The sequence below is a fragment of the Magnolia sinica genome, chromosome 16 (assembly GCF_029962835.1).
Source record: "Magnolia sinica isolate HGM2019 chromosome 16, MsV1, whole genome shotgun sequence".
Lineage (NCBI taxonomy): Eukaryota > Viridiplantae > Streptophyta > Magnoliopsida > Magnoliales > Magnoliaceae > Magnolia > Magnolia sinica.
Genome location: NC_080588.1, coordinates 51110327 through 51254505, shown reverse-complemented (window position 1 = coordinate 51254505; position 144179 = coordinate 51110327). Strand labels below are relative to the sequence as shown.

The following is a 144179-nucleotide window of genomic DNA, read 5'->3' as shown; positions in this document are numbered from 1 at the left end:
GTCAGTCAAAAAATCTATGATGTTATCATAGATTATAGGAGCAGTGAGAATATCATTTCAAAAACTATGGTGGAAAAGCTGCAACTAAAGATTAAAAAACACTTTTTTTTATGATTGATGGATCTAGAAGGTCAACAAAATAAATATAACTGAATGATGTTGTATTCTCTTCTCTATTGGTAAATATTATAAGGATGAAGTAGTGTGTGATGTAGTTAATATGAAGGCTTGTCACATTGTACTTGGTCAATTATGGCAGTATAATATTGATGCCACATATAAAGTCCAAGATAATGTATTTGTTTTTGTTAAAGATAGTAAAAAGATTATCCTTACCCCTATGAAAATGGAGAATCGACCCATGAATTTTAAAGTGAATGGATGATCTCTCCTTACCATATAAAATTTTGTTAAAGAATATGAGGAGACGGGAAAGATTTATGCATTGGTCATAAAAGTGAAAGAAGTAGAACCCGTGAACATTCTAAAGAATTTATAGGAATACAATATCTAGTATAAAGATATAATTAATAAACATCGATATCATAAGGTTTTTGAAGTGGGTGATAAATTGTTAGTTCACCTACATAATAAGAGGTTTGACTGTGACATACAATAAGCTAAAGAATAAAAAGATAGGTCATATTCTGATATTTCGAAAAATCAATGATAAAACATATATTGTTGATCTTCTCGAGGGCATAGAGATCTCATGGAATTTCGATATGGCTATGTATATAAGTATCATGAGTTGAGTTCATTAAATAATTCGAAAAGGAGTTCATTCCAAGTGGAGAGGACTGATGTAGGGAGTGCCATAGATTCATTCTTAGCACAACTTGACCAAAAGAAACTTAAACGAAAGTAATCCATCAAAATCGAACCCGAACCTACATAAGGCATAATGTAACTGAGTCTCAAGCATGTCCAATTCGAAAAGATTCATTTCGAATTCAGGAAATTATCGTTTAAAGTATTGACCATAAAACAACCATAACTTTTCATCTGGGTATCATCACAAAACGCGGAACATATTAATCTTTATGTAACGGTGGTTCTGGGGTCAACTAACCTATATAGCAGGTCCCGAATGTACGTTTCGCGAGAAATACCCATCTTGAGAGTCAAAATTGAGATTTTAGAAAAATCGTACTATCTTATAATTTTTGTTTTCATCGTATCTCCTTATTCTTACTGTTTTAAGATTTTTGTCTTTATAGAAATTGATTATAATAATGTCAAGAATACACCAGTAAAATTTATTTGATATTTCTATTTTTTACAAATTTAGTCTTTTAGAATTTTTTTTGCTATTTTGGATAATTCTAAGTTAGGGTTTCAAGAACTCCATGTGAATGATGTCATCGAGCAATCTTAGATTATTTTTCAGTAAAAATATGTGTGTTCTCTCTTTTTTATTATAGACTTAAGAATCTATCTTATGAATTCAAAGCCTTTATTGTTTGAGGAAGACAGTGATCTTCTTCTTTAATGTTTGACGCTCCTTCCTGCATCATAGGTTCATCTCAACTAAAGGCATTTATATAACTAGCCACTAGAATGGATAAATTAGATCACATACATGCGCCACTTTGACACGTTTGTTATGTAAATACGCTGTCATATGTGGGTACGGCCCCCAATTACTTGGGATAAGGATTAGATGATTGTGACGATGATTTATTACACCTTATCTGACTATTAAGCTTAACTAGACTTAACCCAATGCGATTGTAACTGGGTGCAAGATGGTGGACCCTACCCGAATGACCTGACCTGATTGTAACTAGGTGCAAGATGGTGAACCCAATCTGGACCTGAATCGACCCAGTTCTGTTAACGGGGTTTAAAATGGTGGACCCAACCTCAACCTGATTTCTGACATGTTAGAATCGGTTCAGGGTCGCGCGCGCGAGAGAGAGAGGGATTTCACGTATAGAATTCCATATTCTATGAAGAGGGCGTGGTCTTTGGTCGCCTACATGCAATCACCCTTGCGGTTGGTAGGAAGAAATAAAAAAATAACTCTCCACTTCAAGTTTCAACATCGAGCTTCTCTATTCTTTTTTTTCATGCACAGCTCTTGTGACTTTGGACCCAAAACACCCACCCCAATTTTCTATTCAACGCCCTTACCACATGAATCCCCCGCGATGTTTCCTCATGCGTACATGGCACCACCTCAGAAACAATCCCCATGTGTATTTTGAATTCGTTACTCTTTACGTTTCCACAGTCAAACAAACCATTTACAATCCTGATATGTGCACTCTCTTGTAGGCCTGTTGGTGTACTCATTTGACACATGCTGATATATGAGATCAGAACCGCTCATCACGTGGGCCCCACCATTTGGATTCCATCACCAAAAAATCAAGGTGACCCACTTATTGGGTGTGCTACGCTATACGAAAGATATGGATGACTATAAAAAGTTGACCAACTTTCCACATTCAACGTACTTTTATGGCCCGCTGATCGATCACACCATCCTGATTTTTCACGCATGTAATCTACATGTGGGTATCTACCATTTAAGCGGCTCAGATCTCTATTATCAATAGCGTTACAACAACTATGCTGAAAGTTTGTTTTGCAAAGAACATTCTTAGAGAGTGCAACTAGCAAACTCCTCACTAATCTCCTCCCACTATAAATACATTGCCACACTACTCATGTTAGCAAGTTCCCTGGCTGCCAACCACTTACCCACCTATACATACAAACATGGCTGGAGCACTCAAGGTTCTTCTACAGCTTTCTCTCCTTCTTCTCTTATTGAGCTCCATCTCGTCGACGCAAGCTCGGCTGTTGAATCCGTTGATTCAATCCACCTTCGATGCCGATATCCTGCATTTCGGCAATGATTTGTCTCTTGGAGCCATCAAAGAATCAGGTCCAAATCCTGGCGGCAAGGGCCACCAATTCACAAAAAATTATGCTCTTGGAGGGATTAAGGACGCTGGTCCAAGCCCTGGAGAGGGCCACGCACATGTGGAGAATGTGCACGAGTGAATGCATTCCATAGTATTTTTTAGTGTATGTACTAAGTTGTGATAAATGTACTATCTATGTGATAGTTGTTTATTAATAGAAAAATAATTTTTAGATTACCATGGTTGCAAATTGCATTAAGATTCTTCATTCAAAGCCGTCCATCTGGTGGCCCATATGTGGATGGTCCATGGTACAAAATCACACTCACTATTAGATGCTAAACTTCGTAGTTGTAGACTTCAAAGGGACAAGTGAAACAGCCATGGTCAGTGGCACATATTCAATAGGGAAAGCCTATTCAATAGATGCCTAAGATTGTCTGATTGCTGTTCCTTTTATACCATGGGCCTTCAACTGTAGGACCTAATGATATAATGAAGAAAACCCATTTAATGGATGGCCAAGATTGTTTGATTACTGTTCCTTTAATAGCATGGCCTTCAGCAGTAGGACCTACCAGATTAATGAAGTCTTGAACATTTAAGCAGATGGGTGTGTTCTCTTTATGTTAGTTAGGTTTCAAAGTGATGGTTTACAGGTTTAGACTGTTTGGATGCTTAATTGAATTGAATTGTGGTAATTCAATTCAACAAAAGAGTGAATAGTGAAGCAAACCACATTTCATTAACAAAAAAGGAATATTGGAATTGCAATAAAGGGTTTAGTTGTTGTTTTGGATTAAAATGGTGACACCCTACAAATTGCAATCCATTTAAATTCTACTCCGAAACACTGTTTAGTTTTCCCACACTATCCAAACTTTGAATACACAAATTCCAAAGACGGGCACCACATTTTCAGTTCCATGGATTCAAAATTCTCCAAATCACTTTCAATAATAACATTCCGTGAATCTAGCAACATATATCTAGTAAGAGATCTTGGGATTGCTGCATGGGGAGAACTTTTCATCGTCCGATACTTGACACGTGGCATCTGAGACGGTGGATCAAGAACGCTAAACTAGAGGGTTGTATGCAGAGATTAGATGCAGTTGAAAATCACATAGAATGGACCATCCTATCCTTACAGACACCGGCCTTCAAGTGGACGGTCAGGATGGAAATGGATTCAAGAGAAAGAACTTACGTGGTTGGATTATCCGTTGGTGTGGTTACCACCAAAAGACCATCTATGGACAGTCCGGATCCATCTATCACTCTGATTCCTGTCCAGTATTAAGCGACGAATTTAACTTCCGATCCAACGCAACGGACCCAATCAGATGAAATCCCCTTCGTGATAAATGGAGTTTTGCTCCGTCCCGATGTATCATTGTTAATTTGTCATGGAGTTAGCACCATAGCCATTAGATATGGGATCATGTTTCGATGATCAGAACCGTTTATCTGACCGGATACATTCCTGATGGTGGATGCATCCAAAATTTTTAAGATTGGAAAATTTTAAACTTATCTTGAAAGATAAATAAATAAATAAATCGAGTAGAGATCCATATTCAATAGAAGGAGTTAAATGATCAGAATTGAATTATTCTATCCTGAGCAGACCCATCAGATAAACTGTTTAGATCACGATATGTTGCCACATATCAAACGTCTATAATCCCAAGGTATCCCATAACAATCCCTTAGCACGTATTATGTTGTAGCAAACGTCTCATTTTTTTTAAATGACAAGCGAAGAGTTTACCTACAAAGCTGGTTGGATGATCGGGACCGTCCATCTTCTGGGGTCTAATGTAAATAATGATCAGCATTTAAAAAATAACTCAGAACAGACAATTCTTATAATGAGTATTTAAAGTTGAATTTGGACATTTAAAAGAGCATTTTCAAGGTTTACATCCAAGTTCACAAACCAATGGATGGTCATGATCATTTTAAAAGTATATTTATAGTAACATTGTTCCATCAACATAGATACACTAGAGAAGAACGACTGTGATCATCCAAATATGTGGACCCCATGGGGAATACAAAAGGATAAATGCAGACATTTCTGATTGTCGGGCTCTGCACTCATCCTCCATCCAACAGCGAATCAAACACGCGACTATCTTGCCTCTTAAGTCAGGGCGCGGATTGGATACTTACAGGTCAGTAGCCAAACCGCTACTGAAGTGACGTCACCAAGCTCTGTGGACTCCACCATGATGCATGTGTTGTATCCATACCGTCCAACTACTTTTAGATATCTTTTTATGGCATTAGAACGAGAATGAGATGGATCTAAAATTCAAGATGACCTCACAATAGAAAGTAGTGGGGACAGTGACATCCACCGTTCAAAACTTCTTAGGGAACATAGTAGTTTTCAATTAAGTTGATATTTTTATTTTCACTTCATCTATCTCTATGTTAACTTATGAATAGGTTGGATCTCAAAAATACATCACGGTGGGCCCTATAAATATTTCAACGGTGGTTGTGACTGCTCCCACGGTTTTCTGTGTTGGGTCCACTTGAAATTTAGATCCATTTCATTCTATTTATAATGCTATAAAACGATCTCTAAAAATGGTTGGACGGTATGGATACAACACATGCATCATGGTGGGGTCCACACGCTTGGTGACGTCACTTCAGTAGCGATTTGGCTACTGAACTCGTCAGTATCCAATCCGCGCCCCTTAGGGCCTGTTTGGCCGGACCGATCCCACGGTATTAGGTGGGATGGGATTCAAAAAAACATCATTATTACCCATGGCAGGGACTGTTCCTGTTACCATGGGATTAGCTTAATTGTCTTTTTTGTTTGTAATACGGTGGTACATGGAAAGGATATACCCACCATCATTTGAAACTATTGACAATAACATGCATGTGTTATATCTAAACCGTTCATTTGTTTTGTAACCTCATTTTATGGCATGAGCCTAAAAATGAGGCAGATCCAAAACTTATGTGGCCCCAAAGAAGTTTTCAACGGTAAGTATTCAATCCCCATTGCTTTCTATGGTGGGGTCCATTTGACCTTTAGATCTACCTGTATTTTTGACCCATGCTCTAAAATGATCTCGAAAAATGGGTGGACGGTGTGGATATAGCCCACACATCATGGTGGGACTTACACAACTTGCTAACATTGAGTGATATTAGCACGGGACCCGATACGATTCCATCTAGCCTACTTCCAAGCTTTTCCACTCTTTCCAAACATGGAGTGGAATTGGCACAGGACCAGATGCAATTCCATCCCACCTAAGCCCATCTAATCCAGCCGGCCAAACAGGCCCTTAAGTCATTGTTCTCTCATACCCCCAATGACTTGGAAACGCCGTCCCATGAACGATATCATCTTTCTAAAATTCATTCGTGCCCAAGTAAATCACAGGTTTCAGCTAATTAAGGTAACGGACCCAGAGCATCCATCTAGTGTGTTCTGTAGATGGCCCATGGTTGGAAGTCGCACATGTGCAGTCCTCTTCTTTTTTTTTAACACACGCACACACACCACCACACACTCACGCCATGGTGGGATTTCACCACCTATGGGTACTCGAACCCTTAACCACGTGTGCAGTCCTATGAAGACGACTACTAGATGGATGGCATGGATCCTCCTTATCTTCATGTACAGCCATGCATGTTCTTTTTTTTCTTTTTTTTTTCTTTTTGAGAGAGAGAGAATGGTTGGCTCTCTGCTTACTTCGGTCATGTGTGATGTGTGCAGGCGTGCCTTCGAACCGAACAACTTAACCCCAATCACCAAAATAGGCAGGTATGAAGAGTGTGATCAAGATTGATCACCTATTCAACCACTAGCAAGATTATTATAAGATAATAAGGTGATCGTCAGGGAGTTGGATTCCTCCTCCAAAAATGGATTACACATTGCTTTTTATATGAAATGGCTTTTGTATGTGAAAACAATTAGACAAAAAGGAAATGCTTACGGTCAATTATAAGGAGCAACTGCAAGGTGCATTTCCAAAAAGAAATACTTGTATAAAAATTAAGAATAGCCCAACATATAAGTGTGGACTTAAATTACAGCTAAAGATTACTGTTATTGAATTACAAGGATTATTACTACTGGATTATCGCTACTCTTAAGATAGAGTTAAGTTATTAACTATGATAAAGAAAGATAATTTGATTAGCGTGAGATGACTTAATTTGTTGGATTCCTTGTTTATAGATCCCTTCCCTGGCTATCTTTCAAATGTTTCTCTTTACATTCGACGTTTATGGTAGTTGACTCGTCATCACGTTGGTCTTCCAGATCCTTCATTTCCTTCTTGGCACGTTTCCTTCTAACCATTCTTTTTACTCGACACACTCTGCCTCGACCATGCCCTCTCATCGGATGATAAACATCGCCACCTGTGATTTTGTAAAAAGCGCTCCAAATATTCCCAAAAATCTTTTACATGTTATATCTTTCATGTGTCCTTTCGTAATTGGTTGTTCTATGATTGATCAGAAATATGGTAAAACACTGCCCCATGTTGTTTCACCTTTGGGTAAAAAGGTAAAAGTGATGGTAGCTCATTGTTCAACATGATAAATACAATCGGTCATCCTTCCACGTGTTAATTCCCTATTGATTCTGCTTGAACGAGATGAAAACCAAATGATGGTTTTGTTCCTTTTTTATGGTCGTCATTGTGATATGTTGTACATAATCATTTCGTACAAGAAGTTATGATTATCCTCTCATTAATGCGCATGTTCGATATATGCACAATTTTGAATCAGTTTTACCTTTCTATGACTCTTGCTCTTCACACTTCTCCTTCCTTATTTAAAATCTCTACAACCGCTATGGTTGTTTCTACTTCTACTGTTGCGCTGATCTTCTGGAAAGATGATTTTATTAAAGAATTGAATTTTCTTTCTCCCGGAGTGATCAATAACCTTATCGAACTAAGTGAGGCGTACCTTACGCTCGAACCAGCCTTCCACCTTGAGATTACTTATGAGGAATTCAATCGGTGGAGCTATTCTTTCCTAGTTGTCTGGGTAAACATTCCTCATTCAATCTGATCATCTTCCAGACCCTGGCCAAGACCGATGAATGGCTGACCAAAATGGTATTCTTGAATAGAAGAGCAATACGGCAAAACATCGAGACAAGCCAACATCTAAGAATATATTAACCTCTCTCTACACAAATATTCATCAACCCATCTCTCATTGCAGTTGCTTTAATTTTTTGAAGTCAATTGACCAACACCATTCATTTCGGATGTGGTCTCATGAGTCTTACGATCATGGACATTTGCACTTTCAGGCATCTTCTTCATTTCGGTGATTCAGTATATCCCAACTTTATCAAGGGCAATAAGCAATACTTCATCTTTCCAGACATGAGTGGCAAAGCTTACTCCAATTTCATGTTGATCCAGCGTAAGACATGATACAATTAATTAGGAGCATTCGACATTTCTGTTGATATGGATTTGTCGTTATCTACTTTGCGTGAGTGTTGTACATATCACAAAGGAGTACATTCACTTGTCCAAGATGTTAGCTCAAGGATGACAACTACCTCTCGCTCCATTCGTGCTCAGCCAACTATATCAAAGCATGTTTGAATCAACCACCAAAGGCTTCTACCACAGCAGAGATCCTACATGGCTCCTTCAAATGTGGCTTTATGAATACTTTTATTCTGCTCTTATAAATTATGTTCCTTATTTAGATTCTTTTACTTCTTTCGGCCACCGGAACATCTTTTTCCCTGGTACCACCCATTCGTTCGCAAATTACATGAACTACTTCCTTTCTCTCGGCCCAAATAAACCCGATCATTCCTTTTGTCCTTTCAATAACAAAGAGTTCGGACCAGCTTAGTTCAAAGAAGAACATGAGACAACTAACGTCGAGATGGAGGAGCTCAGAGATAAAGTTGGAAAGTTATCTCATCTACAGAGATCTTGCTTATAGAAAAACGGGTATTACTGCTAAGGCAGGGTCAAGCAGTATTGCCCCAATATTCATGCTCATCAGTTCGGCTAGCCTAATGCATTCCTTACCCATTCACTCAAAGGACTGACAATTAGCCTCCCTACAAGTGTATGCTTGTAGATTTGGTCAGAATTTTTCAAATTCTTTAATTCCCAACAATTTTAAGACGATGTGCGTAGTTTTAAACCTCCCATCTTCCAGAGTTGTCCATGTTAAACAATCACTTTCTATGATTGGGGAATTATTATGAGACATTGGTTAGTGAGTCCTTCGATCTTATCATCACCCAACTCTTTTTATCATCAACAAGGATAAAGAAACATGTGGCCAAGAGGAGAAAAGCAACAACTAATGGAAATAAAAAAGAAAACTATGACAAAGCAGGGTGCGTCCCCAAGTCAATGAATGATTGTTCACTACCCCAAGTATAGTGTTGTGATGTATTAATAATCTCGGTAAGACCGAGGTCGAATCCACTGGGACTGAACCTTATACGTATTCTGAGAGTAACTAGAACTAGAACTAGAAGAAGATGTAATCTAAATCAGGAAAATATAAGAGTATAATGGTCAAATATTAAATTAAAACTTGTGAAATTTAAAGGTGGGAAACTAGGGATTCTAAGGATCCACTTGTAGAGATCAGGGAGATCTACACTTGATTCACGAACTCAACTGGAATCAGAGTCCCATCTTCATCCAATTGGAGGATAAATCATTAAATATAACATCTAAACTTCCTTTGATCTAGTTATCAATAGAAGATAGGTATGAGAATTAGAATTGATTCCATCACAAAACCATGCCCATGAGACAAAGCAAACAACAGAATTTAACCAATCCATATCCAATATGAGGGAGTTACGAACATTAGGAAGGGTTCCATCATCAAACCATGCCCATGAGACAATGACGAACAAAAGGGCTCCCACGTTCATAATCCCTATAATGAACAGAACATGCTCAGAGCCATCGCAGATTCATTATAATTTAAGTCACAATAAACCATTAAAGGCTAAAAACATTCCATGTAATTAAACTATAATCAAAGAAGGTTCATAAATATAAATCAAAACTGTAGAAAACTCCCCACCACGCTACAAACTTCACCTCTTAGCCCTAGCTAAGAGGTTTAGCCAACCATAATTATGATCAACTAAAGGCTCTTAAAGGAAAGACATAAATAAAACCAAGAAGGGAGAAAAACTCCTGATAGTAGACAGCCTCTCCACGCATTCTTTTTCTCTTTCTTGCTCTACCCGTTCACGTCCACCCATGTCTAGATGATGAATGCCCTCTCTCTCTCTCTTTCTCTCTCCCTTTTATAGAAGCACCAGGCATAGTGGAATGAGTCAACGTGGAGTTTTACGCACAACAGCGTGCGCAGCCGCGAAAACGCAAGTTGAGTTGCATTCTGACGGTGTTTTCGGATGGTGGACATCCAAGAAACACGTTTTGACTCCATGGTTGGGGGAAAAACCCCCCTCTGAAGATTCTGGACAATTCAGATCATCCAACCGACCACAAACGGTGGCCCACAACACCCCCACAACGTCTAAAAAAATCGGACGTGTGTACGGTGTGAAAATTCCTATGCTAAGATGCTCGGTGGGCCCCACAGTGATGTTTTCGGTGAAATCCACCCCATTCATTAGATTCCTGGAGAAATATCAGTTGAAAATGAGTGGTTTTGGTCGAGTTTTGGTGCGGTCCACTGTATCAAATCAACTCATCGATCATCCTACAGTTTCCGGCGATCCACATGTGTACGTGTGCATGGGGCCAAAAGGCCACCATGGCTAGGGTCGTGGCCACCCCCTAGATGCAATGGACGGTCCAGATCATCCGCTTGGACGATGGGTGTGGCCCACTACTCAACTCAGTGCCGAAGAGTGTTGTACGTTGGTTGCTTTTTACGAAAAGGATCGGGTCAGCCACGCTTTGACCGGGCTGCCCGACCGGTGTGGTGCGGGTGTGCGCTAGCCATGCACACGCATCCCTTCATATGGGGTCCATTGTGAGGTTTATGAGAAATCCGCTCCATCTATCCTCCATCTCATCCAATTTAAGGGGAAGATACCAAATTTGAAGCATATCCAGACATCAGGTGGGCCCTAAATCAGTGATTTGTAAGTTGATCTGCCCATTGGGCTGCTTTCACAACGATCTAAGGTCTAAATTTCGATGTGTACAGTTAATGTAGGGTCCTCATGCTAGATATAGAGTTTCGAGTCAAACGGATGGTAGGAACCCTTTAATCTTGCATTCTGGATGATTTTCAGATTTCTTCATCGTTGATCACGTGATTTTCTCGGATCTTCGGTAAATTCTTCGATCTCAGTCTCCTGGGATCCGTCCCTTACCTTGGTGATTTCTGAGCGTTAAATCCATGCTTTTAGTACCCTTTTTCAGTCCAGGCTCCTAAATTCACCTTGCAACACAAACATGATTAAAATAGGGCGTTAAACAGTATTATGTCCGTAAAATCAGGTAATAACTGGGGTCTAATATGCAATATCTGGCCCTCAACATAATCCCCAACCAGAATTTTGCTAGTCCCGAGCAAAGTATGCGAAAAATATTTTAAGAATTACAGGACAATTTTTATAAACCTGAGTGATTTTTTTGAAAAGCAATCCATTCAATAAAATTCTAAGGTTCATGAATGTTGGGCATTACTTTTTTCTAGACTCAAGTGCACGGTAAACTTTGTAGTCAAGTTCAAAGTATTAATCCATCCATTAGAAAATTTCTAAACATTGAGTTCCATGGGCGTATAGTACAACCTCGACTTATCACAATTAAAGGTCCAATTCTCAACTTTCATGATATCACTGGTAATTAACAAAAGCATTCCGAATAGACAAACCTAAACCAAAACTTGCCTTACAATTCAGCCTTTTTATTCTTCCAGCTTTTCATTTTTCCATCGATGGCTTCACGCTGTGTCAACCTTTTTAAAGATCTTTAACAGATAGCCGTTTTCGAACCCAACTATTTTTTAACTGGGTATTCTTTTTTTTTCTTTTTTCAATGAACATGATAGACAAATTCCCCGGGCTGGTTCCTTCCATGCTTAGTGATTACCAAGCTAATAATTTAATATTGAACTGAAACCTTAATGTGTAAACTAGATGTGACATGTGAAATCATGACTCAATCAATGTTTAAAACTTCTAATCATGAATTAACAATTCGAACTTAACTGTGAAATCTAAAGATAACTGAATCCAAGAGTTATAAATTACCAACATTACTATCTTATACGTGTAAATCAAAGATGACTATCAAAATCTCTTCGAATTCACAAAAAATTTGCTCAAGACCAAGAAAATACTGATTAGGTAACTTAATCTCCCATCCCCAACCTAAAATCTACATTGTCCTCAATGTAAAAGATATAAGCATGCAATGCACGTGAGACAACGAAAGTAAAGGAGAAGAGATAAAAGATAGAACCTGATGATGGAGTTAAGCGGCTTTTTTCCAAAGAGATTTCAGCATGAAGGCGGCTCGGCAAAAGAGTTAATCCAACAAAAGCAAACTATCGTAAAACAACGGGAAAGCAAACTAACCTAACGACATAAAGCTGACTAATCTAGAATGATAAAAAATAAATTAACTACCCTAGTCCTATGAAAGAAATAAACCTACCTATACCTCCATCAGACTAGGAGATCAATTCTGGTAAACAGGATCATTCAGAGGCATAGACATGTCCTCTGAATTAAATTTCTCAACTAATGGCTTTAATCAATGTCCATTTACTTTAAACTCATTGTCATTGTATGGATTCCGAATCTCGACAGCCCTATGAGCATAAACATGATAACAGTGAAAGGGTGGGTCCAACGACATCGAAGCTTACCCGGAGCGAGATGTAACCAAGAATCATACAAAAGGAATTTCTAACCTGACGTGAATGATTTTCGATGAATATGTTGGTCATGAAATGCCTTCATCCTATCCTTGTAAATTTTCGAGTTCTATAATGCATCGTCCCGGATTTCTTCAAGTTCATTTAACTGAAGTTTGCGCAGCGAGCCAGCGTTGTCCAGATTGAAATTCAAATTTTTGATCACCCAGTAGGCTCTATGGTCCAACTCCACAGGCAAGTGACAGGCCTTCCTATAAACAAGTCTAAAGGGAGACATTTCAATAGGGGTCTTAAATGCAGTACGATAAGCCCATAAAGCATCGGTCAATCGGATTGACCAATCCTTACGGTCAAGGTTAACCGCCTTTTCCAAGATGTGTTTAATTTCTCTACTAGATATCTTAACTTGCCCACTTATTTGTGGGTGGTATGGAGTGCTCACCTTATGAGAGATACCATATTTCTTTATTAAATTCTCAAATAATCTATTACAAAAATGTGAGCCCCCATCACTAATGATGGCTCAAGGCGTTCCAAATCAGAAAAGGATGTTTTCTTTTAAGAATTTAATGACCATGCGATAATCATTGTTCCGGCACAGAATCGCTTCAACCCATTTAGTGACATAGTCTACGGCAAGCAAAATGTATAGATTTCTAAAAGATTGGGGGAATGGTCCCATGAAATCAATGCCCTAGCAATCAAATGCCTCTATGATAAGGATGAGATTCAAGGGCATCATATTTCGACAAGACAACACTCCCGATTTTTGTAGGGCTTTAATAATGCTCACAAGCCCTGCAAAAATCATGAGTGTCCCTGAACTTAGTGGGCCAGTAAAAACCACAATGCAGAATCTTGGTAGTGGTCTTTTTAGCTGAAAAGTAACCACTAAAGGCCTATGAGTAATAAAAGGAGATGACACTCTGATACTCATCGTCTAGCACACATCTCCTTAAGATTTGGTCTGGACAATATTTAAACACATGGATCGTCCCAGAAAAAGTTGCGCACCTCGGTGAAACATTTCTTCTTATCTTGCACAATCTAATGTGTCGGTATGAAATCTGTGGCAAGATAATTAGCAATATCAGCGAACTAAGGTGAATGGGAGACTCTGAACAATTGTTCCTCAGGGAACATGTCGTTAATATGTGTCGTCTCAAGGGAATCAGAGGGATTAAGGCGGGAAAGATAGTCAACCACTACATTCTCTACTTCCTTTTTATCTTTAATTTCTAAATCAAAATTCTTAGAGTAGAAGGATCTATCTTATCAAGCGAGGCTTAGTATCATTCTTAGCAAGAAGATACTTGAGCACCGCATGATATGTGTAAATAATGATCTTGGATCCGATCAAGTAGGACCTAAATTTGTCCAAAGTGAACATTACGGGTAAGAGTTCCTTTTCCGTAGTCGAGTAGTTCACTTGGGTAGGATTTAGAGTCATACTTGCGTAATGAATAACGTAGGGCTTGCCTAAAATCGCCCCAAGTGCATAATCAGACGCGTCGCACATAAGTTCAAAAGGAAGACTCCAGTCGGGTGGTTGTATGATAAGTGTAGTAGTTAACATGCCCTTAAGCTTAGTGAAAGCTTCTTGGCATGGCTCAATCCACTCGTATGGTGTATCCTTTGGAAGTAGATTACCTAGAGGATGAGAGATGAGACTAAAGTCCTATATGAACCGTATGTAAAATGCGGCATGTCCTAAGAAGGATCGCACGTCTCATATGTTCTTGGGTAGAGGTAGGTTAGAGATAAGATCAATTTTAGCCTTATCTATCTTGATTCCTTTGGACGAGATGATATGTCCAAGGACAATTCCCTTACGAACCATGAAATGACACTTCTCCCAATTGAGTACCAAATTCTTTTCTTCACATCTGTTCAGCACACATTGAAGACTTTCTAAGCACTCGCTGAAAGATGGACCAAATACAGAGAAATTGTCCATGAAGACCTCTAGATATTGCCCCACCATATCAGAAAAAATACTCATCATGCATCGCTGAAAAGTGGCAGGGGCATTACATAGTCCGAATGGCATCCTTCAATAAGCAAAGGTGCTGTAAGGACATGTAAATGTAGTCTTTTCCTGATCTCCAGGAGATATCTCTATCTGATTATAGCTTGAATACCGGTCAAGAAAATGTCGAGGGTCAAATATTGCATATCAGACCCAGTTGATTGCATAGATTTACACGCATGATACCGCTTAATGGCTTGATTAATCATGTTTGTAATGCAGAGTGTATGTACGAGCCTGGACCGAAAGGGTACTAAAAGCATGGATTTAATGGTCTGAAAGCACCAGAGCATGGGACGGACCCTAGGAGACCAAGATCGACAGATTTGCACGCCAGGGATCCAAGAAAATTGAGAAATTGAAGCTTAAGTGGCCCAAAAGACGTCCAAAATGCAAGATTACAGGGTTCTCGCCATCCGATCAGCTCAAAACTTTATACATGGCCTGAGGGTCATAAATTAACCGTACACGTAAATTTTCATCCATTGTATCGCTGTGGAAGAGGCTGGAAAAGCTTTGGAGCTCTCGATTTTGGGAGCAGGAGGATCTCGGTTTGAAGCTTCAAGGTGGAACGTAAGAGAGAGAGAGAGAAAGATAGTAGTTTTTTTTTTCTTTTCTTTTTCTTTTTGTTTTGTTTTTGGTTTAAGAGATCCATCCCATTCATGTTGGGCTGAACCTCTTAGCTAGGGCTAAGAGGTGAAGCCTGTAGCAAGATGGGAGATCCTACTTTATGCCTTTAATTTAAAAATTCATAAACTGAATTTGATTTAGTTGATTATTAAAGGAATATTTTTCGTAGTCTTTAATGGTCTGTTGTGACTGAAATTACAATGGGTTTGCAATGGCTTTGAGTATTTCTTTTCCCTTTTTATGTTTATGAAGTCAGGAAGCCCTGTTGTTCATCATTGTCCTATGGGCATGGTAGGATGACAGTACCCTTCTTGATCTCCATACATTGTTGGTTGGTTGGTAATTAGTTTAATTCTGTTATTTACTTTGTCTCCTGGGCATGGTTTGGTGATGGAATCCATTCTAATTCATATACCTTTCACCTCTTGAAAACTATATCAAAGGAAGTCTAGTTAATTTTCATGATTTCTGAAGTAGGCATAAGATCTCCCTGATCGCTGCAAGTGGATCCTCTGAATCCCTAGTTTTCTTCTCCTGAATTGTTTAAAGTTTTAGATAATTATTCCACAATTATTCCTTAAATTCTATTTGATTTAGATTGCATCCTAGGCTAGTTCTATTTCTACCTGGTTTCAAGAAACGTACAGGTTTCAGTCCCTGTGGATTCGACCTCGGTCTTACCGAGTTTATTACTACATCACAACCCTATACTTGGGGAGTGAACAAGTTTTTGGCGCCGTTGCCGGGGACTGACGGTTACGTTTTCTGGGATTAATTAGTTTTAGAATTAGGTTAAGATTAGGCTTTTACTAACTTTAGGTTAAAGTTTTTTTTGTTTATTTGATTTTTAGAACTAACTTGTTTCCTGTTTTGTAGGATCCTGACATAAACTTCTAAATTGGTAATCCTTTTCTAATTCTTATACTTTTTCTATTTGTAGAATTAGGGTTTGAATTTTATAAATTTTCTAATTCTAGTATCCTCCCATCTGTAGGAAATAGTTTATTCTTAGAACTAGGTTATTTCTTAATTAATTTTCTACTTTTATTTTTAGTAACTTTCTAATTTTAGAATCTAATTTGTTTCCTAATTTATTTTTTAGAATTTTTGTTTAGAAACTAACCTTCTTATTTTGTAGGCCTTTAAGATAGAAATTTCTAATTCGGTAAGCTCCTTCCCTACTTTCTATTTTTCAATTCTCTTTTAGTAATTTACTTTCTAGTTTAGGACTCTCCTAATTTATTTTAAAAATTTTCATTTTCTTTTAGGAATTCTTTCTTTTAGAAGCTAGTTCACTTATATCTTTCTTTTAAAGGATTGTTCTTCTCTTTTTAAAAATCTAACTTATTTTATTTTATTTTGCAGGTTTTAACTCAGGACTCCAATTTGGTAATTTCTTTCCAACTCTCTCTTTCTTTCTAGATTTTCTTTTCCTTTCTTAGGATTAGGTTTTTAATTGAGGGCTGCGAGTGTTTTCATGCCCAAGTGGGCCCGTGACAACACTCGACGTCTCTTGACTGAAGGAGGATTGGTTGAGGGGTTGACTATCCATCGCAGGACTAGACACCGCTCGAAATCCCCTGAGTTAACTGAAGTTATGGCTGAAGACCAACCTCCTCTACTTCCACCCAGGGTGGAGGATACCCAAGATGAAAATGAGGTGCAACAGGCACCCCCGCCTCGTACTTTACGAGATTTTCTACAACCGGCGGGAGTGAGTACGCCCTCATGCATGATTTTTCCTGAAAACACAGGACAAATGGACATCAAGCCAGGAGTTATCCAACTCCTTCCCAAATTCCATGGACTTGAATCAGAGAGTCCATATTTACATTTGAAAGAGTTCGATGAGATTATGGCTACATTATGTTTTCCTAATGTATCTGAGGATACAATTAGGCTGAAACTCTTTCCTTTTTCCTTAAAAGAGAAAGCTAAGACGTGGTTACATTCACTGCGTCTTAGATCCATTGGCACATGGAACGATATGCAGAGGGAATTCATAAAAAATTTCTTCCCACATCATAAAACGATTACCCTCAGAAAAGCAATCATGAACTTTGCCCAAAAGGAAGATGAAACATTCTTCCAATGTTGGGAAAGGTTCAAAGATTTGGTTAATTCTTGCCCACAACACGGATTTGAAACGTGGCGCATTACAATTTTTTTTTACGATGGACTGACATCTTCCATGCGCCAAATGGTCAAGACAATGTGTAATGGAGAGTTCATCAACAAAGATGTTGACGAGGTATGGGATTATCTCGATAGTCTCGCTGAAAAAACACAATCATGGGACTATTACCCAATGGCGAACACCACGTCTAGGCCGACTCAATTAAAGGAGAAAGGTGGATTATATCTCTTGAAAGAAGAGGATGATCTCAAGTGTAAAGTGACTACGCTCATAAGGAAAGTTGAGGCCATGGAAGGAAAGAAGGATAAGGTCAATGAAATTGTTTGCAGCATCTGTGATTGCAACATTCACACAACTGAAAACTGTCCTACAATACCCGCCTTTCGAGGAGTGTTGAATGAACAAGCCAATGCCGTAAATAATTATCAAAGACCTTTTACTGGACCTAACTCCAACACATACAATCCTGGCTGAAAAAATCATCCAAACTTTAGTTGGAGGAATGGACAGACGGCTACTCCTCCAGGTTTCTTCAATCAAAATCCAAATCAAGTGAAACCTCAAGAGGAACTGGTTCAAAATCCCATACAAGAGCTGGCTCAGGCAATGCGGGGAATTACAGATTTTATGCAAAAGATAGATTCTCGTATGACGGTTATAGAAAAGGGGATGCTTCTTGCACAACCTCTCCCCAATCCTAAACCGCAGTACGAGATTAATGATCCCAGCTCTTCAAATCAGATGGGGCATGCTAAATCCATCACCACTCTTAGGAGTGGGAAGATCATTGATAAAACTCTTTCGGTTAGGCCCGAAAAGCCTCAAGAACCAGAAGAGGACAACAATGATGGATCCAGTGATACCCCACAAAAAATAGAACCGGAACTTCTAGAGAAGCCAGTTGCTCCATTCCCCCAACGGTTGGTTTCACCAAAACCTCTCTCTAACTCTCAGGATATTCTAGAGGTGTTAAAACAAGTGAAAGTCAACATTCCTCTACTTGATGTCGTTAAACAGATACCTTCATATGCCAAATTCCTGAAAGACTTATGCACGACCAAGCGACGGAAAATTATTCAAAAGAAAATCTTCTTGACTGAGAAAGTGAGTGCCATCCTGAAGCAAGACGTGCCGCAGAAATTCAAGGATCCCGGTAGCCCAACCATATCATGTGTAATCGGGAACCATCGAATTGATCACGTACTTCTTGACTTAGGAGCAAGCGTCAATCTGATTCCCTACTCGGTATACAAACAGTTAGGTTTGGGTGAATTAAAACCCACCCTAACCACACTACAACTTGCTGATCGATCTGTTCGCGTACCAAGAGGGATAATTGAGGATGTGTTAGTCCAGGTCGATAAATTTTACTACCCTGTAGATTTTATCATCCTGGACACCGAACCCATCAATAACATGAGCACTCAGATTCCCGTCATTCTTGGTCGCCCATTCCTTGCCACGTCAAATGCAATTATCAATTGCAGGAATGGTATCATGACTATGTCTTTTGGAAATTTGACATTGGAGTCAAATATTTTTTTCAATAACGGCAGCAACGCAGAGGATGATGACGATTTCCACGACATTAACATGATTGACTCTTTCGTGGAAGATACGATACCTCTAACATTATCCTCCGACTATCTAGAGACATGCCTGGCCCACTCCCATGATTTTGATGATGACATGATTAGGGAGACGTGCGCCTTGCTTGATACTGCACCGGTACTTGAAGTTAACCAGTGGAGGCCACAATTTGAAGAATTACCACAAACCGATGTAGTGCCTCTACCGTCTAACCTCAAGCGGCCGAAGCTTGACCTAAAACATTTGCCCTCTGATTTGAAATATGCCTATTTAGGTCAAGATGAGACATACCCGATGGTGATCTCTGCCCACCTGGAGAAAGAACAGGAGAGTATGCTCATATCTACTCTCATTAAGCATAAAGGAGCCCTAGGATGGACGATAGCGGACCTCAAGGGAATCGATCCCTCGATTTGTACTCACCGCATATATCTTCAGGATAATGCAAAAACCGCTCGGCAACCACAACGTAGACTAAATCCAAACATGAAGGAAGTGGATAAAGCCGAGGTTCTTAAACTATTAGACGTGGGTATTATATACCCTATATCTGATAGTCAATGGGTGAGTCCAACTTAAGTGGTCCCTAAGAAGTCCGGAATCACCATCGTAGCCAATGTTAATAATGAACTCGTGCCAACTAGAGTCACTACTGGTTGGAGAATGTGCATTGACTACAGGAAGTTGAATACCGTCACGAGGAAAGACCACTTTCCTTTACCATTCATTGATCAGATCCTTGAAAGGTTAGCTGGTCATTCCTATTACAGTTTCCTTGACGGGTATTCGGGCTACAACCAGATAGAGATAGCCCCTGAAGACCAGGAAAAGACCACATTTACATGTCCCTACGGCACCTTTGCCTATCGAAGGATGCCATTCGAACTATGTAATGCCCCTGCCACCTTTCAGCGATGTATGCTTAGTATCTTTTCTGATATGGCGGGGCAATACCTAGAGGTCTTCATGGACGACTTCTCTGTTTACGGTCCATCTTTCAGCAAGTGCTTAGAAAGTCTTAAATGTGTGCTGAAAAGATGTGAAGAAAAGAACTTGGTACTTAATTGGGAGAAGTGTCATTTCATGGTTCAGAAGGGAATTATCCTTGGGCATATCATCTCATCCAAAGGAATCGAGGTCGATAAGGCAAAAATCGATCTTATCTTTAACCTACCTCCACCCAAGAACATCAGAGATGTGCGATCCTTCTTAGGACACGTAGGATTTTACAGGCGATTCATAAAGGACTTTAGTCTTCTCTCTCATCCTTTATGTAATCTTCTTCAAAAGGATGCTCCGTACAAGTGGACTGAGCAGTGCCAGGAAGCTTTCACCAAGCTTAAGGGCACATTAACCACTGCACCTATCATGCAGCCACCCGACTGGAACCTTCCTTTTGAGCTTATGTGCGACGCTTCTGATTATGCTCTTGGAGCGGTCCTAGGCCAAAGAAAAGATAAGCGGCCCTACGTCATTCATTACGCAAGTAGAACTTTAAATTCTGCCCAGGTGAACTACTCGACTACGGAAAAGGAACTCTTAGCTGTAGTGTTCGCCTTGGACAAATTTAGGTCCTACTTGATCGGATCCAAGATCATTATCTACACAGATCATGCGGCACTTAAGTATCTTCTTTCTAAGAATGATTCTAAGCCCCGTTTGATACGATGGATCCTTCTACTCCAAGAATTTGATTTGAAAATTAAAGATAAAAAGGGAGTAGAGAACGTAGTGGCCGATCACCTTTCTCGCCTTAATACATCTGATTCCCTTGAGGCGACTCATATCAACGACATGTTCCCTGATGAACAACTGTTCCGAGTCTCCCATTCACCTTGGTTCGCTGATATTGCTAATTATCTTGCTACAGGTGCCATACCGACACAGTGGACTGCGCAAGATAAGAAGAAATTCTTCACCGAGGTGCGCAACTTTTTCTGGGATGATCCTTACTTATTTAAATATTGCCCAGACCAAATCCTAAGGAGATGTGTACCAGACGATGAGCATCAAAGCGTCATCTCTTTCTGTCACTCAAAGGCCTGTGGTGGTCACTTTTCTGCTAAAAAGACCACGGCCAAGATTCTGCAGTGTGGCTTTTACTGGCCCACTATGTTTAGGGACACTCATGAGTTTTGCAAAGCTTGTGAGCGTTGTCAGAAATTGGGAGCATTGTCCCGTCGAAATATGATGCCTTTGAATCCCATCCTTATCATTGAAGCATTTGATTGATAGGGCATCGATTTCATGGGACCATTCCCCCAATCGTTTGGGAATCTGTATATTTTGCTCGCTGTGGATTATGTCACTAAATGGGTCGAAGCGATTCCGTGTCGAAAGAATGACCATCGCACGGTCATTAAATTCCTAAAAGAAAACATTCTTTCTCGATTCGGAACGCCTCGAGCCATCATTAGTGATGGGGGCTCACACTTTTGTAATAAACCATTTAAGAGCTTAATGAAGAAATACGGTATCTCTCATAAGGTGAGCACCCCATACCATCCACAGACAAGTGGGCAAGCCGAGATTTCTAATAGGGAAGTTAAACACATCTTGGAGAAGACGGTCAACCCTGATCATAAGGATTGATCAATTCGATTGACCGATGCCCTATGGGCATACCGTACTGCATTTAAAACCCCTATTGGAATGTCTCCCTTTAGACTTGTCTATGGGAAGGCTTGTCACTTGCCTGTGGAGCTGGAACATAAAGCGTACTGGGCGATCAAAAATCTTAATTTCAATCTTGACAACGCTGGCTCGCTACGCAAACTTCAATTGAATGAACTTGAGGAAATCCGGAATGATGCGTACGATAATGCGAGAATTTACAAGGACAAGATGAAAGCATTTCATGACCAACACATTTTGTGAAAATCATTCACGCCTAGTCAGAAGGTCCTTTTGTACAATTCTCGATTACATCTCTTTCCGGGTAAGCTTCGATCTCGTTGGACCGGCCCTTACATTGTTGTTACTGTTTTTCCTCATGGGGCCGTTGAGATAAGAGATCCCGACAATGGCAAGGAGTTTAAAGTCAATGGCCATCAATTGAAACCATTTGTCGAGAAATTTGATTCAGAGGACATGTCCATGCCTCTGACTGATCCTGTTTATCAGGATTGATCTCCTAGTCTGATGGAGGTATAGGTAGGTTTTCTATTTTCTTAGGACTAGAGTAGTTGCTTTATTTGTCTGGCTGAAGACGGTAAACTTAGCGCTCCTGGGAGGCAACCCAGCTCTTCATTTCATTAGTTAGTTCAATGTTTGTGGGTAACATTACTGCAAACCCTCACGAGACTACAACTCGTCCACTAGGGGCAACCTAGGGGTTTAAAGGCTTGTTGCATACGCTAAATGCAATCGAGAGCACCTACGAAAGTGGTATAGGTAGGATTTTATTTTTTGTTATTTTATTTCACTTCTGTTGGTTTCTCTCTCGTGTTGACCGACGCCCATGCTGCGATCTCCTGGAAAGTGTTTCTCGATTCATCATCCAGGTACTATCTTCCCATCACTTCTCATTTACTTATTTTGTCCCAGGTGCATCGCATGCTTATTTCTTTTACATTGAGGACAATGTAGATTTTAGGTTGGGGGTGGGAGATTAGGTTTCCTAATCAGCATTTTCTTAGTCTTGAGCAGAAATTGTGAAAATTTTTAAAAAAAATTTCTGACATTTTTATGAATCCGAAGTGATTTTGACAACTATCTTGGATTTAGAAATACAAGATGAGTGATGTTGGTAATTTATGACTCTTAGATTCAGTTATTTATTATATTAGATTTCACAGTTAAGTTTGAAGTGTTAATCTCTGATTAGAAGTTGTAAACATTGATTGAGTTATGATCTCACATGTCACATCTCGCTTTCACATTAAGGTTTCAGTTTGATATTGAAGGATTTACTTGGTACTCACTAAGCTTGAAGGGAACCAACCTGAGAAATTGAATGGATTGGGCGAACAGTCTTTACCATAGGTTTGCTCCCTATAGGTGAGGATTCGATTCCCCATGAATGATATGTGAAAAAGTTGGGTGTACAGTCTTTACCTTAGGTTTGCTCCCTATAGGTGAGGATCTGATCCCTCTTCTTGGCGTTACTTCTAAGGAAAAAATCAAAAAAATTAAAAGAATAAAAAGATAATATGTAAACCAAGTTGAGTTATCGTGAATTCTCTTAGTTGTTACCAATGATATCCTTAAATATCGAGGTGAATCTTAATGTTGACAAGTCGAGATTAGACTATACATTCATAGATCTCAATGGTTAGAATTTTTCTAATTAATGGAATAATACTTTGAACTTAATTATGAAGTTTACCATGTGCTGGAGTCTAGGAGAAAGTAATATCCAACAGTCATGAATCTAAAAATTCTCATATCTGGATTACTCTGCAAAAATCACTCGAGTTTATAAATTGTTTTGTAATTCTTAACTTATTTTTCGCATACTTTGCTCGGGACTAGCAAAATGCTGGTTGGGGGTTATGTTGAGGGTCAAATATTGCATATCAGACCCAGTTGATTGCATAGATTTACACGCATGATACCGCTTAATGGCCTGATTAATCATGTTTGTAATGCAGAGTGTATGTACGAGCCTGGACCGAAAAGGGTACTAAAAGCATGGATTTAATGATCTGAAAGCACCAGAGCATGGGACCGACCCTAGGAGACCAAGATCGACAGATTTACATGCCAGGGATCCAAGAAAATTAAGAAATTGAAGCTTAAGTGGCCCAAAAGACGTCCAAAATGCAAGATTACAGGGTTCTCGCCATCCGATCAGCTCAAAACTTTATACATGGCCTGAGGGTCATAAATTAACCGTACACATAAATTTTCATCCATTGTATCGCTGTGGAAGAGGCTGGAAAAGCTTTGGAGCTCTCGGTTTTGGGAGCAGGAGGATCTCGGTTTGGAGCTTCAAGGTGGAACGTAAGAGAGAGAGAAAGATAGTAGTTTTTTTTTTCTTTTCTTTTTCTTTTTGTTTTGTTTTTGGTTTAAGAGATCCATCCCATTCATGTTGGGCTGAACCTCTTAGCTAGGGCTAAGAGGTGAAGCCTGTAGCGAGATGGGAGATCCTACTTTATGCCTTTAATTTAAAAATTCATAAACTGAATTTGATTTAGTTGATTATTAAAGGAATATTTTTCGTAGTCTTTAATGGTCTGTTGTGACTGAAATTACAATGGGTTTGCAATGGCTTTGAGTATTTCTTTCCCCTTTTTATGTTTATGAAGTCAGGAAGCCCTGTTGTTCATCATTGTCCCATGGGCATGGTAGGATGACAGTACCCTTCTTGATCTCCATACATTGTTGGTTGGTTGGTAATTAGTTTAATTCTGTTGTTTACTTTGTCTCCTGGGCATGGTTTGGTGATGGAATCCATTCTAATTCATATTCCTTTCACCTCTTAAAAACTATATCAAAGGAAGTCTAGTTAATTTTCATGATTTCTGAAGTAGGCATAAGATCTCCCTGATCGCTGCAAGTGGATCCTCTGAATCCCTAGTTTTCTTCCCCTGAATTGTTTAAAGTTTTAGATAATTATTCCACAATTATCCTTAAATTCTATTTGATTTAGATTGCATCCTAGGCTAGTTCTATTTCTACCTAGTTTCAGGAAACGTACAGGTTTCAGTCCCTGTGGATTCGACCTCGGTCTTACCGAGTTTATTACTACATCACAACCCTATACTTGGGGAGTGAACAGAAAACAGTAATAGAAATGACTAGCTAGCCTTTCCAAGATCTGATCAGTGAAGGGCAAAGAAAAGTGGTCATTCCTCATGACGGTATTCAACTTCATGTAGTCAATGCACATTCTCCAACCAATAGTAACTCTAGTTGGCACGAGTTCATTATTGGCATTGGCTATGATGGTGATTCCGAACTTCTTAGGAACCACCTGAGTTGGACTCACCCATTAACTATCAGATATAGGGTATATGATACCCACATCTAATAGTTTAAGAACCCCAGCTTTAACCACTTCCTTCATATTTGGATTTAATCTACGTTGTCATTGCCGAGAAGTCTTTTCATTATCCTTGAGATAAATGCGGTAAGTACAAATTAATTCCCTTGAGGTCCGCAGTCGTCCATCCAAGGGCTGCCTTATACTCAATAAGAGTGGATATGAGCATACTCTCCTATTCTTTCTTTAGGTGAGCAGAGATCACCACCGGGTATGTCTCATCTTGACCTAAATAGAGATATTTCAAATCAGAGGGAAAAGGTTTTAGGTCAAGCTTCGGTGCCTTGAGGTTAGACGGCAGAGACACTTTTTCAATTTGGGGTAATTCTTCAAATTGTGGCTTCCACCAGTTAACTTCAAGTACTGGCGCAGTATCAAGCATGGCACCCATCTCCCTAATCATGTCATCATACAAATCATGGGAGTGGGTTAGACACGTCTCTAGAAGATTAGAGGATAAGGTCAGAGATGATATCTTTCACAAAAGAATCAATCGTGTTAATGTTGTGGAATTGTCATCATCCTCTAACCGTTTGCTCGTGTTGAAAAAGATATTCAACTCCAATGTCATATTCCTGAAAGACATACTCATAACACCATTCCTACAATTAATAATTACGTTTGAGTTGGCAAGGAATGGGCGACCAAGAATAACGGGAATCTGAGTGTTCATGTTACTGATGGATTCCGTATTCAGGATGATAAAATATACAGGGTAGTAGAATCTGTCAACCTGGACCAACACATCTTCAATTATCACTCTTGGTACACGAATAGAGCGATCAGTAAGTTGTAATGTGGTTAAGGTGGGTTTTAATTCACCCAAATCTAACTGTTTATACACCAAGTAGGGAATCAGATTTACATTCGCTCCTAAGTAAAGAAGTGCATGCTCAGTTCAGTAGTTCCTAATTACACATGGTACGGTTGGGCTATCTGGATCTTTGAATTTCTACGGCAAATCTTGCTTTAGGACGACACTCACTTTCTCAGTCAAGAAGATTTTCTTTTGAATATTTTGTCGTCTTTTGGTCGTACACAAGTCTTTTAGAAATTTGGCATATGAAGGTATTTGTTTTAGGCATCAAGTAGAGGAATATTGACCTTCACTTGTTTCAACACCTCTAGAATGTCTTGAGAGTTAGAGAGAGGTTTTAGTGCAACCAACCGTTGGGGGAATGGAGCAATCGGCTTGCCCTGAAGTTCCGGTTTCAATTCTTGTGGAGCAGTGTTAGGTCTATCATCATTGTCCTCTTCCGAGTCCTTAGGCTTTTTAGCCCTTACCGAAATAGATATGTCAAATATCTTCCCACTCCAAAGGGTGGTGATAGACTTAGCTTGCTTCATCTGATTTGAAGAACTTGGATCACTTATCTCATATTGTGGTTTAAGATTGGGGCGAGGTTGAGTAGGAAGCATCCCCTTTCCCCCAATTTTTAAGTGTGACTCTATTCTTTGAATAGATGACGTAAGTGATCCCAAAGACGATTTGATTTCCTGGTTGAGTAGCTCTTGGTCTCGCATATGTTTTTGAACCAGATCCTCTTGAGGTTTCACTTGATTTGGAATTTGATTGAAGAAACCTTGAGGGGTAACCATTTGTCCATTCTTCCAATTGAGGTTTGGATGATTTCTCCAACTAGGATTGTATGTATGGGAGGAAGGTCCATTGAAAAGTCTTTGGTAATTGTTCACGGTATTGGATTCCTCATTTAGCAACGCTCGAAAGGCAAGTATTGTTGGACAATTTTCAATTGTGTGAATGTTGCCATCATAAATACCGCAAACAGTTTCATTAACCTTATCCTGTTTAATTCTATGGCCTCGAATTTCCTTATGAGGTTAGTCACTTTAGAATTGATATCATCATCCTCTTTCAGGAGATACATTCCACCCCTCTTCTTAGATTGAGTCGGCCTAGACATGGTGCTTGATTTTGAGTATGTGTCCCATGATTTTAGGTTTTCAGCAAGTCTAGCCAAGTAGTCCCACACATCATTGACATTTTTATTCATGAATTCCCCATTGCACATTGTCTCGACCAATTAACGAATGGAAGATGTCAGACTATCATAGAAAAAGTTTGTGATGTGCCACATTTCAAAACCATGTTGTGGGCATGAACTGACAAGATCCTTAAACTGCTCCCAACATTGGAAGAATGTTTTATCTTCCCTTTGGGCGAAGTTCATGATCAACTTTCTAAGAGTGTTTGTCTTATGGTATGGGAAAAAAAAATTTATGAACCCCCTTGTCATATCATTCCATGTGTCAATAGATCTAGGACGTAGTGAATGCAACCACGTCTTAGCTTTCACTTTCAAAGAAAAGGGAAAAAGTTTCAGCCTAACTGTGTCTTCAAATATATTTGGAAAATATAAAATAGTTATGATCTCATCAAACTCTTTCAGGTGTAAATATGGATTTTCTGACTCAAGCCCATGAAATTTAGGAAGGAGTTGTATCACCCCTGCCTTGATATCCATATGTCTCATATTTTCAGGAAAAATCATGCATGAGGGCGTGCTCACCCCTGCCAGTTGTAAATAATCTTATAAAGTACAAGGCGGGGTGTTTAATGCACCTCATTCTCATCCTAGATGTCTTCCACCCTAGGTTGGGGTAGAAGAGGTTGGTTTGCAGCCATCACTTCAATCAACTCTGGGGATCTTTAGCGGTGTCTAGTCCTACGATGGATAGTCAACTCCTCAACCAATCCTCCTTCAGTCAAGAGACGTCGAGTGTTGTCACAGACCCACTTATACATGAAACACTCACAGCCCTCAATTCAAATTCTAAACTTAAACCTAAAAGAAAGAAAGGAAATAGAAATCTAGAAAGAATGAGAAAAGAGTTGGAAAGAAGTTACCAAATTAGAAGTTCTTAGGTTAAAAACCAGCAAAACAAAATAAAACAAGTTAGTTTCTAAGAATAAAAAGTCTAAAGTTAGAAAGTTCCTAAAATAGAAAGTTAACTTCTAAAAACTGAAAATAGAAAGTAAGTTAGTTTCTACGAATAAAAAAAAACCTAGATATAGAAAGTTTCAAAAGATTAGAAAATAAGACATAATCATAAAAATAGAAAAATAGAAATAGTAGAAAGATATTACCAATTTAGAATGTCTAACTCAAGGTCCTACAAAATAAGAAGGCTATGTTAGTTTCTAAAAAAATTCAAACAAAAAAACCTAAACCCAAAGTTAGAAAATATAAAAACCTAATCTTAAACTAATCCCAAAACTAGTTAATCTCAAAAAAAACGTAACCGTCAATCCCTGGCAATGGCACCAAAAACTTTTTCACTACCACAAGTATAGGGTTGCGATGTAGTAATAATCTCGGTAAGACCAAGGTTGAATCCACAGGGACTGAACCTTATACATATTCTAAGAGTAAGTAGAACTAGAACTATAAGAAGATGTAATCTAAATCAGAAAAATATAAGAGAATAATGGTGAAATATTAAATTAAAACTTGTGAAATTCAAAGGTGGGAAACTAGAGATTCCAAGGATCCACTTGTAGATATTAGGGAGATCTACGCTTGATTCACGAACTCAACTGGAATCAGAGTCTCATCTTCATCCAATTGGAGGATAAATCATTAAAAATCACATCTGAACTTTCTTAGATCTAGTTATCAATAGAAGATAGGTATGAGAATTAGAATTGATTCCATCACAAAACCATGCCCATGAGATAAAGCAAACAATAGAATTTAACCAATCCATATCTAATCTGAGGGTGATATGAACGTTAAGAAGGGTTTCATCATCCAACCATGCCCATGAGACGATGGCGAACAACAGGGCTCCCACGTTCATAATCCCTATAATGAACAGAACATGTTCAGAGCCATCGCAGATCCATTGTAATTTAAGTCACAATAAACCATTAAAGGCTAAAAATATTTCATGTAATCAAGCTATAATCAAAGAGGGTTCATAAACATAAATCAAAACCATAGAAAACCCCACAATCACGCTACAAGCTTCACCTCTTAGCCCTAGTTAAGAGGTTTAGCCAACCATAATCATGATCAACTAAAGCCTCTTAAAGGAAAGACATAAACAAAATTAAGAAGAAGGGAGAAAAACTCCTAATAGCAAACTGCCTCTCCACGCCTTCTTTCTCTCTTTCATACTCTACCCGTTCACGTCCACCCACTTTTAGATGATGAATGCCCTCTCTCTCTTTCTCTCTCCCTTTTATAGAAGCGCCAGGGGTGGTGGAATGAATAGGTGTGGAGTTTAACGCACAGCAGCGTGCGCAGCTGCGAAAACGCAAGCCGAGTTGCATTCTGACGGTGTTTTCGGATGGTGGATGTCTAAGAAACACGTTTTGACTCCATGGTTGGGGTAAAGACCCCCCTGGAATATTTTGGACGATTCAGATCATCCAACTGACCACAAACGATGGCCCACAACACCCTGCAATATCTGAAAAAACTGGACGTGCGTATGGTGCGAAAATTCCTGCACTGATATGCTGGTGGGCCCCAAAGTGATGTTTTCGACGAAATCCACCCCATTCATTGGATTCTTGTCAAAATTTTAGTCGGAAAGGAGTGGTTTGGTCGAGTTTTGGTGCGGTCCACTGTATTAAATCAACTCACCGTTCATCCTGCATTTTTTGGCGATCCACATGTGTACATGTGCATGGGGCCAAAAGGCCACCATGGCCAGGGTCGTGGCCACCCCTGGATGCAATGGACGGTCCAGATCATCCGTTTGGACAATGGGTGTGGCCCATTACTCAACTCAGTGCTGGATAGCGTTGCACATAGTTTACTTTTTGCAAAAAGGGTCGGGTCAGCCCAGCTTTGACCGGGCTGCCCGCCTGGTGTGGTGCGGGTGTGCACCGGTCGTGCACACTCATCCCTTCACGTGGGGTCCATTGTGAGGTTTATGAGAAATCTGCTCCATCATCCTCCCTCTCATCCAATTTAAGAGGTTGATACCAAATTTGAAGCATATCCAGACATCAAGTGGGCCACAGATCAGTGATTTGTGGGCTGATCTATCCATTGGGGTTCTTTCACAAAGATTTCAAGGGCTAAATTTTGACGTGTACAATTAATTTAGGGTGCTTAGGTCAAATATAGAGTTTCGAGTCAAACGGGTGGTGGGAACCTCATGATCTTGCATTCTGGATGATTTTTAGGCTTCTTCATCGTTAATCACGTGATTTTTTTAGATCTTCGGTGTGTAAATTCTTTGATCTCAGTCTCCTAAGATCCTTCTCTTGCCTTGGTAATTTCTAAGCGTTAAATACATGCTTTTAGTACCCTTTTTCAGTTCAAGTTCCTAAATTCACCTTGCAGCACAAACATGATTAAAATAAAGCGTTAAACAGTATCATGTCCATAGAATTAGGTAATAACTGTTGTCTAATATGTAATATTTGACCCTCAACAATGATGCGTCGAGAAAGGCAACCTCGGCCATTCCAACCATCTCCCCTTCCACAACAATAAAGGTGGTCGATCTAACAATTCCTAAACCAAAATGCCAAAAGATGTCAGCCACTACATGAAAAATGGAAAAAAAAAAAAAAAAGACGGATTTCGAGACAGTTTTGGACCGTCTCTAAAATTGCTTGGTTTAAAGACGCTTTAGAGACGGCCATAAACCGTCTCTAAAATTTTAGACGGCTACTGACCGTCCTTAATATTGTCTTAAAAATTTAAACGTCCACAAATCATTTAGGATGGTCGTTGACCGTCTTATATGCGGTCATTTGAGATGGTCATTGGCTGTCCGTATTAGAGACGGTCTTTGACCGTCTTATATGCGATCATCTGAGCCGGTCATTGGCCGTCTGAATTAGAGACGGTCATTGGCTGTCCTGTACTTGTAATCTGAGACTGTCAAAGACCGTCTCTATTAGAGATGGTCCTTAGCCGTCTCATAACCCTGCCAAAGGCCGTCTTTATTAGAGACTGCCAATGACTGTCTCAATTAGAGACGGTTTACGACCGTCTCTATTATAGACCGTCAATGACCGTCTCTATTGGAGACTGTCGAAGACCGTCTCTATTAGAGATGGCCCTAAACTGTCTTATATCCCTGCCACGGACGTTGCTAATGTCAAAAATTAAGAAACTCTAAAAATTTAAGAATTATGAAAAAAAATAGTTGAGAAGCTTAGAAAAAGAATTAACAATGTTTATGAAAAATTTAAATTTGGAAAAAAAAACCTGTAATGTTATAAAAATCTAGATTTTGAAAAAAAAAAAAAATTAGAACATTGAATAATGTTGATAATTTTGAAAAAAAAATTCAATAAAAAATGATATTTTGAAAAAGAAAATTTTAAAAATTAAACAAAATTGTGAAAAATTTGACAAATTGTAAAAAAATATATTTTTTAAAAAAGAAAACTAGATTTTGTTTTTTGACAAGAAAAATTAAAAAGTTCTATAACAAAAGTGAGATTTAAAAAATGATATTTTGAAAAAGAAAATTAAAAAAATTAAACAAAATTGTGAAAAAAATTGACAAATTGTAAAAAAAAAAAAATATTTTTTAAAAAAGAAAACTAGATTTTGTATTTTGACAAGAAAAATTAAAAAGTTATATAACAAAAGTGAGATTAAAAAATGATATTTTGAAAAAAAAAATTAAAAATTAAACAAAATTGTGAAAAAAATTGATAAATTGTAAAAAATATATATTTTTTAAAAAAGAGAACTAAATTTTGTAAAAAAAAATGTTAAATTTATTTATAATAAAAATGATATTTAGTTAAAAGAGTAAAAAAGTATACATTTTGAAAAAAAAATGTTAAATTTATTTGTGAAAAATAAAATTACTAAATTATTAGGCACATCCACTAATTGAACCTTTAATTGTTTTTGGACAATTTAATCGGTTCAAATTGAAGAGTAAATAATTTCAGATGTTTAGATCAAATTTCACTGAAATTGTTGATCAATCTTGTATGCTCAATATCTTTCTCATATGTAGCCTGATTGAGGCGAGTAACTAGTCAAATTGAGAGTATTGATCAGTAAAATAGAGAGAATGGACCAGACATGTAAAATGGGTCAAATATTCTGGTCAAAATTGTGATCCAACTTACTGACCTCATGAGAACCTAAGAATTGATGTTAGTAAGTTTTGTGGGCCCCATCATGATGTGTGTCGAACATCAACACTATGAATTTGATGTGTCCCGTTTAGGTTATGAGATATCTCAAAAATCATCTGTATGCGAAACTCAAGTGGGCCAACCATCTAAAACTATGTGAAGACATCCTAAAAATATAAAAGCACTTGGTGGGGCCCACGTGAGTTTTGGATGCGGTTGAAACTTGGTCTGACACCTCATCCAAGTGGGACACACAATGAGTGGGTTGGATATGTGAATTACATTTAGGTAGGCCCAATATATGATTATGAATGTTTTAAGGAAACCCTTCTCTACTACGTTTAGGTGAGTTACTTGTTACCCTTACCAGAGTAAACTCTGTGGGGTCCACTATTATTTATTTATTTTATCCACTCCATTCATCCATGTTAACAGATAATTTGAGGTCTAAGAACAAAAAGGAAGCATATCCAAAGCTCAAGTGGACCACACCACAGGAAATAGTGTGATTGAACCTCTACCATTTCAAATTTCTTGGAGGCCATAGAAGTTTTAGATCAAACTGATGTTTGTGTTTTCTACTCATTCATATATTTTTGATATTATGAACAACATTTAACTGTTTTTGGACAATCTAATCAGTTCAAAATGAAGAGTAAATAACTTCAGATGTTTAAATCAAATTTCACTGAAATTGTTGATCAATCTTGGTATACCCAATATCTTTTCTCATATGTAGTCTGATTGAGGTGAGTAACTAGTCAAATTCGGGGTATTGACTAGTAAAATAGAGTGAATGGACCAGATATATAAAATGGGCCAAATATTCTGGCCAAAATTGTGACCCAACTTACTGACCTCGTGAGAACCTAAGAATTGATGTTAGTAAGTTTTGTGGGCCCCATCATGATGTGTGTCGAACATCAACACCGTGGATTTGATGTGTCCCCTTTAGGTTATGAGATATGTTAAAAATCATCTGTACACAAAACTCAAGTGGGCCATACCATCTAAAACTATGTGGAGATCCAACCTATTTATAAGTTAATACAGACATGGATGCAGTTGAAAATTGGTCTGACCCCTCATCCAAGTGGGACACACATAATGAGTGGGTTGGATATGTGAATCCCATTTAAGCAGACCCAATATATGATTATAAATGTTTTAAGGAAACCCCTCTCCATTATATTATGTGGTGTGGCCCACCCAAGTCATGGATTGACTTTATTTTTAAGCTCTTGGCCCACCTAAGTCATGGATTGACTTTCTCCATACCGTTCAACGCTTTTCTCGGATCATTTTAAGATATTAACCAAAAAATAGGGCAGGTCCAAAGCTTAAGTGGACTACAAAGTAGGGACTAAACGTCCACCATTAAAAATAACATTCATAGAAGTTTTGGATCAAGTTGATGTTTATGTTTTCTCTTCATTTATGTCCTTTTGTTTAGGGATTTGATGGTTTTTTGTCCATCTGGATTTGGGTGTTTCAGTATCACATTCCTTCTTCTTCTTTTTTTCCCAGCTTTGATGTTAAAATCTCTTTTATAATTCGGATTTCTACCTTTGTTTGTGAAATTTTAAGGAATCCTATTCCTATAAAAAATAAATAAATAAATAGAAATAGAAATATTTACTCATTCTTCATGGTTATGAAGTATGTGCCCTTATTATAGCAGTAGTTGAACTTGTTAAACATTGTCTTTTGAAGAAGAATTATAGTCTCCATGTAAAAAAAAAAAAAAAAAGTACACGGCCTTATGACGATTTTAATGATGGATAACCAATCACTATTGTTTTCATGTGGTGTGGTCCACCTAATATTTGAATATGATTCATTTTTGGGCTCATATCCTATAATGAGTTGGCAAAACAAATGGATCATATGGATATACAATATATAAATCAAAGTGGGCCCACATCTACCCCATTAGTCAGATGCACCATTCCATGGTGGGCCTAGGGTTTAAAAATCAAGTCAATCCGTGACTTTTTTGGGCCACACCACATACAAAAGTTGAGAGGGGTTATCCTCCATTAAAATATTCATAATCATTTGTTAGGCCCACCGAGATGTGGTGTGGTTCACAAATCTAGCCTATCCATTATGTGTGTCCCACTTGGATGAGGGGTCATACCAAGTTTCAGAAGCATCCAAATTTCAGGTGGGGCCCACCAAGTGCTTTTATAAGTTTTAGGCATGTCTTCACATGATTTTAGATAGTATGGCCCATCGGAGTTCCATATACGGCTGATTTTTGGGATATCCCATAATTTAAAGGGGACCCATCAAATGCACAGTGTTGATGTTTGACACATGTCATGGTGGGGCCCACACAGCTTGACATTTTTGTTTAATCCATGTCGTCCCCATGAGGTCAATCTGTGTGGGCCCCACCATGATATGTGTCAAACATCAAAACCGTGCATTTGATGGGTCTCCTTTAAATTATGGGATATCCCAAAAATCAGCTGTATACGGAACTCCGATGGGCCATACCATCTAAAATCATATGAAGACATGCCTAAAACATATAAAAGCACTTGGTGGGCCCCACATGAAATTTGGATGCGTCTGAAACTTGGTATGACCCCTCATCCAAGTGGCGCACACATAATGGATGGGCTGGATTTGTGGACCACATCTCGGTCGGCCCAAAAAATAATTATGAATGTTTTAATGGAGGGTAACCCCTCTCAACATTTGTATGTGGTGTGGCTCACAAAAGTCATAAATTGATTTTATTTTTAATCCCTGGGCCCACTATGGGATGGTGCATCTAACTGATGGGTTAGATGTTTGACACGCATCATGGTGGGCCCACAAAGCCGTACCAGACCCAGCCTAAATTTGGGCGCGCACTCAAAAACAGAGTCGCGCCCAAAAAACCGCAATTCCCAAATCTCTCTCTCTCGCTCTCGCTCTCTCCCTCCGTTCCCTAACCCAGATCTGGTCCGTCTTCTCCTCCTCTCAGCAGCTGTTAAAATCCATGGCAGCTTCAGTAGTTGGTTCTTCGTGCAACGATGAAGGCACTCATTCTCTCTCTCGCGGGGCTTTCAAGAGAGAAGCTCAGATCCGAAAAACCATAAGAAATACTTCCTCCTTTCAATTTCTTGACGCAAAAGAGCTTCGAGATCGAATCATTTTGCGGTATTTTCACACAAATCTGTTGAAAATCACGTTAATCCATGTTCTTTCTTTGACTGAGTTGATTTCGGATTGAGAGGTTGATGTTAGGGTTTTGTTTTGTAGTGAGATTGATTGCTTGTTTGTATTAGAGACTGTAAATCTTTGATTTAATCTCTTGCATTTTGGTTTTATTAAGAGAATGAAAATGTTTTGTTTTTGTTTTTGTTTTTTATTTTTTATTTTTAAAGAAATTGAGGATATTTTTTGGCATATTAGTGAAATTTTCGACGTTTGAAACTGTAGATCCTTGAATAATCCATCTTTCTTTCTTTTTTTTTTCTTTTTTTTTTTTTTGAAAAAGAGGCTTTGTGAAGGTAATTTTAAAAAACTAGAGGATATTAATTTCAATGGGTTTTTATGTTTGGAACTGTAAATCTATGGGATTCCAGTGGATTTTGATGCTTGAAACTGTAACCCTTTTTTAAAGTGGATGGTGAAAGAGGACGTTGGAAGGTTTTTTTTTTTTTAAAAAAAAATTTACTGGCATTTTATCACACACACACACACACACACACACACACACACACACACACACATATATTTATTTCAAATTAGAGGAATTAAGTGAATTGTAATTTTTGGGATGTTTAATTTACAACAAATTCCTCTTCCTTTTTTTTTTTTGGTTGTCACTGATCAAATAGAAAGATATGGAATTTGTTTTTCCTATTTTTTTCCCATGTCTTCTTGTCTGTCTGTCTCTGTTTTTTTTCTTTTTTTTGTGTGTGTGTGTGCGCGTGTAACTGAGCAAGTAAGAGGTGCTAATGCAATTTCTGCATGGGCAAATTGAAGAAGCAAGCAATTCCTGGCACATGCCAACCTGTCACTGTTGGAGATCACTGCCATTCAGCAGATGGGGCCTAGCATTGTAATGTTCTGGCCTGAAAATCAGGCCAGTATTGCCCACCTACCTATCCACATATGGTTGAGTAAAAAGGGTGCTTAGAAAAAAAAGATCGACATTTAATGTATATGTGCATGTGTTGCCTTCCTGATTAGTGGATCAACCTGATTTTTATGCTAGGGCATGTTCACAGTGGGACTCACCTGGTAAAAGATCAGGGAATGTTCACGTATTTGCCAGTAGACACGTGGACTGCAAACTGTTTCGACGGTCTTGCCTTGTGTGCATTGCCGTAGCATTCCTCTCAGCATATTATAGGGCTTCAATGAATTTAGCAGATTATCTGAAGTAGCAGTGCCGATACATTGTTGATCCAATTTTTTTTCTTCTTCATGTTTTATTTTGAAGAAGCTTACTCTTTTTTTTTTTGGTCTCCAATATGTTTCTACACTTGTTTGTTGGATGGATGGTCAACTGAAGTGGAATATCCAAATTTGGGTTGGTCACATGTGTTATTGGTTAAGTCACTAATGAATAAAATCTTTGGATCTAGGAGATATGGAGAAAACAATGGGTCTGGAGTGGGGTTAGACTTGAATTTTAGTTGAACCTTCAATGCTTTGGAAAGATAAAAACACCGACAAGCCCAAAAATTGGATTTTAGGTTCTGCTCAAGTTTCAAAGGAAGTTGCTCAAACCCAGGCAAGTGAAAACTTCATTAGATATGGGAAAATGTGCTGAGCTTCTCTAGTAATCAATCAATTTGTTTTTCGAAGCTTTTAAACAGGTGAGTTACACCCGTACTCAACCCAAACCTCGAACAGACCTATTCAATGCAATATCTAAATTATTTCAGATCTCTATTACCTGGTTAATTAAGAACGAGGGTACTGGTATCTTATCATTGCAGAAAGACTAAAAGCAGAGCATCAGAATTGAAATGCTTCCTTTTTTACTAAATTGCTAAAAACTGAAGTACATCATCTTTTTTTTTTTAATAGATAACACAATAAACAGAAAACACAACCTGATTTTATTTATTTATTTATTTTATTTTAAATTTTTAAATCAACCCTTTTGAGTCAACTACAATGTCATGGAGTGTGTCATATATTCAGTTGTACATGACAGACACATTATTATAATATTTATCAATTGTATCTGTTAGTGTAGACTCTTTCTTAACAAAATTTCTGAGCCAGTTATGACGATGAGGCAATATGGATGAGAAATTAATCAGTTGCCCTCAAAGTTGTTAACAAGTACTTTATATGGTATGTATTTTAGAACCAACATTCTTACAATTGAAGTAATAGGGATGGGAATTGCACATGCTTCAAGGTGTCTGGATAGGGGTGCGGTTGGGAATTCATGATATTTTATAGGGCTATGTATGATTTAGTGGTGTGACTGAGGATGAGATAACACATGATTCAGTTAATATTAGTATTTTTAATTACATGCCATGATATAGATGAGTTTAAAAAAGTCAGGTTCTGTTTGGTTTTCAGTAATGAATGAGTTGATTTCACTTCAAATCTTTCATATATTTCCATTTTTTTTTCTCATTTGGCTATTATTCGCTTCAAATTGTCATAAGCGAGTTAAGTCTTCTTGTTGGTTCATCCACAGTTATATGTTTTCCCTAGTATTTCATATTATTTTCTAATAATAAGTTTCGTTCATGTTGTATAATGTTAGGTAAGGGAGGGAATGCCAATAGATTGCCTAGAAGCATGGCGGCTTTTTCTGTTGGTAGGCTCAGTAGAACTGCAGCAATGATACAGGATAGAATCTTAATTAAGGTAATATATGAGAATCTTGAGAATGTCTTATGTATTTGCTCGAAATTAATGGAGCATTCCCGGATGTGCGTCGGAGCTATCCGGATGAGCGGCGGTCCCTGAAAGGTGGGAACTGCTGTTATGACCATGATGAAGCTATCCATTTCCTATGGACAGCATTGGAGGGGCCTGACCATTTGGACAGGCCGTGTTTATGTATTTGCTCGAAATTAATGGAGCAGACCCGGATGTGCGTCGGAGCTATCCGAATGAGCGGGGGACCCTGGAAGGTGGGAACCGCTGTTATGACTATGATGTAGCTGTCCATTTCCTATTGACAACATTAGAGGGGCCTGGCCATTTGGACAGGCCGTGTTTATGTATTTGCTCGAAATTAATGGAGCAGACCCGGATGTGCGTCGGAGCTATTTGGAAGAGCGGGGTTCCCTGGAAAGAGGGAACCGCTATTATGACTATGATGAAGCTGTCCATTTTTTATGGACAGCATTAGAAGGGCCTGGCCATTTGTGCCGGATGGCCATGTTTATATCTGTATTTGCAGGGACCATACTCTTAACCTAAACCAAAACCTATGACCTAAAACCTTAACCTATAACCTAAACCTCAACCTTAACCTAAACCTAAACCTTAACTTAAAACCTAAACCTAAACCTAAAACCTAAATGTATTCTTAAATCTCTAAACCTAAACCTACACTTAATCCTAATCTTAACTCCCTAACCTAAACCTATACCTAAACTTGAAAACCCAAACATAAACCCAATCCCGAACCCGAACCTAAACCTTAACCTTAACCTATTCTCAATTCCCTAAACCTATATCTTATAACCTAAACCTAAACCTAAACCTAAACCTTAACCTATACCTATAACCTTAACCTAAACCTAAACTTAAACCTTAACCTTAACCTAAAACCTAAACCTAAATCAAAACATATAACCAAAACCAAAACCTATATCCTAAACCCAAATGCATTCTCAAATCCTATAACCCATAATCTAAACCTAAACTTAAACCTAATCCTATAACCTATAACCAAAACCAAAACCTATAACCTAAACCAAAGCCAAAACCAATAGCGTAAACCCGAACCCATTCTCAAATCCAAAAAACTGTAACCTAAACCGTTAACCTATAATCTAAATCAAAACCTATAACCTAAACGAAACATAAACCTAAAACCAAAACCTAAAATCTAAACCTATAATCTATAACCTAAATCAAAACATATAATCAAAACCAAATCCCAAAACCCAAACCTAAACCTAAGCCTAAAACCTAAACCTAAACTTATAACCTAAACTCAAATCCCTAAACCTAAACCTAAACCTAATCCTATAACCTAAACTCAAATCCCTAAACCTTAACTTATAACCTAACCTAAACCTATACTTATAACCTAAAACTATTTTCAAATCCCAAAACCTATAACCTAAACCTAACCTTTCCCTAAACCTATAACCTAAACTCAATTCCCTAAACCTAAACCTAGACATAAACCTAAACCTATAGCCTAAACTCAAATCCCTAAACCTTAACCTAGACCCTAACCTAAACCTATACTTATAACTTAAAACTATTCCCAAATCCCAAAACCTATAACCTAAACCTAAGCTTTCCCTAAACCTATAAGCTAAACTCAATTCCCTAAAGTTAAACCTACACCTAATCCTAATCTCAACTCCCTAACCTAAACCTAAACATAAACTTGAAAACTCAAACTTAAACCCAATCCCGAACCTGAACCCGATTTCCTAAACCTAAACCATAACCCATTCTCAAATCCAAAAACCTATAACCTAAACCTAAACCAAAACCAAAACTTATAACCTAAACCCGAACCCATTCTCAAATCCCAAAACCTATAACCTAAACCAAAACCAAAACCTATAACCTAAACCCAAACCCATTCTCAAATCCCAAAACCTATAACCTAAACATAAACCTTAACCTAAACCTATAATCTACAACCAAAACCTATAACCTAAACCCGAACCCATTCTCAAATCTCAAAACCTATAACCTAAACCTTAACCTAAACCTATAACCTATAATATAAATCAAAACCTAAACCTAAACCTAGAACCTAAACCTATAACCTATAACCTAAATCAAAACCAATTACCTTTCCATAAACTTTAACCTAAACCTATAACCTATAACCTAAATCAAAACTAAAATCAAACCTAAACCTAAACCTAAACCTAAAACCTAATGTATTCTCAAATCTCTAAACCTAAACCTACACCTAATCCTAATCTCAACTCCCTAACCTAAATTTAAACCTAAACTTGAAAACCCAAACCTAAACCCGATCCTGAACCCGAACCCGATTTCCTAAGCCTAAACCTTAACCTATAACCTAACCTAAACCTATACTTATAACCTAAACCTATTCTCAAATCCAAAAACCTATAACTATAACCTAAACCTTAACCAAAAACCTATAACCTAACCTAAACCTAAACCTTAACCTAAACCTAAACCTATAACCTTAACCTTAACATATAACTTTAACCAAAAGCTATAACATAAACCAATTCTCAAATCCCGAACCCGATTTACTAAACCTAAACCTTAACCTATTCTGAATTCGCTAAACCTATAGCTTATAACCTAAACCGAAACCTAAAACTATACCTTAACCTAAACCTATAACCTATAACCTAAACATAAACCTAAAACCTAAATGTATTCTCAAATCCCTAAACCTAAACCTACACCTAATCCTAATCTCAACTCCTTAACCTAAACTTGAAAATCCAAATCTAAACCTGATCCTGAACCCAAACCCGATTTCCTAAACCTAAACCTCAACCTATTCTCAATTCCCTAAACCTTAACCTATAACCTAACCTAAACCTAAATCTATAACCTAAACCTAAACCTATAACCTAAGTGTATTCTCAAATCCTTAAACCTAAACCTACACCTAATCCTAATCTCAACCCCTTAACCTAAACCTAAAACCGATCCCGAACCCGATCCTGATTTCTTAAACCTAAACATTAACCTATTCTCAATTCCCTAAACCTATATCTTATAACCTAAACCATAACCTAAACCTAAACCTATAACCTATAACCTTAACCTAAACCTAAACTTAAACCTGTAACCTATAACCTAAACCTAAACCTAAAACCTAAATGTATTCTCAAATCCCTAAACCTAAACCTACACCTAATCCTAATCTCAACTCCTTAACCTAAACCTAAACCTAAACTTGAAAACCCAAACCTAAACCTGATCCTGAACCCGAACCCGATTTCCTAAACCTAAACCTCAACATATTCTCAATTCCCTAAACCTTAACCTATAACCTAACCTAAACCTAAATCTATAACCTAACCTAAACCTAAATCTATAACCTAAACCTAAACCTATAACCTAAGTGTATTTACAAATCCTTAAACCTAAACCTATACCTAATCCTAATCTCAACTCCTTAACCTAAACCTAAACCCGATCCCGAACCCGATCCCGATTTCCTAAACCTAAACATTAACCTATTCTCAATTCCCTAAACCTATATCTTATAACCAAAACCTATAACTTATAACCTTAACGTAAACCTAAACTTAAACCTGTAACCTATAACCTAAACCTAAACCTAAAACTTAAATGTATTCTCAAATCCCTAAACTTAAACCTACACCTAATCCTAATCCCAACTCCCTAACCTAAATCTAAACCTAAACTTGAAAACCCAAACCTAAACCCGATCCCAAACCCGAACCCGATTTCCTAAACCTAAACCTTAACCTATTCTCAATTCGCTAAACCTATAGCTTATAACCGAAACCAAAACCTAAATCTATACCTTAACCTAAACCTATAACCTATAACCTAAACATAAACCTAAAACCTAAATGTATTCTCAAATCCCTAAACATAAACCTACACCTAATCCTAATCTTAACTCCCTAACCTAAACCTAAACCTAAACTTAAAAACCCAAACCTAAACCTGATCCTGAACCCGAACCCGATTTCCTAAACCTAAACCTCAACCTATTCTCAATTCCCTAAACCTTAACCTATAACCTACCCTAAACCTAAATCTATAACCTAAACCTAAACCTATAATCTAAGTGTATTCTCAAATCCTTAAACCTAAACCTACACCTAATCCTAATCTCAACTCCTTAACCTAAACCTAAACCCGATCCCGATTCCCTAAACCTAAACATTAACCTATTCTCAATTCCCTAAACCTATATCTTATAACCTAAACCATAACTTAAACCTAAACCTTAACCTATAACCTATAACCTTAACCTAAACCTAAACTTAAACTCGTAACCTATAACCTAAACCTAAACCTAAACCTAAAACCTAAATGTATTCTCAAATCCATAAACCTAAACCTACACCTAATCCTAATCTCAACTCCCTAACCTAAACCTAAAACTAAACTTGAAAACCCAAACCTAAACCCGATCCCGAACTCGAACCCGATTTCCTAAACCTAAACCTTAACTTATTCTCAATTCGCTAAACCTATAGCTTATAACCTAAACCGAAACCTAAACTTATACCTTAACCTAAACCTATAACCTACAACCTAAACATAAACATAAAACCTAAATGTATTCTCAAATCCCTAAACCTAAACCTACACCTAATCATAATCTCAACTCCCTAACCTAAACTTGAAAACCCAAACCTAAACCTGCTCCTGAACCCGAACCCGATTTTCTAAACCTAAACCTCAACCTATTCTCAATTTCCTAAACCTTAACCTATAACCTAACCTAAACCTAAATCTATAACCTAAACCTAAACCTATAACCTAAGTGTATTCTCAAATCCTTAAACCTAAACCTACACGTAATCCTAATCTCAACTCCTTAACCTAAACCGATCCCGATTTCCTAAACCTAAACATTAACATATTCTCAATTCCCTAAACCTATATCTTATAACCTAAACCATAACCTAAATCTAAACCTAAACCTATAACCTATAACCTTAACCTAAACCAAAACTTAAGCCTGTAACCTATAACCTAAACCTAAACCCAAAACCTAAATGTATTCTCAAATCCCTAAACCTAAACCTACACCTAATCCTAATCTCAACTCCCTAACCTAAACCTAAACCTAAACTTGAAAACCCAAACCTAAACCCGATCCCGAACCCGAACCCGATTTCCTAAACCTAAACCTTAACCTATTCTCAATTCCCTAAACCTATAGCTTATAACCTAAACTGAAACCTAAACCTATACCTTAACCTAAACCTATAAGTTAAATATAAACCTAAAACCTAAATGTATTCTCAAATCCCTAAACCTAAACCTACACTTAATCCTAATCTCAACTCCTTAACCTAAACCTAAACCTAAACTTGAAAACTCAAACCTAAACCTGATCCTGAACCCGAACCCGATTTCCTAAACTTAAACCTCAACCTATTCTCAATTCCCTAAATCTTAACCTATAACCTAACCTAAACCTAAATCTATAACCTAAACATAAACCTATAACCTAAGTGTATTCTCAAATCCTTAAACATAAACCTCCACCTAATCCTAATCTCAACTCCTTAACCTAAACCTAAACCCGATCCCGATTTCCTAAACCTTAACATTAACCAATTCTCAATTCCCTAAACCTATATCTTATAACCTAAACCATAACCTAAACCTAAACCTAAATGTATAACCTATAACCTTAACCTAAACCTAAACTTAAACCTGTAACCTATAACCTAAACCTAAACCTAAAACCTAAATGTATTCTCAAATCCCTAAACCTAAACCTACACCTAATCCTAATCTCAACTCTCTAACCTAAACCTAAACCTAAACTTGAAAACCCAAACCTAAACCCGATCCCGAACTCGAAACCGATTTCCTAAACCTAAACCTTAACCTATTCTCAATTTGCTAAACCTATAGCTTATAACCTAAACTGAAACCTAAACCTATACATTAACCTAATCCTACAACCTATAACCTAAACATAAACCTAAAACCTAAATGTATTCTCAAATCCCTAAACCTAAACCTACACCTAATCCTAATCTCAACTCCCTAACCTAAACCTAAACCTAAACTTGAAAACCCAAACCTAAACCTGATCCTGAACCCGAACCCGATTTCCTAAACCTAAACTTCAACTTATTCTCAATTCCCTAAACCTTAACCTATAACCTAACCTAAACCTAAGTCTATAACCTAATCCTAAACCTATAACCTAAGTGTAATCTCAAATCTTTAAACCTAAACCTACATCTAATCCTAATCACAACTCCTTAACCTAAACCTAAACCCGATCCCGAACCCGATCCCGATTTCCTAAACCTAAACATTAACCTATTCTCAATTCCCTAAACCTATATCTTATAACCTAAACCATAACCTAAACCTAAACCTATAACCTATAACCTTAACCTAAACCTAAACTTAAACCTGTAACCTATAACCTAAACCTAAATCTAAAACCTAAATGTATTCTCAAATCCCTAAACCTAAACCTACACCTAATCCTAATCTCAACTCCCTAACCTAAACCTAAACCTAAACTTGAAAACCCAAACCTAAACCTGATCCCGAACCCGAACCCGATTTCCTAAACCTAAACCTTAACCTAATCTCAATTCCCTAAACCTATAGCTTATAACCTAAACCTATACCTAAACCTAAACCTATAACCTATAACCTAAACATAAACCTAAAACCTAAATGTATTCTCAAATCCCTAAACCTAAACCTACACCTAATCCTAATCTCAACTCCTTAACCTAAACCTAAACCTAAACTTGAAAACCCAAACCTAAACCTAATCCTGAACCCGAACCCGATTTCCTAAACCTAAACCTCAACCTATTCTCAATTCCCTAAACCTTAACCTATAACCTAACCTAAACCTAAATCGATAAACCTAAACCTATAACCTAATTGTATTCTCAAATCCTTAAACCTAAACCTACACCTAATCCTAATCTCAACTCCTTAACCTAAACCTAAACCCGATCCCGATTTCCTAAACCTAAGCATTAACCTATTCTCAATTCCCTAAACCTATATCTTATAACCTAAACCTAAACCTAAACCTAAACCTAAACCTATAACCTATAACCTTAACCTAAACCTAAACTTAAACCTGTAACCTATAACCTAAACCTAAACTTAAAGCCTAAATGTATTCTCAAAAACCTAAACCTAAACCTACACCTAATCCTAATCTCAACTCCCTAACCTAAACCTAAACCTAAACTTGAAAACCCAAACCTAAACCTGATCCCGAACCCAAACCCGATTTCTTAAACCTAAACCTTAACCTATTCTCAATTCCCTAAACCTATAGCTTATAACATAAACCGAAACCTAGACCTATACTTAAACCTATACCTAAACCTATAACCTATAACCTAAACATAAACCTAAAACCTAAATATATTCTCAAATCCCTAAACTTAAACCTACACCTAATCCTAATCTCAACTACCTAACCTAAACCTAAACCTAAACTTGATAACCCAAACCTAAACCCGATCTTAAACCCGAACCCGATTTCCTAAACCTAAACCTTAACCTATTTTCAATTCTTTAAACCTTAACCTATAACCTAACCTAAACCTAAACCTAAAACCTAAGGGTATTCTCAAATCCTTAAACCTAAACCTACACCTAATCCTAATCTCAACTCCTTAACCTAAACTTAAACCTAAATTTGAAAACCCAAACCTAAACCCGATCCCGAACCCGAACCCGATTTCCTAAACCTAAACATTAACTTATTCTCAATTCCCTAAACCTATATCTTATAACCTAAACCTAAACCTATAACCTATAACCTTGACCTAAACCTAAACCTAAACCTATAACCTATAACATAAACCTAAACCTAAAACCTAAATGTATTCTCAAATCCCTAAACCTAAACCTACACCTAATCCTAATCTCAACTCCCTAACCTAAACCTAAACCTAAACTTGAAAACCAAAACCTAAACCCGATCCCGAACCCGAACCTGATTTCCTAAACCTAAACATTAACCTATTCTCAATTCCCTAAACCTATATCTTATAACCTAAACCTACACCTAAACCATCACCTTAAAACCTAAACCTATAACCTATAACCTTGACCTAAACCTAAACCTAAACCTGTAACCTATAACCTAAACCTAAACCTAAAACCTACATGTATTCTCAAATCCCTAAACCTAAACCTACACCTAATCCTAATCTCAACTCCCTAACCTAAACCTAAACCTAAACTTGAAAACCAAAACCTAAACCCGATCCCAAACCTGAACCCGATTTCCTAAACCTAAACCTTAACCTATTCTCAATTCCCTAAACCTATAGCTTATAACCTAAACTGAAACCTAAACCTATACCTAAACGTAAACCTAAACCTATAACCAATAACCTAAACATAAACCTAAAACCTAAATGTATTCTCAAATCCCTAAACCTAAACCTACACCTAATCCTAATCTCAACTCCCTAACCTAAACCTAAACCTAAACTTGAAAACCCAAACCTAAACCCGATCTTAAACCCGAACCCGATTTCCTAAACCTAAACCTTAACCTATAACCTAACCTATACCTAAATCTATAACTTAAACCTAAACCTAAAACCTAAGTGTATTCTCAAATCCTTAAACCTAAACCTAAACCTACACCTAATCCCAATCTCAACTCCCTAACCTAAACCTAAACCTAAACTTGAAAACCCAAACTTAAACCCGATCCCGAACCTGAACCCGATTTTCTAAACCTAAACATTAACCTATTCTCAATTCCCTAAACCTATATCTTATAACCTAAACCTTAACCTAAACCTAAACCTAAACCTAAACCTGTAACCTATAACCTAAATCTAAACCTAAAACCTAAATGTATTCTCAAATCTTTAAACCTAAACCTATACCTAATCCTAATCTCAACTCCCTAACGTAAACCTAAACTTAAACTTGAAAACTCAAACCTAAACCCGATCCCGAACTCGATTTCCAAAACTTAAACCTTAACCTTTTCTCAATTCCCTAACCTATATCTTATAACCTAAGCCTGAGCCTAAACCTAAACCTTAACCTAAACCTAAACCTGTAACCTATAACCTAAACCTAAACCTAAAACCTAAATGTATTCTGAAATCCCTAAACCTAAACCTACACCTAATCCCAAACCCGAACCCAATTTCCTAAACCTAAACCCTTAACCTATTCTCAATTCCTTAAACCTATAGGTTATAACCTAAACCTAAACTTAAACCTAAACTTATAACATAAAACCTAAACCTAAACCTAAAACCTAATGTATTCTCAAATCCCTAAACCTAAACCTACACCTAATCCTAATCTCAACTCCCTAACCTAAACCTAAACCTAAACTTGAAAACCAAAACCTAAACCCGATTCCGAACCTGAACCCGATTTCCTAAACCTAAACATTAACCTATTCTCAATTCCCTAAACCTATATCTTATAACCTAAACCTACACCTAAAAACCTAAACCTATAACCTATAACATTGATCTAAACCTAAACCTAAACTTGTAACCTATAACCTAAACCTAAACCTAAACCTAAAACCTAAATGTACTCTCAAATCCCTAAACCTAAACCTACACCTAATCCTAATCTCAACTCCCTAACCTAAACTTAAGCCTAAAGTTGAAAACCAAAACCTAAACCCGATCCCGAACCCCAACCCGATTTTCCAAACCTAAACCTTAACCTATTCTCAATTCCCTAATCCTATAGCTTATAACCTAAACCTAAACCTAAACCTAAACCTAAACCTAAACCTAAATGTATTCTCAAATCCCTAAACCTAAACCTACACCTAATCCTAATCTCAACTCCCTAACCTAAACCTAAACCCGATCCCGAACCCGAACCCGATTTCCTAAACCTAAACCTTAACCTATTCTCAATTCCCTAAACCTATTGCTTATAACCTAAACCAAAACCTAAACCTATACCTTAACCTATAACATATAACTTAAACATAAACCTAAAACTTAAATCTATTCTCAAATTCCTAAACTTAAACCTACACATAATCCTAATCTCAACTCCCTAAGCTAAACCTAAACCTAAACTTGAAAACCCAAACCTAAACCCGAACCCGATTTCTTAAACGTAAACCTAAATGTATTCTCAAATCCCTAAACCTAAACCAACACCTAATCCTAATCTCAACTCCCTAACCTAAACCCGATCCCGAACCCGAACCTGATTTCCTAATCCTAAACCTTAACCTATTCTCAATTCCCTAAACCTATAGCTTATAACCTAAACCTAAACATAAACATATAACCTATAACCTTAATCTAAACCTAAACCTAAACCTGTAACCTATAACCTAAACCTAAACCTAAAACCTAGATGTATTCTCAAATCCCTAAACCTAAACCTACACCTAATCGTAATCTCAACTCCCTAACCTAAACCTAAACTTGAAAACCCAACCCTAAACCCGATCTCGAACCCGAACCTGATTTCCTAAACCTAAACCTTAACCTATTCTCAATTCCCTAAACGTATAGCTTATAACCTATACCTAAACCTAAACCTAAACCTAAACCTAAAACCTAATATATTCTCAGATCCCTAAACCTAAACCTACACCTAATCCTAATCTCAACTCCCTAACCTAAACTTAAACCTAAACTTGAAAATCCAAACCTAAACCCAATCCCGAACCCGATTTCCTAAACCTAAACCTTAACCTATTCTCAATTCCCTAAACCTATAGCTTATAACCTAAACCTAAACCTAAACCTAAACTTAAACTTTAACCTAAACTAATAACCTATAACCTAAACCTAAACCTAAACCTAAAACCTAAATGTATTCTCAAATCCCTAAACCTAAACCTACACCTAATCCTAATCTCAACTCCTTAACCTAAACCTAAACCTAAACTTGAAAACCCAAACCTAAACCTGATCCCGAACCCGTACCCAATTTCCTATACCTAAACATTAACATATTCTCAACTCCCTAAACCTATAGCTTATGACCTAAACCTAAAGCTTAACCTAAACCTATAACCTATAACCTAAACCTAAAACCTAAATGTATTCTCAAATCCCTAAACCTAAACCTACACTTAATCCTAATCTCAATTCCCTAACCTAAACCTAAACTTAAACTTGAAAATCCAAACCTAAACCAGAACCCGAACCAGAACCCGATTTCCTAAACCTAAACCTTAACCTATAACCTAACCTAAACCTAAACCTATAACCTAAACATAAGCCTAAAACCTAAACCTAAACCTAAAATTGAAATGTATTCTCAAATCCCTAAACCTAAACCTACACCTAATCCTAATCTCAACTCCCTAACCTAAAGCTAAACCTAAACTTGAAAACCCAAACCTAAACCCGATCCCGAACCCGAACCCGATTTCCTAAACCTAAACCTTAACCTATAACCTAACATAAACCTAAACGTATTACCTGCACTTATAACCTAAACCTATAACCTAAACATAAGCCTAAAACCTAAACTTAAACCTAAAATCAAAATGTATTCTCAAATCCTTGAACCTAAACCTACACCTAATCCTAATCTCAACTCCCTAACCTAAACTTAAACCTAAACTTGATAACCCAAACCTAAACCTGATCCTGAACTCAGACCCGATTTCCTAAACCTTAACCTTAACCTATTCTCAATTCTCTAAAGCTATAACCTATATACTATAACCTATAACTAAAACCTAAACCTTAACTTAAACCTATAGCCTAAGCCTAAACCTAAACCTAACGCTACCTATAACCTAAACCTAACCTATAACCTATAACCTATAACCTAAACTTATAACCTAATACCTAAAACCTAATCCTAATCCTAAACCTAAACCTAAAACCTAAAACCTAAACGTAAACCTATTTTAATGATCAGTTTTATTTTTAAAAAGTGCCCACTTTTTTGGAAGAAGTTTATGCAATTTTTCATTATTCTGAATTATAATGTTTTGTTGGTTTAATATTTTTTTTTTCAGGTGAAAGACACAAAAAGAAAATTGTTGCTGATTTTTTTTCTTTTTTTATTTATGATGTTAAACCTATATGTACTTATGTGTGGATGAATGTAATGTGGATAAGATTTCTTGTGTTTAGATGGATGTAGTTTATGTTTGGATGAATGTAGTTTATGTTGGATTTACGTAGTTTGGGTTGTTTGGATGGATGTGAATGTGAATATGATGAAATATATTATATAACAGGTGTATATCAGGAAGAATACGATGAAATATATTGTAACAGGTGTATAGTGAGCCTCTTATAAAGGATGGTCCATGACAGTCCTTTTTAAGGACGGTCCATGGCCGTCCTTTTAAAGGACGGTCTATGGCCGTCCTTTGAAGGCCTATAAGAGATGGTCCATGACAGTCCTTTTTAAGGACGGCCCATGACCGTCCTTTTAAAGGACGGTCTATAGACGTCGTTTGAAGGCTTATCAGAGATGGTCTACGACAGTCTTTTTTAAGGACGGTCCATGACTGTCCTTTCAAAGGACGGTCGATGGCCATCCTTTAAAGGCTTATAAGAGATGGTCCGAGACCGTCCTTTTTAAGGATGGTTCACGACCGTCCTTTTTTAGGACAATCCATGACCGTCTATTTTTCATCAATAAAAATGACGGTTTTCGACCGTCCTTTAAATAATACGACACGTTAAAATTTAACGGCCCTTGCGACGGTCCATGACTGTCCTTTTTGGTCATTTGAGACTGTTTTGGACCGTCCTTTTTTCACGGTTTTGGCGTAGTGAGCTACGAACCCTATCTAAGAGGCTACTTCGGCTTATCATTCACCAGGATCAGGAACTTCCTTAGTTCTTAAGAGGATTACAAATCTTGGGGCTCTCCCAAATCTTATCTCTAAACCTCTTATTCATCTTAACTATTCCAATTGCAACAAATCCTCCGGCAATGACCAGCAAAAGCAGTTGAGCTATAACAGAGACATCAAGTATCTCTTCTGCAGCTAAGGTTGTTTCTGCCTTTGAAACATATTACCAAACAAAATTTTGGCCGGGACTCTCACCCACGAATTATTCTTGGGAAATAAAAGAAGCTCATAAAAGACATGGGGAAACCCATTTTAATAAAGCTTGGAATAAATGGCTGAAAGAAATGGAAAGGTTAAACAATCACAACATTTCTTTCGACCGTTATCTCACACCTTATCGGCCCAATCCATCACATTTTCCTACTTTGGTTCAGTGTTTAGCAATATTTATTAGTGATCTTGCTAAAATTTAACCAATGATCGACCAATATTTTTCCATTGATGTTCGTTCTGACCTAAGTAGATATTTTACTTCTCTTTTCCTCTTCGTTTTCTTTCCATGTTCTTTACCCCTTTCTTAACATTTCATTGACCATATATGTAGTGGCAAGAGAACTATTGGCCTCAGAGAAACAAGTAGCTCTTGTAACATCTCTATATCCAAACTTGCAAACCATTACTGTTGTTGCAACAAGTGAACCTGGAACTCCCACGATGGAACTTAATTCAACTGATTCTGAAGCAACAGTGATATTCCTCAGACCGATGATCAAGTCCATTAAGACACAACAAGCATTCAATCCGCAGAACCTTTTAGTGTTTTTATCCATTTTGAGGCTTCCACAATTACTCTCGATTGAGAGGCTGACAAACCTATTGTAATGACTCCACAGAATTCCCACAAAGCAGCATCTTCCCGCTTTGCACTAGCATTGGCCAGTCAACCTGCACCATCCTTGGAATCAACTCCCAGCATGGCCAATAAGCATCGTGTGCTGATTTTAGCTGATGAAGAAGAAGATCCACCTCAGTCATCTATAACTTTTCATGGCCAAGCAACAACCACCGAGGCTCTTGTAACCAATGAGCTACTTCATTTCCCTCTCTGGTAGTCAAAACGTTAACGTCTCTGCCTTCAGCACCTAAGAAAATATTTTTCATTGAAGAAGTACTCTCCTTCCTTAGTCAGGCTCTTACCAATGACATCATGGTGGCTGCGTCCTCATTACCTTCTTCAGAATTTCAATAACTTCGAGAGGAATTATGAACTCTCATACACTCAAGGGTTGCCAAAATCATCTCTACAAATGTCGGTCGATAGACTTATACTTCTCATTCATCATTATTAGTTGTTCTGTCATTTGAATGAAACCCTCTCAAACAAGATGCAACGCTATGGTCGACAGGATTCAGGCTAAGCATATTCATCCACAAACCTTAAAGTGAACAAAGTTTCCCCTGTTGGAGAATAACTCTCTGATGCATATGCTGAACTAAAGGAGTCGAACACGGAAATGACCACTCTTGTGGCTCAAATCGCAGCATTGAAGGAGCAACTAGGGATGTTAAAGAATCTCCATGAGGAACTGGTAAGGATTAAGGGATAGTAAAAAATTGAAGTCAGCATATTGGTTGCTTTCGTCCGAGACACCACCTCATCTGTCGGTCAGGCTAAGTGTGCAGACTCGAACACTAAAATAGATCTCGATCAATAAAAATTTAGGCAGTCAAAGATACAAGAGAAAATGGTTATTTTTTTTCTCTTTTGATTTTTAATTCTTGTATTAGCCTGTATGACAATCCAAAATACATTAAATCAACCTGAGTGCTTTTTTCTATTTATAGTTCCACCATTCTGTACTTAGCTTTTTTCTTTTACTTGTACGAGAGGGAGAATAACTATCTTGATGATGTGGTAGTAATATGAGTCATGCATTGTTTACTTTGCCGAAATAAATTCCACTAAGGCTCCACATCCTAACTCCCTGGAAGCCGATACAACATTTTTCATGCCATTACTGCCTTTCTTAATGCATTGAATGCAGATATAATCTTTGCCCTTATATTGTTATATAAACAGCACTTGAGTCTCTCATTTTCTTCAAATATTATTAGCATCCACTCTTCTAGCTCTTCCGAACTTTAGCAAGTCCCTACCAACCAAATCTTCTTCTGAAAACATTCCTCGTCTTACTAGAGGTCAAGGTTTTCTAAGAGAAATCCTTACTTATGACTTGGAGGATTTCTCTTGCTCCAACATTTTTTTGACGTCTACCCTTTCATCCAAGATCACTTAAAGGTTGCATAAAATAATGAATCTCTGAGAGAACTTATAAGCATCCTTACAAGATTTTGAAGCCTCGGAAATGCCTTCTTCACAGTCGAATTCAATGTTTAAAATTTTAATTACTTGGTAAAATAGAAATTTGTCATCCACATAGAGGTCGGCGACCTTTCCGATCTCTATAAGGTTTCTTGGAATAACTATCTGTAACACCCCGAATTTTCGCTACTTTGAATTTGCCAAAAATCCTTTAATTTTTTTTTGTAATAACTAACCACGTCATCACTTGCGGACTATTGACGCTCGAGGTGAGCTTATACGCAACTGGTACTAATAAAGAACTGTATAAATAAGATTGATCAATCGTAGAAAACTAATGAACCCAACCGATCACTTAAACATCAAGTTTATCCTCATGATTTATTCACATAGGACTCAAATCTAACTAACCTACTACCGATTAATCAAGACAATCGTAACTAAATTAAAAGATTTACCCGAAGCTGAGTCAGATAAGGCCCGAATCTTGACTAATGGACCAAATCAACTCAGTCACTCTTTTAGCCTAAAATCGATGATTTAGAGTGATCATCACCAGATCTCTACTTTCACTAATTTCGAATAGGCCATACTGTGAACTTAGTTAATTCATACCTCAACAACTGTGCACAAGAAATCTACCTACCTAATTTATTCCAAAAGTGCCCTGATTACCCGAACAAGCTCTAAACCACTCGTTAATGGGCCGCTAGTTTTGAAATTATAGAGTAATGTTCGTCCCACTAAGCTTGTGATTCATCGCAGACAACAAAATCAAATGACACTCGAAAATATATGATTCACGCTATCAAGTCAACACTTGTAAAGTGCAATTTGCCTTAGCACAGGCATAAAATCTGAATTTTATGACAAATGGCCCTGCCACTTGGGATAATAAATTAGGACATTTCACCCGTCGGATTCCACCCAAATTTACACCATAGGATATAAGTATTTTCCTACCCTTGCCCATAAAATCTGACCGTTGATCGAGGATCGGTGACCGTTGATCACAAACCGGGCCATTTTGGCAAAACCCCGCATCCATTTGCCGTCAAACTTTGCCAAGCCCTTCATCGGGCCATGGGGCACCTATCTCATAAATTAAATGGGCCAAGAGGCCATCAGGATGGCCCCAATAACTAGAAATGGGCCCATAAGGCCATTAGGAGAATTACACTAAACTATAGGGCCAATTGAAATAATTCTGGACATATAAAAGTTCAACTCTCTCTCTCACTCTCATAAATCCCAGCAGATGAGAGAGAGAGAGAGAGCAAGGGAGGAGAGAGTGGATTTTTGGGTGTGCATTTGATCTTGGTGCTTGGGATTTGGGAATCCAATCACCTACACCTCCCTCTTGTTGGAAAATGCCAACCCAAATCATCGTTGGAGCGAGATTCCGCCCAATCTAAGGTAAGATAGCAAATCATATTTCCTTTAATTCTAGCTACCTGCATGCATCCTACCGCCATTTTCTTGCAACGCAGGGCCCCGGCACGTTGAGTTTATGGACCCGACGATGTTAGGACACTTACAAAGGCTTCCAATCGATAATAAGTGCGGAACATTACCTTTAGGTGGCCAATTATCGCGCCTAGCATAGGTTTAATGAATGTGTGTGGTGCCATGTTAGTGCATGTTGCTGAAATTTCATTTGGATTGCATGAATAGGATAATAGACTAGGAATTGTTAAAATTATGGGAAGGGGTTTGGCCCTAATACCCCCAAATATGTGACTTGTTGATTTGCATGCTCATATAGGGTACAAATATTTAATTTTTCCTAAAATGTTGCTGATTGGTTGTTGATTTCCTGATTAGGTGTTAATTATGCTTGGAATGAAGGCATGAAATGTTGTAAATTGCTAATTGGTGGTTGATTTCCTGATTTTGTGATTAATAATACTTGGGTGAAGGCATGGAATGTTGTAAATTGGATGACTGGTTGAGTTACTTACCTTAATATTCGATGTACGACTGAATTGAGTGCTTCATGATTGATCTATGGAAGATAAACTTCGGTGTATTATTATATGACTACCCATGTGATGTATAGGCTAGATTATGATATGCATAATCTGTAAATTTGGGCGGAGCTTTGCATGTTGTTGCCCATCTTATTACAATTGTTGGAATAAGTTGGACATGATCCTTGCAGTCTGGTGAAGTTTGGTGTATTGTTATCCATATACTTAGAATGTTGAATTTTGTTGCCATTTGTGAAATTATTCCTAAATTTGCTGAATTTATGTTATCCATCTGTGAACTTGTCCTCTCATGGATTGGCCGATAACTGGAAATTATTTGGAAATCCCATCGTTGGATCAACCCACGAGTAAATCTGGCCCGACTAGGTAAGCTGTAAATTATCTCAGGCCGTTCAGTTTATAGTTCAACTTGTGGGGGAATATTGACTCTTAGGTCGGTCATCCTTGTACGTTAACCATGTTTGATCGTGCCTGTATGAATCCGAAGTACCCTAAGAACTTTATGCCTACTATTAATTGTAATTTACGGCCCACAAGACTCATGAGCCGGTGATGGTGATATAAGACACTATGCCTGTGTTGTCGGCCTACACTGGGGTGACGAGCCTCCCCGTAGTGTCCATTGAGCACTTAGACTCGTGAACTGGGAACGGTGGTATGGGACACTATACCCGTGTTGTCGGACTGTGATGGTATGACGACCTCCCTACAGTGACCGTGAGTAGAACATTTAAGTCTCAATCTATTTCGTATATGTTTATACTACTTTTCAAAATTGACGACCCCAATATAGGGCTAAGGGTCACGGAAGTCACATGACCACGACCCTTGAGCCGCATGATCGGGTTAGGGCAATAACTCCATTAGGGTATTCTAATTTCCCTAACCTGCAGAATGAATGAACTTAACTAATCAACCTGGCTAACATGTTTCACAGCATTGTATTTATTATTTTGGTGATTATGCATTTGTGGTCGCTTTGAGGGAGTGTTGGTTCATTACGAATGTGAGATGTCGTCGCCTGAGAGAGTGTTGGTTTGAGAGGAGCATGCATCATATTATAATCATGCATTTGCATTAACAATAGTGTTTAGATTTCTATGCTGTTTATTGTTCATTAAATGTATCGTATGCATGATAATTCATATGCCTATTGCTAATGGTACCACTGAGTTGATCACTCACTCCCACTCTAGGATGGTGTTCTAAAACACCAACCAGAATCCGATATAGATGCAGGTACCTTGGAGCAGGACACGCTAGATGATGTCAGTGCAGACTACAATAAGGAACGGACGCACTCCCAGACTTCGGCGGTTTCTTCTAGTTTATGTTTGGATAGTCGCAGGACATGGGCCAGAGTCCTAGTCATCGTGGGATATTTATCTGGGTGGGTCTAGTTCCCAGTTAGATTTTCTTAGTACTGTATTTTGGATATCTTACCTATTTAGCGGCCCGTATTTATATTTTATGATATTCTCATGCTTATGGTTTGCTAAACCTGTCATTGCTTTATAAATAAACCCAATGCATTGGAATCTGGAGCCCATTAGGGCATACGTGGCACCCGGGAATTCGGGAGCCGATTTCCTACTCAACCCCTGAAAATTTGGGGCGTTACACTGTCTCTACTAGAATCGCCAGCACCACATCAACAAGATGGTACTACGAACGCTCCAAGTCCAATACAAGGAACTAGATGAAAATATCAAAGAGATGAAACGCATCTACCCTAGGAGGGTCTGCTCCAACTCTCAAGAGCTGATGACCTTCTTTGACTCTTAGATTGATCTTTTCTAAACTCGGTCACAAGAGACCAACGCTCAAAAGAAATACATTGAGAACAAAGCCATCACCCTCGGCCATCACATAGACACAATCATGTGTTTTCTTGACCTTGCCATGACTATGGTGGAGTCTTGGAAGAGTTAGAGAAAATAATCCAAAGTGACTAAAGAGCATGCGCTTAAGGAATATGAGCTCAAAAGAAAGACGTAGAGAACAAAGCCATCACCCTCGGCCATCACATAGACACAATCATGTGTTTTCTCGACCTTGCCATGACTATGGTGGAGTCTTGGAAGAGTCAGAGAAAATAAGCCAAAGTGACTAAAGAGTGTGCGCTTAAGGAATATGAGAAAATAAAAGCGACATATGCTTAAAATCCTACTCGACCAGGCCTCTATTTTTCTTTTCTTATGCTTTTTTTTCTTTTTTTAATTGTTCAGGGGCCCTCTCAGTCTTTCCCTTCTTTGTATTAATAAAAGAACTTCTTCCAAACACTTCATTTCGATCGTAGTTAATTGCTGGTATGTTGTTAACAGTAGGGATTTTTTTAGTAATGGTGTTCTTAATTGGGTTGATCTTTTAATACTTCCCATGTAGAATGATAAAAAAAGTCTTCAAGAACTGTCTATTAATTTGATTTTTAAGGACATTTCCTTCTTTATTACAAATTGTGTAAGATTCTCCTCATAGAACTTGCACAACAGTGAAGTATCTCTCCCAAGTGGGTGACCATTTTTTACCCAAAGCACTTTCTTTAGTTTCTAAAGGAAACACGATTTTTCAAACTTTATCCCCATCTCTAAAATCTTTATTTTTTATTTTTTTCGTTATATACTCGAGCGACTTTAACTTTATTAGCTATTATGGAATTCGGAGCTCCTGAACGCATCTCATCTAATACTTCCAACTCGACCAACATGGCTTTCATAAACTCAGTCGAAGTCAAGTCAATTTGGAATGTAACTTTTAAGGATGGCATAGTAACCTCTAAAGGTAATATTGTATCATAACTGTAACTGAGTGCAAAGGGACTCATTCCAGTACTAGTCTGAGGTAAGTTTCGGTAATCCCAAAGAGCTTCAGAAAATTTGGTATGCCATTCTCGGGGATTTTCCTCAATCATTTTTCGTAATATATTCCTAATGACTTTGTTACTAGCTTCGTCCTAGTCATTACCTATTCATACTAAGGTGTTGAATGCATCAGATTGATTTTGTACTGATCAGTCATTGCTTTTACCTCCTTAAATGAGAATGTTACACCTTGATCCAAAGTAATTGATTCCAAATTGGTGGATGATATGTATTTCAATAAACTCGATTATTTCATTATGGTTGATTCCCTTCATGGGTCACGCCTCACCTACTTAATGAAATAATCAGTGCCGACGATGATGAAACTATCTATTTTCGACGAAGGGGTAGATTTGGCCTATTAAATCAATGGCCCACCCTTACAAGGCCAAGGTTTAACAGTATAATGCAATTCGATTATGGGCATGTATCGTATCGTCACATGTTTTTGATATGCTTTACATCTTTTAGCATATTGGATACAATCAAATGTCATCCTTAACTAGAAATATCTATAGCATTAAAGTGTAAGCCTTATCTTTCTCCTAACTTGGTGCACTCCACATATTCCTTCATGTACTTCACTTATAACCAACATAGTCTCTCTTTTACTTAGACATTGCAACAACACACCATTGACCCCTCTCCTATATAATTCATCTTTGACTATAATATAATTTATGATCTTTCTTTTAATATCCATGTTGGTGTTGGCCTGAGGACATTGAAGATAATTCATGATTGGAATCCTCCAATCATCTTCGTTTATCTTGACTTGACCAATTTTTTATGTTTGTTCCCTCTAAAAGGCTAAAGGTAAAGATCTTTTTTGAATGGTTATCATTCTCCAATTTGATCCTTGGGCAAGCTAAAGTCCATATGCCAATTGTGTCATTTCATTGGCATCAACGCTGTTCTCTCAGGTCACATGCATTAGTTTGACCTCATTGAAATTATCCTCCAACTAAGTTGTCAAGGCATAATATGGCAGTAATGCAATACTAGTACATTTAAATAAACCCACCACTAGGTTTATTACTGTAACACTCCGTACTTTTTAGTACTTGAGAGTTACCATTCAAATTAAATATATCATGAATGCATGATAAAACGCACATAACTTATGACTCACACCATGCTCGATTACTCACAATCCACCCTTGGATGACCCCTACGTCTCAATGTAGGATTACATCAACACTAACTAGTTGACCCTCGATCCAAATCCAACCATTGAGGCATGCGATATCGCACCTAAACACCTTGAGATCAACCTATAAACTCAATTATGCATCAATCTAACCATCAAGAACATTTTCGCCTGTCGATCGAACTATCCATTAGTTGATGTTAAGATGGACCATCACATCCTTAAAGAAACTTATTTCTAAGATCTCAATCACTTAGATAGACAAGTCAAACCACCCATCATTAATATCGAACTCTTAAGACTATTCTAGATTAGGTTTGGAAACTAGCTAACCATCAATTTTATGAAGATTAACAAATTTAGACCGATAGAACCACAAATTCATTAATAAATCGTAATAAAATTCATAATCATGTAGTGTGGCCCTCTTACTCACATCATTCACCTTAAAATAGGGCCCTAGCCCCAATAAGATTTGAATAGCAAATTACTTAATCAATCTGGCCCTTAAAATTGTATTAATAGGCACTCAAACGATATATTTTGATTTATATGGCCCACCGTGCTGTGCATATGCCTAATACTTGGTCAACGACTATGATTGAGCCCTCCAAATGAAATAGATGGTGTGGATTCAAAAAAAAAAAAAACATCTCAGTGGACCCCACAGGAATACTGTGTACACCAGGGATTGTGCTCCGCAACGCACCGGACTGGTCAACACGGCTAGACCGTGTTGACCCGATGAAAATTAGAAAAAGGAGAATTTCTCTCCTTCATTTTCTTGCCAACGTCGGGTTTGAAGTTGGGCCCACCGATTAAGTCCCGATCAATGATCGGGGCCGTCCATCGTGTCCACATGGAAATTTCGAACAAAACCTAATCAACTTCACATGGTGAAATACGTGTACGTGCACACGGTTTGGAGCTCAGACATACTGCGTGCGAGAGAAACTCGACCGGACAGCGTTTACTTCTGACCAGCTATGGGCTATCATATGATCACGTTTGGGAAATCCAAACCGTCCATCATGTAGGGCACTTAGATCCATCCAGACTCTAGGTCTTATCCCACGCTGATACGAATGAACGTCATTGCGATCCCTAGGCCAAACAAATTCGCGTGCGGCGCATTTCTAAAATCGAAAAAAGATCTGTTCTTCCCTGCCTTGCCTAGCTGGCAATCCTTTTAGCCAGATAATCTCGAAATCCCGGCCTTTTACACCGTGTAATCTAAGTAAGCTCCCATTTAAGGAAATGCCACCGTATTGGCAGAAAAAGCAGAAAGAATAATTCCTATTCTGGGCTGATATAATCCCAACCCTCCTCAGCCATCCGAAAACTTCTCTCAAGAGATCCAGGGCGTCGACCTTAGGGTTGCCCACGAAAATCTCGTAACAGAACGAGATTTTGATGATACGCCGCCTCGACGCAAGTCACCTCCGTATCAAGGCGTGCGCTGCGATCTAGGGTCATTGTACATTGTTAAATGGGCCGTACATGTCCCATTGGCACCATCCAGACCATGCGAAGGCACCAGATCAATGGGTCAGCCGTCCCGTACGAAGTTACCATGATCATTGGATCATCTTCCCCAAGACGATCGAAAAACCCAAATTACGTATGTCAAGTCTGTTGGTAAATCTGAACCATCCAAAGTGTGCCCCACCTCATCAAAATCTTATCAGTGACCACTGTCCAAGCCCACGTAAACATTTCAGCAGATGTGGAAAGCCGTTAGAAGAATTCTCAAATCTTCTCCGGCTAATAATCCAACTAATCCAACGATGAGTATGGAAACTGGAAGAAGAAGACAAGGAAGATAGGAGACCGAGTAGGACTCGGTTTGGCTGCACCGAATTTGGACTAAGTTCGGGCGAGTTGGGCTTTTGAGTCTTGGATCTAGTTTGAGGTTGTGCCTGGTACAGACTGTTTGGACAGAGAGAAGAAATAGAAAGGATGGAGGAAGAAGAGAAATCAGAGAATGAGAAGAGGAAACAAGAGAGGGTGTGGGGACAGGGATGCGGTTCGAGTCAGGACTGGGTTGCTGATGCGGGTCAGTTGCTGAGTCACCATCTGAGTCTGGTGATTTTGGGCCACGTCCAAACATGCCAGGTCAAGTGCTAGAGTTGCATGGTTGTTAGAGAGAGTAAAGGAAAAGAATAGGGAAGTAAGAAGAAGGAAAGATGAAGGAAGGGTGTAAAGGAGATAATGAGTTGGTTCGCTGAGTCTAACTCACTGACTCGTTGAGGCACGGTGAGTTCTGCTAAGTTGAGTCTGAGATGACCAGACTCTTGCTGGACATTCCAACATGTACAGAAAACAAGGGAAAAGGAATGAGAAAGGAAGGAAGAAAGAAAGAGAAGATTGAAGAAGAATGAATTTCTAATCTGCTGAGTCAACTCATTGAGTCAACTCGCTGGTCCGCAACAAGCCAAATCAAGCTTAGTCAGGACAGCAAATTTTTCCAATTACAGTATTTCACGCAACTATAATTCCAAAGAAATTGGAATTCTATTAATTATTTAATGAACTTGGTGACTGATCGAGACATCTCACTAAGTAGGCCTTGATTTGGGTAAGTTTTAGTTCCATTACCACACTAAGATTAAATTGAGTTGAAGCATGTCAAACTAGTATAATCAACTCATTTAGGTCAGGTTAGGTAAGTTAATTGAGTTTTATTATGTAATTTTAAAATCCACCTTGGCTAATCCTAAATTCATATTTCGGTGTGGAATGTAAATCTTCTGGGTATAGATCTTTTGTATGGAATCGATTAAAATCAACTTAGGTGGGATTACATCCAAGGTGTCTTGAATTCAAGATCGAGTATTGACGAGAAGTACAACCACACCTAAAGTGAGGATACCCTTCAAGCCTTTCTACATCATGATAGTTAGCATTGTTTAATTATATTCATTCATTTATCTTATTGATTTCTTGATACCATATCATATAGAAATGATGATAAATGTTAGTTCTAATTGAGTGATTCTTTATAAATATTTGATGACTGAATTAAATTCCATGTTGGAGATCGCAAATATCCATGTTTTGATTTTAAATGTACATTTTGCATGTGTGAATACTATTGACACTATACGTGTCTCGTTTTACTACTTGTGATGATATGACGGTGTTTATGGAGGTCCTCTAACTAGTGGTCATTCTATTTGATAAATTAAATCAGAGTTTGTTGGGAACATACTATGTGAGGAATTGTCGTGCCTTTGTGGCTTTAAGGGTCAATCCTTTTCACTGAATCCTTGAAGGGACTATTTACCCTATGTGGCTTCGATTAGCTAGCTGCCCTATGTGGCTTGATTATATGATTTCCCTTTGTGGCCTTGATGGAATAATTGCCCTAAGTGGCTTTTATGGACGATTTTCATACAACCTCATGATGTTGAGTTTCACTTGTTCAATTAGTACTGGCCACTAGTTAAATAGGTTACCTTTAAACATCCTATTTGTTAATTTCATGATCTAAAGATGGTGGAATAGGACACTATACCTGAGTTATCGGCCTATGCTGGGTGACAAACCCCCCGTAATTACCTTTGAGCTTTCCTAAATGGATTGTTTGAAATTGGAATAATAATGGCTAGGCTAATCATGCATTTACATAGCATGCGGTCTTTTTTGGGAGACTAGTTTTCCTTGAGTATACCTTGAGTACTTTTTCGGGTGGCTAGATCTCCTTGGGTGATGTATATATTATAGTCTTTTTCGAGTAGTTAGTTCTCCTTGGGCATACCTTTGTGTACTTTTCCCGGTGACTAGTCCTCATTGGGCGATCTAAATGTTATTATGGTCTTTTTCGAGTGGTTAGTTCTCCTTAGGCGTGTCTTTGTATACTTTTTCGGGTGACTAACTCTCCTTGGACAACTTCATTGTATAGTCTTTTCCGGGTGGCTGGTTCTCTTTGGGCGTACCTTGTGCAATTTTTCAGGTGGCTAGTTCTCCTTAGGCAACTTTTTACCAGCTAGATATGCATCCTCAGATTTGTGAGCATGTGCATGCATCCATACATTTAAATAAGATCATCTTTGTGAAATTTATTTAATGAATGTGTATCTGTTGAACCTTATCTGATTTCCATAATAATCATTAAGTAATATTTGTTATATACTGCCTTGTTATCTATACTTAATTATCCTAATGATACGTTAAATCTTGAGGGGTGTACCTCACTGTGATAGCCATTGACGCTATCGAAACGCATTCAGTGTGCAGGAGACTCAGATGATGCACATACTGGTGTTCATGTAGATTATGTGGAGCCAGAGGACCTTGCAACTCTCTTTCCTGATTTCATTTCATTTTAATTTGTACTGTTATATTTTGTAATAAGTTAAGACATTGATTTGTATAAGTATTTCGATAACCACTTGGAATCTTGGTTATGTATAATTAGACTCCCTCTCATACTTGATTTAATTATATCCCGCTAGTTTGTTAACTCTAATAAAAAGAAAAAATATATATATGTGAAATTTGAGTTACAGTTAAAAGTTAACACTCAGGTTTCAGGAAAATGAGTAGTGTACTCGAGTTTTGAGAACCAGGGTGTTACAGATGGTATCAGAGAGAGTCTAGACAAACCTTGCCTTTGGGAAAGTAACTTATACAAACCATGAATGTCTCAACTAGGTTGTTGAAATTAGAAACTTAACCCTAAGGAAAATTCCCTATATTTGAGAAATTTCAAGAATACAGAAACATGAACTTAAGTTTCCTTAGAAATCATTAGAGTAGCTATTTGAATTTATTTAGAATTCCCTTAGAGTTAGGGAAAACTGAGAACATAGATACTTCAATCTTAGGCTCCTTGAAATTTTGGATTAGTCGTTTGAACTTAGAAACTAAACTTAGATACCTTGGGAGAATAATATACAAGAATATCCCTTAGACTTGACTCCCATGGAATAAATTTTTGAAATTTGGGATATGAAATTTCCCAAAAAAAAAAAATCTCTTAGAAATAACCTTGTCACAACTATTTAGTAAATGAGACAACTTAAGTATTTTAGGAAATCCTAACACTATATGGTACATCGAATTGTACATAAGTACTCCCTAAAGTTAAGGAATTGCATTAAGAAAGATAATTTAATTTTCCTAGTACATCTCATTAATTAGAGACCCAAACTTTAGGCCCCTTGGGAAAATTCAGGTTTAATTGTTTGAACGTAGAAAGCAAACTTAGGTTCCCTTGAATTCATTAGGATAGACATACAAACTTGATTGGAATTACTTTGGAATTATGAAAATTGAGAATATAGAGACTTAAGATTCCAAGTTCTCTAGAAGATTGCCTACACAACCATTGAACTTAAGAACTAAACCTAGGTCCCCTTAGAAAATTATTAGGGATATCATTTGCACTTACAAGAAATTCCTTCAAGGTTAGGAAGCATTGAAAACATAGAAAATTAAAACTTTAGCCCCCTCTGAAATTTCTAGATTTAATTGTTTGAAACTTAGAAACTAAAACTTAGGTACTTTAGGAAGATGAGTGCTCTCCATGATGCAATTAAAATCAAATGAGAACATTCCTCTGACTTGACTCATGAGAAACAATTTTAGCTAGAGTTTAGACTTTTCAAAATTTTCCCTTAGTTAGAAGTAAAATCGTTACGACCTTCAAGGAATGAAATGAACTTAGGCATCATAGGAAATTCCCCAACCACCCTATTACACATTATATCAAACCTAAGCTCTCCCCGTGTTAATAAATAAAATCATACTAGAAAGCGTAATTTGAATCCTCTAAGACCCCTCATTAGTCAGGGACAATATTTCCTATAAAATCTTGCAATTAGAATTAATTAGAAGTAAAGTTATAGAATTTCGAGTGAACTTTTCAACCCTAGATTAAGCATATTGAGACTAGAATTGAGAATTTGGAAATGTTTAGTAAATGTTGAACTCAAATGCTCTTGTAGAAATTTTGATCCAGAAATTTTCAAATAATGCATTAGAAAATCAAAGTATGAAAGGGTCATTTGTGTCTATTTCACTTAAATTTCGAGTACTCTTATTATGAAAGTAGAAAATTATATAAAGATTCCCAGGAGTCTAGAACAATCGGGATCACGGATCGATAGAATCATGCTATGCAAAGTATACGCGATTTAACCCAAATTCTATATCCTAGAAAATTTCCAATGATCTCAATGCCCTAATCAAGCAGAAGATCGAAAATTGCCAGGATTAGAAATTAATGTCAATGAATCTCCTATTCTGCGCAGACAGAGGATCAATGTATCGAGCTTGAACTTACCACTACCATCTATTCGTGAACACTGTAGACAGAAAATTGTATTGTACCTTTAGGATAACCCTACCACTTGTACCGTAATAATTAGGATATGCGTTATCGAATCTCGAGGGCGAGATTCTTCTTTAAGGGGGGGTAGATTGTAACACCCCGTACTTTTCAGTACTTGAGTGTTATCATTCAAATCAAATATATCATGAATGCATGATAAACGCATGTAACTTATGACTTACACCACACTCGATTACTCACAATCCACTATTGGATGACCCCTATTTCTCAATGTAGGATTACTTCGACACTAACTAGTTGACCCACGATCCAAATCCAACCGTTGAGGCATACGATATCGCACCTAAACACCTCGACATTAACCTATAAACTCAATTATGCATCAATCTAACCATCAAGAATATTTTCGCCCGTCAATCAAACTATCCACTGGTTGATGTTAAGATGGACCATCACATCCTTAAAGAAACTTATTTCTAAGATCTCAACCACTTAGATAGACAAGTCAAACCACCCATTGTTAATATCAAACTCTTAAGACTATTCTAGATTAGGTTTGGAAACTAGCTAACCATTAATTTTATGAAGATTAACAAATTTAGACAGATACAACCACAAATTCAGTAATAAATCGTAATAAATTCATAATCAAGTAGTGTGGCCCTCTTACTCACATCATTCACCTTATAAAATAGGGCCCTAGGTCCCAAGAAGATTTGAATAGCAAATTACTTAATCAATCTGACCCTTAAAATTGTATTAATAGGCACTCAAACCATATATTTTGATTTATATGGCCCACCGAGCTGTGCATCTGCCTAATACTTGGTCAACGACTATGATTGAGCCCTCCAAATGAAATGGATGGTGTGGATTTAAAAAAATATATATATCACAATGGACCCCACAGGAAACTGTGTACACCAGGGATGGTGCTCCTGCAACGCACCGGACTAGTCAACACGTTAGACCGTGTTGACCAGATGAAAATTAGAAAAAGGAGAATTTCTCTCCTTTGTTTTCCCACCAACGTCGGGTTTGAAGTTGGTCCCACCGATTAAGTCTCGATCAATGATTGGAGCCGTCCATTGTGTCCAATGGAAATTTCGAACAAAACCTAATCAACTTCACATGGTGAAATACGTGTACGTACACACGGTTTGAAGCTCACACGTACTGCGTGCGAGTGAAACTCGACCGGACAGGGTTTACTTCCGACCAGCTATGGGCCATCATATGATCACGTTTGGGAAATCCAAACCATCCATCGTGTAGGGCACTTAGATCCGTCCAGACTCTAGGTCTTATCCCACGCTGATACGAATGTATGTCATTGCGATCCCTGACCCAAACAAATTCGTGTGCGGCGCATTTCCAAAATTGGAAAAAGCTTTGTTCTTCCCTACCTTGCCTAGCTGGCAATTCTATCAGCCAGATAATCCCGAAATCCTAGCCTTATACACTGTGTAATCTTAGTCATCTCCCATTTTTAGAAATGCCACGTATTGGCAGAAAAAGCGGAAAGAATAATTCCTATTCTGGGCTGATGTAATCCCAACCCTCCTCAGCCATCTGAGAACTTCTCTCAAGAGATCCAGGGCATCGAACTTAGGGCTGCCCATGAAAATCTCGTATCAGAACGAGATTTTGATGATACACCGCCTCGACGCGGGTCACCTCCGTATCAAGGCGTGCGCTGCGATCTAGGGTCATTGTACACTGTTAGATGGGCCATACATGTCTCATAGGCACCATCCAGACAATACGAATGCACCGGATCAATGGGCCAGCCGTCCCATACGAAGTTACTATGATCGTTGGATCTTCTTCTCCAAGACGATCGAAAAACCCAAATTACGTAAGTCAAGTCTGTTGGTAAATCTGAACCATCCAAAGTGTGCCCCACCCCATCAAAAGCTTATTAGTGACCGCTGTCCAAGCCCACACAAACATTTCAGCGGATGTGGAAAGCCGTTAGAAGAATTCTCGAATCTTCTCCCGCTAATAATCCAACTAATCCAGCGATTAGTATGGAAACTACTAGAAGCGGAATCAAGGCTATAAATAGCCTCTTTCCTTTTAGGGCAACAGATTCCAAAAGAGAGAAAAGAAAAAATAGAGAGAGAGAAAATAAAGGGCGCCATTCTTGGTGCTGCCCTATGCCGAGTTGACTCGTCGACTCGTCTGTATCCTACAACCCACACCATGTAGCTGGTGTATCAACTGCAACAGAAAGAAGAAAAAGCAAGGAAAGAAAGGGAAAGAGAGATGAGGAGCGGACATTGCAATCTGCTGCTAGTAGTGCCGCATCGACTCGCTATCGAGTCATTGTTCTAGCTGACTAGACTCGTTGTGCTTCTGGCATCGTTCGGGTTTGTCAGGCCGAATAAGGCAGAAGACAGAAGAAGATAGAGAGAGAGAGAGAGGAGGTGGCGTCGCACCAGCTCGAATCGAGTTGAGTCTGCACCAAGTCGGGTCGAGTTCTTGATGAGTTTGGGCCGGGTTATGTCGGTTTGGAGGCTGTTGCTGGTCATTCTCCACCAAGAAGAAGAAGACAAGGAAGAAAGGAGACCGAGTAGGACTCGGTTTGGCTGCACCGAATCTGGACTAAGTTTGGGTGAGTTGGGCTTTTGAGTCTTGGATCTAGTTTGAGGTTGTGCCTGGTACAGACTGTTTGGACAGAGAGGAGAAATAGAAAGGATGGAGGAAGAAGAGAAATCAGAGAATGAGAAGAGGAAACAAGAGAGGGTGTGGGGACAGGGATACGGTTCGAGTCAGGACTGGGTCACTGTTGCGGGTCAGCTGCTGAGTCACCATCTAAGTCTGGTGATTTTGGGCCACGTCCAAACATGCCAGGTCAAGTGCTGGAGTTGCATGATTGTTAGAGAGAGTAAAGGAAAAGAATAGGGAAGTAAGAAAAAGGAAAGATGAAGGGTGTAAAGGAGATAGTGAGTTGGTTCCCCGAGTCTAACTCAAAGACTCGTTGAGCCATGGTGAGTTCTGCTGAGTTGAGTCTGAGATGACTCGGTCCAGACTCTTGCTGGACATTCCAACATGTACAGAAAACAAGGGAAAAGGAATGAGAAAGGAAGAAAGAAAGAAAGAGAAGACCGAAGAAGAATGAATTTCTAATCTGCTGAGTCAACTCATTGAATCAACTTGCTGGTCCACAACAAGCCGGATCAAGCTTACTCAGGTCAGCAAATTTTTACAATTACGGTATTTCGGTATTTCACGCAAATATAATTCCAAAGAAATTGGAATTCTATTAATTCTTAAATGAACTTGGTGACTGATTGAGACATCTCACTAAGTAGGCCTTGATTTGGGTAAGTTTTAGTTCCATTACCGCACTAAGATTAAATTGAGTTGAAGCGTGTTAAACTAGTATAATCAACTCAATTAGGTCAGGTTAGGTAAGTTAATTGAGTTTTATTATGCAATTTTAAATCCACCTCGGCTAATCTTAAATTCATATTTAGGTGTGGAATGTAAATCTTCTGGGTATAGATCTTTTGTGTCGAATCGATTAAAATCAACTTAGGTGGGATTAGATCCAAGGTGTGTTGAATTTAAGATCGAGTATTAATGAGAAGTACGACCACACCTAAAGTGAGGATCACCCTTCAAACCTTTGTACATCATGATAGTTAGCATTGTTTAATTATATTCATTCATTTATCTTATTGATTTCGTGATACCATATCATATAGAAATGATGATAAATGTTAGTTCTAATTGAGTGATTCTTTATAAATATTTGATGACTGAATTAAATTCCATGATTGGACATGTTATAGATCGCAAATTATATCCCTTTTTTTATTTTAAATGTACATTTTGCATGTGTGAATACTATTGACACTGTACGTGTCTCGTTTTACTATTTGTGATGATATGACGGTGTTTATGGAGGTCCTCTAACTAGTGGTTATTCTATCTAATAAATTAAATCAGAGTTTCATGTGGACTTAATATCTGAGGAATTGTCGTGCCTTTATGGCTTTTGGGGTCAATCCTTTTCACCGTATCCTTGAAGGAACTATTTGCCCTATGTGGCTTCGATTGGTTAGCTGCCTTATGTGGCTTGATTGTATGATTCCCCTTTGTGGCCTTGATGGAATAATTGCCCTAAGTGGCTTTTATGGACGATTTTCGTACAACCTCATGATGTTAAGTTCCACTTATTTAATTAGTACTAGCCACTAGTTAAATAGGTTACCTTTAAACATCCCATTTGTTAATCTCATGAGCCAGGGATGGTGGAATGGGATACTATACCTAAGCTGTCGGCCTATGTTAGGTGACAAACCCCGCATAGTGACTTTTGAGCTTTCCTAAATGGATAGTTTAAAATTGAAATAATAATGGTTGGGCTAATCATGCATTTACATAGCATGCAGTCTTTTTCGGGTGACTAGTTCTCATTAGGCGTACCTTGAGTACTTTTCCGGGTGGCTAGATCTCCTTGAGCGATCTATATATTATAGCCTTTTTCGGGTGGTTAGTTCTCGTTAGGCATACCTTTATGTACTTTTCTCGGTGACTAGTCCTCCTTGGACGATCTAGATGTTATTATAGTCTTTTTTGGGTAATTAGTTCTCCTTGGACATGCCTTTGTGTACTTTTTCGGGTGACTAACTCTCCTTGGGCGACCTCATTGCATAGTTTTTTTCGGGTGGCTCTGTGAGAATGTGCATGCATCCATGCATTTAAACACGATCATCTTTGTGAAATTTATTTAATAAATGTGTTTCTGATGAACCTTATCTGATTTCCATGATAATCTTTATGTAATGTTTGTTATATACTGTCTTGTTATCTATGCTTAATTATCATAATGATACACTAAATCTTGAGGGATATACCTCACTGCGATAGCCTTTGATGCTATCGAACTGCATTCAGTGTATAGGAGATGCAGATGATGCACATACTAGTGGTCGAGTGGATTATGTGGAGCCAGAGGACCTTGCGATTCTCTTTCCTGATTTTATTTCATTTTAATTTGTATTGTTATATTTTATAATAAGTTAAGACATTGATTTGTATAAGTATTTGGGTAACCACTTGGAATCTTGGTTATGTATAATTAGACTCCCTCTCATACTTGATTTAATTATATCCCGTTAGTTTGCTAACTTTGATAAAAAGAAAAAAATATATATGTGAAATTTGAGTTACAGTTAAAGGTTAACACTCGGATTTCAGGAAAACGAGTAGTGTATTCGGGTTTTAAGAACTGGGGTGTTACAATTACTAATTGTGAATCAGCCATCACTGATATATTTTTGGCACCCAATTTGATTAACAATTCCAAACTAATTATCAAAGCCCCATATTCGGCTGTTAGTGCATTCAAATTCTAACTAGAATGTAAATTTCTTCTTCTTACCATCTGAGACAATCAGAATAATTCCTGCACCTGATGATTTGTTGGTCCTTGATTCTCAAATATCAATCTCTAGTGAGACAGATGTACCATGTATAAGTCTAATACTTACAAACAAAATTGATTTTCAATGTCAGATCTATGGATGGTCAACCAAGAAATTTGTTATGGCATGTCCATTTGAAAAGGCCGACCTAAGAGTCCTAGAGGGGAGGTGAATAGGACTATGCCAAATTAAAAATTAAATATGAAAATAAACAAATATAAATAGAGATAACACTTAAACAATCCCACAATGCAGAAATGTAAAACAACCTCAAATGTACAAGGATTGAGAAGTTGATACAGATGTTGTTCTAAAGATAACCTTACACCAAAAACCAATGGCTTATGGTAGGACAACTTGATTCCTAGAACGGTCTGTGTATCAAAATCTAAAACTGATACAAAGGAATAAAGAATAAAATAGCAAAGAAATAAACTAAGCTATTACAACATTCCCACACTTGCATAAAAAGAATTACAACATCCTCCATAAATGCATAAAAAGAAATTACAACATCTACACAATGAAATAATCAATCAATCACCACAAGACCAGAAATTAAAGTGGTTCGTTTGTGTGTACACCAACTGTTTAGAAAACAGCCACACAACTACTTCACTCCTAATATCCTCACACAGTGGATATTAGCGTTCACTATGAAATAGGTTTTTCAAGGTTCACCTAAAACCCTCACAATTGTGTCTTTTAAGTGGACTTACACAATTCAAAAACCCCACACTCTGAGTTTTCTGGATCACCTCAGACAAACTAAAAGAAAGAGATTTTTGTGGCACAATCTCAAAGAAACCAAAAGAATAATTGATTTACAAAACTGTAAATTATCTTGATATTCTCCTTTGTTGCAGCCCAGTAGAACTAATTCAGAGTAGAAGTTCAACGTGCATGTTCAATGTTCAAACTCACTTATGAAATGGTTCTAAGTTTTAAATGGATTTTAGATTAAATCACCTTGAGCTAGCTTGATTTGATTTTGATTCCAAGAAATGAGAAAATTTCAATCCCTTCTTCAAATAAGATTGGAATGTAGAATATAAAATCAACTGCAAAAAGCTAATTAAAGAGAATATTAAATGAGCACTAAATAGCTAAAGAATATCACTAACTTATCTCTTAGAGTTGTGTCTTGATTTTGCTTGAATTGGATATCAAACTCTGAAAATCATACTCTATTTATAAGTGCAAAAACTGCTCACTCGACTGGCCCAGAGGTCAACTCAACTGGTCAAAGGACCGATAAACATTTAAAAATTTGGGCGTGATAAGATCAGGCCGTTCCACGACTGGTCGAAGGACCTATTCGACCGGTTGAGTGGCCTTCACAACCGGTCGAGTCCTGTCCATGACTAGTCGTGTGGGACCCAATTTAGTTGTTGGACTTTGAGTCAAGCAGTCTCCAGGATTGGTCAAGGCTTTAACAAAAAATTCTGAAAATTAGTAACAAACCTTAAACTGGTCGAGGAATTTCTTGGACTGATCGAGCCAGTGTTAGGACTAGTCGAACATAGGCTAAGACTAGTCGAGAAATAGTCTATACACTTATGTAATGACCCAATTAAAGTATGCAATCAACAATGACCTAACCTATGGTCAATCTAGGGTCTTACATACCTTATAAACGATGTTTGAACATTGAAACATCTTTTGCTTTAGTTGATAGTAGATCTTGAAGTACATGAAGCTTGACATCTTGACGTACATGAAGCTTGACATCTCGTAACACTTTGAAGCTTGAACTTGAAGTACTTGACTTGTATTTCATCTTGAGCTTTGAGGTTCAAAGTAAAGAACTTTGTCTTGACATGGATGAAGCTTTGAAACCTCTAACAATTGAAGCTTGAAAGATTGAACTAACACTTGGTGTTGTACTTGATCTTGAACTTGTATGTCTCTTGATCTTGCATTGAAGTTCTTGAGGTACAAACCTTTGTTCTTGTACTTGAGATGCATGATCTTGAATATGTAGATGAGCTACACAAAACACAGATTCCTAGAGGTTTTGACACTACAAAATTTGACAATCATAGGAGCTAGAAAACATAGCACTTACACCATTTACTACTCTTTCAGGCACATACTTAAGATCAAATTCAAACAATGCTAACAGCCATTTGTCAATTTATCCATTCAAAATTCGTCGATTTAACATATATTTGATCAAATCATTGATAACAATTACATTGACTAATTCAGCCAATAAATAATATCATAATTTAGTGGCCGAAAAGTATAATGATAAGCATAATTTCTCTATCGTAGAATATTGTCTCTCGGCATCCAACAATGTTTGAATGAAATAGTAAATTATATGTTCTTTTTTATCATCATCATCGTGTGCCAGTAAGGCACCAATCAACTCTGTGGAAGCTGCAACGTACAGCTTGACCGGTCAACAATTGACTAGTAGCATTAACACCGATGGCTTCATCAAGTACTCCTTAATCTTGTAAAAAGTTGACTAATGTTCTGCTTCCCATTTGAATTCGTCTTCTTGTTTCAGCATTTTTTTAATGATTTGAACTACATTGGAGATCCATTCAGCATATTTGATGAGTCTAATAAATCTTGACTTCAACTTTCGTTTGATCTCTTCTTTTATTTTCTAAGTAACTTCGGCCGTTATTCACTTAGGCGGATGCTTATGCGGTCGATATCCTTCTTTTATTGGTAATATGTGTTCGATTAGGTTTTGGTCTAATCCAGGAATTTTATGGTAATCTCATGTGAAATAGTCAGCAAATTTTCTATGCAAATCAGTAAGTTGTATGGCTCTAACAAATCACTGATAAAAGTAAGCCTAGAATTTTGTTTTGTTCCTAAATTTACTTTAACCAGAAGATCTTGGACTTGGGCTTGAAAAACATCTAACTTTCTAAATCGCATTTCAGATCTTTCAACTCTATGCCATCATTGGTTACCTCATCAGTCGATATTACAATTTTGGTCTTATCAACGAAGCGTCCATTACTATATCCTTTCAAGCTCTCCTTGAGCTGCCTTATTCTAACCATGACCCCAATCGTTATTCCCTTGACTGATGAGGAACTCATCACAGAACTTCTTTTATAGTACAATGCGGGACTGCCTAGTAAGGCATTATAGCCTTCAACATATCATTATCTAAGTGTAGTAGAGTAGCAATATCTCACACTATGTGGTTTGGATTGATTGTGGCGTCTATCCCAGTTAGAAGTCTATATTTATCCATTCTAGTAAAATGTATTGGCTCGAGCTCATTTCCTTAGAAATGGGCCTCAGACATATTAGATGTGGCTAAGAATGGCTTGTTATCAACCAACACCAATTCAACCTTATCTTGATTCAAAAAGATCATAAATTGGTACAATGATGATGGTATGCATAAAAAAGAATGTATCTAGTCTCTCCTCAATAAGGTATTATAATTTGATGAATTGTCAACCATAAAGAAAGTGGCCAACACTTTCTTGGTTCCCACAATCAACTTAATAAGCTGGACACCAAGCGCTTGTGTTACCCCTCCAACAAAATAGTTGACCGTGACTTTGGTCGGGATTAGATATCTGGGATTTTTTCCAATTTCACCATCATTCTGACCGGGAGAATATTCACAACTGCGTCCTTGTCTACCGGGAACCAAATGACTGGACATCCCTCCAAGTAGACAAAGATGTATAGGGGCTTCAAATATTGAGTCATAGTTTGAGCGGGTCTCTCTATTATTGCTTTTTTGAAATGCGTGCCTGGCTCAATAGTGAAAGTTGATACATTCTTGGCTTCCTCTTCTGAGTAAAATGAACCATGTTATATAATTATAAGAAGACCAAGTTCCTCCACATCTCCTTCCATCTTGTTGGGCTAAGATGGTTTAGCTTGAAATTTCAACAGTAGAGTGACTACCATATTACAGTCAATTACAACTGGTGAAAGCGACCCAAACTATATTAAAGAATTTGAATATTACCCCCTAAACATTTCTAAATTCGGTCATTCTTCAATATTTTCAATTACAATAAATCATTCATTGTCAAAACTGTCCTCTTTCCATCAGGATTGGGTGAAGTTTCCTCTAATGATTTTTCTTTTGTAAGGAGTTCCTTGATCAACAGATCATCGCCCAAAAAGCATTCATGACTAAGGTATCTGGTCGATCCTTCAAGGTCAACACCTTTATTAGGTTGCTACCTATTTTTGAGTGGCTTCTCTAGAACGGGCTCCGTAATTAAATCTGTCATGTTCACAACCATATATTCATCCCCTAATTGTGGAATCATCAGCATCGGCCGTGGTCGTATAACCATTTTCTTATATTTACTCTCTACAGCAGTCAATTCTCTCCACTTAGCAACATGTTGCCTTTAATAACCTCATTTCTAAGTATGGGTCATCCCTTCAGGTACAACTGGGAACTTAGGGTGACTAACCCTCCTCCAGACTTCATCCTAGGTAGGGTAAGGTTTAGCCATCCTACGTCTCAATATTGGAGTGGTTGAGGACGGTTAGTGATAAGTTGAGCTCTCTGTTGATGTTAAGAGTCATCTCTTTCCATCCTGCATACGAACCATAGTTTTGTTTGGTTATTCAAATGAAGAAACTGCCTAGTCGACAGAATTGGCCTTGCGCATTGCTCGCATAAATGTGGTTGCAGTAGGTAGGTGATGTTGCTTTCGGCTGTACTACCACACTCATAACCACTCATGAAGGCATCCTACATCCTTTATTGGATTGTCAAGTCTCCACTTAGTCATTACAGGGTCCAAGGTCAATTTTTTGTCATGGTCAAACCACCTTATGAGGATTGACCGCGGCCATGTTGATCTCCATGTTAAGTGCAAATAGTTCGGTGTCAATTTGCATTGCTTCTTTTTCATTCTCAAAGAATTTAAACAATCCCTGGTCAATGTTGTCTTGTATGATGTTCCTGAAAATGAAACATTTGTTAGTGGGATGGGAATGAGTTCCATGTCATATGCAATACTCGGTCTTTTTTAACTCTTTGACCATACGTATTTCATGGTTGATAGGAATTTTAATAAATTTTCTAGACAATATTACATCAAAGATCTCATTGTCCCGGGTAATATCAAATGTATATATACTTTGAGTTTTCTTTGTGGATAGTGCAGTTTCTTCTGCTTTAACCAATGCTGAACAAATGAATGGTTGCTTGGCCACTAATTTAGTCATTGCCACCTAATAATTAGGATTATAGTAGTATGTCTCGACTAACAAGTTCTTTTGCCTTGTTTCCTCTTCAAGGAGAGCTTCATGCCAAGATACCTTTCTACTTAAATCATATAATCTGCAAACTTCGTTTCAATAAACTTTTTGCATAGTTTGTATTCCAAGCCGTCCTAGGCAAGTTATAAAAATTTAGCATCGATCGTGACTACTTGCCATTGAGTTTTCGTTCTTTGGAACCAAGCAGTATAGTTTTCACATGATTCACCTAGCAACTGTTGAAAACATGCGAGGTCAGTCATAGAAATTCTCCTATCCTTATAAAGAAAACTGGGCATGGAATTTCTTCTCCATTTCTTGTCATGTTTAGATGGAATTTGGAAACAGATTAGATTACCAAGTGAAAGGAACTACGGTTAAAGAATGGCCAACCAGTTGTAATTTATAATAATCATTATTGACCAGTTTTCACCACTGCATAGTAAATCAACATATGTGCTCTATGGTCGATTGACCAGTGTCACCTGTGAATAGTATAAAATTAGGTAGGTCGGTAATTTCTTGGCAATGGATATTGTCAATTGATCCATTCAGGATAAGGTTTGTAATAGACATGAGTGGTATTACGACCAAGAACTTGTCCTTCCACTTTTTGGACCAGTTGTAAAACTTGATCACGGTCCAAATGTGAGGTTCGGCCATCGAAGGTGGCTAAGGACTTACCGAGTATTGTTCCCTATTGTGAGAGATATTCCTAGAGAAAGGTTATCCCCCTAGATATTCCTTAATTCCTAGCCTTAAGAATGAAATTCTTGTTCTTCTGTTCAAATCATCTAAACTTAGCAGATGGAGAAACATTCCACACTGCCTATACTAGAGCAGAATGTGTGTTTTGTAGTGTAAGAGGCATTGGCGGTACGCACAGTACTAGCATCAGGTTTTTGAGAAAACTAATCTCTAAAGTTTGTTGAGGCATGACAGATGTTCTTTCAGTAAAAACAGTCATCATCCTATTCAAGCTCTTAGCCTGATTGGCCATCCACCAGTTAAGGTTTCAGCCTGAATTCGTGACTGTTTTACAATAAGTTAAACCCCCATTTGCATATCGCGTAGCCCAGCCATCATTTTCTCAGGAGGATCAATCCAAGATGAAGATGCCCTATCCTGGTTTGGATTGGGCAGTGGGTTTTGTTGTAGATTTAACAACTCATGTGTTGGTTGCACTTGCATTTTCTCCTCTATTTTCGGAGGTTCATTAGCCTCGAAAGGATTATGAGTAATTATTTGGGTCATATTTTAACAAGACTATTGCACCGATATGTGTACCCAAAATCTCGGGTCCCACCGGGTATGATAAAAATTGTTGGCTCTCGATTTACTTATGTCATGTGTAATGTGTGTAGGTGTGCTAAAACCGATTGTACAACTCAATTCAAACTGAAGAACTGGACCCCAAGCGCCAAGATAGGCAGATACATTAAGTGTGATCATATATGATCGAGACTTGAGAAGATCGGTTGCCTATTTAGCCACTTGTAAGATTGTTATAAGATAATTAGGCGATTATTGTTGGCTTTACAAAGTCTTAGAACCATACACACCACAATTTTTGGCTTTACAAAGCCTTAGAGCCGTACACACCACAAAGATAATAAGAAAAAACTTTTGTATTAAATTATTTTGTTATTTTCTTTTCACTTTGCTTGCATTGAACGTACAGCACCCCAACTATTTATATAGTAACTTGCTACCCTGTGAAATACCTAATATGCCCTCATTAACTATATTTATTCTACCAGTTTCATACATTTGGAAATCCACTAGCCACAACACGTGCAAAATGTGGAAATTCCAATAACCACAACATGTGGCGTTTCAAATGCCATGAAAGCTTCTAGAGGTCACTGGAGCATCTGAACCGTCCATTTGGTTTGGACGTTCCAACACTCTCCTTCAAACCAAAACCGGTTTTATTCCAAGCATTGACCTTAGCCGTCTGAATGTATCAGTTAGTAATGCCTTGGTGAATATGTTCGCGACCTATTCAGTGGTGTGACAGTACTCTAATTTCACTACTTTCTGTTTCACTTGATCTCTTAAGAAGTGATACCTAGTATCAATGTGCTTACTCCTTCCATGCTGCACCGGATTTTTGGTAAGTGCGATTGCCGATTTGTTATCCACATATATAACGGTGGATTCCTCCTGTGGATGTTTTAGCTCTTTTAGCATGTTCTTCAACCATATTGCTTCACAGACTGTGGTCGATGCTGCCACGTACTCTGCTTCACATGTGGACAAAGCAACAACACTTTGCTTCTTTGAGTTCTATGTGAAAGCAGTCAATCCAAGATAGAAAATATATCCCGTGGTGCTTTTCTTTTCATCTTGGTCACCTCCCCAATCACTATCTGAGTATCCATACAGTATTGTTTCATCTTCATATGAATAGAAAAGACCAAATTCCACCATTGTTCCTTTGATGTACATGAGGATTCTTTTTGCAGTTAGCCAGTGTGATTCTTTTGGCGCTTTCATGTACCTGCTTAGAAGTCCAACACTGTAGACGATATCTGGCCTTGTGATTGTGAGATACCTTAGGCTTCCAATTAAACTCTTGAATAGAGTCAAGTCCATGCTTCTTCCTTCTCATTCTTTTGTCAGCTTCAAGCCCGTTGCTACAGGCGTGTTCACAGCATTACAGTCTGCCATCTTGAACTTTTTAAGCAACTCCTTGGCATACTTTTTCTGTGATATATAAATGCCACCGAATTGTTCTTTTACTTCGATGCCTAAGAAGAAGGACATCAATCCACCATTAGTCATCTCGAATTCATTGAACATGGCATGCTTGAATTCTTCAAACATCGCCTAACTGTTTCCTATGAACAGCAGATCATCAACATCTAGGCATACTATGAGGATGTCGCCATGAGCATTTTTCTTTATGTAGATTGCATGCTCATATGGACATTGGGCAAAGCCTTTCTCTTGAAGATATTTGTTATTCACTCCCCAAGTATAGGGTTGTGATGTAGTAATAAACTCGGTGAGACCGAGGTCTAATCCCAAGGGACTGAAACCTATACGTAATCTGAAACTAACCAAACCTAGAACTAGAATAAGATAAAACCTAAATCAAGTGAATATGAGAGAATAATGATTAAATAGTAAACTAAAATATGTAGAATTAGAGGTAGGAAACTAGGGTGCCAAGGATCCACTTGTAGCAATTGGGAAGTTACCTTGTATTGATTCAGGGACACAACTGGAATCAGAGTGTTATCCTATCCAGTTGGTAAGAAGAGATTTGTCAGATCTCTGAACTTCTCATGAATCTAATCATCAATAGATAAGAATGGCGAAGATTTGGAAGGGATTCCGTCATCAAACCATGCCCAGGAGACTATAGCAAACAACAGCAATTTACCAATCTCACAACCAATCATGAGAGAATTGTGAAAGTTAGGAAGGATTCCATCACCCAACCATGCCCATGAGACGATGGTGAACAACAGGGCCTCCTAAGTTCACAATCTCATAATGAAAAGAACATACTTAAAGCTATTGCGGATCTACTGTAATTTGAGTCATAATAAACAATTAAAAACTAAAAGCATACCTTAAAAATCAAACTAGAATCCATAAGGTTCAACAAGACATGAATTAAAGCAAAGCAACCATCCTAATCACACTACAAGCTTCACCTCTTAGCCCTAGCTAAGAGGCTTAGCTAACCATGGATCTGATTAACTAATTCTCAAAAGAAAAAATAAATAAAAACAGGAAAAACTCTTCTTCACGTGTGCATGGCCTCCACAGCTGCTTGTCCAAAGATTGGATCCCCTTCACTCTCTCTTTCTTTTCCTTCTATAGAGCAAGGAAATTGGTCGGTTTGCTGGAGTGCGAAACTCTTGGAGTCGGATGAAAATTCTTTACGCAGCCACGAGATTTCTTGTGTAAATCTGTTTACGCAACCAAGAAGGCGTGTAAAAAATCGCCCACTTTCCTTGCTGATCAGCAAGCAATCCTCCATATCTTGGTCAGATTTTTCGTCCCTACAAGATGGACGGTGCAGATTTTCTATCACCTTGAAGACAGGGGCCCCCAACGACCCGCAATCACCGAGATCCAACCGTAATGCGAATCGCGCAAACAGAGCCCGCGGGATTTGCGGTGCAGATGGATTTTCATCCCTATTAACATGGATGGTAAAAATGGCCATCGTCCAGTAGGTTTTTCATCCTGATCAAGATGAATGGACCAGATCATCTTGCAAGATCTTGTGAATGGCCCACAAGGACCGTACGTAGGCTCTGTTGCGAAACAGAGCTCTCACGGCCTCTACGCTGTTTGATTGGTGGGACCCATGATCAAAGTTGAAGGATAAATCCACTCTGTCTATTGGATGAGGCTCGAGATTATTATCGAAAATGGATGGTTTTAACCCGCCGTTGATAAGGCCCACGAAATCTTTCACTCCATCGTCCGTCCTGCGTTGGACAGTTGAACATGTGTTTACGTGCATATGGGGCCTAAAGGCGACCTTAGCGAGGGTCACAGCCCCCATACAGACACCATGGACGGTCCAGGTGGTCTATATCACTGATGGGTGGGGCCCACAACCATCGTCCGGCCAATCGCGTTGAAGACGCTGTTGCGTCTTTAGATTTTTGAGAATTCGTCGGTCAGAGTTGGATTCTTGTGGTGCGCGGTGAGTCTTTGTACAAACTATGCACACCATCGCGTGTGCGGGTCCCACGGTGATGTATTCCAAAGATTCGATCCGTACAACCATTTTTTCATCCTGTTTAAAGGGTTGAGACCAAAGTTGAAGCATATCCAGATATCATCTGGGCCCTAGATCAATATATTGTGGCCTGATCTATCCGTTGGGCCACTTCCACAAGGTTCAAGTGCATGAAATTTTATTTGTACGGTTAATTTATGGTCTTAAGGCTATATATGAATTTTTGAGCCAAATGGATGGTGATAACCCTATGATCTTGCATTTTGGACGAATTTTAGGCCTCTTTAGCATGATACACATGATTTTCTTGAATCTCAGCCGTGTAAAATCATCGATCTCAGTCCCCTGAAGTCTTTCCTTTGCCTTGGCATCATTAGAACATTAATTTCATGCCTTTAGCACCCTGTTTCGGTCTAAGCTCCTAAACACACCTTGCAGCAAAAACATGGTTAAATTGAGCCGTTAAATAGTATCATGTTCATAAATCCAGGCAGTAACTTGGGTCTGATATGCAATATTTGACCCTCAATAGTTGTTGATGCGTGCATTCTAGGCATGAGGAGCCTGCTTCAACCCATAAAGGGCTTTCTTCAGTCGATACACTTTGTGTTCCTCCCCTTGAATAACAAAACCTTCAGGCTGGTCAACATAGATCTCTTCTTCCAGAATTCTATTCAGGAATGCAGATTTCACATCTATTAGTAGATCATCCAACTGTGATGGGCTGCAAGGGAGATAATCATCCTTACAGTGTCAATGCGAGCAACAGGAGCGAAGACTTCTTCATAATCCACCCCGTATTTCTATTTGTAACCCTTTGCTACGAGCCTTGCCTTGTAGCGATCTATTTCACCATCAGCATTTCACTTAATCTTGTACACCCATTTGACGCCAATAGTTCTTTGGCCTTGAGGAGGTAAAGTCAGATCACATGTATTGTTCTTCTCAATGGCCTGGATCTCCTCTTCCATAGCAGTCCACCAGCATTCTTCTTCTGCATCCTCCTCAAATGTAAGAGGCTCGTGGTCTGCATACAAGCTGAACAAATTTACTTCCTCAGTTTCAGCGTAGATATTGTTTAGGCTCCTCATTTTGATAGGAGACAAGGGTGAAGGAGAACTGGATGAAGATGTGCTGGCTGAATTTTGATTTGATGGAGTACTACCAAATGAGATGGAACGTATTTCTGAACTTCTGCATGTAGACAATTCGGCGGAAGAGGGTGTTGCAGATGTCTGCTCCTGGTTCTCATGCTTCTCTTCTTCATGTTCTTCAACCTCAACTTGATTTTCTTTGGCCAAATCTTCCTCGTTCCATTTCTAGGCTTCTTCCTTGCAGAATATAACATCGATACTTACCACCACCTTATTAGTTACTGGGTTGTAGAGCTTATACGCCTTCGATACTTCACTGTAGCCGATGAAGATGCACTTTTCGTCACGATCATCAAGTTTTTTCCTTCTTGCTTCTGGAACTTGAGCATAGGCGACACACCCAAAGATCCTTAGGTGTGTCACGCTCGGTTTGTAGCCACTCCATGCTTCCTGTGGTGTCATATTTGTTACGCTCTTGGTTGGACATCGATTGAGCAAGTAGGCAGTACATGCAACTGCCTCTGCCCAGAAGCTCTTTGGCAGGCCTTTCTCTTTGAGCATGGTTCTTGTCATGTCGAGGATGGTGCGGTTCTTTCATTTCGCAATGCCATTCTGTTGTGGCGTGTAGGCTGCAGTGTGTTGCTGCTTGATGCCTTGTTCCCTACAATAATCTTGAAATGCATTTGAGATGTATTCTCCACCTCTATCAGATTTGAGTACTTTAATTTTGTTACCACTTTCAACTTTAACACGAGCTTTGAAAATTTTAAAAATAGTGAAAATGAAAGATTTTTCTTTGATGCAATACACCCAAATTCTTCTGCTGAAATCATCAATGAATGTAATAAAATATTTATTACCTCCAAGAGAGGGTGTTTCAAGTGGTTCGCAAATATCAGTGTGAACCAACTGAAGTGGTTCCTTTGCTCTTCTAGACACTCCACTTGGGAAGGAGTTCCTTTGTTGCTTGCCGAGTGTGCATGCCTCACACACATGTTCTGGAGCTTCAATAGCCGGTAAGCCATGCACTATACTTGATGAGGATAAGAGTTTAAGGCCACCGAAATGGAGATGCCCAAAGCGAAGATGTCATCTCTATGAATCATTCTTCATGAGTCCATAGAGGCACTTCTCAGCTTTTGTGTTAATATTGAGTGGAAACATGCGATTCTTTGCCATTTGGACTTAAGCCACAAGTCTTCCCTGTGCATCTCTTATAGAGAGAGAATGGTTTTCCATGTGTATGACATACCCCTTCTCAAGGAGTTGGCCGATACTGAGGATGCTACTTTTCATGTTTGGTACGTAATACACATTGGAGATAAAATTTGGCACACCATTCTTCTGATAGATTTTAACTTTTCCTTTACCTTTCATAGGAACTTTTGATGAGTCTCTTAGACTCACATTGCCACGAGCTTTTTCTGCCAGTTCTACGAACAACTCTTTCTTTCCACACATGTGGTTACTCGAACCAGAGTCGAGATACCATACGTCATGTTGATCACATGCTTCTTCTTGTGCAAGAAGAAGTATGGAGTCTTCTTTTTCATGATTTGATACTTCTACATAATTAGAATGCTCATCTTGATCTACTAGTTTGCTCCAGTAGTCTGAAGCATAATGGCCAAACTTGTTGTAATTGTAACATTGAATATTTTTTGTATTTCCACGTCCACACATGGATCGACTTCTACCATTTCCTCTTCCACGGAAATTGGTAATCTTTTGTTGATTTTGTGATTGGCTTGGATAATATCCACGCCCTCTGCCTCTCGCACGATTGCTAGTGCCACGGCCCCACGTTGTGTAGGACCATTCTTTAGAGTCAACTTAGACTCTAAGGCATGTTCAAGCATTGAACCCGCATTCTTTTGCATTCGTTGCTTATGTACTTGCAACAAGCCCATCAATTCTTCAATGGACAGATTTTTCAAGTCCTTTAATTCTTCTATGGCAACAACCACATGCTCAAATTTGGTTGTGAGGGATCGAAGTACTTTTTCAACAACCCGTACATCTTCGATCTTTTCACCATTTCTTTTCAAGTTGTTAACAATAACAAGTAACCTTGAAAAAAAATCAGAAATGTTCTCACCTTCCTTCATGTGTGAGGTCTCGAATTCAGCTCTAAAAGTTTGGAGACGAACCTTCTTCACACGATCAACTCCTTTGAAGATTGTGCTAAGAATCTCCCATGCTTGCTTGCATGTTATCGCTTCAGTGATCCGTTCAAAGGTGGACTCATCCAACCCTTGATAGACAAGAAATAGAGCCTTCTTGTCCTTCTTTCTTCGATCTTTGAGGACCGCCCTTTGATCAGTGGTGTAAAGAGCTTCTTCTTCCGTTGTGGGTTCTACATACCCATCGGTAACAATCTCCCATAGCTCTTGCGACCCAAATAGTGCTTTCATCTAGATGCACCAATTCTCATAGTTGTCCTTAGACAATTTCAAAATTTGCGGCTGAATCGAGTTGGCCATTTAATTAGGGACTTGTAGCAAACAAACAGGAATGATGTTTACTTGCTGGAGGAAGAACAATCTAGTTGCTACACTATTGCTAAATCTGGTTCTTTCTGTTGAAACGAGGTTGTAACTCTGCTGAATCGGGGTTGTAAAACTGCTGAACTTGGTGCTTTGATACTAGTTTGTTGGCTTTACAAAGCCTTAGAACCGTACGCACCACAATTGTTGGCTTTACAAAGCCTTAGAGCCGTACACAGCACAAAGATAATAAATAAAAAAAATTGGATTAAATTATTTTGCTATTTTCTTTTCACTTTGCTTACATTGAACGTACAGCACCCCAACTGTTTATATAGTAACTTGCTACCCTGTGAAATACCTAATATGCCCTCATTAACTACATTTATTCTACCAGTTTCATACGAGATCCCATGTATTGTTCTTCTCAATGGCCTGGATACCACAACATGTGGCATTTCAAATGCCATAAAAGTTTCTAAAGGTCACTGGAGCATCTGAACCGTCCATTTGGTTTGGACGTTCCAACAATTATTAGAGGGTGGGATTCTTCCTTCGAAGATGGACTACATCTTGCCTTCCGTACGAAAGGACTTTTATATGCGAAAACAAACAGACAAAAAGAAAATACTTATAGTCGATCAAATGGAGTAACTGCAAGGCTCCTTTCTAAAAGAATAATTCCTTATATTGAAACTTAGAATAGTACAGTGTATAAGCGTAGACTTGGATTATAACTAAAGATTACCACTTCTAGATTACAACTAAGGATTACTGCTAGTAGATTATCGCTACTCCTAGGATAAAGCTAAAGCTATCAACTATGATAAGGAAAGATAATTTGATTGGTTTGATTGGATTGGTGTGAGACGGCTTGCTTAATTTGTTGGATTCCTTCTTATTTATAGATCTCTTCCGATTATCTTTCAGAAATTTTTATTTGCATTCGACAGTTATAGCAGTTGATTCGTTGTGACGTTGGTTTTTCAGATCCTTCCTTCCCTTCTTGACATGTGTTCTTCTAACTGTTCTTTTCGCTCGACCACTTTCTGGCTCTGGATGCCTCGAATGCGTCCCATTATCATATGACATGTATCATCTAAATATTGCCAACTGTGATTCCGTAATGGTAAAAAAAAAAAAAAAAAGGGTACGACAAGAGTGTGTGTTTGGAGATTTCAGTTTTTCGAGTGCCTCATCAAGCGTATTCGCCAATCTGTCAACTTGAGACATCATTGCTATCAATATCAATTCCTAAGACCATATGTAAGCGCATGTTTGTGCCATCATTATAATTTTACTATGTCTAAACTAAACACTAGAACCATTGGTGAATTATTTAGAATTATTATACTTTTCATATCATTAGTATGAAAATTTTCAATCTAAACAGACACCTAAGTTTATTTTGGTGATGATTAACAGTAAAGTAATATAAATTTGTCACCATTATAATTCTATGGTGGATAAATTAAATGGTATAAAATTGCTAAGCACTCAAATGTAGTTGATGTTACAAGACTGATTAAGTTTGTACTCAATGTCCATTTTCTTTAAAGCTTAATTGGTTAGCTGGTCTTGGTATCGATCCCTAGTGGGGGTGGCTAACAGTGAAGTATGAACCGACAGTAGGGTGTACTAACAAGCTAACAAAAAAAAAATGCATATAAATCAAGGTAATTAAATAATAATGACTTATTTAGATATTTGTTTACGTCAACCGGTGTGACTTTTGAAAGACACTTGGTTACCTCACATAAAATTCCTTACCCCCACCATGATGTATGTGTTTCATCGACATCATCCATTTATTTTGTTAAATCATTTTAAAACATGGGCCCAAAAATAAGACAGATTTAAAACTCTGATAGCACCAAAGAAAATTTCAATGGTTAGCGTTCAATCCCACTGTTTGACGTGGTATGGCCCACTTGAGCTTTAAATCTATCATATCTTTGGGCTCATACCCTAAAATGATCTTTGAAAAAATGAATCAACTATGTGGACATAACATAAATATCATGGTGGGGACCACCTATTATAAACTTGAGTTTTGCTCAAATTTTACTGTGAAACTTTGAGTCTAAACCAAACACCAACTTATAATAATTACTTATTTATTATTATTTACTTGCATTTTTAATTAATTTGGCTACTATTCTTTTTAGGCCTTTTCATTACCTCATGGTGACTTGAACTCCCACTACATTTCACGAGCAGTGCTCTGGGTCTGTGTTACAAACGCGCGTGTACCAAAGAAATGTACATTTAAAAATTGATTAATGTTGGATATTCATACATTCTACGTACATGTGTGGCTAAAAGGACAAGAAAGACCAGACCTACTTTCGGCTCAAGAAATCCACACCAAGGGGCCCACTTGATGACGGCATAGGATCTCACATGTTATCTCTCTAATATTTTATTTGAATGACTAAAACAACACCCAAAGACATTGGACGGATCAGTAGTGGTGTACACAAGCCGATCCGAGTCGAGCTAGTCTCAGCTCAGTCACCAGGCACACCCAACTCGAACTCGGCTCGGCTCAGTGACCGAGCCAGCATGTCCGGCTCGGCTCGGTCAGGAAACGGACCAGTTCGAGCCAATTTTGAGCTTTCGAGCTGAGTTCATATTTCTTCAAATCCTTACACAAAAAATAAAGAGGTTTGAGTGGGATTACATCGAGTTTGATCCATGACCTCCCTTTAGTGAAACAGAACAGAATCCGATAAGCTCAATAACAATTTTAGACTTGAAAATGAAAACATTAGGAAGCATTGAGCGATTTGGCCAATTTATGATTGGGTAAAATTCATCCATGTGTTGCATGAAATACTCCATTGGTTGTCTTAAAACCTTTGAAAGATGGTAGAAGCCATCTTGCTACATCTTCTACTTTGGTATTATCAGGAAAATGCAGAACAAACGTTGGAAGGAAATAGCTTACCTACTTGTACACATGGCTACAAACCCTGTCTTGAATCCCCCAACAAATGAATGCTTAATCTCCTCAAAATCCTCTCCAAAGATCAAGTTGATTTGAGAAAAAGGAATGGGGAGCAATGGACATGGGACAACCAGGGTCTGGGACGTCTGGGACGAGTAGGGAGAGGGACGAAAGGGACGAGAGAGAGAGAGAGAGAGAGAGAGAGAGAGAGAGAGAGAGAGAGAGAGAGAGATTGGGGCACCGGACTTGAGAGACATTAGGGCAGGGAGAGAGGGAGTTGAGAGAGGTAGGGAGCGGCTGTATTTTGAAAAGGGTATAAATGAATAGGGTTTTAGTTTTAGGGTTTATATATGTATAATCGAGTCGCTCTGAGTATCGATCCGAGTAGAGTCGAGCTAGGGTTAGATCGAACTTGGTTCGAAGTTCATTTTCAAGCAATAAAAAACGGCTAGACTCGGATCGAACTCATCTCCAAGTCTAGTCAAGTCAAGCTTTTTCGGGCGGAGTCGAGCGAGTTGACCGATGTGGCTCCGTTCGTGTACACCCCTACGGAATCGGACCAGTTGGAACATACTTTGACTGGATCCGGTCCGATAGAATGTAAATAAGCAGCGGTACAATGCATTACTCGTGACTGCTTGTGTTTTGATCTTGTATAAGTGGCCCCATTTCTCAGTACTGCAAACCGTTGATATTATGGGCCCAATTTAAGTGATCCGTTCCCCTGAAAAATCGTAACCCAAAGAAACAGGTAAGAAACAAGATACATATCGCACGGTTCTCGTTCAACTAACAAAAGACAAATCTTCTAATCTGAAAGAATTTAATTTGTTGACCATCCATGACGAGTCCCATTATTTCAACGGTTTGGATCACTGAAATATGGCTTCTCTTGTCGGAACTGAAAGCCCGAATGTAACGTACAATATCTTTCCCGGAGCATGGTCTAGTACAATATTTGATCCGGACAATTTGCTGAGACCACATCGTGTCGCACGCTTGACACACACGTGCCAAAAATGACACTCGTAGCCAGACCCAAGAACTTCATAGGTGGACCGTGCTGATTAGATTCATGGTTCAAAGATCAGGTTCACTCCTCAGGTGGGCCACAATTTACAAAACAATCAGATGTCTTTTGTCATCAATTTGTTTTTGTAATCTCATCCAGAGGAGTAAATTGGTATAATTTTTAGGTCATAATATCTAAACAGTATTGACCCACGTGATGGAAAGATCTGATCTCGCACACATGCGCCACACATGTGCCATATTGGCACATGTACCTGATGTGCAGATGATCAGGGCTCTACATGCGTGTGGGCTTATCGAACCTAAGCTTTGAATTATTGTCTCTAATTCCTAAACAAGACACACTTTAAGAATTCTTATTCAAATGAGTGATTGTGTGGTCAGTGAGACTCAGTCCATGAAAGGAACGGTTACCCTTATCACGTAACTAGGGGCAAGCACGTGATGATCCGAGTCGTTCTTCTGGTGGGCCATCATGTAGATATAGGTCATATCAGAGTGAGGTATCATAGCAATCTGATAGTACTCACCAAAGGAATGGTCAGAGCAACGGTCCATATTGAACCATTAAAATTGGATCTGAGCCAGGAATGATCCATCATAGGATTGTGAAATGGGACCCATTGGATCTGGGCCAGGACGGATCTTGTTGATTTGGTGAGATTTCATCCCCGACTCATTTGGTGGCCGGGTCTAATTTTGGACCCAGACATGCTCACTGTGAGGTCGGGTCCAGTCTACTATCAGATCGACGAGATACTGTCAGGTCGGGTCCAGTCTACTATCAGATCGACGAGAGAAATTATTGCGCCGAAAACCTATATGGGGCCCACCTTAACTTTTGTGAATAATGATATTTTAATTTTTTATTAAGTATTTTATGGTTTATTTGAATTAACTAGAATAATTGTATTTTCATTTAATAAAAAATAATATCTTTATAATGTAAAACATTTCGAAACAAGAGATAGGGGTAAATGTATCAAATTAACATATTTTAGATATTTTAGATGTTTGTTAACAAACAAATTATTTCAAATTCAGTACTAAATTTTTAGGCTTCAACCATAATTACTAAACAAGTTTTTTGACTTCAGATCTCAGATTCAGCTTTAGATTTCAGATTCAGGCTTTAGACTTCAGATTTAACAAACGGGCCTCACACTCTTAGTCATTGTTCAGTGCATCAAGGGGTAGAGTAAGTTAATAGTACACCTAGTTGCAGTAGGAAACAGAGAAAATGCAACAGTTGATCTGGACCTTCCATTCACTCGAGCCACTCTTCCCTGGCCACCTGGAAAAAATCACATTGACTAGAAGTGTACATACATCTGTCCAATCAATGTTCTTCAGATTGGACAGTCCGATCATTGGCAAGGACGAGCTGCTAAGCATCCAACATTTTCCACACTCATGACAAGTGCGTACTCCGGTGGTATGGTCCGTATGGATAGGACCGGAATCTTATGGTGGTAACTGCCAGATATGGCCCAGTGATGCGTTGGCGGAATCCAATCCGTTCATCAGATGCATGACCTCAAAGCCCCCAATCCCAAAAAACCATACCTATCCAAAACTCAAGTGGGCCATAGAAATTAGAACATGTTGAGATGGAACACCCACCGTTTATTAGAGTGGAGGCTTATCGTGTTGTATAAATAGAATCCAGTCCTGTTAGACCCTTCATCCAGTCCAGATTAAGGCCAAAATCAGGCTATTTAATGACTTACACGTGGCCCTATGAAATTCAAGGGTAGGCGTTTTCTTCAAGCTTGTTCCCTTTTCCGTAGCCCACTTCTGTTTTGGATCGGGCTGAGTTTTCATTCATAAGGATTTTCTAATGCTAGACATCTGATGAATGGTTTGGATCGTGTGTTTGCATCCAATGGGCCCCACTACTGCCCTGTCCCAGCATAAGGTCACGGGAGAACTGGAACCGTTGGATAGAGGCGGTTGTTCCACACACCCTCTGATATTTATTTATTTTTTCTTCTTTTTTTCACCTGGTTGTATGGTATCTTTTCTCAAGTGTTCAGCTTGTGAAATGGTACTGAGGAAATGTGTGCTACATTATTACGCGGAATGTTCATTTATTGGACTTGTGTAGATGGGCCCCACAACAAAAAGTGTACCAACCATCTCTCAAATATCCATCTGTTTCTTTTTTAAAAAATATTTTCTTTTGTTTTATACATCAATTTGGGAGCCAGTGATTTGACGATCAGAATCGTTTGCTCAATTTCCAAGCTCGTGCGTGTCCAAGTGGGGCCCACCCATGTATCAATCACAATCATCGCGTACCACTTGTTTGACAAAAATGGGCCCACTTCATAAAATAATAAGTAGCATTAGAATATAGTGTCTATGTATGACAAAAATAGATTGGTGGATACCAAACGATGACTGTTTGATTTATAACTGTCCATTTGATTGATGGTAATCGGATTGTTACAATCATCTATCTCGTAAGATCTTTTTTTATTATCCTCCTATAAAAATTTTCCTTAAATTCAAACGGCTTTGATTGAGATATATTTAAGTATGTATAGTATGGCAGCATGCATGTGTATGGATGTTCGTAACATAATTCAAGTATCAGGTTTTTCTCTGTTCAACTTGCATGGGCGACCGGCGTCTTTTCTTTCTTTCTGTTCTCATTACAGAATTCCATATTCTATGAAGAGGGCTAGGTCTTTGATAGCCTACATGCAATCACCCTTGCGGTTGGTAGGAAGAAGAAATAAAAAATAACTCTCCCCACTTCAAGTTTCAACATCGAGCTTCTCTCTTTTTCTTTTCTTTTCTTTTTTTCTTTTTTTTTTTCCCTTCTTCTTCCATGCACAGCTCTCGTGACTTTGGACCAAAAACTCCCACCCCATTTTTCTATTCAATGCCCTCACCACATGAATCCCCCGCGATGTTTCCTCATGCCTACATGGCACCACCTCAGAAACAATCCCAATGTGTATTTTGAATTCCTTACTCTTACATTTCCACAGTCAAACATACCATTTACAATCCTGATATGTGCACTCCTTTGTGGACCTATTGGTGTACTCGTTTGGAACATGCCGATATAAGAGATCAGAACCGCTCATCACGTGGGCCCCACCATTTGGATTCCAGTACCAAAAAATTAAGGTGACCCACTTATCCAGTGTGCTACGCTGTACGAAAGATATGGATGACTATATAAACTTGACCAACTTTCCACATTCAACGTGCTTTTATGGCCCACCGATCGATCACACCATCCTGATTTTTCACACATGGAATCTACATGTGGGTGTCTACTATTTAAGCGGCTCAGATCTCTATTATCAGCAGCCTTACAGCAACTATGCCGAAAGTTTGTTTTGCAAAGAACATTCTTAGAGAGTGTAACAGGAAAATTCCTCACTAATCTCCTGCCACTATAAATACATTGCCACACTACTCATGTTAGTACCTTCCTTGGCTCCCAACCACATACCCACCTACATACAAACATGGCTGGAGCACTCAAGGTTCTTCTACAGCTTTCTCTCCTTCTTCTCTTATTGAGCTCCATCTCCTCAACGCAAGCTCGGCCGTTGAATCCATTGATTCAATCCACCTTCGATGCCGATATCCTGCATTTCGGCAATGATTTGTCTCTGGGAGCCATCAAAGAATCAGGTCCAAATCCTGGCGGCAAGGGCCACCAATTCACAAAAAATTATGCTCTTGGAGGGATTAAGGACTCTGGTCCAAGCCCTGGAGAAGGTCACGCACATGTGGAGAATGTGCACGAGTGAATGCATTCTATAGTATTTTTTAGTGTATGTACTAAGTTGTGATAAATGTACTATCTATGTGATGGCTGTTTATTGATAGAAAAATAATTTTTAGATTACCATTGTTGCAAATTGCATTAAGATTCTTCATTCAGAGCCGTCCATCTGGTGGGCCATATGTGGATGGTCCATGGTACAAAATCATACTCACTATTAGATGCTAAACTTCGTAGTTGTAGACTTCAAAGGGATAAGTGAAACAGCCATGGTCAGTGGCCCATATTCATTAGGGAAAGCCTATTCAATAGATGGCTAAGATTGTCTGATTGTTGTTCCTTTTATACCATGGGCCTTCAACTGTAGGACCTAATGATATAATGAAGAAAACCAATTTTATGGATGGCCAAGATTGTTCAATTATTATTCCTTTTATAGCATGGGCCTTCAGCAGTAGGACCTACCAGATTAATGAAGTCTTGAACATTTAAGGAGATGGGTGTGTTCTCTTTATGTTAGTTAGGTTTCAAAATGATGGTTTACAGGTTTAGGCTGTTTTGATGCTCAATTGAATTGAATTGTAATAATTAAATTCAACAAAAGAGTGAATAGTGAAGCTAACCACATTTCATGCACCAAAAAGGAATATTGGAATTGCGATAAAGGGTTTAGTTGTCGTTATGGATTAAAACTGTGACACCCTACTTGGGTCATTTCCACAACAATGAGTTGAGCAAATTGCAATCCATTTAAATTCTACTCCGAAACACTCTTTAGTTTTCCCACACTATCCAAACTTTGAATATACAAATTTCAAAGAAGGGCACCACATTTTCAGTTCCATGGATTCACAATTCTCCGAATCACTTTCAATAATAACATTCCGTGAATCCAGCAACATATATTTAGTAAGACTGTAAGAGAGCTTGGGATTGCTGCATGGGGAGAACGTTTTCATCGTCCAATACTTTACACGTGGCATATGAGACAGTGGATCAAGAACGTTCAACTAGAGGGTTGTATGCAGAGATTAAATGAAGTCGAAAATCACATAGAATAGACCATCCTATCCTTACAGACACCGGCCTTCAAGTGGACGGTCAGAATCGAAATGGATTCAAGAGAAAGAACTTACGTGGTTGGATTATCCTCTGGTGTGGTTACCACCAAAAGACCATCTATGGACAGTCCAGATCTATCTATCACTCTGATTCATGTCCAGTATTAAGCGACGAATTTAACTTCATGATCCAACGCAACGGACCCAATCAGGTGAAATTCCTTTTGTAATAAATGGAGTTTTGCTCCGTCCCGATCTATTGTTAATTTGTTATGGAGTTAGCACCATAGCCATTAGATATGGGATCATGTTTCGATTATCAGAACTGTTTATCTGACCGGATACATTCCTGATGGTGGATGCATCAAAAATTTTTAAGATTGGAAAACTTTAAACTTATCTTAAAATATAAATAAATAAATTAAGTAGAGAACCATATTCAATGGAAGGAGTTAAATGATCATAGGATTGAATTATTCTAACCTGAGGAGACCCATCAGATAAAACTGTTTAGAGCACTTAAATGTGACCACAGATCCAACGGCTATAATCCCAAGGTATCCCATAATAATCCGTGAGAACGTATTATGTGGTAGCAAACGTCTCATTTTTTTAATGACAAGCGAAGAGTTTACCTACAAAGCTGGTTGGATGATCGGGACTGTCGATCTTCTGGGGTCTAATGTAGATAATGATCAGCATTTAAAAAATAATTCAGAACAGACAATTCTTATAATGAGTATTTAAAGTTGAATTTGGACATTTAAAAGAGCATTTTCAAGGTTTTCATCCAAGTTCATATTAGATTATAAATCTCTAGCTATGTAATATCCTATATTCAGCACATAGGATCTTTTTTCTAGCTATGTAATATTCTCTCTAGCTATATAATATCCTATATTTACAACCTATGATCTTTCTTATAGCTATGCATATTGCCTATCAATAGGTTGTAATCATACTATAAAGAGGGTGTTTTTCTTCCAATACTAAACACATGGAAATTCCAAACATATTATGCTAAATATAGAATATTACATAGCTAGAGATTTAAAATCTAATAACATATTAGTTCACAAACCAATGCATGGTCATGATCATTTTAAAATTATATTTATAGTAACATTGTTCCATCAACATAGATACATTGGAGAAGAATGATTGTGATCATCCAAATGTGGACCCCATGGCGAATGCAAAAGGATAAATGCAGACATTTCTGATTGTCGAGCTCTGCACTCATCCTCCATCCACTAGCTAATCAAACACCCGTCTATCTTGTCTCTTAAGGCATTGTTCTCTTAGACCCCAATGACTTGGAAACGTCGTCCCATGAACGATATCATCTTTCTTACGTTCATTCGTGCCCAAGTAAATCACAGGTGCCAGCTAATTAAGGTAATGGACCCAGAGCATCCATCTAGTGTGTTCTATAGATGGCCCATGGTTGGAAGTCGCACATGTGCAGTCCTATGAAGATGACTACTAGATGGATGGCATGGATCCTCCCTCTTATCTTCATGTACTAGCCATGTATGATGTTCTTTTTTTTTTTAGAGAGAGAAAGAATAGTTGGCTCTTGGTTTACTTCGGTCACGTGTGATGTGTGTGGGTGTGCCTTCAAACCGAACAAATTAACCCCAATCACCAAAATAGGCAGGTATGAAGAGTGTGATCAAAATCGGTTGTCTATTCAGCCACTTGCAAGATTGTTATAAGATAATAAGGCGAACATTAGGGAGTTGGATTCCTCTTCCGAAAATAGATTGCACATTGCCTTTTATATAAAATGGCTTTTGTATATGAAAACAATCAGACAAAAAGGAAAAACTTACAGTCAATTATAAGGAGCAACTGCAAGGTGCATTTCTAAAGAAAAAAAATGCTTGTATTGAAACTAAAAAAGATATGCTACGTACTCTTAAGATAGAGTTAAGCTGTTGACTATGATAAAGAAAGATAATTTAATTAGCGTGAGACGACTTGCTTTGTTGGATTCCTTATTTATAGATCCCTTTTGTGTGGCTATCTTTTAGACGTTTGTATTTACATTCGACGTTTACGTAGGCAAATACATCAAGTGTGATCATATATGATCGAGACCTGAGAAGATCGGTTGTCTATTCAACCACTTATAAGATTGTTATAAGATAATCAAGCGATTATTGGATGGTGGGGTTTTTCCTTCGAAGATGGGCTACACACTGCCTTTCGTACGAAAGGACTTTTGTATGTGGAAATAATTAGACAAAAAGAAAATACTTACAGTCGATCAAATGGAGCAACCGCAAGGCTTATTTCTGAAAGAAAAACTACTTATATTGAAATCGGGAATAGTCCAACTTATAAGCGTAAAGTTGGATTATAACTAAAGATTACCACTTCTAAATTACAACTAAGGATTACTGCTACTAGATGATCGTTACTCATACGATAAAGCTAAGCTATCAACTATGATAAGAAAAGATAATTTGATTGGTTTGATTGGATTGGTGTGAGATGGCTTGCTTTGTTAGATTCCTTCTTATTTATAGATCCACTACCAAAAAATCGACCACAGGTTACAGACTTTGGAAGTTTTTGCCTACGGATATAAACCATAGCAAATTACTACGGATTTAATCCGTAGCTAAATCCTATTTAATTTGTAGCTAAAGCTTGCATCCCCAACAGAATTTTATTAGAGATTGATGGGGCTTAAGGGGCTCCATGAGGCCCATTGGAATATGTATGTGTTATCTAGGCAGCCCATATATTCTAATATATAGTTTCAATTGATGAGCCCAAAAATTAGGTACATTGAAGGTCTAAGTAGACCACACAGTAAGAAATAATAAAAAATAAATTTTTATCATTAATATTTTATGGGATCTTCTTACAGCTTCGATATGACTTCTTTTTTGGATCAACCCTTAAAATGATCCGTTAAAATGAATGGACGGAGTGGATCAGTAACATACATCACGGTAGGCCCCACAAATATAAACACTTTCCGTCCGTCACCGGCCCCAAAACCAAATCCCTTCTAATCCTCCTGCGCGAGCACCTCCAAATAAAAAAATCCCCTTTTCTCTCTCGCGCCCGCGCCATCTTCCAAAACCAAATAAAAATCCTCTTTTCTCTCTCGCGCCCGCGCCATCTCCCAAAACCAAGCCCTCTCTCTCTCTCTCTCTCTCTCTCTCTCTCTCTCTCGCACTCAGCCTCTCCCTTTCCCCCGCCCTCTCTCGATCTCCCGTGCTCCCTCGCCCTCTCTCTGTCTCTTGGCCCCATTCCCTGTTTCCCAACCTCTCTCTCTCTCTCTCTCACTAGGGTTTTCAAAACCCCCTTTCACCTAAACCCACCATTGATCCGTGAGAGAGACTTGGAGAGCACTCGAAAGAAGGAGAAAAAGAAGAAAAAGAAAAAGGAGAAGAATGAGAGGAAATCCAGACATCGGTCAGTCTCTCTCTCTCTCTCTCTCTCTCTCTCTCTCTCTCTCTCTCTCTCTCTCCATTTCTGAAATTTGTGGAGTGGGTTTTGAATATTGAAAGGAGTGCCCACCGTGTTGTGTGAGGGTCATCCAAGCTGTCCATTAGATCTGCATCCCATGTTAGGCATACATCTCAAAATCTAGGCTAATGCACTACAGTTACCTGTTTCAGAAACAGGTAACTGTCGGACCCATAAAGGCTAGCTGACGGTCTCTAAATGTGGTGGGGGCGAAGTCTAATGGTTGCTTGACCGACTTACAAGCCTCATGTTCTCTTTAACGTTCTTAAGAAAATCAAAAGTTGTTGTCTTTGTAGCCTTTTCTTGTTTTTTGAATGATTTCCATTAAGGGATTAAAGAATTGGATCGTGGCACATGTGTGAGAGATGTGCAATCAAAGCAGCTGTTCATTTTTTCGAATATGAGTATGGCCCACCTGATGAGTGGATTAACTTGCTTTGTAGCAGGGCATATTCATGGTTAGATCTACTCAGGTGATAGGTGCAGATCTCACATGACTGGTGTGCTGGCATATGTCCTCTTATTCATCTCTTCAATCTCTGTGTGTTTGAATTCCTGTAGGATTTCCAGGTTGTGAAACATCCATTAATCTTCATCATCATCAAAGCCTTATACCAACTAATTGGGAAACATCCATTGCTTTTGAACAAAAAATAAAAATAAAAATCAACTTTTGTATTTTTATGCAAAATACCGTGAAACGTTGGATGCATTGGATTCTAGTTACACAATGCCATGGTATTTCTACGGCATTCTCCTGATAATTCTTAATTGATCAATGAGCAGTTTTTCTCGTTTTGATGGGCATTTCCGCCGAATCCTCTGATGCCAATTATGGTTTCCCCAGTAAAGAAAATCTGGTTTCTGTCTGAGCCTCATATGATAACCTATTTTACATTTCATGTTGAGTGCACAAAACAAGTTTAAGAATGTAGAACCTTTTTTTCTCATGCAACTCGCTCATATAAATCTAGTTTTTGTCTGATATGTGCATGCGAAAACCAGATCTTCTAGCACATGAAATGTGATATAGGATTCCAACACATGCAAAAAAATTTGGATATGCTCGTATGATCTAGTAATTACAAAAAGTAATCCAAAATTGTTTGCATGTGCTCATATGAATCTGGTTTCTGTCTAGTAATTTCCAGCACAAAACAAGTTTTTATCGCTCATGTGCTAGAAAATCTGGTTTCTGTCTAAGCCTCATATGATAGCCTATTTCACATTTCATTTTGAGTGAACAAAACAAGTTCAAGAATGTAGAACCTTTTCATAACCTTTTTGTCTGAAATTTTTTGGATTCCTTTTTATCTCGAAGGATATGAATCTGAAAATGATGTGATCTGTCACCGCACTGCAAGTTCTGTGAGTATCTGTTTGTTCCATGCAAAAATTTGTATTCTCTTATGTTTTTTATTTTGAATATGCCTTTGCCAGTCTCCCCTCTTTGAGTCATACCTTACAGTGGTACCAGTACCACTGGAGCGCACCTCATTTCTTTATGTTTTGCGAGTCCATATTTACCCGCACAGTGATTGATGTGTTGAGCCTACCATGTCACTTGGGTTATAGTAAAAAATCATGCTCTTTGAAACCCAAAAAGGAATTGGGTATAAGCAAATTAGCATGGATCAGTGTAGATGTCTCTGTTTTGATTTTTTTCCCCAAAATCTAGCTGTTATATTGGAAGTTGTGTTCAGGTGCATGCTAGAGTGGAAGCTCTTGCAGTGGGGAAGCTATCACTAAACTTGACGGGTTTTAGCAGCGAGGACATTTCTATTTTTGGAAATCAGATCAGCCTTGCAATCCAGAGCCTTCTGCTGTTCACACAATCTATACTACTCGTGGTGGAATATCTCAACACTGCAGCACTTAAGCCTTAAAAAGATTACAAATCAAGTAGTTAAATAGAATTCATCCTAGTGACTTTGGAAGTAATAACTCTTTCCCATGTTTGAGATTTATTTTAAAATGCTGATTGTGTTGTTGAGTATGTATGGCTGATTTCTATGATGTGTCCACATAAAATTTTCATTTAATTTTGAGGAGAGGTGAAGGCCTCTTGAGAGAGTCAAAATTTGAGTCCTACTCATCAATGCAATTTGAGTGTAGATCACTGGATTTGTTAATCTGAACCATTGTGCACTTGAAAACCTGTGCACTTGAAGCAGTTGTCAACTGCTATTTACCAACCTGTTTCAGCAATACCTGCCTTTGCCGAATGAATTCTCAGTTCCCAGCATCTGCACTTGCAAAGTGTTGGTGTTCATCGTAGTATTTCACCACTGTCATTTGTGGATAAGGGCTGGCTCTACAAATATCACCGAGGCCTGATAGCTGTTCAGTTTTCCTTCTCCATTTTTGCATTGTGTGATATCATTCATATTCCCTTATTTTTGAACTTGCATTGAGATGCTCTTGAACTTTGTTCCGGTTTCTCAGTCATTGTTTTGAAAATCATGAAATTACAATGTGGATTGAGAACTTGCTTTGAGAATTTGTGGATTGCTTTGGGTAAGTGCTCATTTTGTCATATTTATCCCCTTTGATATCTGTCCTAGTACTGGGGATATGATTTGATTCAATCATGTACAACTGACATGGCTCACAAATTCTAATTTCCACATTATTTCCTTTTTTCCTTTTAGGTTGCTTAAGTTACGAAATCTGGAGATAATATGAGGTGACACAAATGATGGACGGGTTGGATGGCCTTCATACATCACATGGCCCCAACTCTGTTTTGAGCGTAAGTGGGAAAAGATTGTTGATCAGATAATTTTTTTTTATTAAATTTCGTTGGTACCTTTGATCAATGATCGAGACCAATGATTCCAGCTTTATATAGACTCCTAAGAGAATATTTGTTGTTTATATTTCAGGCAATGAATCGAGAATACACTGTAAGTGAGTTCAGAACTGTGGTAGATACTTTGAATCAACTGGTACCTGAAATACAGATTGCAACAAATATAATTTGCAGATTCCCAGGTATGTTACCACTAGATGTAGTATAAATTTTCTATTCATTAATTATACCACACAAATATAATTTGTGGATTCCTGGTACTATAAACTTTCTCCCATCAATTTAGGAATAGCTTTTAAATGGTATATTAGCAAAAGTTTTATAATCCACTTCCCACCAAACATCAAGTTATTTATTTATTTATTATGATGACAATTTATTATTATTTTATGCATGACTTAGTTTTTGAGAACCGCATGCCAATTGAATTGGATCGTAGCTAAACCTTAGCTCAAGTAATGTTAGGGTGGAGCATAGGGTAGGCTTCTTGTAGTGAATATCTTGTAGCTATATAACTTATATTTACATTGGTGAGAAACAATTCATGGGCCTGTAGATCTTTGGCATGTCGACCGTTTATTGATTACAATATTTGACAGTTTGAATGGGAAATGGCAGAAGGAACTCGAGAAAATTGGGAGGCAATATCCGTTTAAACCTTTGAAGCTCAATTTTCTTTGCCATTATGAGTTTCAAAATGTTGAATTTGGCCTATATGCTCATTGTCTCCATTGATCATTTTCTGTTTGCCTTTGTTATAACTTGTATACGTATGTTAATTGAATCATATTGGCATCTGATTTTTACACACCTCACTCTTGAATCTGAACATTTGTACATCTTTTATTTTCCCCATATGGATGTATGGCGTGGAAGGATAAAACACATGCATCAATGGGGGCCCACAGATGTGGGATCTTCACTCTGACAAAATGTCCTTTGGTGTCTTCAGTCCTGCTTTCCAATGCTGGTGTAATTTCAGATTGGATGTCTTTGCTCCTACTTTTGGCTGTGGAAAGAGGAGTTTGTGTAATTACCAATATGGGTGCAAGTAAGAATTATCATTCACTGAGCTTGCAACATTTCAATTACATGATATTGATGAATAGTTGTTTGTTATTAACATGTCTGGATCTTTTTCTTAGAAGTAGATCTACATGTTGCATAGGTAGCAGTCCTAAATATTTTTTATTTATAGTCTGAATTTGGTTTTTTGTCTAATTAGCTAGCAATCAAAGGCCTCAAATGTTTTTTTTTTTTTTTTTAAATAACTTGTTAGTAAAGAAGTAATTTGATTTGGATTTTTTACTTCTTCTTCTTCTTCTTCTTGGTTTTTGGATTGTTGCAAAAAAAGGCTGCAAAACAGAGGTTTATTTTGTTTTTTAATTTTTATTTTCAAGTGGTTTGATTTGGGTTTTCTCTAAAACAGAGGCCCTTTGTCTATTTAATCAGTTAAATGATTGTTAGGCCATGCTATATCCATGATAGGTCTGCAATTTAACCGCTATGCATAAGACTTATGCAGTTCATGATTCTCCACCATAGAAACAATTATGTTTTCCATGCCAACTTGGAATTTGTAAAATGGACCTGCTATCTGGTGGAACACGTGTATACATCAAATGTGCTATGAATCAAGTTTTCTTAACTATGATTAGCCCATAGACCCGAGTTTTGGGCTAGCACATCTAAATTGTGGCTCCACCTGATGAATAGTCAGGATGTCAATCACGTGTGGATCAAGAGTCCCATTGGAAAATTCTGAAAAAATTCTGAAAAAAATAAAAACTTAGCCAAGTAAGTAAGAAGTAGTAATTAATTAATTAATTTTTTTCTACAGGTTTTTGTCATCCTACCAGGAAGTGTCTTAAGCTTGATCATTTCCAAGCCCCATGGATTTCATTTTTCTTTTCTACAGTTTATCTTGGTAGGCTTGAATTCCTGTGAGTTTTCTTCAATTATTCTAATCAGAATCTTGTTTTCTCCTAACACATTTTTTTTTATATATAGGTATGATATGGAAGACAACTACAAGAGCTTACAACTTAGCTGCTCTCAAGTATTGCGACTAGCAACTCATATCAACTTCCTTGGTATGTTTGGGTGGCAATTGGATCTGGAAATTTGAGATTTTGATTCATTTGTTTCATGGCATTCGACATTGGAATTGGGATGGTGCAATTGGATAACTATTACAAAGAACTTGAGGACTGAAGAACACAAGTCCTTTAATAGACATCATATGACCCCTAAGTAGATTAAAATCTCAATTTTCCATACACTAGCCAATGTGGAGTGAATAAGTTTTTATAGAAAATAGCTTGGTAAAAGCCAAGCCAAAAAAACCCTTATAGGACCGTAAAGGCCATTACGTAAAAGTAACGGTAGCAACTGCTACACGGTTCGTGGTTGTAATGGCGGTAATGGCCATTGTGAAAAAAATGACCCGTAATTGCTGTTACGGTGCCCATAATGGCCATTACACCCCTTGTAAAGGCCCTAATTGTCTTTTATTGGGTAGATACAGTTTTTTTTTTTTCAAAAAAAAAAGGAAGAAAAAAAAAGAAGAAAAAAGAAAGAAAGAAAAGAAACTGGAAAGGCTGTTACGGCCTGTATCGTAAAGATAACGGTGGTGGCCGTTACAAACACTGTCGGAATTCCTTGAATCTAAGACCTTGCCCAAGAGCACTTTTGTAAGTCCCGTATCCTTGACCGTACTGTTCCATAGGCTTTCGCGGTCCTCACAGTCGAATTCCAGCGACCCGCGATCTATAACTAGCGTTTGCGCACGATCCTGAGTTGCATCCTGTATTCCAGAGTCGGTTCAATCCGAGACTTGTATCATTACGACCGCGCCATCGCCGCGGTTCCAACGCCGCGTATTACGCGGTGAGGTGATACCCAGGCCAGGAGATGTGGGCCCGTGTTCAGTTCGAGGAAAACGCCGCGCATTTGTAAACCCAAGACAATCTTTCAAATCAATCACATCTCATCCCATCAATCAATCCCATCAATCACCTCACATGTCAAGTACAACACTCATCCCCAAGCAACCCCAAAGTCAAAGCAACCTTACATGTCAAGTACACCTATCACTCCATCACCTTTCACCCATCCCTCACCCATCACTCACACATCTCTCTCTCTCTTACAATTCTCTCTCTCTCATTTCTCAAACCTATCTCCCAAGCAACCCAACGTCCAAGCTCCTCCAATCTCCATGAGAGAGCTTGGTGTGGCCCACCTTCCTACCACCCAATCCCACCATCTAAAGTCCATCTCAACCGTTGAAAACGTTCCCTCGGAGCTCTAGACGCTATAGGCGGAAGAAGAGGAGATCTTGAGGTGGGTGATCTAACCGTTGATTTTGTTATTTGAGGGCCCACATAGGGTGTGACCCATCTTGATGTATGCATTATATAGGGAGGGCCCATAGTGGCGGGGTCCCTCCCTCCACCGATCTCTCTCTCTCCTTCCCTCTCTCTTTTACTTTGTGTATGATGGCCCACCTTGATGTATGATCCATGCCGTCCAACCAAGTGGACCAAACCGGATGCCCACCCACGTGGACCCCACCTATCCCCGCTGTCCGTCCTCAAACAGACCTGGATGGGAGGGAAATCACAAATATCAGCCCTATTAGAGCTGTTGTTGGGCCACACGTGTGGACACCTATAGTATGGATTTTATCCATGCCACCACCGTCCAGTCCCTGGACGGTGGGATGGAACTTGATGTGAGCCTTATCCCCACCGTCCATTGCTTGGACGTGGGGCTTCCTTGATGAGTGAGTGGGATCCACGCCGTCCATGGGGCCCACGTAATATATGTGTTTTATCCCTACCGTCCATATCACTGAACGGTGAGCCCACCACTGATAAATGTGTTGCATCCCTCCTGGACGCTGGTACAAAAATAAAATAGAATAATATAAAATAAAATATCAGTTTGGTTCAAAAACGGGTGGGCCACACTGACGTGGACCCACCTTGATGGATTGTATTCCTTCACCGTCTGTCCAGTCGAAGGAATGAGGTAGGTTCAGATATCAGGTGGAGCACACCACCGTCCAAATCATGGGCCCGCCTTAATGATGGTCATCCGGACCGTCCAGCCCGTGTGAAGAGAAAACACAAATGGTAGCTTGATCCAATATGGGGTCCACCATCTTGACGTGCTACATCAGCTGTGGGACCCACCTGACAGCCATGTATCATCCAGGCCGACCGTCCACTGGCCTGGATAAAATGAAAACACAGATATCAGCTTGGTACAAGCTGGTGGGCCACACGTGTGGACCCACCAGATGTACGTATTTCATCCATTTCACCCACCGTCTAGCCCTGGACGGTGGGGACCCATTAATGTTTTATCTATGCTGTTCATCTTGATTGCGTGGGACCCACCTTTCGTGTATGTGTTACATACACGCCGTCCGTGGATCCCATCCACGTGGCCCACCCTCAGGTGATGTGTGGTTTTGATCCACACCGTCTAAATCATGGGACCCACCTTGCTTGTGTTCTAATATCCACACCGTCCATGTCTGGACAGTGCAGAGAGATCTGCCATGATCTATGTATTTTATACTCTGTCCATCCATTTTCATGGTGTAGGGCCCACCCACACATGTGGCACGTGTGGGGGAGGGACCCACCTTGATGTATTTATTTTATATCCACAGTGTTCGTACATAGACGTGTTGTGGGACCCACCATTATATATGTGTTTTATTCAACAGTTCGTCCGTCCTGGACGGGTGGGGCCCACACTGATGTGTCTTGTATCCCCACCGTTCATTTGGACGGTGCTGAGTAAGGCCCACCTTGATGGCATATGTATATTCACACCATCCATGCCTTTGACAGTGGTAGGGACCATCATGACGTATGTCTTATCCCTGCTATCTGTCCATGGAATGCACCATGGTGTATCCGTCTTATCCTCACCGTGATGCAAGTATTGTATATCTATGCCGCCCATTGATGCAGCGCCCACTTGTCGTTTATGAGGCCCATTGGTGCGACCCGTTGGTGCGGCCCATATGATGCGGCCAATTTGATTGAGGCACACATGATGCGGCCCGATTTGATGTATTCGGGGCCCATGCATTTCGACCCATTTGATGTATATGAGGCCCGGGTGCAGGGCTCACCTGTTATGAATTTGAAGCCCGTGTGATGAGGGGCCAACGTGATGTGTATGATGCCTAGGTGCAGGGCCCAACTCTTGTGTATTTGAGGCTCGTGTGATGAGGGACCAATGTGATGTATTTGAGACCTAGGTGCAGGGCCCACCGGTTGTATATTTAAGGCCCGTTGAGATATGTGATTTCACCATGATGTATGTAATGATGTTTATGTGGGCCACTCCTTGGGATTAATGTTGGTTAAATGTCCACATTGATGGGAAATGATGGTTGAATGTCCACATTATGATCTTCCATTAAGCCTTGTTAGGTCCATTCTTGCTGATTGACCGAATAGCGATCGAGGCCGATTATCGTAACGATTTACCGACTCTGATTATCGATCGATCCCGATTGTCGTGACCGATTTTCTGACTCTAATTATCGATCGATCCCGATTGTCGTGACCAATTTACCGACTATGATTATCGATCGATCCCGATTGTCGTGACCGATTTGCCGATTCTGATTATCGATCGATCCCGATTGTCGTGACCGATTTGCTGATTTTGATTATCGATCGATTTCGATTATCGTGACCGATTGCCGATTGACATGACCGATTTACCGATTCTGATTATCGATCGATTTCGATTGTCATGACCGATTGCCGATTGACATGACCGATTTGCCGATTCGATTATCGATTGATTCCGATTGTCATGATCGATTCACGATACTGGAATTGACATAACCGATTTCTTGATTCGATTATTGATTGATTAGATGTCATGACCGATTGTTGATACCGATTAGCGTGACCGATTTGCCGATTACGATTATCGATTGATTCCGATTATCGTGATTGATTTGCGATTCCGATTATCGATTAATCCGATTGACATGACCGATTTACCGATTTTGATTATCGATCGATTAGATTATCGTTATCGAACGATCCGATTGTCGTGACCGATTTTACTTGATTATTGATCGATCCCGATTGTCGTGACCGATTTACCGACTATGATTATCGATCGATCCCGATTGTCGTGACCGATTTGCCGATTCTGATTATCGATTAATCCCGATTGTCGTGACCGATTTGCTGATTTTAATTATCGGTCGATTTCGATTATCGTGGCCGATTAACGATTGATATGACTGATTTGCCGATTCTGATTATCGATCGATTTCGATTGTCATGATCGATTGCTAATTCTGATTGACATGACCGATTTGCCGATTCTGATTATCGATCGATCGTCGATTCCGATTGTAGAGGCCGATTCCGATTATAGAGGCCGATTCCGATTGTCGAGGCCCAATGAGATGCATACGCGACCCGTATTTGAGGCCCATTGTGATGTGCATTTGGCCCATGTTTGAGGCCCAATGTGATGTATATACGACCCTTATTTGAGGTCGTTGTGATATGTATTCAACCCGTATTTAAGGCCCAATGTGATGTATATGAGGCCTATGTGGTGAGGCCCATTGTGATGCATTTGAGGGCCAAGCGATGGAGCCCATTGTGATGTATGTTAGGTCCATGTGAGAGGCTCATCGTGATGTATATTAAGCTCTTGAGTGATGCCCATGGTGTTGTATATTTGGCCCTTGTATGAGGTCATGGGTCCACTATACGTTAGACTCTATGTGGGTCATTCCTTGGGGGCAATGTTGGTTAAATGTCCACATTGTCGAGGTCGATCGTCGATGTCGATATTGATACCGATTATGAGTATGTGACCGCATAGCATCACGACACATGTCCATACGCATCATCTGCATGTTTGTTATGAGATGTGGTTGACCATTGCATATGACATTGGGCATGTTGTTATGAGACTCCCTGATAGGCGGAGATTTGTCTCACATGAGTGCTCGTTATACACAGGATTGATGCATGATTGGACTGTGTGACTCATGCATCTCGCATTTATGTGACATGACCACCATACGCCCTAGCGACATCAGGGCTGTAGCCTCCACAGGTATTTCGTGGATGGCCAGATGGGACACCGGAAATCTGTTCTACATGGGGTGCTATAGATATCCCTGGGTGAAAGTCCTTAAACCCTCTTGGTTCCAGAGGTTGCTCCAACGTCTAGACCGAGTGGATGCATGAGCGCATGAGGGCCGTATACCGTTAGGCCGCGTCTCCCACTGTGTCGTGGTCGGTTGGAAGGGGGTGCGGCCTTACCTGCCCGAGAGGAGGGGGCAATGCTAGGCTGAGTTTGACCAGCTCGAGGAATGGGTCCGCTATCGACGAGCCGGGCCCGATATTGGCAGGCGGATAGTGAGGTCTCTTCCACTCACCTTGTTGCGCGCGATGGGGCGGCAATCTGGTTTGGAGTGTAATAGACCCCGGTGATTTCCCAGAGAGTAACCGTACTGATATGTGGACTTATTAAGCAGGAATTGCATATTCATTCATTCACTACCCACTCGGGCCGGTGGTGCGTAACTATTTGCTACATGTACCTTCGCATGGCGAAGATTTCGGTTGGGCGCGCGACTAACCTGAGATCAGGAGTTTACCACATTGAGTCTGACTATCCAAATTTAGGTATGGGACTGGTTTGGATAGAAGTCCCTTGTGATGGACCCCATAGCCTGCGATACTACGTACTATCATCCCGACTTCACACTCCAGCATGGTCATTTCATTCGCACCGCATACCACATTGCATCCGCAGTACTTAGCATTTTAAGTTGCTATGTTTCTGCATTATACGGCCTAGATACGACTGACGGTATTCATGGACTCATCAGGATTTGTATATTGCATTGCATCAGCGGCATCTGATATTTTGCTTGTTGTCTCGGCATTGCATAGTTGATCTACATTGCTCCATCAGTATATGATATCGTTTTTATTATATTTCTGCGTCGCATAGCCTGGATAAGACTGATGGTATTCATGGGCCTATCAGTATGTTTTCGTATCACTCTGATTTCGTATGATTCATGATCTTGTTAGTGTTTTGATATTGTATGATTATGCGTTTATCAGTATTTCCGCTTACTCTGATTACTCTGATATTGCTTACTTGGCACTTACCTTATGCACACACTTTCACCACCCACTAAGCTTTCTATAAGCTTATGCACGATAGATGTGTGCAGGTAATGCTAGGTTGCAGCAGCATTGAGCCTGGAGCGTGCAGCGATTTTTTTTAGAGCTTTGATTTATTTTATTTATGTACTTCCCTCTCAGTATTGTACTCAAGCGATTATATTAGTGGATATGTGATGATGATGTTGCCTTTGTGATTTGGGTAATCTTGTGGTTATGCTCATTACGAGATAAATGTACATTGGAAATCCTCCTTGTAAGATCCCAGGATTGGAAATCTGGCATATATACGCTGGGAGCCGAGAATGGGGTACTACGGAGGCTGTCAGTACCAGATTTGGCGATCGGGAATTTTGTGAGCCCGGTTTCCAAGTTTGGGGCGTGACAACTTTGCTTTGAAAAGGCGGAGGCATTGTTTGGTAAAATCAAAAGTCTTGAGGAACTCTGCAGCCTAATAGATTGCAGAAGAAAAAGGGAAAATATTTGAGCTACACTCTGTATGGATAATATTATGCATTCTTCCAGTCATTTTTGGTTTCTATGTAGCAACTCCTTGTACTGTTTACCAGACCTTATTTCCATTTTATTTGAGCAAAGTATGAATATTTACCTTATGTGGCAATTATTGGCTGGTATGCATTCACCGAACGCCGTCTTTCTCCTTAGAGATACTGCTTTGAATAGCTTAGTAAGCTAGCATTTGTTTTTTGTTGGCGAGCATTACCCAACTGCTGATTCGACTGCTCATTGACTTGGCCACCATTTGGATTTTCTTTTCTTTCAGAGGTTCCCATGGTTCTGGATCTCCTAACTTTGTTTTGTGGACATCTATATATGTCATTTTCAAATGGGTCATCCATGCTTGTGTCTCACTTTGGTAAATAGACTGACTCTCTTCTTCTTCTTTAATTTTTTTTTTTTTTTTTTTTGCATTTCCTCACTTGAGGATGTTTGAGCTGAAGATTTGTTACAATCCTATCTACGTTACAGGTGGCCATACCCATTTCTTGACTTGTCATCCCCTTATGCTCTACTATGGTAAGTTATTGCCTTTTTGAAATTTATATCTAATTTTTATGGATTTTTATAGCATAATTTTGCAGGAATTTTGATTTTGCCAAATAATGCCTCCATGAATTGAAATACTCGGAAGGTATTTCTCCACAAGAAGAAATACCAAAATACCTTTATTTATTTATTTATATTTTCTCTGAAAAAACAATGAATATGAGAATTGTGGGGTCCACATGGTATATGTAGACATCCAACCCCTCCAATATAGGGCACCTGAACATGATTATCATCAAGCTAGATTATTTTTTTCATTTGTTGTATATGCACTTGTTTCTTTTATTGTTAAATCTAAAATTTTTATATGAATTGATCTATCAGGGCATGTACTTGCATTGATGAGAGACGCCATTATTATTTTTGGTTTTTTTTTTTTTAAAGAAAAAAGCTACGGCTAATAGCAGTAGCTTTAGATCTAGACACCGTAGCTATTTCTCACTTTGGCCTATAGCCACGGATATAGTAATACTTTTAGCTACAAATATTATCTGTAGCCGTATGTAGATTTTTACAGAAAATATGCTACGGATTTAATCCGTAGCTACTTGCATCAATAGCTACGGATTTAATCCGTAGCTATTTGTTTCTATGGCTACGGATTAAATCCGTAGCCATAGTTTTTTTGGCTTATTGTTACGGCACCTACGACTACGGTCGTGCTACGGACTATAACCGTAGCCATAGGTCTTTGGCTACGGTTTTTGTCTGTAGCCTTTGCCCCTTTTTTTGGTAGATATATCCCTTCTGACTATCTTTCAGACATTTTTATTTACATTCGACAGTTATGATAGTTGATTTGTTGCGACGTTGGTTTTCCAGATCCTTCCCTTCTTAACACGTGTTCTTCTAACCATTCTTCTCACTCGACCACTTTCTACCTCTGGATGCCTCAAATGTGTTCCATTATCATATGACATATATCATCTAAACATTACCAACTGTGATTCCGTAATGGTTTTTTTTTTTTTTTTTTAAGTACAACAAGAGTGTGCGTTTTGAGATTTTAGTTTTTCGAGTGCCTCATCAAGCCTATTTGCCAATCCATGTCAACTTGAGACATCATTGTTGTCAATATCAATTCCTAAGACCATATGTAAGCGCATGTTTATGTCATCAATATAATTTTACTATGTCTAAACTAAATACTAGAACCATTGGTGAAATATTTAGAATTATTATACTTTTCATAGTATTAGTATAAAAAATTTTAATCTAAACAGACACTTAAATTTATTTTGGTGATGATTTAACATTGAAGTAATATAAATTTGTCATCATTATAATTCTATAGTGGATAAATTAAATAATATAAAATTGCTAAGCACTCAAATGTAGTTGATGTTACAAGACAGATTAATTGTATTCATTGTCCATTTTCTTTAAAGCTTAATTGGTTAGCTGGTCTTGCTATTGATCCCTAGTGGGGGTGGCTACCAGTAAAGTGTGAACTAACACTGGGGTGTACTAACAAGCTAACAAAAAAAAAAAAAAAAAGTGCATATAAATCAAGGTAAATAAATAATAATAACTTATTTTGATATTTGTTTATGTCAACCGATGTAACTTATTTTGATATGTGTTTATGTTAACTACTTATTTTGATATTTTGTTAAATCAATTTAAAACATGAGCCAAAAAATAAGGCTGATTTAAAACACCAATAGTACCCCATAAAATTTCAATGATAAGCGTTCAATCCTACTGGTTGATGTGGTATGACCCACTTTAGCTTTAAATCTATCATGTCTTTGGGCTCATACCTTAAAATGATTTTTTTTTTTAAAAAAAAAAATTGAATGGACCATGTGGACATAACATCAATATCATGGTGGGGACCACCTGTTATAAACTTGAGTTTTGCTTAAATTTTAACGTGAAACTTTGAGTCTCAGCCAAACACCAACTTATAATAATTACTTCTGTATTATTGTTTCATGCATTTTTAATTAATTTGGCTACTATTCCTTTTAAGCCTTTTCATTACCCCATGGTGACTTAAACTCCCACTACATTTCACGAGCAGCGATCCCCGTCTGTGTTACAAACGCGCGTGTACCGAAGAAATGTATAGCTAAAAATTGATTGATGTTGGATATTCATACATTCTACGTGCATGTGTGGCTAAAAGGACAGGAAAGACCAGACCTAGTTTTGGCCCAAGAAATCCACACAAGGGGCCCACCTGATGACGGTATAGGATCTCACATCTTATCTCTCTAATATTTTTATTTGAATGGCTAAAACAACGCCCAAAGACATTGGACGGATCAGCGAGAGTTGGAACATACTTTGACTAGATCCGGTCCAATAGAATGTAAATAAGTAGCGGTACAATGCATTGCTCGTGACTGCTCATGTTTTGATCTTGTATAAGTGGGTCCCATTTCTCAGTAATGCAAACCGTTGATATTGTGGGCCCAATGTAAGTTATTCTGAAAAATCGTAAACCCAAAGAAACAGGTAAGAAAAATGATACATACAGCACGGTTATCGTTCAACTAATAAAAACCAAATCTTCTAATCTGAAAGACTTTGTGTGTGGACCATCCATGACAAGTCTCATTATTTCAACGGTTTGGATCACTGAAATATATCTCCTCTTGTCAGAACTGAAAGCCCGAACGCAATGTACAATCTCTTCCCCGGAGCATGGCCTAGCATAGGGCCGGCCTCAAATATTGTAAATAATTTGATCCGCTGAGACCACATCGTGTCGCACGCTTGACACACACGTGCCAAAAATGACACTCGTACGCCAGACCCAAGAACTTCATAGGTGGACCGTGCTGATTAGATCCATGGTTCAAAGATCAGGTTCAATCCTCAGGTGGGCCACAATTTACAAAACAATCAGATGTCTTGTGTCATCAATTTGTTTTTGTAATCTCATCCAGAGGAGTAAAATGGTATAATTTTTAGGTCATAATATCTAAACAGTATTGGCCCACCTGATGGAAAGATCTGATCTCGCACACATGCGCCACACATGTGCCATATTGGCACATGTACCTGATGTGCAGATGATCAGGGCTCTACATGCGTGTGGGCTTATCGAACCTAAGCTTTGAATTATTGTCTCTAATTCCTAAACAAGACACACTTTAAGAATTCTTATTCAAATGAGTGATTGTGTGGTCAGTGAGACTCGGTCCATGAAAGGAATGGTTACCCTTATCACGTAACTAGCGGCAAGCACGTGATGATCCGAGTCGTTCTTCTGGTGGGCCATCATGTAGATATAGGTCATACCAGAGTGAGGTATCATAGCAATCTGATAGTACTCACCAAAGGAATGGTCAGAGCAACGGTCCATATTGAACCATTAAATTTGATCTGAGCCAGGAATGATCCATCATAGGATTGTGAAATGGTACCCATTGGATCTGGGACAGGACGGATCTTGTTTATTTGGTGAGATTTCATCCCCGACTCATTTGGTGGTCGGGTCTAACTTTGGACCCGGACCTGATTGATGGGTCCGAATTTTGGACCCAGACAAGCTTACTGTCAGGTCGGGTCCATTGAACTATCAGATCGACGACAGAAATTCACACTCTTAGTCATTGTTCAGTGCATCAAGGGGTAGAGTAAGTTAATGGTACACCTAGTTGAAGTAGGAAACAGAGAAAATGCAACCGTTGATCTGGACCTTTCATTCACTCGAACTACTCTTCCCCGCCCACCTGGCAAAATCACATAGATAGAGGTGTACATACATCTGTTCAATCAATGTTCTTCAGATTGGACGGTCCGATCATTGGCAAGGACGAGCTGCTAAGCATCCAACACTGTCCACACTCATAACAAGTGCGTACTCCAGTGGTATGGTCCGTATGGATTGGACCGGAATCTTATGGTGGTTACTGCCAGATGTGGCCCAGTGATTCGTTGGCGATTTGACGATCAGAATCGTTTGCTCAATTTCCAATCTCGTGCGTGTCTAAGTGGGGCCCACCCATGTATCAATCACGGAAGCGGATTGGCTGGTGTACCACACACCAGCTATATAGCTGGTGTAGATACGCGCGTGCGAAGACGAGCGCCACCGCTCCTCGAGCACCGAGTTGTACGAACGGTTCAAAGGAGATCAAAGTTACATGGGCCCCACAATGATGTATTTATTATATCCACACCGTTCATTAATTTTTATAGATAATTTTAGACCATTAGAAAAACAATGAATCATATCCAAATCTGAAATGGGCCACACCAAAAATAGCAGCGGGGATAATGATTTTCACCGTTAAAAAATTCGTAGGGCCCATAATAACGTTTATTTTCCATCCAATCTGTTCATAATGTCACAAACACCTGGATCAAGAGGAAAAAAAAAATTCATATTGATCCGAAACTTCTATGACCCCAGAAGGGTTTCAGTGGTAGACGTTCAATACCCCACTTCTTTTTGCAGTGTGGTCCCCTTGATCCTTATATATGCCTTATTTTTCCGTTCAAGCCTTAACACAAGCTCAAAAAATGGATGGACGGTTTGGATATAACACATACTTCATGATGTGACCCACAGAACTTGCTGACGTCAATACACCAGTTACATAGCTGGTCTGTGGTACACCAGCCAATCCGCTTCCATCAATCAAAATCATCGCGTACCACTTGTTCGGCAAAAATGGGCCAACTTCATAAAATAATAAATAGCATGAGAATATATTGCCTATGTCTGACAAAACCAGATTGGTGGATACCAAAAGAGAGCTTGGACCGATGACTGTTTGATTTATAACTGTCCATTTGATTGTTGCTATTCGGATGGTTACAATTATCTATCTTGTGTGATCTTTTTTATTATCGTCCGATAAACAATTTCCTTAAATTCAAACGGCTTTGATTGAGATATATGTAAGCATGCATAGAATGGCAGTAGGCATGTGTACGGATGTTCGTAACATCATTCAAGTATCAGGTTTTTCTCTGTTCAACTTGCATTGCCGACTGGCGTCTTGACTTTTCTTTTCTTCGTTTTTTTTTCTTTTTTTTAGTTTTGTTTTGTTTTTTCCACTCTGAAAATGATACGGTACATCTGAGAGGAGCCGAGTATGGTAAAATCGTTTTCCTTTTAGCCCACGTGGTGTGGTTTTTCATGAATCTATACCGTCCATCTAACGACTCCATGATTTATGGCCATTTTTTAAAACAAAAATACCTATTATATAATTATAGCCATCTATTTTTATCATTTTTATACACTAAATGGTAACCGTTTACCATTTTTTGTTTTCCAACATTTCATTGCTGATAGCCACTGATCAGATGTCTATGATCGTCCAACCTAGCTGTACTTTGAATCATTTACCATTAAAATAACGGGAAATGGTACCTCCCAAATGGAAATCATCCTGCAATGTAGATTCGTTCGCGACGGCTGTACCATATCACGGTTCTTCGAGCACTACCTTAGCATAACCTATTTGGAAAGCGGATTGCGTATTGAGTTACTCAGGAATCGTACGGAATAAACTCTGTGGCCATGTGATTTATCCACGCCGTATATCCGTTTTTCCATATCATTTCAGGGGTCGAAGCAACCGTGGGAATAATAATTTGCACCGTTGAAGCCTTTTTATGGCCTAACAACCTTTTTATGGCCTACAATGATGTTTCTTTGTCGTTCAACCTGTTCATAAGATCACAGATACATGAACGAAGGGAAAATACAAATATCAGCTTGATCGAAAGTTTCTGAGGCCCCCAAGAATTTTTCTACGGTGGATATTCAATTCACATTTTTTCCAATGGTGTGTTCCACTTTAGCTTTGGATATGTTTCATTTTTTGTAGTAAGCTCTAAAGTTATCTGGTAAAATAGATAGACAGAGTGGATAAAACAAATAAATCACAGCAGTTCCACAAATTTAATCAGTACCCAATCTGCCTCTCTTAGTTGAAAGAGAAAGCTGGAGTTTAAAGAATTTTCACCATTAAAATTTTCTCAGGCTAGTTTGTTAAATCTAAAGTCTAGAGACCGAATTTGAAATTTGAAGCCTGAATATGAAATCTGAAATCAAAAAACTTATTTGATAATTATGGTTGAAGTCTAAAAATTAAGTACTAAATTTGAAATAAACTATTTGTTAACAAACATCTTAAATATTTAAACTATGTTAATTTGAAACATTTATCCCTTTCTCCAGTTTGAAAATATTTTACATTAAAAATGAATTATTTTTTATTAAATAAAAATAAAATCATTATATTTAATTTAAATAAACTAAAATACTTAATAGAAAACTACAATATCATTATTCCTAATGCCCTCAATTCCTCTTAGTGGAAAGATTGTCACTGCGTCGTGTGGCGTTGAGCACTAGTAGCAACAAAACCTTCAAATAAGGCCCACTATGTATGTGACCTTGAAAAGTGTTTCAATGGTAGATGTTCAATTCCCCACTGCTTTTTGCAGTGTGGTCCACTTGATAGTTTGATGTCTTATTTTTCATCTCAAGCCTTGATATGAGCTCGCCAAATGGATGGACAGTTTGGATATAACACATACCTCATGACAAGACCCATAGAACTTGCTGGCGTCAATACAACATCTATATAGCTGGTGTCAAGTACACCAGCCAATCCGCATCTGTGGCCAATCTATTTCCACGGACGTGAATTGGATAACGAGAGGTTGAGTAGTGAGACTCGCTTCGAAAGTGACGTCACCAACTTATGTGGGACCCATCATGATGTATGTTTTGTATCCACGCCGTCCATCCATTTGGAAATATAATTTTAGGTAGAGATCCAAGGAATGAGTCAAATCCAAAGCTTCGGTGGACCTCACCATAAAAAACAGTGGGGAGAGTGACGCCCACCATTAAAAATTTAAGTAGGCCACAAAAGTTTCTGATCGATCTAATATTTGTTTTTTCCCTTATTTCATGTCTGTGTTAACTTGTGAATAGGTTGGATTTCAAATAAAAATCATGGTGAGAAGGTTTCAACGATAGGCATCACTCTCCCCACCGTTTTTTGTGGTGGGGTCAATTACATATTTGGATCTACCTCATTCTTTAACTCATTTCCTAAAATTAAATCTCCAAATAGATGAACGGTGTAGATAAAGCACATACATCATAGTGGGGCCCACTTACATCACAGTGGGCCCACATAACTTGGTGACATCACTTCGGTAACAAATCTCACTATTCAACCTGTCAGCAGCTAATCCGCATCCATTGGCTACTCAGCTAGTGGTCGGTGCTATGTGGGCCCCTCCATGATGTATATGTTTCATCCATGCCGTCCATCTATGCATCTAGATCATTTTATGGTATGAGACCAAAAATGAGCAATCTCAAGTGGACCACATTACATGAAAACAGTGTTGAATGAACATCGACCATTAAAAAGATTTTAGGGGCCATAAAAGTTTTGGATCAAGCTGATTTTTGTTTTTTCCCTTCATTTGGGCCTGTATGACCTAATCAACATATTGGATGTCAAATAAATAGTACAATGGGCCTTAAGAAGATTTTAATGGTGGATATTCAATCACTATTGTTTTAATGTGGTGTGTTCCACTTGAGATTTATATCCCTCTCATTTTTGGAATAAAGCCCTAAATTGATCTTTAAAAATAGATGAGCAGAATGGATGAAACATATATATCATGGTGGCGCCCATAGAGCACCAACCACTAGCCACAAGGCTGGTGGCGGGGGAGTAGCCAATCCGTTTCCACACGTATCTGCACTAGCGATATAGCGTGCGGATTGCTTCGTACCCTCGCCCGGATGGTAATCCATCCAGGCAGGACTCTGTGTGGCCCACTATGATATAACTGTGTTATCCATGCCATTCATTACTTTTCTCAAATCATTTTAATTTTGTATCTTAAAAATTAGGCATGTGCACAGCTCTAGTGGACCACACCAAAGGAAGCTGCAATGATAATGACACTGATAATGACACCCACCATTGAAACCAGTGATAATTTTCAATGGTGTGGTCCGCTTGAGTTTTACATGTACTTCATTTTTTGGGCTCATGCTCTAGAATAATCTGAAAAAGTTGATGGACTGTGTGGATCAAACAGATAAAACATGATGGGGCATAAAGAAGTTTCACAAGTTAAAAGTTGATTTTGTATTGCGCAAACAATTTGAAAGAAAAAATTGCCATAGCAATTAGAAAAAGGGTAATTTTGGAAGCAAAAATTTTTGTTTAGTGAAAAATTCATGAAGCGCATTCCGCATTCACCATTAAGCCAGACTCCTCTCATGGAAAGAATTCAGTGAAAAACCACTTAGCACTTTCCTTCTTCCGCGTTAACAACGCATTAACAAACACCACTAAACACAGAATATTTTCCCAATTCTATGTTAAGTGCAAAAATTCAGTGTTAACAAACAAGCCCTTAGTATAGGCAGAAGTGACTGTGCAAAAACTCACTGTTAACAAACAAGCCTTTAGTATAAGCAAAAGCGATTGGGAGTGTATAGCACTTCTATCGAATTGTTTAGTAACAATAGGCATCCTATCCCATATAATGGATGCCATGTATACCACAAACCCCTCATCGATTAGCTGTGGTAATAGATTTGAACTGTCCAATCAATTAACTGCATTTTGGATGAGGTACATAACAAAAATCATTTCGATTAGAAGTTCGTAAATATCATATAGCTAGTTATGAGTTTCCCGATTTCCAAAAGTGGTCATAGCACGAATGATCAGAAATAATTAATGGTTGTAATTTCCTTCTTTAAGGAGTGCATGATGCTACTTGGTTTTCGACTGTATGTGTGCGGGTGTGTAGAATTGGATTTTCGGCTCAATTCAAATTGAATAGTTATGACCCAAAGCGCTAAGATAGGCATACATGTAGTATATGTCTGAGCTTAGATGAGATCGGTTGCCTATTCAACCACTCACTCAATGTTTGAATGGGATCAGGTGACATTCAGAGAATAGGATTCATCCTTCAAAGATGCGTTACACATTTACCTTCCGTACAAAAGGATTTTTCAGTACAAAGAAAGTGAGATGAGAATGGAATTTTTACAGTCAGACATGAAGAACAGCAATGGAAAACCTCTCCTAATAGGGAACTGAATCCAATATGCGAGCGTAAACTCAAATTACAACTAAAATTACCAACTATTTAATTAATGCTATGGATTACACTACGAAATTTAAACAATAGGCTGAAAGTAAAAGATTATATTAAAAATGTAATTTACTTGACAGGAAAATTAAAAAATTATTCTATAGAATATAATTTATTAGTAATTAAAAGATAGATAGGCTTTGATTGGGTTGGTATGAGACGAAATTTTCATCTTGTATTCCTCTTCTATTTATACATTTACTCTGATCATCTAGATTTTTCCCACGTTCTGACGATTCTTGTAACTGTTTACCACTCTATAGTCTTTTAAATGCTTTCACGTTCTAACAGTTGTTATAATTGTTCAGCACTACAAAACCTTATGAAGACTTACTTGCCACATGTCCTAGTAACTACTCTAAGCATCCTTGGTGACTCAGCTGCATTCCACTCGGTCGCTCGATCGAGCTCTTAGATGACTATCAGCCACTTGATCAAACTCTTGAATGACATCGGTCACTTGATCAATCTACTAGATGACTATCAACCACTTGATCGACTTTTTTGAATTAATATTGGTCACTTGCTCGACTTTTTGGATGGACATCGGTCACTTAGTCAACCACTTAATTAATTTGCTTTTGAATATTCCTCCCAACTACTCATGTCGTGTCATCTCCATCTGATGTGATTTCGTAAAAATCACTCCATCTTTAAAAATCTTTAGTTAACAATATATTTCCCTAGTTATAATACATGTTTTTTTCAATTGAGTTTTTCAAGAACAACAAGAAATATGGTACAACATTGCTATGTCATTTATTCAGTCAAGATTGGCCCAGACACCCCAAATCTCCTATTTGTTATTGAGCATACCATTTTCTGAAAATGGTACAGTATGCATGCGGATTGACAATGGGTGAGGTGTCTTTGCAGCCGTTCAAAGGGCCAACAGAAATTTGGAATTCAAAGCGGGAGATATTTCATGGGGGCGTATTCAAGGCGATCTTTCTTAGAAAATACCTCCATCCACGTGGCCACGTCATTGTGATAGCAATGGGGCCAGCACGAGTATTGTTCGATCAGACAATTCTAGCCATCAGATGGTTGGCTTTCAAACAAACACAGTCAGAAGAATATTTTCGAGTTTCAGTTGAGGCCACATGATTCATTCACCGTGTGGCCCATGGATGAATGGTTTGGATCATCATACAAACAGCACCTACTTGAACAAAACCATTGTGACAAATCTCGTTCTCTACAATTTCTCTCGAGATTTTTAATTTTTGAGGTTTCTGATGGGAATTATTGTAAAAATGTTGCTGAAATAAATATATGTACTGTAAATTAATTAAAATATTTATATAACAAAGGTGATAGTTCGTGTGTCTGTGTGTGTAGCCGACAACATAAATAAGCATTTCATGCTCTGGTGCATTGACCAGTGCAAGTGGCTCCACCGTGATGTGCATGTGAACTTCACTCCATGCATTAGATGCATCAGCCCGTGGGCTACACGAGTGAAAACAGTGTGAAGGGGATGCCCACCCTTCAAACTATTTCATTTGGTGTGGTCCACTTAAATCATAGATAGGGTTGATTTTTGGGCCCTGAGTGTACATTTTAGTGTTACATGTAATAGTTAGGGTGGATTTTGGAAATACATTATGTTGGCCCTCCTCGCTAGACCACAATTTCACTTAAATGGGTTTTATGATGGATAGGGATTGGGGTGTGAGGCCCTCACCACCCTTTTATTGTGGTGTGAAGACTATGGGCACATTATAATGTATGTGTTTTATCCACATTATCTATCTATTTCTCCAACTCATTTTAGGGCATGACTCTAAAATTAAAGCATACCCAAAGCTCAAGTGGACCACACCACAGGAAACAGTGGGGATGATGATGCCGACCATTGAAACCATCCTAGGACGATGGTGATGTTCTTTGTCATCTAAACTACTGATACAGTAGTGTCATGGAACTGGATGATGTGAAAACACAAATATCAGCTCCATTTAAAATTTTGTGGCCTCCAAGAAGTTTTCAACCATAGGCAATCAATTCTTACTATTTCTTCCTTGTGATGTGGTCCACTTGAGCATTGATATACTTCAATTTTTATCTCTTGCCCTAAATTGGGCTGGAAAAATGGATGGACAATATGGATAAAACACATACATCATGGTAAGCCCCACAAAGTATTCACACCACGGTAAAAGGAGCGACAACCTCACTGCACAATCGGATTCCACCAAAAAAGCCAATTAGATGAATTTGTGGTCCAATTGGGGTGGACCCACCATCATGCATTTTCAAAATCTATTTTAACCATAAGGTGAATGAACTCATTTCAAGCCTCAGGCTAAAAAATAATTCCCATTCATCATTTAGCTAGGATTTGTAGGTGAGACTATAATGGTTAGATGATCATTTTGTTCGCATCAAAGAGCCGAATTTCATGGGTAAGATAGCTGATATATAATCTCTAAGCATATAGGCACGAAAGCATCACTATTTGAAATTTAGGGAACTTCCTAGTAGCCTAATCGTGTGATTCTGGGCATAAGATAGAGAGATTGGTAATTTAATCAGTTTATGCTTTCTGCAGCATTGTACTAGCTAGTAATAGATGAGTTACATTGAAACTAAACTAAAATAGGCATCCATGAGGGACAAAGGATAAACAATATTGCATTGTATAAGAAAGTTGTATTAAATTGTATTCAGAGTAAATTTCCATAATTTTCTTTAAATTGATTGGATAATCAATAAACATGGCCGATTATGCACTTATATTTTGTTATTTATGTGTTGTTAGGAATTGTTTTCTATAATATGGCCCACTGGATGGGTTTACGGAGCTAACTTTTTCGCAAGCCGATCCTCATGCTGGATCCAACCTAATGAAAGAGTGGAATATCACGTGTACAAGACAGATTGAACGTTATCAGCTAGGAAGACAGTAGTTTTTGGTCGAACCCAATCAGCACATGTCAAAGTGGTACGTGTGAGTGAAATCTACTTCATCCATCAAAGAAGCTGAACCATGTAATTAAATGCCCTTATTTACTGTGAGCCCAACTCAAAACCAAGATCCAAAGATCACTGGAACTATACTAGGATCGCAAAGGACCTAGACAGTTTAGCCCGGATACGGGTGCTTTAGACCCAACCTGTTGACAGCCCTACTAGCTCATAGCAATTTGTAAAAATTAGTTTGTAGAAAAATCAGATAATTAGTTAATTAGACCTTATTTATGATTCGACCAAATCAGGCCTGTTAAGCGCCCACATGCATGTGCCTTAAAAAAATCCCATACGTGCTAGTTTGGCACAGAGGTTCAAGATCCAAGCCATCATCAGGTGGGTGGGTCCGTCCATGTCTACTCCACTCATCAGGAAGGCCACATACTAGAAACAACAGTCATTTCGGAAACTGTGGCCTACCTGATAACATCTGCCTTGTATTTTGCCACTCGATGGACGGCTTGGATACCAATGCGAGGCATGCAGACAGTTGGGTTGTCGATGCAGCATGTTTGGGCTGGAGTAGGGTCCACATGAGCCTGGCCCGCTATGATTTGGCAATGGTCAATGTGCCAAGCTATTCGGACTCAAGACCACCTGTAGTAGATTTGATAAACTAGGCCTGGGGTTGGCCAATTTACTAGTGGGCCTGAAAAAAAGCCCAATCACAGCCACGGCCTTAGAAATGTCGCGGAAGCACGGGATTCCCTCTTTTCATCTTTCAGTGGACAGGAAGAGGACAGCCCATTGCGTCCTGCCCCCGCCTGGAGCTCCGTGGGGCCCATAGTGATGTATGGGTTTTATCCACTCCGTCCATCCATTTTTACAGATCATTTTAGGTGTGATTCTAAAAATTAGGCCGATCCAATTCTCAGGTGGACCACAAAGTGGGAATTGAACGCCGACCATTAAAACTTTCTTGGGAGCCGCATAAGTTTTGATCAAGATGATATTCCTCTATTCGCTTGTATTTTACATTGATTATGATTTATGTGCATCCCAAGGAAAAGAAGATGGTCCTTGCTCAGGCTACAATTGCTTTCCTCGGGATGCAATCCTACGGTAGTTTGTTTGTTACTGTAGCATGTTACCATGGTGCCGGCAGAATGGTAACAACGCAGCTATTTATCCCTCGATAGTTATTATAAGGAGAAATTTACGACGGTGGACCCCACCTTTTATCCATTGGATATTCTTGAAGCAATGCAAACTTAACATACGAACTTAGACCTCCTAGTACGGACACCAAATTCCAGGACGAAAATACCCCTCCTTTTCACAGAAACGGATTGGCTACTCCCCTGCCACCGGCCAATGGTGGATGGTCGGTGGTCTGTGGGCCCCACCATGATGTATGCTTTTCATCCATGCCGTCCATATATTTTTCCAGATTATTTTATGGTATGAGACCAAAAATGAAGTATATCCAAATCTCAAGTGTACCACATTACAGAAACATTGTTGAATTAGCGTCAATCATTAGAAACCTTTAGGGGGCTATAAAAGTTTTGGATGAAGCTGATTTTTGGTTTTTCCCTTCATCTGGGCCTGTATGACCTAATCAACATATTGGATGTCAAATAAACAGTACAGTGGGCCTTAGGAGGATTTTAATGGTGGATATCCAATCACTGTTGTTTTCCTGTGGTGTGGTCCACCTGAGATTTATATCCCTCTCATTTTTTGGAACAAGCCCTAAAATGAACTGTAAAAATGGATGAACGGAATGGATGAAACACATACATCATGATGGGGCTAACAAACCGCCGACCACCAGCCATTGGCCGATGGCAGGGGGAGTAGCCAACCCGTTTCCTTTAACCGTTGACGGATGGTCTTGCGATGGGAACTCAGGTGGGGCCACTGTGATGTTTGTGAGAAATCTTCCCCATCTAACTTCATTCATAGGGTCACAAAGACCTAGATGAAGAGGAAAAACAAATTTCATAATGATCCAAAACTTCTGTAAACCCTAAAAGGGTTTCAATGGTAGACGTTCAATTCCCCACTGCCTTTTACAGTGTGGTCCACTTGATAGTTAGATCTATCTTATTTTTCGTCTCAAGCCTTAATATGAGCTCGCCAAATAGATGGATGGTTTGGATATAACACAGACCTCATGATGGGACCCACAAAAGAAACACAAAAAAAAAAAAAAACACACGGACTGTCCCGGCAGTCTGGCAGAATTTTTATTATTATTTTTTTTTACAGGGAGAATTTTTTCCCCCTTACATTTTTCTCTAATACATAATTATGTAAATATGTATATATAAGTATATAAAAATATTTTTCTATCTTTTATTTCATTTATATGTCGATTTATTTAACAAGCATATCTCCTAAATTAAAATGAGTTACTTAATCGTACCACATATGATTTTGGGGTAGGAGAAGCTAATTTAACCAACCAACATAGTTATTTTCTAAGATTCCATCGGGTCGATAGTCGAAAATCCATTTCATTTTCGCGGTCAATTTCAATCAGTTCGCAGTCAAATTGGAAATTGAGTGGCACAAACCAGAAGTTGAGCAGGGAAACTAGAAATTGAGCGGGGCAAACTGAAAATTGAGCAGGGCAAACTAAAAATTGAGCAGGGCAAACCGAAAATTGAGAGGGGTAAACTAGAAATTGAGCGGGACAAACTGAAAATTGAGCGGGGCAAACCAGAAATTGAGCGGGGCAAACTAGAAATTGAGCAGGGTAAACTGAAAATTAAGCGGGGCAAACTAGAAATTGAGGGGGGCAAATCGAAAATTGAGCGAGACAAACTAAAAATTGAGCGGGACAAATCAAAAATTGAGTGGGGCAAACCAGAAATTGAACGGGGCAAACTAGAAATTGAGCGGGGCAAACTGAAAATTGAGCGGGGCAAACTAGAAATTGAACGGGGTAAGCTGAAAATTTAGCAGGGCAAACTAGAAATTGAGCGGGGCAAACCAGAAATTGAGCGGGGCAAACCGAAAATTGAGCGGGGCAAGCTAGAATTTGAGCGGGGCAAACCGAAAATTGAGCAGGGCAAACTAAAAATTGGAGGACTACTTCATTATGAACACAAGGAAAACATCATTAGTTTCACCATTTCTTCTTAATTAAACTAACGCTTGTAATTCTATTTCCATTTTGCATCCAAACACAGCTCATGTGTTAACTTGAACTATTTCTAGGAATAACAGTTCTTAAGCTCCAACGATTAAAGAATAAGACACATACCAGAACATAGATTCCTCTGTCCTTGAGAATCCTGACATTTTGATTGAAATGGTTCAATATATGATGCATCAAAAAAGATAAGTATCAAAATGTGGTTGATATTTATCCATACCACCCAACCTCCTCAAGCATCTTAGCAGCATTTTGTTGTGCATTGTGTCCACACTAAGCATCAATAATTGTTGTAAGTAATTTGGTTCTTCAATGAGAAAAGCTATCTAAAGTATACAATACTCACCATTAGAGAGTCTAGAGTTCCTGAATACACAAGGTGTCATCAGAAAATAATATTTCAGCAACGGATTTCTCAAATGTCATCAGACCTTCAAATGCATAGGACTCATTGTATCAATGCACAGATGAATTGAATTATAAACATTAGCAAGATAATGACGTTTCCTAGAAGTAATGCTGAGGAACCAGCATTCAAACTACAATTATGCTTCTTTCAAGTCACCTTGAAAGCTGCGGCATTATAATTGGATCCCACACACTCAATTTCTAGTTTGCCTCGCTCAATTTTCAGTTTGCCCTGCTCAAATTCTAGTTTACCCCGCTCAATTTCCAGTTTGCCCCGCTTAATTTCTAGTTTGAGCGGGGCATTAATGAAATTGAGCGGGGCAACCTAGAAATTTAGCGGGGTAAACCGAAAATTAAGCGGGGCAAACATGAAATTCAGCAAGGCAAACATGAAGGTTAAAGGTTATCAAAGAAATTTAAATTTTTGACAAAACAATTAGACAATTTTTGGAGTTTTCGACATATCAAAAACTTTAGTTAACATGTCGACCCGATCGATCAAAGCGTTTCGACCAGTTGACTCGATGGATAGATAGGTTACACAGTTTTGAGTGTTTTTATGCAATTTATTTATATTTCTAGTTGTGATTATATATACTAGTGTAATCAATATTAGGGTTACTACTAAACGTGCTTAAGGGTTTGAAAGGAATACACCCTGGACCATATCTCAAGTGGTAGACTAAGTGAAGATACCTCGTTTCAACATTGAGGTCTGGGTATCGATTCCCTAGTGGGGGTGGCTAATAGTGGAGTGTGCACTAATAGTGGATTGTAAGAATGTTGGAATCATTGGCCATATATGGCATGTTTTCATCTAGTACTGCAATGATTGGTTTAAATTAATCACATTGGGTATATACAGTTTTATAGGCATGAAGTACTATAAACAACTCAAGATAGAATTGTATTAAAGAATAACTTCTCTCCTTGTACGTGAGAGATTGAGAAGATGTAGGTAAGTGAATGAGTTCTACAATGAGTGGACTCTCTCCCATAGCCACTCCCCTATATAAAATGCATTCGGTCCCTAACACAGACCTCATGTTTGCCCCACTAAATTTCTAGTTTGCCTCGCTCAATTTCATGTTGCCCTGTTGAAATTCATGTTTACCCCGCTGAATTTCATGTTTGCCCCACTCAATTTCATGTTTGCCCCGCTCAATTTCTAATTTGCCCCGCTCAATTTCATGTTTACCTCGCTCAATTTCCAATTTGACCGCGAAGTGATTGAAATTAACCACAAAGTGAATGAAATGGATTTTCGACCATCAACCCAATGGAATCTTGAAAAATAACTAGGTTGGTTGGCTAAATTAGCTTATCCTACCCCAAAATCATATGTGGTACGTTAAGTAAATCATTCTAGTTTAGGAGATATGGTTATTAAATAAAATAGACAAAGAAATGAATTAAAAGATAGAAAAATATTTTTATATACTTATATATACATATTTACATAATTATGTATTAGAGAAAAATGTAAAGGGGAAAAAGTTCTCCTTGTAAAAAAAAAATCCACCAGACTGCCGCGGCACTGCCGCCATACCGCGGTAGTACCGCGGCAGTCTGTGATATTTTTTTTTTTACTGTGTTGCTTTTGTGAGTCCCATCATAAGGTCTGTGTTATATCTAAACCGTCCAGCTATTTGGCGAGCTCATATTAAGGCTTAAGATGAAAATAAGACAGATCTAACTATCAAGTGGACCACACTATAAAAGGCACTGTGGAATTAAACGTCTACCATTGAAACCCTTTTAGGGGTTATAGAAGTTTTGGATCATTATGAAATTTGTTTTTCCTCTTCATCCAGGTCCTTGTGACCCTATGAATGAACTGAGATGGGGAGGATTTCTCACAAACATCACAGTGGGCCCTACTTGAGTTCCCAGAGCGTAGGGACGTCCGTCGGCGCTCGTCTCTGCATGCCAGCCAATTCGCAAGGCAGGGGTATTTTCCGTCTTGAAATTCGGTGTCTGTAAGAGGAGGTCTAAGTTCGGATGTTAAGTTTGTATTGCTTCAAGAATATCCAATGGATAAAAGGTGGGGTTCACAGTCGTAACGTTCTCTATTATAAATAGCATATTACCCTAGCTATTTATCCCTCGCCAGTAGTTTTAAGTGTCGGCCAGCCATTGTACCGTCGTCACACCACTGTAGTATAATCCGAAGCTGGTAAGATTCAGACTCTCTAGCTTGTAAAAAGGGGTCACCTCTCGCTCATCGGGCAAATGAAGTACATGAGAAGCTTTCCTAAGTTTTATCTCCATTAGCTTTGCACTTTAGTCTTTGTAATACGGCTTTATACACAATCTTTTTAGTACGTGGTTTGATTATCATTTTTTAGTTGTTGTAGCCTATATTGGTATCATAGCTCCAATATCACACACACGTGACCTCATGAAAGCTTCCCTTGAGGTCAAGTTGCGTGGGCCTCACCATGGTGTGTATCAAACATCCACATTGTGCATTTGGTGGGTCCCCACTAGGTTATGAGATATCTCAAAAAGTGGTCCCATTTGGAGCTCAAGTGAGCCATATCATCTGAAATCGTGTGTAATCATAGATAAAACATCTAAAAGCACTTATTGGGGCCCACTTGAATTTTGGATATGGTTGAAACTTGGTATGACCCCTTACCAAGACACACACAACAGATGGGTTGGATTTTTAAATCACATCTCAATGGGCCCTCTAAACAATCAGGGTGGATATCCACTCTCAATTGTTGTCCATAGTGTGGCCCATTTAAGTCATGGATTCGCCTGATTTTTAGGCCTATAGCCCACCATGGAAGGGTGCATCTAGTTGATTGGGTAGATGTTTGCCATGCATCATGGTGCAGTCCACAAGGGAGCTTCACATGAGGTGGGCATCATTGTACCATTTTCCATATGTGTGTCTATACACACACACACACACACACACACACACACACACACACACTTTGTGTGGTGGGGGAAAGGTCCTATGCGGTCGAGCTCATGGGAACTTCCCATGAGGCCGAGCTATGTGGCCCCACCATGATGTATGTTGAACATCAACACCGTGCATTTGATGGGTCCCCTTTAAATTATAGGATATCCCAAAAATCAAACGTATATGGAACTCAGGTGGGTCGTGCCATCTAAAACCATGTGAAGGCATGCCTGAAACATATAAAAGCACTTCGTGGGGCCTACCTAAAATTTGGTTTGACCTCTCATCCAAGTGGGACACACATAACGGATGGTCTGGATTTGTGAACCTCATCTTGGTGGGCCCAACAAATGATTATGAATGTTTTAATGGAAGATAATCCCTTTCAACTTTTGTATGTGGTGTGGCCCACACAAGTCACGGATTGACTTGATTTTTAAGCTCTAAGCTCACCATGGAATGGTACATTCGACTGATGGGGTAGATGTTCAACATACATCATGGTGGGGCCACACAGCTTGACCTTGTGGGAAGTTCCCATGAGCTCGACGGCATAGAACCTTTTCCAATATATATATATATATATATATATATATATATATAATGCATGGGAACTTCCGGCCCCACCATGATGCATGACAAACATCAACACTGCATTTGATGGGTTCCTTTTAAATTATAGATATCCCAAAAATTAGTCGTATACGGACTGAGGTAGGCTATACCATGTAAAATCATGTGTAGATATGCCTAAAATATATAAAAGCACTTGGTGAGGCCCATTTGAAATTTGGATGCATCTGAAACTTGGTCTAACCCCTCATCCAAGTGGGACACACATAATAGATGGGCTAGATTTGTGAACCACATCTCAGTGGGCCCAACAAATGATTGTGAATGTTTTATTGGAGGGTAACCCCTCTCAACTTTTGTATGTGGTGTGGCCCACAAAAGTCACAGATTGACTTGATTTTCAAACTTAGGCCCACCATGGAATGGTGCATCTAACTAATGGGGTAGATGTTCGACACGCATCACGGTGGGACCCACACAACTTGACCTAATGGAAAGTTCTCCTGAGCTCGACCGCACACACTACAAGAAAAGGGGGCTTTAGCCTCGGTTCAAAATTGAGGCTAAAAAGGTTAAAAACTAAGGCTAAAACCTTTAGCCTCAGTTTTGCCTCAGTTATCCAAACCGAGGTTGTAACCCCCGTGGCCAAAGGCTTTAGCCTCAGTTTTAGCAACCGAGGCTAAAATGACTTCTATAGCCTCCGTTCTTCAAGAAAGTTTAAACTACAAACATGGATCTTGTAAATTAATTTTAATGCCTGCACAGCTTCCCATAAAGCAATATGAAAACCCAAGGATAACAAACATACTGGGAATTCACGAATCTTGTATTACTGGAATGTCCTTCCATCTGCATTCATAATGCCAATCCAATAACCAAAATGAGAAATGGTATCCAAGATACAACATCCAACTTCGAAAAAGGAAAAGGAAAAAAATATCTACTGCAATGCAAGCATAGTTTTCCTCAAAGCAAAACTACAATAAGGTTGGACATACGAACTTCAACTAAGATAAAAAGATGCAACAGAGTGGAAATAAACAATCGCAACAATTTTCTGATTATAGATGCAGTTTTCGCTCAACATTGCTGCAATTGTTTTTGTTTCAAGTCCAACTTAAAATAAATGCAATTGCAACTTGGAACATATCACTCACTAAATAAAATGGGAGTAATCCAATTTTGGATATCTTACTTGTTGGAATTTAATTTAAATCAACTGCACATCCGAATGTAGCTTAAGTTAAAAGCATAGTTGTAGAAACTGCTATAGCAGCATAGTCAGTTGAGTGCCATGCTCATCTGAGCACACATTACTACCACTAGATTGTAGAATATGTTGTCATAAAGGAAAACTGAGCACACATTACTCCAACTTTTGTAAGTTGTCTTTGATGCACATCTGAAATGCCATATACATTGAAGAGAGCACCTGGCTTACGTATTTTATTTTATTTTTTACGAAAAGAAATGTTTGCATTTTTACCCTCAGGGGTACCATGGAGTTGATAAAGAAGGGAGACCCATCTACATCGAGAGGCTTGGTAAAGCTGAACCAAATAAGCTTATGCACATCACTATAGTAGATCGCTACTTAAGTATCATGTATAGGAGTATGAGAGGGTCTTCCGTGAGAAATTTCCTGTATGTTCAATTGCAGTAAAAAGACGCATTAATTCTACAACAACGATCTTGGATGTTCATGGCCTGGTATGTGGCATGTTTGTTCCTTTGTTGCAGTTGGCTTTTTACATTTTGAATGCACTTTGTATCTTTTACATTAGAGGGATTCTCGTCTCTTTGGAGATTCGGGTCCATTTGCATCAATATGGATGACACATTTACCTCACATGGGTTCATTTGTGAGATGGCAGGGGACAAAAAATTTAACAAAGTGTGCTTGGGACCTCCTTGCTGGCATGCAGAAAATTGATTCGAATTACTATCTTGAGGTACCTAATTCTTTTTGTCACTGGGAATGTTCATGCTCCAAACATTTTTTGGTAAATTATTTATCCTATTAATTTATTTTATGCAGACATTACATCAGATGTTCATTGTTAATGCTGGTACTGCTTTCAAGATGGCTTGGATGAGTTTAAAGAAATTTCTTGATCCAAATACTATGGAAAAGATACAAGTAAGAGACCTTCCTTTGGGGACTGTGCTGATTTTATAGCTTTCTGCCACTTTGGGTGAATATGTTTGGGTGCTAAATTTGCAGGTGTTAGGATCCAAATTCCAGAGTAAATTACTTGAAGTCATTGACTCGAGGTAATGTTGATTTTTTCCTTGTGCTTTTACTGTTGAGGTTTCCAAAATGTAGGATGTTTTCTCATTTTTCAGATTGTATCTTCTTTTAGTCAACTTCCAGACTTCTTGGGTGGCTCATGCACCTGTTCTGTTGAAGGAGCATGCTTAAGGTCTAATAAAGGACCTTGGAAAGATCCTGAAATTATGAAGGTAAGTTCTAATAAAGGACCTTGGAAAGATCCTGAAATTATGAAGGTAAGTTGCATTATGCTGTTGAGTGACTGGATGCATACTTCTATCACTTATTGGGCATGATTAACAAAGGAAAAAGTACTGATGCATACTGTTTCCTCATAGCTTGTACACAATGTGGAAGCAACATTTGTAAGGGAAGTCACACTAATATCGGAAGGAGAACAGAGAACCAACTCCTATACTAAGCTAAAACCATTGAAGGCAAGACTCTATCGAGATATTATAGGTTGTTGGTTTGGTATAAACGAGATGGTGTTGCACTGAAACAAGTTGCAGGACAAAGCGTAGGAAGAGAAAATTCAGCAAATGTCTTCCCACATGGATTAAGTTGTGAATTGGCAACAGTTTTGATAGCAGGGAAGTATGAGCAGAGATAATTTCTAACAGGAGATCAGAGTCGCATGTACTACTAGTAGATAAGAAGCAATTGAAGGTTCCTAAGAATCTGTGTTTTATTGCAGGTTCGTGTATTTCAAATCACCAAAAGAAACAGAAAATCCAATGAAATCTCAAAATGTATTTCAAATACATGATATTACATAAATCAAAGATAAATCTCTAAAATCTAAATACAAAAACCTAAATTACAACTTAAATCAGCAAGAATCGAAACAAAATCCAATGAAATCTCTAAGAATAAAGAGACATAAGTTGGATCAAGATCAAAACAGATCAAGCACCAGAAATCAAGAAAAAATTACAAAAATCAAACCCTAAGTGGAAAATCAAAGCTCCAAACAATGAGATCTGAAAGGAAAACAGATCTATCAGCAAGAATCGGATCAAAATCCAATGAAATCTCTCAGAATCGAGAGACATGGATTCATATTAAAATAGATTGAGCACTAAAAATTGAGAAAAAAAATCCATAAGTGGAAAAAAGCTCAGTCTTTTGAGGATCTGATGATCGGGGGGGGAGAGAGAGAGAGAGAGAGAAAGACGATAGATCTGATGAAGACGAGAGAAATATTGGAGAAGACAGAGAGAAGAGCTAGGGTTCGTTTCGGTGAGGAGTTGTAATCGGCGTATATGTCCCTTGTTTATCTAGCCTGCACGGAAATCGGCAATGGAGGAGCAGATTTCGCAGCAGAGAACAAGGTTTTGCTCTCAGATCGAACACCAAACCCTAATCGCTGATATTGCAATGCAAAAACGACAGGATTTTCCACTTCTTGAGCAAGATTTCAGTGAAATCAGCAAAAAAAAACTCCTCAGATCGAACCAAAAAACGCGGAAATTGGATTTTGAACGGCCAAATGGGGAAAACGCACGAAAATGAGAGATTTCTGCCCCGATTTCTGATTTTCAAGAGAAATCAGTAGAAAAAAAAAAAGAGATCGAGTACCTGAAATCGGCGAAGAGATTCAGAAGATGAAAAATTAGGGCTTGAGCTGCGGATTGATTGGAAAACGTAGCGACTGCAATGAAATGCGTCGGCTTCGTTCTTTAAAGATTGTTAAGCCGACACGTGTGTACAACTCATCTAGTGCATAAGCCACCATGTATGATAGCATGACATATAGATGAAATAAATCCACTCCATTCATCATGTAGATCTCACTGTATATATGCTTTTATAAGGATATAAAGGTGGTCCACTCATTTTTTGGGCCACTAAATCAGAAGTAAATGGACGTGTTATAAAACTTCAGTTGATTTTTTTCACAATGGTATTTTTTTCAATTAATTGTGGCCCACCTGTCTAGTGCACCGATCTGCTTCCAGGGACAGTGAATCTATATAATGGTGCCCTTCCAATGAATGGCTTGGATTTTGCAATCGTGTGCCATGCTAGTGTATTTGCTGGCATGTGCGTTAGCTAAGGTTTACACGGTGCATGGGCTTAGCAAAAATAAATATAAATAAAAGCAAGGAGTGGTTGAGAAGCTGGACCGTTGTACTTTTACTTAAAAGAACTAAATGGGTGAAATTATACAATGCTCTGGACAAATGTTTGTTTGTTCATTCTCCATCTTGTGGAAGTGAAGAACATGGGTCAGTGATCTGAACCGATGAAGATAAGGACCCCACTATAAATGGACAATAAATTAAAAAATTCTCTGGATGGAGAGATCCTGACCCTTGTAAGAAACAAAATATGGCAACATTCCACATTCCACGGATAGAAGATAGAAGACCATTTTTTTTTTATGGGGGATGGTTAGCCAATGGGCTATCCAGAGTGAGGTCCTTCATATCAACGGTTTGGATCACGGGGAAGTCGGCCACTCTTGTAAGAAAAAGAGTAAAAACTGTGAAATAGTAATACTTTTTTTTTTCATACGAAGTAAACTTTTGGCCTCGATTGGTAACTGAGGCTGAAAACGTAGAGTTTTGGCCTCGGTTTGTAACTGAGGCTAAAAGTAGAGTTTCGGCCTCAGTGTCTCTACAACTTAGGCTAAAAAAAATTGACTTTTGGCTTTTGTACCTATGCAATTTAGGCTTTAAAAAAAAGGCTAAAAAGTAGGTCTTTCACCATGGTTCCTATGCAATTGAGGTTAAAAAGTAAACCTTTCGCCTCGGTTCCTATGCAACTGAGGTTAAAATGTAGACCTTTCGCCTCGATTTCTATGTAAATGAAGCTAAAAAGTAGACCTTTCGCCTCAGTTTTTATGTAACTGAGGCTAAAAAGTAGACCTTTTACCTCAGTTTCTATGTAACTGAGGTTAAAAAGTAGACTTTGTGCCTCGGTTTCTATGCAACTAAGGCAAAAATGTAGATTTTTCGCCTCGGTTCCTATGTAAATGAAGCTAAAAATTAGACCTTTTGCCTCGGTTCCTATGCAACTAAGGCTAAAAAGTAGACTTTTCGCCTCGATTCCTATGCAACTGAGGCTAAAAATTAGACCTTTCGCCTCGGTTCCTATGCAAGTGAGGCTAAAAAGTAGACCTTTCACCTCGATTCCTATAGAACTGAGGGTAAAATGTAAATTTTTCGCCTCGGCTCCTATGCAACTGAGGCTGAAAATTAGACCTTTCACCTCGGTTCCTATGCAACTGAGGCTAAAAAGTAGACCTTTCGCCTCGATTCCTATGCAACTGAGGTTAAAAAGTAGACTTTAGCCTCAATTACCTAGCAACTAAGGCGAAAAATGAACTTTTAGCCTCAGTTCCTTAGCAACCTAGGCTAAAAAACACATTTAGCCTCCATATTTTCAACTGAGGCTAAAAAATTGAGGCTAAAGGCCTACTTTCTTGTAGTGACAGAACGGTCGAGCTTACTGTGAGAGAGAGAGAGAGTATTGGTATCCCGTGAGCTTTATTGCAGCAAACTTGGTGTGGCGAGCTTACTTAGACGGTAACTAGGGGGCCCGTCATGATACTTTCGTGAAATCCACTCCAACAGAAAGTTCCGTGGTGACAATTCAGTCATGTGACCGAAAAATCAGTTGGAATCATGATTTAGGTAGGCCACACCAAAGGAAAAAGGGAACACCTACCATTGAATTCTATGGGGCCCACTGTTACATTTACGTGGAATCTACTCCAACCATTATCTGCCTCATAAAAAATTCATGCACGTTAGCAAAAAATTAGTCACAAATATAATTTATGTCGGCTATATCAAGTGAAATATTTTGGGTGGTCAGTGTCCCCTACACCATTTTCACTAATGTGGCCCATCTAAATTATGAATATATCCTATGTTTGAGTACTGCCGCTAAATTTTTATCACCCACCTTATAGCCAGAGTGGATTTCACATACGCATCATGGTCAGCCCACCCTATTGTTACAGGATGGCACCACTAGTATTAGGTGGATTCCATACTCGTTACCAACCTTGCTGCTGGCCGATGCTGGTAGCCCTAATCTGTTTATTCATTTTTCTAGCTCATTTTATGGCATGAGCTCAAAAGTGTTAGATCCAATTTCAGGTGGACCACACCGTAGAAAACAGTGGTGATTGAACGCTGATCATTAAAAACTTCCTAGGGTTTTACTGTAATGTTTATTTGCCATCCAACCTGTTGACTAGGTCGTACAGACCTGGATGAAAAGAAAACACAAATACTAGCTTGATCAAAACTTTCATGGACCCTAAGAAATTTGTAATGGTCAGTGTTTAATGGCCACCGTTTTCCTGTGGTGTGGTCCACCTGAGATTTGTATCTTTTTTAGCTCTTGCCACAAAATGATATAGAAAAGTGGATGGACGGCTGGATAAATCACATGAATCATGGTGGGGCCTATAGGGCACCTCTAGTACCAACGGCGAGCGTGGAGGGTACTGTTCATCATGCATTTCGACTACCTCCAGGCTGGGAGTGGGCCCCACCGTGCGTGTGTAAAATCCACTACGATAATATGGTGTATGGAAAGAATTTAGCCATGGGACTCAAAGATCAGCCACATCTATAATTTAGGTGGGCAACATTAGTGAAAATAGTGCAGGATGACTCTCACCTTCCAAACTATTTCAGTTTTTCTAGCCCACATAAATCATGCGCATGCCTAATATTTTGTCCCAATGCATGAATTTCTATAAGGAAGTTAATGATTGGAGTGGATCTCACGTAAACACCTCAGTGGATAATATTTTGTCCCAATGCATGAATTTCCATAAGGAAGTTAATGATTGGAGTGGATCTCACGTAAACACCTCAGTGGATCCAGTAAAAAAATCAACAGTAGGTGTCAACCTCTCCCACATTTTCCCTTGTTGTGGCCTGCTTGAATTACGGATCCACTTAGTTTTTGAGCCCTGCAGGTAAATTATCATCATCCACCTAGTTTTTGAGTCCTGCAGCTAAATTATCGTCATAGACCTCATGATTGGAATAGGTTTCACAAAAGAATCACAGTGGGGTCTACCTTCCATCTGTAGTCTAATTAGCAAGCCCGCATTAGTGTGTCCGAAGTCTCCGGCTGTACAGATAGCAGGAGACCAGGAGACTAGTACTTACTCTCTCTCTCTCTCTCTCTCTCTCTCTCTCTCTCTCTCTCTCTCTCTCTCTCAGATAGCAGGAGACCAGGAGACCAGTACTCTCTCTCTCTCTCTCTCTCTCTCTCTCTCTCTCTCTCTCTCTCTCTCTCTCTCTCTCTCTCTCTCTCTGTAGTCTAATTAGCAAGCCCGCATTAGTGTGTCCGAAGTCTCCCGCTGTACAGATAGCATGTGAGACCTGACCCGAGTTCGCATGTGTGCTTTTGTTTGTGTGAGTATGCATCTCATGTATTTTGGTCCCGCGGTCCTACCGGTCAAATTTCGGCGACCCGCGACCTTCGGATAGTGATTGCGGTCACCCTCGAGTTTGGTCACGTAGACCCAACTCGGATTGACCCAAGACCTATGCCATTCCGACCGCATCGTCGCCGCGATTCCAGCGTCGTGTCTCATGCGTAAATCCGGAGTGTCCATCAAAAGTTATGGGCCGCGCATTATTTGGACCGTTGATTGCATTTTTGGTGGGACCCACCTGATTTCACATTTCCCCATGTGCACTATTCCCCATGTAAGTCACCTTTAGCCTAGCAATGATGGCTTCTTTTCTCAAGAAAACCATGATGAGATTAGCTTCTCTAGGCAATGATGAGCCACCCTATCCCATGAGCAATGATTATTTTCTCTTTTCAAAACTCATCTTTTTCTAAGAAAGCAATCATTTCAACCTTAGAAACTCTCTCATCTCCCTCTCTCTTTCTTCATTTCTCTCTTCTCCTCTTTGCAAATGCTCTCCAATGTCCTCCATTGCTGAACTTTTCCAGCCCTCTTTCCTCTTCTTTCCCCCTAGATCTAACCATCAAAGATCCATCATCACCATTGAACCTCCTTCCTTGAAGCTTAAGGAGCATGGTGGTTGAAGAATCTTGAAGATCCAACAAGTGGGTGAGCATGTAGGATAGATTGCATGGTTCTTATTGTCATAGATCTTTTGTTGCTTCATCTGGAGAGTGTAGGACTCACCACATCAATGGTGAAGGTCCACCACTCCTTGGATAAGGTTTTTTTTTAGCCATCACTTGCATGCATGTGATCTTGATGGGGCCATTCTCCATGGACCCCATCTTGATGAGATTTCCTTTATTCCTCTCTTCTCCACTTTCTATGGTTTTGGATGTAATGATTATGTGGCCCACCTGATGTGTCATGCAACAAGAATTTTTAAATTTTGGGACATCCAGGCCCAAGTTGTTGGACACCCAGGCCCAACTGTGCTGCCTAGTTTTGCTGCTTGATTTGGAAAGCCTTTGGGCCCGATTTTATGGATTTTCTTGGGGAGGTGCTAGGCTTGGGAGTTGTGTGACACATCAGGGTGGACCCCACCTTGTGGAATCTATGATTTATTTCCCATTTATTAATTTTTTTGGGCTAACCTAGACAGCAACATGTTGCTGTCCAGATTGCTGGAATTTTTTTTATGCTGTAATGTATGGGTTGTAGGCCTTGTTTGTGGTCTCCTTTTTCCTGATTTCTTAGACTTCTCTTTGAGGTGTGGACCCCACCTAAAAGTATGCTAAACCTCACCTTCAAATGTCCCTATTTGATCACCCAAAAGGGTGGGCCAAGGAGGGTGGACGGTCCAGATTTTTCTGGACTGTCCAGCTACACTATTTGCTGGAAAATCATAAATATCAGCCTGATTTTGAAATGGTGGGCCACCTTTGTGAACCCCACCTTATTGTATAGTTGTATAGGAAGGTTGGCCTTGCATTTTTCCAAATTTACATAGACCTGGGCCCACTCAAATGGGGTGCTAAAGTCAGGGACAGCAGCATTGCTGCAGCAGGAAAATAAAAATCTGGACCTTGCTGTTCATAAATTGCATGAGTTAAATAAAATATTTTACTATCCCAAAAATCCTAAATTTTTGTAGGGAGGTATCCTACCCATGGTAGGACCTATCCACATAATTTCAGGGCCAAGGAATCCTATTTGGGCATCCAAAAGGGTGGGCCAACATACTCGACTGCCAGAAATTTGTGTTGTGTAGTCCAGCAGCATAGTCTCATAAAAATAATATTAAAAAAATAATTTCTAAAAAGGTGGGCCATATTTCTGGATCCCAACTTGTTTTAGGCTTGATGAGGGACCTTGGGTCCAAATTTCAAGAATTTTGGAGGCCCAGAACCCACCCATTGGATGGCCCAAATTCAGGACAGTTATATTCCAGCAATATTTCACCCTGGATAGATTGTATTATTTAAATTAATTTAAATACTTTTGAGTATCCTAAAATCATGAAAATTTACAGGGAGGTGGTCCACCTATGGTGGGACTCACCTACAAATTTTTGGGGCCAATGGAGCCCTATGCACACCGTGGCAAGTGCTGGAATGGCTCACCACGTTCAGGTGTCCCGATTCACCAGATTTTCTTGATGGTCTGTTTTATTCAAATTAATTAAAATAGTTCTGACCGTCCAAAAATCACAAAATTTTGAGGATTCGTGGTCCACCTATGGGGGGACCATCTTGTAAATTTTCATGGCCATCGGGCCCCTGTACTGACCGTGGTGTCGCCTGCAACTTGGGTCAGTTTTGGGCCAGATACTCAGGCCCGTAGGACTACCCATCACGGGACGCCCCTACCTTGGGCTGTTGCTGGGCCTGTATTCCAGCAGCATGGCCCACTTCTAATATGTGTTGTGCATTCCCCTCTCATCCGGTGGGACCCACTGTGATATGTGTGGGTCACCATGGGCTAGTAACCCATCTGAATTACATAAATTTCTGGATTCCAGCAGGCCCAGGAAGTAGGTGGGCTGAAATTCCAGTAAGGGGCCCAAATTTGCTCCATAGTTGATTGTTTTGGAGCTGTTGTGGCCCACCAGATTTAAGGGAGTATTATACACACTCCTTGCCTTATTTCCTTAGACATTTTTGGGCATAATTAGTTCCTCTTAAGGCCCACCTTTGTGGCGATGTTGGGGGTTAGCCTTAACCAGATTTTTGGTAGTTTATAGGCCCAATGGGCTGGAAACCTATTTCTTGAGCCCAAGATCGTGCAGGGCCAGACCTTATTATTTCACGGGCCCAACGGGCCGTCTACAGGCTGACCGTGTGTATTTATTAGCCGTGATGCCCTCATGAAATGCTTAATTATGGGTTGACTTACGGGGCCCACATAAATGTATAGTGTGGAGGGCCTTGCTAAGTCTTTGGGCTGATGTGGTAAGGCCCACACTGTCAGTATAGGCCATGCCTATGTGTATTCTTGGGTTTTTGGGCTACACTCAAGCCCACCATAATGTATGAATTGGATGACTTTTGTTTTGGGCCATTTCTTTAGGGCCCATTATGTGATATAGTATATGCATGTTTGTGTTAGCAAGTAGGCCTTGTGGACTCAGTTCTTTTGGATAGGCCCATTGATCTTGAGCCTATACTCTCCTATCTATTGTGATGGGCTTAGGGGCAATGATACACAAGAAGTCGGGCCCTTGGCTGCCCATTAAACTGACCCTGTACTTAGGCCAAAAGTGAGGCCCAACTCACTTGTGTTAAATGTGAAACTTGCCCATGTAAACGAATTACTGGGCTGCCCATGAAGCCCACCACAATATGTAGAATTATGACCTTTGTGGTTGGGCCCAAACCTTACTTGAGGGCCCACTATATGGCTTATGAGTTGGGCTTGGTGTATGGCCTACTAGTCCACACATTGCTTAGGCCTTAGATCTTTCATTATATGGGTAGTGGTGAGCTACCTCTTGGAAACCAGTTGAGGTTGGATGTCCTCCTGGGTGATCCTAAGGTAAGCTCATAGGTTTCTCTATGGGTGGTTAAAGGCCCACCATAGACCTTAGGCTATTTATTTAAGGCTCAATGTGCATGTATGTGGAACCTACCTTAATGCATGTTTGGTCCAGGCCGTCCAAGCCTTGGATCGCCCGATTGTGGAAGCACTCTCTGCCTTGGGTTGCTGTTGGACTCACAATCCAGTAGCAGGTCCACTTGATCTTTTCATGATATATACAAACTCTCCATCTGGTGGGGTACCCCAGTGAGTATAGTTGGCCTTCATGAGATTATTTCCACATACTCAACTAATTTCTGGACCTTAGCAGGCCCAGGAAGTCAAATGGGCCAAAAGTTTATCAAAGGGCCTTCGATGTATAATTTTATGGTTACAACTTTATTTGGCTGTGGGGCTCACCATATTGAGAACTTGTGTACGTGTTACATACTTATGCTTTCTTATAATCCTTGGGCTTAATCAGTGCATTCTTTTGAGTCATTTTTAGTGATCTTATGAGGACCACCATCTTAAGATCAGAATTTTGGGACATCCAGTGAGCCCAGATTGGGCAGGGACATCCCAGCTTGGCCCAACCATACATTGGGCCGACTTCCACCATTTTGATGGACTTGTGGGCTGAGGTAAGGATAGTATTGGGCCCTCGGTTGCCTACTTAAATTGCTAATTATTGGGCTGATGTAGTGGGGCCCATTTCATCCAAACTTAAACCTATTTTTGGGCCGTATATTGTGTACGCGGGCTGCCCACCAAGTCCAACTTAATGTATGGATTCTATGGCCATTGGGAATTGGGCCTTGGGCCTTAATTCCCCTATTAGAGCCATGTTGTTAAAAGTGGTATTATATCTTTTTATGGCCTATTATGAGGAATATACGTATGTGGTTACTTTTATTTTTATCTTAAATGTAGGCCTTGGGCCTTTTATCCATATAATTCATGGTAGATATGCATTTTTGGGGAATAGTGGTTAAATGTCCCCATTATGGACCCCTCTAGGTCTGATTGTATTTAAAAATGATTGGATACTTATCTTAGATAGTTGCTAGGCTCATTTCTATATTACTTAGACCCGTAGTTGTATGCTTAGTCTTATGGGCTACCCCAGGTAAATGGGCCCCCACTAGAGGTGGGATTCCTTATGGATATTGTCTAAGTACCTAGTCTTGATTCCTTCTTGGATAGAAGGAATGTAATTTACTTTGTATATCGCCGCATGATGCGCCTAGACCCATCTTCATGGCCCATGTGCATCATTGTATGCTTGGATGACACTGTGTGTGTGGTTATGATTGTGCCATTGGGCATTGCATGCTGTCTTCCCGAGGGACGTAATATTCCCTCTTGAGCATGTTGGATGCTTGGAATTGATGCATAGTTGGTTGTGTGATTCATGCATCTGGCATTGCATAATATGAGTATTATCACCCTTGCTTCATCAGGGTTGTAGCCTCCACAGATACATCGTGGATGGCCATGTTTGGACACCGAAAATGTTACTTGAGCATACTGGGTGCATAGGATGCCCATGAGTGAGATTCTCAAAACTTCCATAGTACCAAGGATCTGCTCCAACGCCGTGACCGGGTGGAATATATGAGTGCACGAGGGCCTTATACCATTAGGCCGCGACTCCCACTGTCGTGTAGTCGGTTAGATAGGGGTGTGGCCTTACTCGCCTAATGTAAGAGGGCATTGCTAGGCTGAGTCTGACCAGTTTGTGAATGGGTCCACTACCGTCAGGCCTTGCTGGTGATTGGTTGTCCACAGGCGGGTAGTGAGGTCTTTTACGCTCGTTTGACTGTGCGGGGTCTGTAGAGCGGCAGTCATCCAGCAGTGTAATGGACCCCGGTGATTTCCTTATGATTGGAAATATACTTGACATACGGTTTGGTTATAAGCACTGACATTACTTGCATCGCATTAGTATTGGTTATGTAAGCCCCTTCATGCATTACCTTGGTATGGCGTCCAGTACTCATTGCATCATATTCATGATAAGCCTTGGTAAGGCTAGTGATATTCTCATTGAGCATGTATCCTTCCTGTATCTCCTATTATTCTTCTGTGCACTATTATCACACACTTACACCACCCTCTAAGCTTCTATAAGCTTATGCACGATTGATGCGTGCAGGAGATCCTAGGCAGGTGTCGCAGTGGCAGAGTTTGGATTAGAGCTGAGCTTGAGGACCCAGTATTGCATCCTTCTTTTCTTTCTTCTATTATCTTATGTATGTCCTTTTGGACTTTATGTAACTTGTAAAAGTTCAAATTCATAGTGGATTTTGTGATATGTGCCTTTTTATTATCAGATTTACTTGTTATGATCTTGGGTATGCTCGTATTGGAAATGGTTATATTGTTATGAAAATCCTCCTTGTAGGATCCCAAGATCGGAACCTACTTCAGGAGCCGAGAATGGGGTACTAGGGAGGCTGTTGCGGCCAGAACCGGCCATCGGGTTCCTTGTGAATCCAGTTACTGAGTCTGGGGCGTGACATAGCAGGAGACCAGGAGACCAGTACTCTCTCTCTCTCATGGGAACTTCCCATGAGGTTGAGCTGTGTGGGCCCCACCGCGATGCATGTCCAACACCATGCATTTGATGAGTCCCCTTTAAATTACGGGATATTCCATAAATCAGCCACATACGGAACTCAAGTGGGCCATACCATCTAAAATCATGAAGACATGGCTAAAACATATAAACGCACTTGGTGGAGCCCACTTGAAATTTGGATGGGTCTGAAACTTGGTCCGACCCCTCATCCAAGTAGGACACATATAATGGATGGGCTGAATTTGTGAACCACATCTCGGTGGGCCCAACAAATGATTATGAATTTTTTAATGGAGGGTAACCCCTCTCAACTTTTGTATGCGGTGTGGCCCCACAAAAGTCATGGATTGATTTGATTTTCAAGCCCTAGGCTCACCATGGAATGGTGCATCTGACTGATGGGGTAGATGTTCAACACGCATCATAGTGGGGCCCACACAACTCAACCTCATGGGAAGTTCCCATGAGCTCGACTGCATAGAACCTTTTCCATAATATATATGTGTGTGTGTGTGTGTGTGTGTGTGTGTGTCTGAATTTTTTGAGAACTCATCTCATGTGATATAAGCACAAAATATGAACAATCAATGTTGTTATGGGTAAAAATGGATTGAACTAAGGCAACTACTATACGAGAATAGCAAACACAGGAAGGTAACCTGGGTTGTATAACTGAGCACGGCCTCCATGAACGGCCCGACAACCTGACCACAAGCAAAGAACCCCAATGCCGCCAAGCCCTCGTTGCTATGACCAATGAGTTATTGTATAGGTCAATTCGATCCCAGCCGAATACTTAACTTTGAAAAACCGACATCAAGATAGCATCAAACCTTAGACCTACAGCTTGGCCTTAGTTGGTCGAGGTTAGCTATCTATTACAATCTTCTCAGGTCCCAACCACTTAACCTTATCACTAAAGTCGTTCCGAGATCTCTACCGAAGATCTTGGAACACAGCTACAACCAACACATGCCAAGTAAGGGAATTTTCCATCCACGAAACTCACCCCAGGGCTATAAATGGAATCCCAATCTACTGAGAGAGATAAGCACTAAAACCCTAACACATATAGACCCAGATTTCCTATATAACTTTGGCATCGGAGGGTCCCCTGCTTTAGCCTGGGTCCCCATTGTTGTTTTACTTGTGCAGGAACTCGGAGGCCTGGTTAGGATAACCAGATTTCTACATCAACAGTTGGTAACGTCTGTGGGAACTCGACAGGTAAAGCCACTGCCATTTTATCTATTATCTCATACCATGGCAAAAGGCAAGAAGAAGACCTTAGCCGCCATCACAATGCCTGCACCCGCTTCAGTCGATCATTCTGTTGACATTTGGAAATACACCCTCCTAGCATCAAGCGGGTTCCACCCCTAAAGTGCTCGCGCCCAGGTCCCGTAGTCGGTGGTTGACTTGTCTCTCTGGAAAACTAGGTCGAGCCTTTAAATGGCAATATAAACCAACTAATGAAGATCTTTGAGAGATGAAACCCTCCCCTCGGCCACGAGGCAGAGGCTGGCGCTGCCACTGAGTAGTCCCGACCTCCACGAATCCCCCAAGACCTCTATGGAGGGAAGCAAATCCAAGCGCCTGCTCAAACTGCAAGAACTGCCATGCTCGTTGAATCTGACCTGTGTCATACGATGGAGAACAGGAGGCGCAACAAAGCCCCTAAGATAGTAGGGAAAAATGAGGTCCCCTGGGAGGCAAAACTCAAGGAGCTACAAGGCCAAATCGGCGATATTCACCAAGCCTACCGCGCCCAAATACCAACCCCTCTCGAGGTTATGCTAGAGGAGATTGAGCCTCTGTTTACCAATGATATTATGGGAGCACAACTCCTTCCTAAATTCTGAATGTCACAAATTGCCCCCTACTCCGAATCTGGTGACCCAGCCAAGCATTTGGAATTGTTCAGGATATGGATAAAGCTCCACAGTGTGTCGATCCTTCTCCTTGACTCTATTAGGCAGTTGAAGCCAAAATCCATCAGCTCGTTCACACAGCTTAGCAAGACCTTCATTACATAATTTATTGGGGGGAAGGATAGGCAAAATCCGATGACTCACTTACTCATTATCACCCAAAAGGAGGATGAATTGCTGAAAGATTTTATCGCACGTTTCAATAGGGAAGCAATGCAAGTGGAAGGTTATTCAAATCAAATAGCATTGGCCGCCATGATAGTTGGTCTCAAAGAAGGAAGATTTCTCTTCTCAATTGGCAAGAACCCTCTTACAACCTTGGTTGATCTCCTTAACTGAACCCAGAAATACTCTAACATCGAGGAGCTTTTCATCTCGCGAAAGGCCACTCGAAGGGCCGAGAGCTTAGCTAAGGACAAGAAACACAAAGAGAAGGTGTAGTCGCAAGCTGTCATCAACAGAGGGAGAAGGGACAATGACTCAAGAAAGGGATAACGCTTGAACCGACGGCCTAAAAGTAGATTTCGTTCCTACACTCCTTTAAATGCTACCCCCGAGTAGGTCCTCATGGAAGTTCATGACAAGAGGATCTTGAGATGGCCAAATAGGATGAAG

The 144179-nt window shown here is 39.0% G+C and overlaps 1 protein-coding gene, 2 long non-coding RNA genes, 1 other non-coding gene and 1 pseudogene across 4 annotated transcripts; 4 read left to right on the top strand and 1 right to left on the bottom strand.

Annotated features, from left to right (window-relative positions):
* Positions 1 to 17443: 17443 nt before the first annotated feature.
* LOC131229928 (small nucleolar RNA R71) lies at positions 17444 to 17550 on the bottom strand. The gene has a single exon (XR_009163664.1). It is a non-coding gene; the product is annotated as a small nucleolar RNA R71 (small nucleolar RNA).
* A 79033-nt stretch (positions 17551 to 96583) lies between these two features.
* Positions 96584 to 99649, top strand: LOC131229651 (uncharacterized). Its single transcript, XR_009163518.1, has 3 exons — positions 96584 to 96619; positions 99325 to 99425; positions 99559 to 99649. It is a non-coding gene; the product is annotated as an uncharacterized LOC131229651 (long non-coding RNA).
* Positions 99650 to 100205: 556 nt separating this feature from the next.
* On the top strand, positions 100206 to 101576 carry LOC131229495 (uncharacterized). The gene is made up of 3 exons (XM_058225457.1): positions 100206 to 100536; positions 101326 to 101412; positions 101496 to 101576. The coding sequence occupies exons 1-3, from the start codon at positions 100350 to 100352 to the stop codon at positions 101555 to 101557; spliced, it is 336 nt and encodes a 111-aa protein (XP_058081440.1). The 5' UTR covers positions 100206 to 100349; the 3' UTR covers positions 101558 to 101576.
* A 6746-nt stretch (positions 101577 to 108322) lies between these two features.
* On the top strand, positions 108323 to 108770 carry LOC131228602 (uncharacterized). The gene is made up of 3 exons (XR_009163018.1): positions 108323 to 108383; positions 108480 to 108572; positions 108686 to 108770. It is a non-coding gene; the product is annotated as an uncharacterized LOC131228602 (long non-coding RNA).
* A 9944-nt stretch (positions 108771 to 118714) lies between these two features.
* On the top strand, positions 118715 to 143016 carry LOC131228836 (phosphatidylinositol/phosphatidylcholine transfer protein SFH13-like; annotated as a pseudogene).
* Positions 143017 to 144179: the final 1163 nt, after the last annotated feature.

Coding starts and splice junctions, on each gene's coding strand:
- LOC131229495 (XM_058225457.1), top strand. CDS start 100,350: ATGGCGTGGAAGGATAAAACACATGCATCAATGGGGGCCCACAGATGT. Junction 100,537..101,325: donor AATTACCAATATGGGTGCAA/GTAAGAATTATC, acceptor TTTTTTCTACAG/GTTTTTGTCATCCTACCAGG. Junction 101,413..101,495: donor CTTTTCTACAGTTTATCTTG/GTAGGCTTGAAT, acceptor TTTTATATATAG/GTATGATATGGAAGACAACT.